This window comes from Canis lupus, chromosome 10 (assembly GCF_011100685.1).
Source record: "Canis lupus familiaris isolate Mischka breed German Shepherd chromosome 10, alternate assembly UU_Cfam_GSD_1.0, whole genome shotgun sequence".
NCBI lineage: Eukaryota > Metazoa > Chordata > Mammalia > Carnivora > Canidae > Canis > Canis lupus.
In genome coordinates, this window is record NC_049231.1 from 67,867,036 (window position 1) to 68,011,214 (window position 144,179).

At 39.4% G+C, this 144,179-nt stretch overlaps 1 protein-coding gene and 1 long non-coding RNA gene across 8 annotated transcripts; one reads left to right on the plus strand and one right to left on the minus strand.

Annotated features, from left to right (window-relative positions):
- Nucleotides 1–8,231: 8,231 nt before the first annotated feature.
- Nucleotides 8,232–85,211, minus strand: LOC102155303. Of its 4 annotated transcripts, XR_005366195.1 has the most exons (6): nt 85,059–85,211; nt 83,230–83,308; nt 67,378–67,448; nt 54,215–54,415; nt 47,119–47,202; nt 8,232–8,720 (listed from the first exon to the last, which is right to left on the minus strand). It is a non-coding gene; the product is annotated as an uncharacterized LOC102155303 (long non-coding RNA). The 4 variants fall into 4 exon arrangements; XR_005366196.1 differs by lacking the exon at nt 83,230–83,308 and having other exon boundaries at nt 8,237–8,720; nt 85,059–85,181; XR_005366197.1 differs by lacking the exons at nt 67,378–67,448; nt 83,230–83,308; nt 85,059–85,211 and adding an exon at nt 55,198–58,761 and having other exon boundaries at nt 8,244–8,720.
- Nucleotides 59,375–72,727, plus strand: ETAA1 (ETAA1 activator of ATR kinase). 4 transcript variants are annotated; one of them, XR_005366193.1, is made up of 7 exons: nt 59,375–59,712; nt 61,009–61,137; nt 61,406–61,482; nt 64,513–64,625; nt 64,876–66,923; nt 69,922–70,059; nt 71,584–71,713. XR_005366193.1 is itself a non-coding variant. In XM_038551466.1 (6 exons), exons 1-6 carry the CDS (start codon nt 59,511–59,513, stop codon nt 71,700–71,702), a joined length of 2,688 nt encoding a protein of 895 aa, XP_038407394.1. In that variant the 5' UTR covers nt 59,376–59,510; the 3' UTR covers nt 71,703–72,727. The 4 variants fall into 4 exon arrangements, 3 of the variants coding, with proteins under 3 accessions (XP_038407394.1, XP_038407395.1, XP_038407396.1); XM_038551466.1 differs by lacking the exon at nt 69,922–70,059 and having other exon boundaries at nt 59,376–59,712; nt 71,584–72,727; XM_038551467.1 differs by lacking the exon at nt 69,922–70,059 and having other exon boundaries at nt 59,694–59,712; nt 61,013–61,137; nt 71,584–72,727.
- Nucleotides 85,212–144,179: the final 58,968 nt, after the last annotated feature.

Sequence of the window (144,179 nt, forward strand, 5' to 3'; positions counted from 1 at the left end):
ATCCAGGGATCCCCAGATTTTTTTTTTAAGATTTTATTTATTTATTCACGAGAGACACACACTGAGAATTTGATAAGTGCCACACGACTTCATGCCGCCCTTCAAAATTTTAGATTTTGTTGTTGATTTTTTGATTTTTGTTGTAGATTTTATGTTGGACTCGGTATCAGTGTGGTGACCAAAAGTGTACTTGTAGGTGGAGAGTTCTGTCTATAGGATTCAAGTTTTCAAGTTTTTCATCTAAGAACTGAGAGTTACTTACTCCCTAAAACTCTTCGGAAATTGAATATGTTGGTAGTGTTCATTTGCTTCTCAAAGAGCCTATTACTTAGAATAAAAACAATTTAAAATTGAGATGGTAAGTTTCTTAGCAATAAAAGCCATAAAAAGGAGTAATTATTATCATCATTGCTGTTGTTAAAATCACTGTGAACTCACTACCTGCCAACCACTGTTCTATGAGCTTTAACTATGGTAACACATTTAATTCTCATATCACTTATGAAGTAGGCAAATATCATTACCTCTAGTTTGAGCTAGAATTCCTTCATCTTCTTTATCACAAATCTCTCTTTCTGAAATGTTATTATATATCTCAGAGGGTGAATGAGATGGTGACTGTGACTCAAGGAAACTGCATTTCTATGGTTTGTTTAAGTGAAATAAAAAAAGCCTATATATCATCTGGTTGGTTTGATGAGTGAACTGGCTTTTTAATAATAAATCATGGAACTAAAAAAAAATTGTAAAAATCTTCCAGAATATGTAATAACAGTGTAGCATATATTTCCCTTCAAGTTGGCAACACAGATTCACAGTCATTAGGCAATTTTAGTTCTAGGGCTGACCGATTCAGCAGCTCATGGGTGTCATCGAGCACCTAGAGTCTTTTTCAGTCTTTCCACTGCCCTGCCCTTCACCAGCTTAGATAGCTGCACATAGTTTCATACCCAGACTCCACACTAAGGAAGATAAACCTCTCTTGTTCTCAGGAATAAGTTAAATGCTCCTTAAATCCTAGTCAGCATTTTACTTTGGCTAAAAATAAGCTACATGTTGATTCCTAAATCCAGTCACTGGCAAGGGAAATGGGATCACCATGACTGGATTCCGAAAGCCACTGGAAGCAGGGTTGAGGTTGCCTGCCCTGGAGCACATGAGTCTGTGGATAGGAAGGTGGAGTCTCGTGAGAAAATGTATACTGACTAAGAAGTGTCTGCTGTGAAGGGGAAAAATGCTTTGAAGAAAAGATTTGGTGACGTAGAATATAAAGTAGAACTGTTCCCCACCATTTAATACACTTAATGCTTCGTAAGAATTAGCCAATCTAACAACAAGGAAATATATCTATAAAGAATTCACTATGTGTTTCCTGTTTATTCTGAAATTAACAGGACCCAATGTTTTCAGTACCAGAAAGAAGAAAAGTAGGTAGGCTAATAAAACAAACATCTGAAAAGTATCAGCGCTCATGAAAATAAACCTATACCATCACATATAACACACTGAAGGTATCTTGGCATTTTAACAACTACAAGGTAAAATGTTACAGAAATGACGACTTCCCACTCTCTGGTTGGATTTGCTCTAATTCACTGAACATAGCTGTGGTTTTGAAAAATGGCCATATGAAAATATATAGACTAATAGTGTTTACTAAGTTTTAGTATATGTGCTGCCGAAGGGAGCACTGTTTACTAAGTTTTAATAGGACCTACAATCTTCTATAAATGATTGGGGTTTTCCTCCTATCTTATTGCTTGTGAGCAGCTGCTCCCGTGTCAAAAACATGAAAAGTGGTTTTTATGCTTTGCTTTTAATTTTTAATCTTGACATAATTTCACACTCACAGAAAAGATTTGCAAGAACGGCTCAAAGAATTCCTTATAAAAAATTAATTAATTAATTAGGTTTTTAAAAATTCCCATATAGACTTCATCCACATTCTCCAAATGTTAGTATTTTACCACATGTGCTTTATCTACCAATGTGTTGTATGTACACATATGTATATGCCTTACATGTACATGTATGTGATGTGTTTATGCATAAAAACATGTTTTATCAATTATTTTGAGAATAAGTTACAGATGCGATCCTCCTTTAGCCCAAAATACAGTGTATATTCTTAATAAAGAAGGACATCCTCTTACAAAACTACATACAATTATCAGCATCAGAAAATTGAAATGAATACAATATTATCGTCTAATTTATCTGTTTCATTCAGAGTATATTTAGTTGATCACAACTCTGTTCTCATGTCCCAAAATATCATGGACCATGCATTGCATTTGCTTGCCATTTCTCTTATTCTCCTTTGTTCTAAAATAGTTTCTTACTCTTTTCCTTGGCAAAATGATTTTAATATCAGGCTTTAGAAAAAGCAATTAAGAAAGCAAACATCATTCCAAAACCAATGGATTTGTAAATGGTTGTTTAGGATTGTGCTGCATTTGAGGCTTTCCTTTAGCAGAGATGGTTTGTGTGTGTATATGTCCACTGTTCTCTTAGAAATCTTGTATCTGCATCACAGAATATGAAGGACATACTAGGGAAGTAGGTGATCCATTAGCTTGTTACTAATCAATTCATCTATTGCCCATAAATAGCTACAAGAACATCCCAAAACACCTGAAACATTTCTTTTTATAAAAGAAAAAAACTGAAGGCATTACAGAAAAAAAAACCTTACAAAAACATTCATTTCTATAACTACATGCCTAGATGCAATCCTTAGAAGTACTTCAATCTAAGTAATTAGAATAGGGGTGTTTATAATTGGTTAAAGGTTCAATATTTCTGAACTAATGTGTAGAATTTGGTTTATGAGTATAAGAATAAAGACATTCAGATCAATTCCCTTATCTTTTTTATTAACATTTGAATTAGGTTACAAAAAAAAATTCACATATTTAAAAGTCCACTAAAGCCTAAGAAGCTCATTTTCTTTCACAGTGCACACTGATGGTTTTAATTTTTCAATCTTTCAGATGCATCTATGTAGCAGAAAGCAGATCCTTTAGGCATAAATGGCTCCAAAAAGGCCTGGGCAAGTGTCTCTCTTTCTGAAGGCCCCAATCAAACATTTCCTAAATATTTTACAACCAATATATTCTATCACATGAAAGACAAGTCACTTGCCAACATGATTGTTTGTCATCGTGTCTTAACCGAACTTCTAACTTCTAACTTACTCCCCCTCTTCTCTCTACTCTTATGAAAAAGAAGGAAGAAATCACAGTGAGGAAGAGAATATTTCCAAATGGGCTGAGCTAGAGCATCTAAATCTGTAGCCGGAGCTATGAAACACTGCTTCATTCAAAACCCACTTTCTCAAGTTCATGTTTTTTTTTTTACACCTATCTTAAAGATAGGGCTGTGGCCCTGAAGTAGGATTAGTAGGAGCAAACTCTTACCCAGTTTTCAGTAGGGAAAACAAATTAAAAAAAAAATTTTTCCCCCACTACAGAGCTGTAATACAACATCACGGAGGAAATCATTTGTTCACTTAAGTTCAGTTCAAGATTATACTTAAGTCTGATTGCAAAAGCCCATTTATATGGAAGAAGAGACAAAAGGCTAACAATGCTCTGGGTAGAGTGCCAGAGGCTCAGTGTTTACAAGAAGAAATTGAGGGGAAGATTAGAGAATAATTTTCTCCTGGGGCATTATGATGGTTTAGGGGTCTTTGTAGGGAAAGTCCTTTGCTGGATTAAAGGCAGGATTATTGGTAGAGAGTTGAGAAGCTGAAATGGAGAGCCTCTTAAAATGGCAATTCAGTCAGAACATCTAGGGAGTTCTTGAAATGTGAACTCTAAGGAAATGGGTAGTACTCAGGAAGGAAAAATAAATTCAAACTCACTATTTCAAGTGATGACACCATGACTCACAAAGCAATGGAAATGCCAGTACCTTCCTAGGGAAACTAAGGGAGCAATAGCATGGTGACTTGACTCAGCTTTTCAGTTAGGGTGCAAGTTCAAGAAAATTCTAATGAGGAAGCAATCAATCTGATCCACAGGTTAAGTCACGGCTACATCACCGCTAAAGAACAATAGTAATTAGAAACTGAATTAATGTGGGGTGCCTGGGTAGCTCAGTCAGTTAAGCATCAGACTCTTAATTTCAGCTCAGATCATGATCTCTCAGGATTGTAAGATTGTGCCCTGCATCAGGGCTCCAAGCTCAGCAGGGAATCTTGCTTCTCCCTCACTCTCACCCTTTGCCCCCCCCCTTCTCTCTCGCTCTCTGTCTCACAAATAAAGTTTTTTAAAAAACAGAAACTGACTTAATGTTATATTACTCTTTTTCTCTAATTTCAAAAAGTCAATGTTAGCTTAAGTTGTGCTTTTAGCAGAACTATTATATATAAAAAATGTTTGAGCTTGGCACCTTATAGTAAAATTCAATACTCCTAAATTTAAAGTATGCGAAATGAAAAATTCCATCTGAAAGCAATAACTGATGCACAATTCTGAACTTGACACTGTTTCTAAGATTACATTGGTTTCCCAATTACCTACAAAATAAAAGGCAAATTTCTTATCTTAAAATATCAACTAGAGTTTTGGTAGCAAAGAGCTGGGAGTTTAATGATAGAAGAGTCCTCTGCAGGAAACAACAAATGTTGGAGAGGATGCGGAGAAAAGGGAACCCTCTTACACTGTTGGTGGGAATGTGAACTGGTGAAGCCACTCTGGAAAACTGTGTGGAGGTTCCTCAAACAGTTAAAAATATACCTGCCCTACGACCCAGCAATTGCACTGTTGGGGATTTACCCCAAAGATACAAATGCAATGAAACGCCGGGACACCTGCACCCCGATGTTTATAGCAGCAATGGCCACGATAGCCAAACTGTGGAAGGAGCCTCGGTGTCCAACGAAAGATGAATGGATAAAGAAGATGTGGTTTATGTATACAATGGAATATTACTCAGCTATTAGAAATGACAAATACCCACCATTTGCTTCAATGTGGATGGAACTGGAGGGTATTATGCTGAGTGAAGTAAGTCAGTCAGAGAAGGACAAACATTATATGTTCTCATTCATTTGGGGAATATAAATAATAGTGAAAGGGAATATAAGGGAAGGGAGAAGAAATGTGTGGGAAATATCAGAAAGGGAGACAGAACGTAAAGACTGCTAACTCTGGGAAACGAACTAGGGGTGGTAGAAGGGGAGGAGGGCGGGGGGTGGGAGTGAATGGGTGACGGGCACTGGGTGTTATTCTGTATGTTAGTAAATTGAACACCAATAAAAAATAAATTAAAAAAAAAAAAAAAAGAAGAGTCCTCTGTCTCTTTATAATTAGGGGATATGTTCCAAGATCTTCAGTGGATGCCTGAAGCCAAGGATAGTACTAAACCCATGAAATACTATGTTTTTCCCTATACATACCTATGATAAAATTTATATGTATATACATATATACACACACAATAAGAGTTTAACAATAACCAGTAAAAAATAGAATAATTATAACAATATTCTATAAGAAAAGTAAATAAATGGTTTTTCTCTCTCAAAATCTTATTTTACTAGACTCACACTTTTTCTTCTTGTGATGCTGTGAGACAATAAAATGCCTACCTGAGATGAAGTAAGGTGAATGACATAGGCAATGTGACCTAGTATTAGGCTACTATCCACTTTCTGACAATATGTCCAAAGGAGGATCATCATTTGCTTCCAGACTGTGGTCGACATGGGTAATTGAAAAATTGAAACTGCACAAAGCAAAACCATGGATAAGAGGTGACTACTGTAATTAATTAAAGGAACTATTTAAAGAGATATGGGCAGGGTTAGGGAACCTAAATAATAGGTCAAGATACTCTGTAACTAGCAACAACCAGAAATCACTACTACTCATAGATCTGAAGGGGCAAGGAGTAGGGAAAACAGGGTTATCATTGCCTTTGGAGAGTTGTAGCCATGGAAAGGGGGCCAACCAACAGAACCTACAGTCAAAGATTTATCTATCCATTGTTCTCAATCCTGGCTGTACATTAGAGCTTTAAGGATCATTGACACTTGGTACCTACCCCCAGAGATTCTGATATAATGTATCTGGGATGTAGCCAGGGCATCAGGTTTTCAAAAAGCTCATAGATAATTCTAATGTACATAGCTAACATAGAGACCATTGTCAAAGAGGGATGGACACATCCGGTCCTGAAATGTAGACACCCAAAGAAGGGAGAGAATAAAGAAAAATACTCCAACTCCTGACATTTGTAGAGTGGTCCTCAGAACATCAACAGCAATCACTAAGGAGTTTGGTAGAAATGCAGAACCTTGGACTACACCATGGATTCAGAACTTTCATTTCAGCAAGATTCCCAGGTAATTTGTAGGCATATTGAAGTTTGAGAAGCCCTCCTTTAACCTATTTTTTCTTGTTTTTCCTTGCCTTGTTGGTGTTTCTCTTCAACCCATCCCCAATGGAAGCCAGAGAGCCAGGAAGCCTAGATGATTCATTCATACTGGTTTGCCTCCCCCAGGACACAGAAAAATGCAGAGAGAATGAATCTGGGGAGACCAACAGAATTTGATATGGCTAAGTTATGTATTTTTCTTCAATTTTACCTCATTTCTAGAAATAGCATAACTCTCCATTCTACCAGATAATCCTGAAACACACACTTCACTTTTATTCATTCCTTCCACAAGAAATTTTTGGCAACTACTACACATAAATACTATACTAGGTATTCTGGAAAAAATAAAATCCATAAGAAATAGTACTTAGGTTGAAAGAGTGGTAGATATCCATTACTTGGATAATCTACAGGATTTCTTACAGCAAGGTGGCAGACCCTACTAACAGTGAATTGACAAGAATTAACAAGATCTAAGCATTTAACAACAAAATGTTTGAAATAAATACTTGAGCGTCTAAGAAAATAAAGGAAAATTCTCAGCTCCATAAACAAAGAGCATTCACCATGGAGAGCTGATTCAATGCTATGGGGCTACTGGGAGGAGGAATGATAGGTGGAAGGAAGTAAGAACAAATGGAAAAGAAAAAAAATATCTATACTCTAGCATAGGATATTTGGGGGGGGGGGTACTCCTCTGTGAAATCAAAGCTTTCACATTGTATAGATTTTGTGTCCAAAGACCAGAAAATTATATAAAAATTGATCCCAGAGAGATGATATCCCAACAACTATAAAGCTCTCCCAATTATTACTTTCCAAAGAACAGTTGCAGAACTCACCTACAGAAAAGCCACATGACTGACAGCAGACAGCATATGCAACAGGAAAAGAACCTAGAGAAAATATATAATACAGCTGCTTTAAAATATCTCAAAAAATTAATGCAAAATGATAAACACAAAAAAGAAGGAATAAAAAGCCCTAAGAACAAAACACCAAGAAAAATGGATGAGATTTTTTAAATAACCAATACTTCTAGAAATAGAAAACTATGGTAAAATATAAACCAATAGATATGATAAAAACAGACAAAATAACAAAATAATTAGTAAACTGAAGCACTGGTCTAAAGAAATTGCCCAGACAATCCTCTATAGAAATGGAAAATATGGAAAGACTGCAAGTGCACGTGTGTATAGGGTAATTTGGAGAAAGAAAGCAAAGCATTCCTGAAGAGATAATGACCAAGAGTTTCCCAGAACTGATTAAAGACATAATTCCACAAATTCCTAAATCATGAGTCTGAAGCAAGAAAAAAATTTTTTAATTATGTCTAAACAGCATGATGACAATGTAGAACACCAAAACAAAGCAAAAACAAACAAACAAAAAAAGGAAAAACTGTCAGACTAATAACATTTTTAAAAACTGTATTAGAGAATGGTCTTTGAAGAGATATATCAATGCATAGAGGAAAAATTACTCTACAATTTTATAACTAGCTAATTTATTATGTAAGAGTAAAAATGATATAAAGATATCTTACAAAATACTAAAAGAGTTTGCCACTTCCCAGAATTACTCATTTTACTTGCAAACGATTACAATAAAGAAGGCTTTAGAAGCAAGGAAACTGAATAGAGAAGCACAGCATAGATTGTAGGAGGTAATGATGGACAAAGAAATAAGAAAAACATGGAAATATCTAAACAACCAGTGACCACAAAAATAAATTTAAATGCTGACTTATTTATCGAAGTTAAAAAAAACAAGTTGGGGAAGACTAAATATTGTTAAAATGTCAACTCTTCCCAAATTGACCTATAGATACAATGAAATCCAAGTTAAAACTACCAGCCTTCTGTGTAGACACCAACAAGCTAATACTAAAATATATGTGGAAAGGCACAGGAGTTAGAACTGTCAAAAAAATTTGGAAAAGAACAAAGGTGGAAAAATAATGAAATAAAATTTGATTTTATTACTTACTATAAACCTACAGAAGTCAAGACAACATCATATTGGCAAAAAGATGGACACGGGGATTCACAGAATAAAACAGAGAATCCAGAGGTAGACACACAAATAAGGCCAACTTTATTTTGACAAAACTATTCAATGGGGAAAGGATAGTTTTTTCAACAATTGGAACAAATGGGCATCAACGTGAAAAAAAAAAGCGCACACTTTATACAAAAAAATAAATAAACTCAAAATGAATAATAAATTTAAATGTGAAACATTAACTATGAAAATTTTAGAAGAAAATGTAGGAGAAAATCTTTGTGACTCTTAATGAGGCAATGAGCTCTTGACACCAACACCATGATCTGAAAAAAAAAGGAAATTATAAGTTAGACTCCACCCAAATTACAGCTTGTTCCTACAAAAGACACCATTAAGTGAATGGGAAAACAACCAACTAGGGGAAAATATTTATAGATCACATACTTGACAAAAGTCTTCTGTTAGAATATACAAAGGGCTCTCAAAACTCAAAATTTTAAAAATAACTCAATTAGAACAGTGTATAGAATATTAGACATCTCATCAAATAAAGCATTCGGATGGAAAACAAGCACAGATGAAAAATATGCTTAGCATACTTAGTCATTAGAGAAATGCAAATAAAAACCACAGTGAGCTACCACTACATGGAAGTATTAGGATGGCTAAAAATAAAATATAAAAAGATTTTTATTTTTATTTTATTTGTTATTTGAGAAATAGAGAGAGAGAGCCCGTGAGTAGGGGGCAAAAGGAGAGGGAGAGAATCTTAAGCAGGCCCCTCCCCCAGTGCTGAGCCTGATGGGGGCTGCATCTCACAACTCTGAGATCATGACCTGAGCTGAAACCAAGAGTCAGTCGTTTAACCGACTGAACCACCCAGGCGCCCCTAAAAAAATTTCTAAATGACAATGCCAAGTACTAGAAAGGATGAAAAGCAAGTAGAACTCTAACACATTGTCATTGTGAATAGAAAGTAGTACAGACATTTGGAAATCAGTTTGGTGGTTTCTTATAAAGTTAAGCATACGTTTACCATACAACCCACAGATTCCGCTCATAGATATTTACCCAAGTGAAATAAAAACAAAGAGTTTTTTATGAATATTTATATCAACTTTACCCATAATTACTAATAACTGCAAACAACTCAAATGTTCCTCATTCAAGGAATGAATAAACTAGTTGTGGAATGGAATACTATTGTGTGATAAAGAGGAGCAAACTATTGATACACGCAATGACATGAGATATATTTCAAATGCTTATGTGAAGTGAAAGAATTAGACTCAAAAAACTATATATTGGGGATGCCTGGGTGGCCTCAGCAGTTAAGTGTCTGCCTTCGGCTCAGGGTGTGATCCCGAGTCTTGGGACCGAGTCCCATAGGGAGCCTGCTTCTCCCTCTGTCTATGTCTCTGCCTCTCTCTCTGTGTCTCTCATGAATAAATAAATAAAGTCTTTTTTTCTTTTTTTAAAAGATTTTTCTTTCCTTATTTACTTGAGAGACAGAGAGAGAGAGAGGAAGAGTACAGAGGGAGAGTGAGAAGTAGAGGGGAGAAGCAGACTCCCTGCTGAGCAGAGAGCCTGACGTGGGGTTTGATCCCAGGACACTGAGATCATGACCTGAGCCAAAGGCAGATGCTTAACTGACTGAGCCACCCAGGTGCCCCAAATAAAATCTTTTTTTTTTAAAAAAAAAAAAAACTGCATATTGAATAAATCCATTTATATGACATTCTGGGAAATGCAAAATTATAATGATCCATGTTCCATGGAACATGAACCATGTTCCATGGTTGCCAGGGTTTAAGTGTGTGGGAAGAATTTGACTACACAGGAGTAGCACAAGGACAATTAGTGGGGCATGGCAGTAGGTGTTAGAACTGTTCTCTCTCTATATTTTTTAATTTTTTTTTAAATTTCTACTTTATTGAGGTATAATCGACCAAAAAATATTATAATTCAAGTCCACGACATGGTCATTTCATATACATACATATTATGAAAAACTTTCTTCTACCATGTTGTACATTAGATCTTCAGAATTTATTCATCTTATAGCTGAAGGCTCTTTTAGTAACTATTCACCGTTTTCCCAATATTCCAGCCCCTGGCAACCACTTTCCACTCTGTTTCTATGAATCTGACTTTGTATTTAGATTTCATATAGAAGTGATGTCATGGGGTATTTACTGTTCTCCATCTGCCTTCTTCACTTAGCACAACACCATCAAGGTCCATCCGTGTTGTTGCAAATGACAAGATCTCCTTTCCCACGGCTGAATAATATTCCAACATATATATGTACCGTATCTTCTTTATCCATTCATGCATTGATAGACTCAATTAGTATGGGAGTGCAGATTTCTCTCTGAGACCCTGTTTTCTTTTCCTTTTAATATGTACTCAGAAGGGGGATTGCAGATCATACGGTAGTTCCACTTTTAATTTTTTGAGGAACTGCCATACTGTTTTCCATAACAGCTGCACCAATTTCCATTCCCATCAAAGTACAGAAGGGTTCCCTCTTCTCCACATCATGGCTAACACTTACCTCTTGACTTTTTGATGACTGCCATTCTAACAGATGTGAGGTAATAGCGTACCGTGGTTTTGATGTGCATTTCCCTGATGATTAGTGATGTCGATGATCTTTTCACCGACCTTGCAGCCATTTGTTCCTCCTTTGGAAAAATGTTTATTCAGTTCCCATGTACATTTTGTAATCAGATTTGTTTTGGGGGTTTTGTTTGTTTTTATTTTGTTTTTTTTTGAAGTTGAACTGTGGGAGTTTTCTATTTATTTTTTACATTAACCCCTTATCAGGTATATAACTTCCAAGTATTTTCTCCCTTTTATAGGTTGTCTTTTTCATTTTGTTGGTGGTTTCCTTCGTTGTACAGAAGCTTTTTAGTTTGATGTAATCCCTCTTGTTTATTTTTGCTTTTATTGCCTTTGCTTTTGGTATCAGATCCCCCCATCAAAAAAAAAAAAAAATCATTGCCAAGGCTGATGTCAAAAAGCCTACCACCCACATTTTCTTCTATGACTTTTATATCAGATTTTGCACTCACATCTTTAATCCATTTTGAGTTTATTTTTTGTGTATGGTGTAAGATAGGGGTCTAGTTTCACTCTTTTGCATTCCATTACATATTCCTGGCCTCTTTACCATAAATTAATTTGACCGTATATGCATGGATTTATTTCTGGGCTCTCTATTCTCTTCCTTTAATCTATGTGTCTGTCTTCATGATAGTATCATATTGTTTTGATTACTATAGCTTTGCAACATAGTTTGAAATCAGATAGTACGATGCCTCCAGCTTTGTTGTTCTTCCGTAACTATTCTATATATTGATTGTGGTAGTAATTACACGAATCTATTAATTTGTCAAAACTCAAGGACTTGTACACCAAAAACAGTGAATTTTACTCTATATGACTTTAAAAAATAAATGAAGGAAAATGTTGGAAATAAAATAGTAGACCGCAATACTACCGTCGTAGTTTCGTGAGGCTGCTGTAACAAATCACCACAAACTTGTAGCTAACAACAACATAAATTCACGCTCTTATACTTCTGGAGGCCAGAGTCTAAAATAAGTCCTACAGAGCTAAAATCAAGGTGTAGACAGGGCCATGCTCCCTTTGAAGACTCTAAGGGAGAATCTGTTCACTGCCTCTTCCAACTTCTGGTGGCTGCTGGTGGTCCTTGATTTGTGACTACATCACTCCAAACTCTGCCTCTACAGTCACAGGTGCCTTAGCTTCTGTGTGAAATCTCCCTTCCTCTCTCTTTATAATGACACCTGTGACTGCACTTGGGGCCATGTGAATAATCCAAATAATCTTCCCATCTGACAATCCTAATCTCATCCGCAAAGTCTTTGCAATGTAAGGTAACTTTCACTAGCTCCAGGAATTAGGATGCAGACATTTGGGAGAGGGGAGCTATTATTTGGCTTCCCACAACCCTATTAAATGAGAACAGTCAACACAGGAAACTTTTAATGTACTTGTAGTATTCAATCTCTTTAGATAAATAATAAAAAACATAAGTGTTCAGCTTCTGAGTGTCAGAAAACAAGAAGAAATGAAGCCATTTCTGGCTGAGTGAGTAGTTTGGAGAAGTAGGAAAATATATGGCAAATTCAGGTGGTAGTGAGTGACCAGAACATGGAGTATGTGAAGCATGCTGTGAAAAAACTTTCGAAAGACAGTTTATAGCCAAACAATTGAACACCCACCTTGAACCCCTTGTATGATTGTGTAGATCTTAGGGAACCAGTACATATTTTTTGAGTCAGTGGGAATCAAATCAGAGTATTTATTAGTATATAAAAATATATGAAGTATAATAGCATTTACTATGTGTCAAGAATGACTTCAATATTTTCAACATGTATCCTTATAATAATCCTATGCTCTAGATACTACCTTTATAACCATTTTACAAATGAGGAAACTGAGGCACAGAAAGATCAAGTGGTTTTCCCAAGGTCACATAGCTAATATGTCAAAGTACCAGGATTTGGAAACAAGAAGACAGCCTCCAGAGTCCTTGTTTTAACTATTTACTAGAGAGGAGAGAGAGAGGGAAAAAAAGGAGAAGGGAAATAAAGAATTCAAGCAGAGAAAGAAAAAGAGAGAAAGAAAGAAGATAAAGAATGAAGAAGAGAACGTTAGAAAAAATACTCTGTTTTGATTACGATAGATCTAGTCCATGGTGGAACAGAAACGGTGGGATATACGTCAGTTTGTCAAGAGGAGCCCCTAATGCTCCATGCATCCCTTTCCAGTCGATTAGACCATGTACTCAAGGCAGAGAGTAAACCCCAACGCCATCACGTGAAGTAAATCCACTACTGCCTTGGGTTCTCAGAGATCACCATCTTTCTTGGCAAAATATCTTTCAAATCCATAGGCCAATAGATAAGTTCAGGTTATACTCATGAGTAGTCCAGCCCTGTTTTCTCCCATAAAGGCGTGAACAAATACATCCACTTCACACAGATCCTAAAACATCTCTAAGAATTGTAGACTTTCTTTAGAACCACAATAAAGTAATGTAATAAATGCACTGTTTGAAATTTTTTACTGTTTTGTATATGATTCCCGAGAATAGAACTGTGACCCTTTTCTGTAAAAGTGGACTGTTTTCTTTTGTGCCATTTCAAATATATTGTTTTATGTCACTGTAGTTTCAGATGTTTATTTTTAATTATTCAGAGTCAAAAAAATGAGCTCAACTGGGAAACAAAATGTATGATTCCGCATGCCTTCAAAAATGCAAACCTGCAGCATTAACTGGAACTTTCCCCAGGATACTGTGTTTCAGTTCCAACTGGCTGCTAATTACTTACAGTGAAAGTGTCACACTGCTCTCCTTTCAGCACTTTGTTGGCCAAGTGTCTCTGGCAATAATCTCTCAACACATAAGCACCATTCCCTTTCATCACATTATTTAATCAATAAAGCAATGCCCTCGCACCAGCCAGGCCCAGAGCCATCTTGTCACAAGTGCTAAATAAATGAAACAAACACCAGTCCTGCTCTACAACCTCTCCATTAATAAACATGAATGGAGATTCCTTTAATACAAAATCCATCCTCTTGAATTTAAAACTGCACACATATGCACATTTATGAGGCTACAAAAGGAATTTTTTATTATGATGGTGGGATTAGACCAAGACCCACCCACACTGGGGTGAAGTTCTTTTGAATCAGACTGGGAAAGGTGCCCTTTCCATGCTCTCTCAGTCTTGATTCTTCACGAGAACAGATGTTTTCTCATCTACTTCCTGCCTTCATGAAGCTAGCCCATGGAAGACCTTGGCAAGGTCTTCCTCACAGCCCGGAAGGAAGGGTTCCCTCCGCTGCTCAGTCTATAAAGGAATGATAGGTGAATCTGGGATACCCCATTTTCCTATTTCTCTCTACCACACCCCATGTTTTGGAAATGTTGAGCTTCTAAGGATAAAGTTTGGATCCCAATTCATTCTCTCCTATTTCTTATTGGTTATACAGTCACAGAAGAATGAGTCTTAGCCCGAGGCTCCCCCCAAAACTCTAAAGCCTATGAAGCCTTAAAAGAATGGGGTTAGTGTTTCCTCTTCTGTGTCTCCATAGTCTAACAGATCCTAGCACAGGCTAGGTAACAATGGGTGTTACATGGATAGGTGACTTGGTTGATAGCATCGAGAATCACCTTCTATGGAAGCTAGCATTTATTAAGCACTTACCACGTGCCAGTTAATTTAATCCTCTCATTGTATAGATTTTTTTTTTAAAATGAGGAGCAAGGAGAATGAGTAAGTTATCCAGAGTCACAATAGGTGAGAGACAGAGCCAGTATTTCAACTTGCCCAGTTTAACTCCAAAGCCTGGTCCTTCTTAACTGTTCTGTGATTCTCCTCCCAAGTTTTATCTGACACATTGTGGCTTCCTAACTTTCTCTTATATGGTTGCATGGTTTTTTATATCAGGAGAAACACTAGCTTAAAAAAAACTATCAAAATAATAATAATTCCCATTGGAAGTCATTATTACTGTGTTCAGCAAATGGTAACCTCAATGACTGGGTGTACATTCTGCATGAGAATCTTTTGCTAAAAGCTATTGAGAATGCAAAGCAGGTGTTAAGATATAGTCTGACCTCCTTTGGACCACAAGCTACTAAAGTTCTCAAAAGAATTAAACTATTTTTACTGTATAGAACATGATTTGACCTATTAAAGTTTCTCTACAGCTGAAAATGGCTTGAAAAAGAAGTGCTAACTACACAGGAAAATGTTAATATTGGAATGGCATTTACGTTGAAATAGAATGTGTTCACTTACCTTTTTGAAAAAAATCTGTTATTTCCAATTCAAATCCTAACAGTTTCAAGGTCTGTTTTTGTTTGTTTGTTTGGTTGGTTGGTTGGTTGGTTGGTTGGTTGGTTGGTTGTTTTTTTCCCGTGGGCTGCTTGGAGTGAGCAAATTCTCATGATCAACTGACATTGCTATCAGCATTTCTAGTGTAAGCCAGCTATCATCAAGTTCTCTGGCATCCAGGAACCAGGAACCATGTTTTTGTAAATAAGATCACTCTGCTTCCATTCTGTTTTCCATGAGAAGACTAGACCCTCCACAATACTCCCATGTGTTCCCAAAGGGTTTCCTCTATGCAATTCCTATTCCTTCTGAAATTGAAATTGCCCTCCTTGCCCTCTGAGCTCAAGGTGAAGTCTCCATTTCTACTTTGTCACAAGCATGGGAGAGCTCCTCATCATTCATTACTAAAAGCACCATTAAATAAGGGCTGCTGTGTAAAATTGACTTTTATTAAAGATTATGGAAAAAAATTAGATTATACACAGATCAGAAACCAACTTCGAGTAGAATGTTTTATATCATAAATACATCCAATCATTCTACCATAAGTAACCTCTTAACAACTCTCTTTATCCCTTCAGCCCTGACCTTCAGCCATGTTCTCTTTTTTTTTTTTTTTTTTTTTAAGATTTTATTTACTTATTCATGAAACACACAGAAAAAGGCAGAGACATAGGCAGAGGGAGAAGCAGGCTCCCTGTGGGGGGACTCAATCCCAGGACCCTGAGATCACGGCCTGAGCCAAGGCAGATGCTCAACCACTGGGCCACCCAGGCGCCCCAGCCATGTTCTCTTTCTATAAGACTCTAACTCCATCTTTCCTCTTCTCTGAATAGTGCTCAAGCTCTAATACAACTCCTTCTTGAGTTGCCAGGAGACAACTGCCAAATTCTTATTATTTTATTATGTAAAGTAAATAAAGCACTTTCCCCAATATCTAGGTGGACTAGGGGGAAATCATTCACTTTTCATAAGCAAAGATTCTATAAAAGGATTTTTCTTACAGAAAGCAAAATCCTCTTTTCTGAAGGGAGCCATCTCAAAAGGTATCCAGCCACCTTTTAACATTGTTTTTCTCAATATCCTATTCTCAGAGTTCTAGGAGAAAATGAACAGAGCTTTTTCTGAACAGTCAAAACTTTCAGCAATGTGGGTAATTACTCTTTATCCTGAAATAGTGCTTTATTTAAGATACCTAGATGAAGTACAGCCTAGTTAAGTATTCTTTTCCTAAATAAAATGTAAATAGCTCCTCCTAAATCTGTGTGATAAGCTAGTGTCATTTAGGATGAGTGCCACGCTGTCAGCACTGTTTAATAAATATTTGCTAAATAAATTGGTAATTGCAGTCACTTCCCAAAGGAAAGGTGACAAAAGGTACAGGTAAAGTAAAATTACTTTATTTTCACTCTAAGAGCAAAAACTTTAATAATTGCCCTGAGTCTGTTTTAGCAAAAATTAGGCACTTGGTTTTCATTAGGAAAGACATTCAGAGATATTTCTCCTAATGAAAATCTAAACCCAGGCCTTTAAAATGGCTTAGTGATAGTGATGATTCTTCAGAGAGCTCACCGGTTTCACGGCCCTATGGGACATGTTGATAATTCATTTTATAGGTCAAGCGCAAGTGCGTTTATTAATGTATGCTCTGATCTAACCCACATTGCAGGATTAACTTCACAGTGCTTGATCAATGATATCCAAATTAATGGATTCATCAGCACTGCCTATTGAGACACCCTCGTCATTTATATTGCATTTCTTACAACTCGTAATTAGGCATGTAATCTGTGCAGTCTCTATGTAGACTCTTGAAAAGAAATCCACATCAGAAGAAAGTGCAGAGATTTTTATTACCTTGAAGACTTTGATTCATCAGGGACCTCTGTTCTGTTGCATCAAGGCTCCCACATCTTGATAGGTATCTTTTCCCATCCTGAAGTTGTCCCTATCCTTATAAATCTTTCACTCTAAGATTATATGCTGTATCAGGCCTTTTCTGTGCCCACAAAACTTTTGTCCCTACTATTCCATGGAAACATTCACTTCCACAATCTTCTAACAAATTAATCACCTTTCATAGAATCTGGTATTACCGACAATCCACTCCTACCTAGACTTTTTCAACTACTCAACCCTAAGACATTGCCTTTCCAGATCCTCTCTCTGTCTTTCTGGTCAGAATTTATCTCTCCTTGTGATCTCTTTCTCTGGCTTATTCAGCCTTCCTCTAAGCTCTGCCTTTGCTTGTCAAACTCTTGGACCCTCATTTGTATCAATCCATCCCATTGGCTTCTACAGTCCTTTCTATGTACATGATTTCCACCACTTACAGTTTAATCTGTCAAAGAGGAAAGCAAACGTATAAAAAGAAGAAATAAATCCCCAAACACCATTAACAAAAGCATATACAAAAGAACCCAATTCTCCAGTTAAGAAGATTTTCATATACAATGGAATATCATTCAGCCATAAAAAAAGAAGGAAATCTTGCCATTTGTGACAACACGGATGGATTGTGAGGGCATTATGCTAAGTGCAATAAGTTAGAGAAAGACAAATATAAAGTAATCTCACTTATATCTGGAATCTAACAAAACAAAACAAAACAAAACAAAGCTCACAGATACAGAGAACAAATTGCTGATTGCCAGAGGTGGTGGACAGATGGATGGGCAAAACGGGTGAAGGTGGCCAAAGGTACAAACTTCCAATTATCAAATAAATAAGTCCTAGGGATGTAATATACAGCATGGCGACTCTGTTAACAATCTGTTTTGTATATTTGAAAGTTACTAAGAGAATGGATCTTAAAAGTTCTCATTTCATGAAAAAACAGTGTAACTATGTGATGATGGATGTTAACTAGTCTTATGATGATCAGTTTGCAATATATATAAATATTAAATCACCTTGTAAACCTGAAAACATATGTTATATGTCAAATATATCTCAATTACAAAACACAATTTTCGATGAAGATAAAAACAGATCAGTTACAAACTCAAAGGTTGAATAAACAAAAAAATTCACTTACACATATTTAAAAGAGGGTCACCTAAAATACAAAGACACAGTGAAAGTAATGGGAGCAAAAAGATATCTGGCCCAAAAACAAACAAGTAAACAAAAACTGTAGTTCCTGATTAATAGCAGACAAAATGCAATTTAGGGCCAAAAGGTATTTTGAAATATAGAAGGTCATTATATATTGAAAGCATTAATAATTTAACAAAATTTCAAGACAAAAAAATTACAAATTTGTTTATACCTATCAAAATAGCTTCAAGATATAGCAAGCAAAACTCAATTGAGATGCAAGAATAAATTAATAATGTCATAATCATAGTGAGAGATTTTTTTTGTGGATATAAACAGCAATGTATTTAAAATATGCTAAATTTACAAAGTAGATTATTAAAGCATAGGTACCAGATACTCCAGATTTCTTCATGCCCGAATATAAGCTGAACCCAAATCTTTTTTTTTTTTTTATTGGTGTTCAATTTGCCAACATATAGCATAACACCCAGTGTTCATCCCACCAAGTGCCCCACTTAGTGCCCATCACCCAGTCACCCCAACCCCCACCCACCTCCCCTCCACTATCCCTTGTTCATTTCCCAGAGTTAGGTGTCTCTCATGTTTTGTCACCCTCATAGTGAGAGATTTTAATAATCTTTTCCTACTAATTGATAAGTCAAGGACAAAATATCAGTATGTGGTGTATCAAGTTATGCATATACACCAACTAAGAATGCACATTTTTTTCAAGCCCACATAGGGGATTTACCAAATTTGACCCTCTACTAGAAATCAAGACAAATTTCAACAAATATCAAAGAATATCTATCATTCAGACCATAATCACTGAGTAAATACTGTAAGATTGGTAGCTAAAGCAAAAAGCCCCATATATTTAGAAATTTTTTAAAAACACATCTAAATGATACATGGATTATAATTCTTACAATGGTAGTTTCAAAATATAATTAATAATGAAAATTCTACATATCAAAACTTGTGAGATACAGGCTAATGCAATACTCAGAAGAAAATGTACACTCTTTACTGCATGTTTTTTTTTAGAAAAAGAGTGAAAATCAGTAACTAGCTACCCATCTCAAGAAATTAGAAGAACAGTAAGAAAAAATACAAAGTATAAGAAATAAAGTAATAAAAGCAGAATTTGGTGATATGTTTAAAAACAAGAAAAATAGTCCAAAAAAACTAAAAGCTGGTTTAAAAATAAGTAAGGCTAATTAGACAAACTATTAGCCAAAATGATAAAGAAAACAAAGATGAAAGGCAAATAAATAATATTTAATGTGAAGAAAAGGGAAACTGGTACAGAAATAGTGTAGTTTGATTGTTTTTTTAAGTAGGCCCCATGCCCAGCATGGAGCCCAACGCAGGGCTTGAACTCATGACCCTGACATCAAGACCTGAGCTGACATCAAGAATTGGATGTTCAGCTGGCTGAGCCACCCAGGCATCCCAGTAGAGATGTTTTTAATCAAAAAGAGTTCTATAACCAAATATGCCATTAAGTTTGCAACCTAAAGTAAAAAGGATAGTATCCTAAAAGCATATACCTTATCTGATCCATCGCAAACAAAAATAAAAATAAAAAACCTAAATGGATGTCTAGCATTTATAGCAGAGATATTTAGTACCTATTAAAATCTATACACCTTATCAGAACTGGGTGAAGAAACTAAACCAAACTTTTCTTGCAGGTAAGGGAACTAAACTTCACAGAGATGAAACTAGCAAGTCGCCCACACTAATGGGGTCCTCTATGAGTCAGGTACTATGGTAAATACTTCGCAGGCGTTACTTCATTTCATAACAAGAAACCTATAAAAGAGCACTCACGTTTCCATTTTGTATATGAACTAACTGTAGTTTATAAGAGGTAAATACTTGCCCTGAGGTCATGTAGCTGACATTGAGACTCAATCCTAGACTCATCTGCCTCCCACCTTGTTCTCCTAGCCACAACGAGGGTCAGGATGCATGCAAAGTAAAGTATGGGAACGTAAAGACTGCTAACTCTGAGAAACGAACTAGGGGTAGTAGAAGGGGAGGAGGGCGGGGGGTGGGAGTGAATGGGTGACGGGCACTGGGGGTTATTCTGTATGTTAGTAAATTGAACACCAATAAAAAATAAATTAAAAAAAAAAAAAGTAAAGTATGGGTGATACCCAGTCCCCACCCTTCCCCCCAAAACTGTTTTTTCCCCTATCACACTGTCTCATTGAGGGTAAATTGTTGAGATATAGTAGGGATTATAATACTAACACATCTTAAGTATGTTGCTGCACACAAATGCTATATAAGACAATTTTGCTGGCAAAAGGAAATCTCCCATTTGCAAAGCAGCACTGATGACGAAACGAGCAGCTGAAGGACATGTCCATGCTATCAGATTCTTCCATGGAGAGCATAAAGTAAGATTATCGAGCTCCTAACTAGCAACTTCTACTGCTTCTGAGGCACTCTCCTGTGGTTAGCAGAATCATGCCCCCCACCCACCCAAAGATGTCTGTGTCTTAATCCCAAGAACCTGTGACTACATTATGTTACATGGTAAAGGGAAATTAAGGTTGCACGTGTAATGAAGGTCGGTAATCAGCTGATCTTTTTTTTAAGACTTATTTATTTTATTCATGAGAGAAACACACGATGAGAGAGAGAGGCAGAGACACAGGCAGAGGAGAAGTGGCTCCCCGCGGGGAGCCCAATGTGGGACTCAATCCCAAGACTCCATGTGGTACTCAATCCCAGGACTCCAGGACCACGACCTGAACCTAAGGGAGATGCTCAACCACCGAGTCACTCGGGTGTCCCATGATCTTAAAATAAGATGTTCCCAAATTATCTAAATGGGCCTTATGTAATCTCGGGGGGTCTTTAAAATGCGAGAGGGAGACAGAAGAGAGTGAACCAGAAAGATAACAGCCTGGGACAAGTATGGCCTAATGTTATACAGGCTTTGAAGATGGAAGAATGGGGCCAACAAGCCAGGGCAATCTCTAGAAGCTGAAAGAGTCACAGAAATATGTTCTCCCCTAGAGACTCCAGAGGGAACGCAGCCGAGCCAACCCTCTGATTCTAGCTGAGCGAGACAGACACGTGTAGGCCTTCTAATCTGTAGGACTGCAAGATAACACATTTGTCTTATGTTAAACTTCTAAGTTTGTGATTTGTTACAAGACTAATAGGAATCGAATACACCTCCACGTAAAGCAATACAGTGTCATGATCAGGGGCAGGGTCTATGGTGATCCAGAGATGTCTACAAAATGATCATACACAAGGAAGGCTCTATCTAGCAGGGACGCTGTCGCTTCAGGTTCAGAAAACTGGCTCTTCTGATTACATGAATGTAAACACTCCAGAAGATGAATTAGAACACGCTTTTGAGCAATGCTAAATATATTTTTAAGTGGTAATCTTCATCAAAACAGTCTAAGTGATCAAAAGAGATATTTCATGTAAAGTACTAAACAATAATATGTATCAATGAATATTAGCTGCGGTTTTTTTTTTTTTTATCCCTAGCCACTATATCTTGAGTACCTATAGTGTTTATATACATCGTCTCTAAAACTTTAAGCAACCATGCAAGGTTGATATTATCTTCCTCTTTCACATGAGAAAATGAAAGTTTAGAAAGATTAAGAAAGTCACCCAAGCTACCCAGATCATAAATCAGTTTTGGAATTAATGTAAAATTGCTTAACATATACTAGGGAAGAATAAAACTCACTATAATACATAAATTATAGCATGTTTAAGAAACATCAGTCATTCAGATTTCAAATAATTCAAACTACCAGACAGACCTGTTTTCTGTATCATCAAAGAGAGATTGCAAAAGTGAAAATGAAAAAAAAAAAAAAAAAGAAAAAAAAAATCTGCCTTCTGGAATATTACTCAGCCATGGAAAAGAATGAGATCTTGGCATCTGCAATAACGTGGATGGGTCTAGAGTGTCTAATGCTAAGTGAAATAAGTCAGAGAAAAAAACAAAACCATAGAAAAACATAATTCTAAATGTGGAATGTAGGAAACAAAACAAAGAAAACAAAAGACAAACCAAAAAACAGACTCTTGACTTTAGAGAACAAACTGATGGATACCAGAGGGCAGGTGGGTGGGAGGATGGGTGAAGGTGAGGGGGATTAGTTACTGTGATGAGCGCTGAGTAACATAGAGTATTGCTGAATCACTGTACTGTACACCTGACCCTAATCTAATACTTAATTTATACTGGATTTTTTTTTTTTAATCTGCCTTCTGGTCTCTGCCTCAAACTTGTCTCATTGTGAGATCATGGACAAGTCTCTGCATCTCAATTTCCTTGTCTGGAAAAACGAAATGAGGAAATTAAAAACTCACTGTCGTCTCTCTCAGCTCTTCTCTTCAGGGCTTTAAGATAACACAGGTACTAGATAAAGAAGTACTAAAGCCAGAACCATCCCTACAGCCCTGCTCCCTTTTTCCCAGGGGATATATTCCAAGTGGGGGTGGATGGAGGAGAGCCTGAAACCAGGGATGGTACAGACCCACGTGACCTACATAACTGAAAAGTTTAATTTATAAATTAGACATGGCAACAGATTAGCCACAGTCCCAAAGGATAACATAAAACAATGATAACAACACCCTGTAATAGGTTATGTGACTACGGTCTCTCCCAAAACACCTTATCATAGTGTCCTCACCCTTCTTACGATGATGTGAAATGATCAAACGCCTGAGTGACAGGAATGACGTAGGCTTTGTGACACAGCCTAGGGTAGGGTGAGTCTTCTATTGGCCTTCTGATGATTCATCAGAAGGGGGGTCATCTGCCTCCGGACCGCGGTTGCCAGAGTAACCGACACTGCAAAAACAAAACCACAGATAAGGGGGCAACTACCCTTAATAAAGAGGATTCAAAGTCCTCTTTATTAAATTTCCAGAAAAGAGTGTTTTATGTGTTATGAATCACTGATTTTGTCCAGGGCCCCTTTGTTGTGTTTTGCTAATGTCTATTATTTACATGTGATATAACAAAACGGATTTTGTTCCTCATCAATAAAAATCCTCCAAGTTTTAGCCCTAGAACAAAAACAATAAGAACTCAAAATGCTCAGAGTAAGAAAGTGCTGGTCAGTAGGTCAAAATTACCCCTTTTGCCCAAGGAGGTTTCCAGTCCCACCAACCAGCTATCAATCCAACACCACACACCAGTCTTACAAAAACACATTTTAACATGAGTATTGAATTTAAAATAAAATATATATCTGTAGGTAAGATAATCATATTTTACATCACAGGCCATAATTTTAATTAAAGCTGGCATATTTATGCTGCTATGATTTAAAACATTAACTAAGTTGGACAAGGTCTCAGATCTTAACTACACCCGACCTGTTTGTGAGTTTTGGCACTCCACATTTTAGGTGTGTTATGAAGATGACAATGTGCCAGTCATCCAAGCTGTCAAACGCCTGCTAAAATCTGTTCAGAGCCAAACTCATTTGCACTCGGATGAGCACATCCCAAGAAGTAATCACTTAAATACCTACAGTCTCAGGTGCCACGCATGGCTAGCAAAGCAAATTTTATAACAACCCCAGGATAATTTTTCCCAAAGTGCTGAAGTAATTCCATAGACTAAACCGAGGTAAAGAATTATGGGAGCTATTAGTAACTATAATTATAGCATACCAAACACTCACAGAATAAAGCACTGGGGTCAAACATGTCAGCAGTTATATGGTTTAAACATTCTTCTAAAACAACTCGGTTAACACATTTTGAAACACAATAGTAAAAATATGTCCCCCGTTTGATAGAAAGGACACTTTTACACACTGTGAGTGGCAGTTTAAACTGATAAATATTTCTGACAAATAATCCAAAGATATGCATCATGAGGTGTCTTAATGCTTGTATACTTTGACCCAGTTATCCCAGAAATAGGGCCTACCCAGGTGAAGAGGGGGTGAGGGTAACTGAAGTGTCTTCTAGGCAGGGGGAACCTCATGTGACAAAGTAGGAAGTGACAGAAAGTCTAAAGATCTTTTCCAGAATTGTAAATACAGAAAGTCTCCAGCGCTCAGGAGTTTTATCTTCACAAATTTGGCTCCTCCAAGCAACCATGAAGGGGACATGTAATAGTCTGTAATGTTGCTGAGGTATGACCATATCCATATCCAAATTGGGAACACCTCCTTGCCAGTGAGTATGCCAATGACTGTCTGTCATGTAGCATTCCTCATTAGGGCTTTGTGGGGCAATTTATATTTATGGGTACACTTCATAGTTTATGGGGGAACATTGTATGCTATAGTGGTATTTTGAGACTTTGGAGTCCATGGTGGTCTTTCAAAATGAAAAAGGTCTCGATTTGTTTGAAATGGCAGTAGGAACAGAAGGATGTGAGAAGGTGATGAGAAAAACAGGTAGGCAAAGGCCTACTCACGAACAGTAAGGCATGGTCTGCTATGAAGCTGAGGCACAGGGCAAGCTGCATAAGAACCTTGTGATGGTCAAAATTAAGAGAGGCTGCTGTGGAGAACGGGAGCAGATGGAGGCTTTCAACAAGAATTGCCATGCACTGCCGTGCGTCAGTCTGAGGTAAGAGCAGGTGTTGGCTCTTAATTCCAGGCATTGGCCTGTTTTTATAAACTTCCAAGCTAAGAGTTCTACATTTGTAAAGTATCACACAAAAGAGGAAATGACACAAAAGGAGATGGTATGCAGCCCATGAAGCCTAAAATATTCACTACACATCCCTTTACAGAAAACATTTGCCAACCCAACCCCTGAGTCACAAAACACAAATATGTAGAGCTGCTTCTCCGTGGCTTCTTGAACTTCTACGTTCAACAGCCTGCAGCACACAGGTTACAGGGATTGATTGATCCACATGGGAACTAAAGGGATTAAGGGAGAAAAAAAAATGATAATCGATGTGTTGGATTGTGGGGACTAGGCTGGTCAGAAATAGAAGCATAGACAGAAAAGAGCTGATATATTCGTGGAAGGGGAAGAATAAATGGGTTGGAGTTCTGAAAAATTGGTGCAATGAGAGGAAGAGCTTGAGGATAATAGGGTATGAACTCAGGGTAGGGTATTTGGTCTACTATTTCAGGGATGACTCAGTTCCAAATTACGTCAAGGAGGATATGGGCTTGGGAATGAGCAGCAGGAAATGGAATTCAGGGAGATGGCTAGAGCTGAAGGGGGGAAGGAGGTTTAGGTTCAAGTCCTGGATGAAAAGTGTCCATATGGTTACACATATGGGGATGAAAATTTAAATATAGGAAGCCAATGTGTTTTATTTTCTCTGTAAATCAGCCACCATGGCTGAAGTCACTGCACTCAATGTGAAGCCACTGAACCTGAAGTTGGGAAGAAAAATACAATCTGTTCTCGGGAGGCCGAGGGAGTCGGCTCCAGCACACCACTGAGGCAGACAGTGAATACCTCAAGAAAAAAGAGGATGCCGTGTTCAAGAGCTTCAACCAAAGAGGGGGAAAAAGGATAAGACAATTGATCTAGTTCTGGAATGAGGAAAACAAGAAATGGAGACTAAACGAGACGTCAGAATGAATGTTATATTCCAAATATTAGTCCTTATTCAGACTCTTAAGGGGTGCCTGGGTGGCTCAGATGGTTAGGTGTCTGCCTTTGGCTGGAGTCGTGATCTCTCCCGGTCCTGGGACTGAGCCCCATGTCAGGCTCCCGGCTTGGTGGGGCATCTGCTTCTCCTCTCTCTTCCTCTCCCCCTCCTCATGATCTCTCTCTCTCTCTCTCTCTCTCTCTCTCTCCCCCTCTCTCTCACACTCTTTCCATCCTTCTGTCTCAAATGAATAAATAAAATCTTTTTTTAAAAAAAGAAAGAAAAAGCAAAACTCTTAAATGGTCTTATTAATCAGCCAAGGAGCTTTGTGTGGATATTGGACACACAACAGCTCTTCATTTTCTTAGGAAGATAGAGAATTAATTGATCAATATTATTAGGATTGTTTCTGAACCTTGGAGCTGATGTTCTAATTGTCAAATCAAGTATTCTAGCATAGCTCTGGTCATTCCATCCCAAGAAGGGATGTACACACATTGGAGTAAGGGGGAAAAAAAGGAGAAACGTCTAATATATATATATTTTTTTAGAGGAAACCCCCTTCTCAGTCCTGAAATAACAGGACTTATTCCAGTAAGGTTCCCATTTGAGGCAAGTAGTGGAAAAAACTTACCCACCAAAGGGAAGCTCTCTGTGTATATGCTCCTTTATCTTGGAGAAATTCAATATGCTTTATGCTCAAAAACTAGGAAACACATACACACATAGTCACCACCACAGAATATCTTGGGTAGAAAATAAAGGCCCTTGTAGATGAAACATTTTTTGGTTGGGAAGAGAACAATCTCTATTTCTCAATATATCCATCAGTACACCCTAAATTGTGTTGAAAATATCAGCAGTTTAAAACAAGTCTATTGCACATTTACATTGTATCTCAGCAACCTCAGAAGCAGGAAAAATGTAATGAGCCATTGGCCAGTGAAGCTTGTGAATGACACTAACACGATTGGTCCATTTGTGTTTCACTGGCCAGAGAAAGTTATTTGGCTACTCCTCAATTCAAAGAAGTGGAGTGTTTTATTCTCCTTTAGGGCCTGAATATTTCTAAACAATTATACAGACTACCATTTTTAGCAGTCAAAATTTAGTAGTTCAAAAATTTTATCTTACTGCTTTAGAAAAAAAAAAAAAAGTCGATGAATTTTGGTTTCACATGAGTATATCTACTAGTGGTTAGAAGGGCCTCCAAAGTAGATATGAAAGACCAAGAGTGGATGTGAGATTGAGGGCGAAGGAAATGACGGAGCCAGGGGCCAGTGTTGTTGATGAAGATGGATAGATGGACCAGTCAATGAGAGTCACTGGTCAGCATCCGAAGAGAGTAAGCCTCAAAGTAGAACAAAATTTTTTTTTTTTACAATAAAGTACAAGTGAATAGGCCTAAAAATTAGAGATTGCTTCTACTTTCCTCCCTGTTGTTCCTCTGATCATGCTCATGAAAGGAGCAGCACACTTGGGGGAGACTTGCTTTTATTTTAGTCATAGGCAAGATCTATGGAGAGTTACAGATTAAGGAGAAGACTCATTCACTACGTAGCAGGGGTTTCCCTAGGCAGAGAGCACAGTGTAGGGGAGAAGGGCAGTCACAGGCACAGGGAGAAAGGACCAGAAAGAACAGATGGACCAGAGAGGCTGGCATTCAGAACACAGCGAAGAGCAATGGGAAAGAGAGATTTGGAGCAAGTAGCCAGTCCCAAGAGTCCAAGTGAACCCCAAGACTAAGTCCTAGTCCTGCACAGGCTGAGATTGCAGGTGGTCTCATAAGCCTGGGGGAATGAGAGCTGCTAAGCCCAACACAGGCCTCAATTCCAAGACTGACATAGATCTCGACCCATCCTACAGAAGCTTCGGCCTGGCACTCAAACAATGGGGTAAAGCAAAGAAAACCCCTCAGCTAGGAAAACTATCCCTTGATGCTTCATTCTTCTTTGCCCTTTCATTCAAATTCAAGAGTATATATAGTTCAGGTCTGCAGAAGGATCTTCTATAAGCTTCTAAAAGCTTCATAGAAATTAAATAAATAAAAAATAAATACTTCATAGATAAAGAGAGTGTAAGGAGAGCCTTGGACAAAAAAGAAAAATCTACTTTGAAGAAGAAAGGAATGTTAGGGTTAGGGAACAAGGAAGAAGACAAGATACGAACAAAAGTGAGAAACAAAAATGCAAAAAAATGATGGATTCGTAAGTTTGGTCAAAGCATTAAATAGGAGAGAAATTTGAAGGTTTAGGGAGACCTAAATGTTTCCAAAGAGGAAAATGTGTAACTTAATTATGTTATAATCAGCCACCATGCAAAAGATTGCAATTATTAAAAAGGAGAGCTCCAAAGACTAATATCATATAAAAAGGTTACGTGATGCATAAAATGTTATGAAAATTGAATATACAGAATAATTATAAATATATGTTCACAAATGTGGTTTGTGTCTAAGTGGATTATGCACATACTTGCACACATACACTCTATACCCTTAGGATCATATTAGCTGAAAGGATTTGAAAACTTGCTTCTAAACAGGGCACTGGATAAGCCAAGATCCTCTCAAGAAACAAATGGCACACTGAAAATGAGATAATTTTAATCTGATGAGAATTTATTTAGAAAGGGATTGCTTACATAGGTGTGACTGGGATATACAGGAACCACAAGGGATAAAGCAGGAATGTGGGACTAGAGGCAAGAAATGTGTTACCACCCATAGGTCCTAATGGAAAAAGGAAAGGAGGACAAAGGAAAAATAATAGATGACTAACCAGCAAATGTGATTTGGGAGTCTCTGGCAAGCAAATGTGCCAAGTGAGACCTGTCTGCAAAGAACTCGTAGGAAGTTTTTCAGCAGCCATTGGGATGGGAGGAACAAATCAAAAGAGCAGAATAGGAAAAGAAACCGTCATATGTTCATTACACTATAAAAGCTGATATGATACAGTGCGTGGGGCAGGGCGGGGGGCAGTACCATGACCTCACAGTAACAAAAGCACATCATAATTTGTGGGGAGAAACAGCTCTGTGAACATTCAAAATCGCTCATCACAAACCTTTGAATCCCAAGGGTCTTATCTAATTTTACCAGACCAAAAATAGTAACTCTAAAAACTGAGACAGATGTGTTATTTCTGGGAGGTCTCAGAGTGACTTTTGATCTGCTCCTTTAAATTCGCAAGGAAGAAACGGTGTGATACAATCATTGTCAGGATGCAATAAGCTTCACTTTGACATCATTTGAAGAAAAATTTATAAAATAAGAACAAAAGGCAACGATGACATAATGCTCCCTTTGAAAGTGGATTAAATTGTAGACGTAATAATAATCAGGATGGTATCCATTACCAACACATACAGTTTTAGAAATGCTTTGCCCAAAAGTACATTATAGATTCCCTGGTTTTGGGAACCCTGGATGGCGCAGCGCTTTAGCGCCTGCCTTTGGCCCAGCGCGCGATCCTGGAGACCCGGGATCGAATCCCACTTTGGGCTCCCGGTGCATGGAGCCTGCTTCTCCCTCTGCCTATGTCTCTGCCTCTCTCTCTCTCTCTCTCTCTGTGACTATCATAAATAAATAAAAATTAAAAAAAATTTATAAATTCCCTGGTTTTGATCATTAAACTGAGATTATGTAACAATACATCCTCGTTTTTAGCAATACACACTGAAATATTTAGGGCTAAAGTGGCATATGCCTGCAACTTCCTCTCAAATGGTTGGGGAACAATAACGATATTTGTATGCACATATACACACATACAGTAGGAAGAATGATAAGACAGACGTGGTAAAATGTTAACATCTAGAGAACATGGGTCGTAGATATATATATGAATTCTTTTTACTATTTTTACTTTTCTGTAATCTGAAGTTATTTCAAAGTAAAATGTTAACGGAAAATGTATAAAATCTCAAGGAATAAATGCTTAGAAGTTGACTACCTCTTCTTAGTCAAAAAAACAAATGAGAGCGACAAAGTAATTATTGAAGATGGCAGTTTGAGGCAAGAGCAGATAATGGGGATTTATTTGTTTATCACCAAGTGGTTATGGAATATTTTGCGCCCTACCAAAATATAGCCATTTTTTCAGTCCACTGAAAACCAATCACCATTTCACATTGTTAAGAACATGCTCAGTACATAATATGACACACCATGATCTAGAGCCTACACTGTCTGCTGAACCAAGGCATCGAAGACAGCGAAGGAATAATAGAATTAATTAAAATTATGATGCCAGATTTATAAATGGACTCAGGTATAACTGTCATCAACACACACAAACAGAAGATTAATAGTGAGCTAAATGATAATATATTTGTCATTGAAGGTAAAGCTATAGTTGTTTTCATCTTCTGGTGGAATTTAATATTCAGGCAAAAAATACACACATTTACTTGTCAAATCACATTATTATGATCCAAAAAATAATTTTATTTCTGTAAAACGCTAAAAACTGTAAGCTCTCAATCATGCACTCAACATTAATTTGCCAGATGTTTCGAGGCCACCCCCCACATGTTGGGCACTATAGTAGATACGGGGGATATAAGGTAGAGCCTAATACATCTGTCTTTTTTGTGCTTATACTGTAGTGAGTGTTAGAAAAAAATTAACAATATAAAAAAGTAAAATATATAATGGTACTGATGTTTGCTAAGGTAAAAAATAAATAATAGTAAAGAAGGAAAGATGGGATGAGAAATATTCAGTGAGGGGGTGAATTTTAGAGCGTATTCCCAGGGCAAGTCACCATGGAGATGATCCTCTGAGTAAAGCCTATCAGAGGAAGAACATTCCAGAGACAGAATGGAGAGTGCAAAGACCCTAAGGCAGACACATGCCTTATGAGTTGAAAAAAACCAGTTGCCCTCTTTGGCTGGAGCCGAGAGAAACTAAGAAGAAAACAAAAAATGAGGCCAGAAAAGTGCCAAAAACTTAAATCACAAGAGGTCTTATAAAAAGTAAGGACTGTGAGTTCCCCTCTGAGTAATATGGGAAGCCATTAGCAGAAGCATAAAATGATCGGTCACACGTTGTTCAGGATCTCTGGTTTTGTATTGAGAACAAGCTGCAGAAGCCCAAGGTCAGGAGCAGAGAAAAACAACAACAACAACAACAGAACAGTTCAGGGATTATAGAAATAATCCGGGCAAAAGGTGATGGTGGTTCAGATCAAAGTGTTAGCAGTTGCGGTCAGTGAATTTTTTTATAACCAGGTATTTCCTGCTTGGAAAGGACTGCAGAACTATAAATATGTCCATGCAAACTAGAACCATGCATCTTAATAATTGATCTTGGTAATCAGTGGGAAAAACTGGTTCCCCAACCTTTAAAAATTTTTCTCAAGGCATTAAAAACTCTCTACTGTCAGTTATGAATCTACAGGTTAAGTGGAAAAAATAGCACAACTATTATTTATTTAGAACACTGTCATTTAAAACATTAGAAACATTGAGATTTCATCTTTTACTCCTTCATTAAAAAAATATTATCAAGGGTAATTTGGACAAAATTTGCCTAATTCCTCTTGCATTACTTATAATAATGAGCAAATATCTCTCCATGCCTTGGTGAACTATTAGTCTCTAAACTGGATCCACTTCCAACAGTTTATCCCCTTGCACTTTCAACGTATCGAAATACCACTGAGGTCTTTTAGTGAGAACTTATTTGTCAGCATCATGTCCCCTGGAACATCTCCATCCTCTTTGTCACAACCACTTCCACAGTGATGTTGATAAGGGTACCTTAACTAAGTCTCGCTGGCTAAAAATCTAGAGCCACTTGAAATATGGCAATGCCAATGTTCCCACGGACAGGTATTTCTTCTATTACTGCATTTATATTGGATTTGAATCTCATTTCCAGCATTATCAATTTTCATTTCTTTATAGCACGCTCATCTTTGTGGCTCAATTCTTTCTTTTAATTACTCGCTTTTGCAAAAGGTCGAACGGGTTTATCACTAAGAGACAAAGAGGCAACATAATTACACGCTTTGCTGTCTGTGCATGAACTGAATAACAGGTATGCAGTGACTAGCTGCCCACAGGCATTAAATGAGGTGACGTGATTGGTCATAGATGAGGATGCGCATCTGTTATTTATGTGGGGATTTGTGGACTGAAGACCTAGCTGCAAAGTTTTTACTTTATTTAATTACTCATAGTTCATAGTTTATATACTGCAGTAACTGAAATTTGAACCATGCTGTTGGAGAACCGGTATTATCGAACTAAACCCCTATAACTGAAATCCATGTCTTTTGGAACCATGAAGTGAGGACGGCCTACGTTTTGACAGCTGAGACAATAGATTCTTTTTGGAAGATGGGATATGTAGTATGAGAAAAAAGAGCTTCTCCTCATAGCACCTGTCACAGGTACAATTTTACATTCCTTGTCGTATTGATTATTCGACACTGACTATGTCACTTGATAGCCAGCTCTATGAGGGCAAGGACCACACTGTCGTTGTTTGCCATTATCAGGTGGTTCTATACTGTCCTCAATAGTGTTTCATTGAGTCTCACAATAACCCCAGGAGGTAGGTATTGCTAATCTCATTTTGCTGATAAGGAAACTGAAGCTCTGAATTTAAGTAATTTGTCTTTGTTGCACACAACTCCTAACCGACAGACTAGTACTCAAATTCCTATCTTCTATATTCAAGTCCAGTGCTTTCTCCTTTGAGCCACCCCATCCTCCCAAATAGAAATAGAGCACAGTCCTATAAAACCTGGTTTTGAAAACCATAGTCCCATATTGTTCATGCCATAATGAATTAGTATGTGGAAGCTGTAGGGGATAAATGAGGGCAGAAATAACACAAGTGCAGTATGTTTCAATCTCCTGTCTGGATAAATATCCTACAAGTTTCCATTTAAATTCTGGTCTTAGCCTCCATGACAAAGATTTATAAAATATTCAAGGCCTTCTTTGTTATCATAGCAACAAGACTAGCAGTGCCTAATTCACCTTCTTCAGACTGCTAATTAAAATACTCATGAAAATCCACAGAAAGACCAAACTGGCGACTACACTGACTGGAGGCAAACCCAATCCCCCACCCCCACTCCCAAAACAAAACAAAACAAAACAAACTTCACAGGAATTTCCACCATCTTCATACACAATAAAGATAACTTAAGGAATGCATTCCTGAATTGCTCAAACCCCAGTCTGTGGTTCAGGACGTAAAGGAGGGGAGGGCTATGTGGAAGGTAAAAAAAAAAAAAAAGGCTTTGACTCACCTCACTAACCACACCCAAAAGTATCTGGTTGCATTTACCAGAAACTCACCTCTCATCCCCAAAGTAATTATCTTCTAATCCAGCAGCATCTCTCTCCTCCTTCACCATGTCCAAAGCTGTTCTTTTTCCATTCGTATTCAGATACCATTCCTCTCATGATACAACAGTACAGGAATCAACAGGACAGGGCAATTTGAGGCAGACTTGTTGTTCCCAATTATAATGACCAATGTGACTATTGTCCTGGTCATAATATCTAAATTATTTCTAATATCTAAATTAGTTTGCCAGAATGTGAAACCATTGCTTTGTTACGAGCACATAATTATTTTAGCAAGTAGGATGCTTGGTGGACATAATTCAACCATTCCGATAAAGGGAAACTTTCACCTTCTACTTTTTCATTTTTGATATGACATGAATTTCTTCCAAGGACATATTCATTTTAGAACTAATAATTTTTAAGTGTTACAACTGAGTTAGCCTCTGAGACTATGTCAATAGCCCCTAAATCATTATTATACAATAGCCTAAAGTATACGATTAAATGTATGTAGAATACTGAATACTAAAAGAACTGATGGAAAGAAATATTAGAGTGTCCCATGTGATCTAAAGCTGAGGATAAGGCCACATAATATAACATAAATATCCCTTTCCTTATATCCATTTAATAATAAATACCAAATCAGAATTAAAACTCTATGTAACAAATTGATAACACTCCTGACCGAAGACAGAAAGAAGATACTTTCCATTGGGGGCCCATTTCCTTATTTATATCATCAATAGGGAAAAATTAAAGAACGCATCCTGAATGACTTAAACTCTGCTTTGGGAATTATCATCAAGAAATCTATGAAAAGCAGAGGGTTTGTTTAAATTTTCCAGTGGTAAAAAAAATAAATAAATAAATTTTCCAGTGGTGAAATATGTATCCTCACTAGGCAGACAAATGTATGTATTATCTAAAATTAAATGAGTGCAACTGTGTTCAGAGAGAAGTGAGAGGATTTGATATGCATACCACGTAGGATACAAGTGAGTTCTCAGAGAATGAGCTCACATTTTGCTCTGAATGGTTCTGAAAAAAAAAGCCTGTGATAGAGAAGACATGTCATTCTAGGTTCTATACAGTTTTCTTCTGGATATTACCTAATGCCCACCGCATCTTCACCATCTGCATCCCACCCCATCCCAAACCTCCCTCATCCTCAGACTTCACCTCTCTCGACCTTATGATGCCCCTGGAGTTCGGGCACTACTCCTTATTTGATGTTTTCAGAGCCAATCACCTGACTCTTTTAGCTGTTTTTGTTGGCACTTGCCTAGCCTTAGATGTTTAAATAATATGTGTATTTTGCTATGTTTAGACACATAAATTTTGTACATAATCTACTTACTTCCTGTTACGGTAGTTGAATATTTTACTCTCTTATACATACTCCCACGGCCTCTGCTTCCCCAGCTCCATGACTCCAATGTAGCTGTATTCATTTTTGTAGATTAAATCAATATCCAGTTATGTCTACGTAAATATTACTCACAGCTGAGCACTGTATTATGATTACATTTCCTTTCTTCTACTTTTGCCAAAGTTAATTATTACCATTTTTTAAATTGAGGTATAATTTAATGATAGGTGCACCATAATGTGCACCTATCATTACAAGTCAGTGTACAATTCAGTGAATTTTAGTAAGTTTATAGAGCTGTGCAACTATCACTTCAATCTAGCTTTGGAACATTTCCATCACCCCCCAAAACTCTTTTGCGCCTGTTTGCAGTCAGCACCTGCTTCTGCTCCCAGCCCCAGGCGACCATTCATCTGTTTTCTGTCTCTGTAAGTCTGCCTTTTCTGGAAACTTCATTTAAATGGAATCGTGGAATATATAATACTTTCTGTCTGGCTCCTTTCACTTGGCACAATACTTTGAGATTCATTATGTTGTAGCACGTATTTGTAGTTTGTTCTTCTTATTGATCAACAGTATTCTATTTTATGGAAATAGAATACTCTGTTAATCCACTCATCGCTTGATGGATATTTGGATTGTTTCCATTTTTTTTTTTTTTTGGTTTCTACTATAAGTAATGCTGCTGTGAATATATGTGTGCAAGTCTCTGTGTGGACTTGTATTTTCATTTCCCTTGGATAAATACCTAAGCATAAGATTGTTGAGATGGACAGTAAGTTTACCTTTAGCTTTTTAAGAAGCTGCTACCCTGCTTTCCAATGTAGCTGCCTCATTTTACATGCACACAAGCAGTGTCTGAGAGCTTCCGTTACTCCATACCAACACCTACACTTGAAATTGTCAGTCTTTTCTTTAAAGCCATTTCAGTAGGTATACAGCAGTATCTCATTTTAGTTTGCATTTCCCTGATGGAAACTAATTATTAAAAATTAATTTCCCTGATGGAAAATTAATTATTTTGAGCTTCTTTATCATGGGTGTATTCGTCCGTGACCTTTCTTGAAATGTCTGTGTACATTTGTCACCCTCTGCATTAGGTTTTTATTGCTGCTACACCAAATTGCCACAAATGTGGCTGCTTAAAGTAATATACATTTATTAACTGTTTTTGTATGGGAGAAGTCCAGTTGGGCTCAGCTGGGTCTTCTTCTTAAGGTCTCACAAGACTGAAATTACAAAATCAGCAGGACTGTTCTTTACTGGATGCTCTGGGAAAGAATCCACTTCCAAGCCCACTCGGGCTGTTGGCCAAATTCAGCTCCTTATGGTTATAATCTCTGTTTCCCGGCTATCATCCAGGGGCTAATCTCTGCATCTAAATGCTACCTGAATTCCTTCTTTTCTTTTTAAGTGGATTGTCTCCTTATTGATGAGTTATACAAGTGCTTTATATATTCTAGATACAAGTGCTTCAACAGATCTATCAGAGAGTTGCAAGCTTTTTTGTAAAAGAACAGATGATAAATATTTTATGTTTGTGGGCCACACAGAGTCCCTTTTGCATATTCTTTTTTTTTTTTTTAAACAACCCTTTAAAAATATAAAAAAAAACATTCTTAGCTCATGAGTCTTACCGAAACAGGCCACAGGCCATAGTTTGCCAACCCCTGAGATGTGTGATTTGCAAATATTTTCTCCAAATTGGTGACTTGTCTTTTAAAATTTTTCTTAATGGGATGCCTGGGTGGCTGCCTTTGGCTCAGGATGTGACCCCCGGGATCCTGGGATCGAATCCCATATTGGGCTCCCTGCATGGAGCCTGCTTCTCCCACTGCATTTGTCTCTGCCTTTCTCGCTGTGTCTCTCATGAATAAATAAATTAAACCTTAATAAAATAAAATAAAATATTTCTTACTGATATCTTTGAAACAGTGGGGTGGGCAGACTTTAGGATAAACCTCATAGACCCTTCTTCCTGGTATTGGTGCTTTGGCATAATCTCTCCCCTTAAGGATGGTGGGTCTTGTGACTTGCTTCAACCAAGGAGGCAGTGGCAAAAGTGGTTCCATGTATACAATTAAAGAGCATAGCACCCATCTTGCTAGAGGCTCTCTTTCTTGTGGTGGAGTGTCTCTCTTTCTCTTTCTCAGTCCTGGCTTTGAAGAAGCAAGTTGCCATGAATCCTATAGCTCTTGGGTACCAGATACTGCCAACAACCTTATAAGGATTTGGGGAACCAGATCTCTGCCCCAGTTGGCACCTTGACCATAGTCTCATAAGACTGAGTAGAGAACCCAACTGAGCTAGGCTGTAATTTCTGACTTACAGAAATTGGGAAGTAATAAGTATGTATTGATTGAAGCCACTAATTTTACAGGAATTTAGGGGTTTTTTGCTTGTTTTGTTTTTTTTTTATTTTTATTTTTTAAAGATTTTATTTTGATAAAATCTTTGATACAACCCTGTAATCAATAGTCACATGCTCTACCAATTGAGCCAGCCAGGCACCTCTTAATCTTAATTCCTTTCAGCAGTGTTTTATAGTTTTCTGCAAGCGAGATTTGTACTACTTTCATTATGTATATTGTCAGTATTTTATTCTTTTTCATGCTATTAGGAATGAAATTTCATTTTCCAATTGATTACTGCTAGACTCTAGAAAAATTATTTTTGCATGCTTATCTTGTATTTTGTAACCTTGAACTCATTTATTAGTTCCAGTATGTTTTTTATATTCATTGGGAGTTTCTACTTTCAGGATCATGTTGTCTTCAAAAAGGGCAGTTTAATTCTTTTTTAATCCATATGCTTTTAATTTCTTTGTCTTTTCTTATTGTACTGGCTAGAGTCTCCAGCACAATGTTGAATACCACTGGTTAAAGTGAACATATTTGCCATTTTCTTGTTCTTAGGGACAAAGCACTAAGTCTTTCACAGTTAAGTATAATGTTATGTTAGCTATAGATTTTTGCATATACCGTATCTTACACTGAAAAAGTTCCCTACTATTCCCAATTTGTTGAAAGTTTTGATCATTCATGATTGCTAGATTTTTTTTTCAAATGTTTTTTTCGGTGCTTGAGATAATCATGTGGTTTTATCTGTTTTTATGAAGATGGTATATTATATTGATTTATTTTCAGATATTAAAATAGTCTTCCATTTCTGTGATAAATCCCACTTGGTTATTGTGTATCTTTTTTATACGTTACTAGATTTTATTTGCAATTTTTTTTGAGTTTTTTTGCATCTATATTCAAAGTAATACTAACTAGTATTAGTATACTAATATGTAGTTTTTTCTTCTTGAGATTCTTTAAGATACCTTTAAGTGACTTTCATATAAGATAAAGCTAGCCTCGGGATCCCTGAGTGGCTCAGCAGTTTGGTGCCTGCCTTTGGCTCAGGGCATGATCCTGGAGACCCGGGATCGAGTCCCACGTTGGGCTCCCTGCATGGAGCCTGCTTCTCCCTCTGCCTGTGTCTCTGCCTCTCTCTCTCTCTGTCTCTCATGAATAAATAAATAAAAATAAAAAATAAAAAAATACAGATAAAGCTAGCCTCATAGCACTAAGGAGTATTTTTTTTCTTCTATTTTCTCGCAGAATTTAAGAAGGGTTGGTATTATTTTTCACTTAAAGATTTGCTTATTTTAGAGAGAGAAAGAGGAGAGAGTGAGAGAGTGTGAGTGCACATGGAGGAGGAGGGACAGAGGGAGAGGAGAGAATCTCAAGCAGATGCTCTCGGAATGCAGAGCCCAACATAGGGCTTGATCTCACAACCCTGAAATCATGACCTGAGCTGAAATCAAGAGTTGGATGCTTAACCAATGAAGCCACCCAGTCACCCCTGGGGGTGAAGTTCTAATTCAATTCCTTTACTCTTTGGTCTATTTTGATTTTCTGTTTCTTCCAGAGTCAGTTTCAGTAGTTTGTGTTCTGTAGTATGTGTAAGAAATTGTCTGTTTCATCTGAATTTTATAATTTTTTGACATAATATTGTTAATATTTCCTTATAACTCTTAATTTCTCAGAGCTGGCACTGATGTTTCTCTTTCATTCTTGAATTCTCTAATTTGTGTCTTCTCTCTTTTTTCTTGGTCAGACTAGATCAGAGGTCAACATAGTATGGATAGCATGGTGGCCAGCCCATGATTGGCCAGATGTTATACAGACACACCTGGAGTCAGTGATGTTTACATCTTGCTCATAGATCTGTTTGTTGATTGGGAGCCCATCCAAATTTCATGCAGTTTGACCCTGTTTATGCAGTCATGCTCCTTCAGGTCTTCTCTGCATATATACAGGTCCCAGTCAGCCAGTGATGTGCAAGGGACCTTTACTAGCTAGCTCTTCTATGACTTTCTAATTATTTTGGAATCTATAGGTCTGCAACTCACTCCAAACAAGACTACAACCTCCTGTCTGACTCACAGGGCTGATGCTTTCATTATTCTTTTCCTATTAAGATTGCTATGATTACTGGCAATACTGCTGGATGTGGGATTATTTTGACCTCTGCTCCACATCACATGAGTCCCTTCAACAGCAAAGCTGCTGGTTTTCAAAATAGCCTTGAAAGACTGCTTAGTTGAACCATAGCTGCATACTATGTCCCAGCTATGGAAAAAGTCTTAGTTTGATTTTTGCCACTTTTGTTTTCATAATATTAAATGTCACACTTTAGCTGGGCAGGAGTTAAGAAGTTTTTACTGTGCAAGATTTTTTTCATGCTGTCATTTGCAATATGTTTGTGAGAATCTTTGAGATTAAAGTTTTGGTTACAATTATTGTTTAACCCAAAAGCCTTTTTTTTCCTTGCAAAACTAAAATCTATGAACGTGGTATCAAGTCCCAATATAACATTCTTATTGGAAGCCAAACTTACATTTTCTTGTACAGTGCTTTTGAATTAATAAAATACTAGCATAACTGTGTAATAGTCATTAAAAAAAAAAAAAAAGAGCTGCTAGTTTTATGGCTAGCCCCACCCTGGTACAAACACCATGTCATGTGAGCTAAAGGACTGAATGGGAACAGCCAAGAATAGCAGTAACTTCCACTGCTCTTATCTGAAGTTCAGCAAATCTTTTAATAATATATTCTTCTTAATTTGTTGTCTGCCTTCGATTTTTAGATTCTAGAGCCCTGAATTTTTTTTTCAGAAATTTATCAAGTTTTATATTTATTCTGGGGCAAGAGGACTTGCCATTAGAAATCCCTTTCCAGGCTACCTGGCATCGCAGATACCATCTATTTTCACTTATTTAGTTTTTTCCTTATATTTTCCACACACATGCCAATAGTCAAAATAATTTTTTACAAGAAATAGCCCCTTCAATGTTTTACTTTTAGAGTCTTCCCTCCTATTTTGGATAGAACACAGTCTCCAGTAGAGCTTTTTATTAATTTTGTGCTAAAGGTACTGCTCCTCATATGGAATGGTGATGGCAACCTTCAACATGCTTTCTTCTTTAGTCACACTGCTCTGAATGATACCTCACCTCAGGTTAGGTGGAATTTTTTCCAGTTTTACTAACTGGAAAATGCAATTTTAAGTAAATAGCCTAATTGCTAGGGAAGATAAGAGTGAGGAAAGAGAAGAAAAAGACTCAGAAATAGTCTTTCTTTAATGATATTAAATTGGATAGGATAGGATTCCTTTGGATAGTATAAATTCTTTTGGAAACAGTAAATAGCTGATTTTGGCCTCAAGGCAATTTGGAGACCAAAACAAAAGTTTTAAGGGAAACACATCACATTCTCATTACAGAAACATTTTAAGGATTATAGGCTGATGCAAAAATTGACAACCATCCATCCTAACAACACATCAGTACAGATCATTGCCTAAAAAAGAGATTCAATGTACAAAACAAGAACTTTACCAAAACTTGGATTAGTTCTGACATATAATCCTTGTCAGAGGCATCCTCTAAAACTGCATGTCTCAAATCCAATCCAAGGGAAAAAAGGCTTTCATTACTACAGAGACCATGGTATAACCATGAGTCCTGGAAATGATGGGATTGGTTTGTTTTGGAGGCAGTGCATTTAGCAAATGATTTCAACCACTCCAGAACTGCTGGCTTTCTAATGTTTTGAAGTAAGATATAGATGAATTGGCCATCATTCTTTTTATATTCAGGATGCAATTCGATCCTGACATCTTTCTGCTGGCGGCTCTTGGTTTTTATCCAGCATATGCACACTGATGTCACCCAAGAAAAATTACTAGTTTATGAACATCTTTTGGAAACTCTAAAGGCTACCAGCATCTTTGAAATGCTAAAAGTACAAGAAGAAGAAGAAGAAGAAAGAAGAAGAAGAAGAAGAAGAAGAAGAAGAAGAAGAAGAAGAAGAAGCAGCAGCAGCAAAAGCTTATTTGCTGAGCAAAACTTCAACTGGACTAAACATCTGGGTACCCAAGGTGAGGATGGAATGCCTGCAATGATTAGCCACACATTTATTTTTGCTTCTCTGATGAAGATGGTACTGAGGCATATTATGCTCTCCACTAGACTACGCTGGCACCAAGGGGTCATCTATATCATATATGAAGATTATCTTCTATTTTTTTTAAGATTTTATTTATTTATTCATGAGAGACACAGAGAGAGAGGCAGAGACACAGGCAGAGGGAAAAGCAGGCTCCATGCAGGGAACCTGACATAGGACTTGATCCCGGGTCTCCAGGATCACATCCTGGGCTGAAGGCAGCGCTAAACTGCTGAGCCACCCAGGCTGCCCTGAAGATTAACTTCTACAATGAAAGTCATTTTACCAATCCAAGGGATAGTTAAATTTATTACCTTTTGAAGAGGTTTTGTCAAGAACTGAAGATAAAATATTAAGTTCTTAATTATACAAACGTTCTTTAGATTTCAGAAAATCTTAAAACGCTTGTCTAAAAGCTGGATATATTTTTTGTTGTTTTTGATGGTGAAGAATTTGTTTGCTTATGTTTACATTTTAAGGCAATGAATAGTCTCAGAACCATTTAAGAGGAGATTCTTTTGGTCTGGCTCATCTGAAAAATAATTTGGGTCCATCTAAGTGAGGTAAAAATAATTCCCTTTAAGCTAATAGCATGTTGTGGCTCTGAAGTCTTAGACAACCTGCAAAATCAATTGGGCCCATGACTAAATATTTATAAAGTATTGGGCCAAGCAACAAGATGGACCATGAAGGGCCCAAGGCCTACCTAGCCTCTATGTCTAAGTCAACTGGTTTCCTTCATGTTCAGTTTTGTAATACCATGTATCTTTTCTTCACTATACCTCCCACAATTGTATTTTTATATTTTTAATTGTTTTTTTGATATATCAACTTGGTTATAATCCCTAGTTATTCAACCAAATACCAATCAGGGTGTTGCTGTGATGGTATTTTGTACGTGTGATTTAAGTCCATAATCAGTTGATTTTATGCAAGGGAGATTTTTCTAGATAATCTAGGCAGACCTGATTCATTCAGTTTTCAATAAAATGCCTTAAAATCAAAGCTGAGATGTCCCTAAAAAATAAATTTCTGAGTGTGGGCAGTAGCTTCAGCCCTTGAACTAAAAGATCCTAGCTCAGTCTCTCTGATAACCTGCCCTACAAATTTCAGACTTGCCTAGTCAGCACACACAACTGAGTAAGTTAAATCTTGGCAATAAATTTCTTAGTATATATTTTCTACTGGTTCTATGTCTCTGGTTGAACCCTGACTTTTATATCAGTGTTATGTGATTCTTTGGCAAATAAATGTTTTACTCTCTGGAATATAAAATATATAAAGCAGAGTCTATACCATTTTTATTTATGGATGTATTTATTTGCCAACTATGGCAACCTATGGTGTAGAATAGTGCCTACCTTATGAAACCTACAAAAAAATGCTTGTTGAATTAATAATTAAAGATTTAATAAATTTCTGTATTCTTAATCAGAAATAATGCCTAAATACAATTGAAAGTAGGATTATGTCCTCCAAATCTCTGAAAAAAATACACAGTGGATGTAGTAAAAGTCAGATAATAAGAAAAGGAACCAGATGTATAAACTTAGAAAAATAAAATAAAATTCCAAAAGTAAATCTAAAACATTGATTACACCAATTAATGAATATTGGTTTAAAATTCCTTATTAAGAAAGGAAAATACCTAGATTCAGTTTTATGAAAATCCACCTGTTGTTTTAATTTGCAAAATAAAATTAAACAAAAAGCCTAAAGGGAATGAGAGGTCAACAGTATTTCTAACCTATATTAAAAAATAAATAAATAAAGCAGGAGCACCTGGGTGACTCAGTGGTTGAGCATCTGCCTTCGGCTCAAGGTGTGATCCCGGGGTCCTGGGATCGAGTCCCACATCAGGCTCCCCACAGGGAGCTTGCTTTTCCTTCTGCCTATGTTTCTGCCTCTCTCTCTCTCTGTCTCATGAATAAATGAATAAAATCTTTAAAAAATAAAATGCCTTTGAAAATATAATTTGATCATTTTCAAACAACATCCCAGTAAACTTCAAAAAATGAAAATTATACTAGCCACTCTCTCTGATCATAATGAAACAAAATAAAATGTAACAAAAAACATAAAACCACTAAAAATTAATAGTAAAAAAACAGACATATTTATAATCCTTTGGGAGTTAAAATAATTTCTCTTAAATAACTGTTGGCTAAACAAACTCAAATGCAAAATGAAATGACATGTGTTAAAAGGTAAGGGATTTAACCTAAAGCTATATTTTAAAAAAATTAATAAAGTCAAAAGCTTGTGTTAATTTTTTAAAATAACAAAATAAGTAGACAAAATACTTTAAGCTATTGGAAAAGAAACAACTGTAATAATGGATAATTCCTTTAATAATAAAAGAGGGGTAGAAAGTAATGGTGATGTTTATAGGACAGTGAATAACAAAATAGAAAGAGAAAATTGATAGATAAAGCCAAGGTCTAGTTCTTTGAGAAAAACATAATGCAATTATTATTCTTTAACAAATCTATTAAGAAGAGATTGTGACAAATACAGAGATAATTTTCATCTGTGTATAACTGTGTTCAGTTGTATGCTAATAAATTTGACAATCTACATGACAGGGAAGAAATTGAAAATCTAAATTAACTGTAAGGAAAATTTTAAGTTATCATGAAATAACTTTCCCAAAAGACTACAGAATCAGATAATGTATATCTGAGTTTATTTTATGGAGAAATTATTTTAATCTTTCGAGAAATTAATAATTCTCACAGAACATAAGCTATTCCACAACATAACAAAGGATGGAAGGTTTCCCAGTGTACCAAATAAATTAAGAACTAGTCCAGGGAATAAGGGTCTTAGAATTTCCTCGATGGTGACCTGAAATGACTGTTCTCAAACCCACTTTCCTCATCTGCAAAATGGAAATAGTTAAGGTATGAACTTCATAAAATGTCTATACATTTAAATGGCGTAATTCATATAAATCTCAGCTTAGCAGATTTCCAGGGACACAGTGCACAAGTTTGTTTTTAAAGCTAGGATAACCTTGATATAAACAACTCGACATCAACAACATACTGATTTAGTTAGTGAGAAATAATGTAGAAATCTAAATACAAGATATGCAATCAAATTCAATAGACTCTTAGAGAATAATCAGGCATAAGTGCAATGACGATTTGGTATTAGGAGTTGAGGCGTTGCAATGAGTCCAGCTACATCAATACACCAATTAAGAAAAATATATTATCACATTTAAAGATCCTATGCCTGATACCACCTTATAAGTGAGGAAGGAAAGTAAGATAGCTCCTTAATATGATAAGCCAACAACATCTTAATAATGAAACACTAGAAAGAAACATTGCCCCTGAAATCACAAACAATACACAAATCCCTTCCATATCCAGTTTTGTTTAGAGTAGCAATGTAGCTAGCTTGGAAAAAAAAAAAATCTGTGTCTAAATTCCTATTACAGGTAAAAGTTGCTATGTGACACAGTTCTAGCTATAAAGCTACAAGCAGAAATCTCCAGGTCCAGCTTGGGCGAGGGGGCAAAGTGTGGGGAGAGGCAGGGAGGTAAGTATAGGTGAAGCCTATTCTTCCTATTATTGGAGGGAACATGGAGTTGCAGGAGCAATCAGGACCGTAAAGCCTAAAGCCCCCATCTAAAGATCAAGGAACAGAAAAATTCACAGAGCCTCGATTTCCAAGGCATCATGAAACCAAGGTGCCAGGCCTGGATGGCCTAGCATCAACTTCTGATCCGCTGAGAGTCATTAATCCCTTGGTTATTTAAACCAGTTATTCTGAGTGTGCAGCATCAGTATCACCAGGGAACTTGCTAGAAAGCCAAATTCTTGGACACTACCCCATACCTACTGTCTCAAAAGTGTGGAGAAAATGCCCAGTGATCTGTGTTTTAACAAGCCTTCCAGGGGATTCTTGTTTTAAACAAAGTCTGAGAACTTCTGGTTTAGGTCACTGTCTTTTAGGTTTCTCTAAAAGTCAAATGTTTTCAAATGTTTTCACTAAACATTGAAAGAACGAGACATTCAGACTTGGTAGGCGGGGATCAGCCAGCACCAGGCATCTCGGGTGCCAGGAAGCCCAGGAAGCTAGGTACTTGGGGGAACCCATCCCTGGGATGACTCCAGTGGATTTCCACTCCCACATGGTATTCCAGCAAGAAATAATCCCAATGGCCCAGCTTGGGTCCCACACCCGACCTGCAGCTTTCACCCGACCCGACTTTCACTAAACATTAAACTAAAACTAAACATGACTAAACTAAAGTCAAATGTTTTCACTAAAGCATTTTAACAAAAAAAAAAAAATATGTTTTAACTAAAAATATGTTCTGCTAATGAACATTCTGAATAAATTCACTAGGCTTTCAGAAAAAAGAGTTAAGTCAGATATTTCCTTTATACACAAAATTGAATTTCAGACGGATTTGAGATTTAATACACATATTTTTGTACATGTACGTGTATGTATACATAAATATACACATATGAGTGTGTGTGTACCTATATATATGTACCTGCAAGGATATTTTGTGGCTGTTTTTGTCATTGAGTTGTGGAAAGATAAAAGAATAAAAAGGAGGAAAACCTGTCAACAATAAACACATCAATACATTTGACTAAAGTTTTAGAATAAATTTTAAAGCAAGAACACACAAGACAAATTTAAAAGGCAAATGACACATTTATAAATTTTCTCAGAAAATATAACAAGGATTGGCATTCTTTCTATACGGACAGTAGTATAAGATAAGTAAAAAACTTTAAGAGCAAGGTGCCTGGGTGGCTCAGCAGGTTAAGTGTCTGCATCCTGCTCAGGTCATGATCCCAGGGTCCTGAGATTGAGCCTCCCGTCAAGCTCCCTGATTCTCCCTCTCCTGCTTGTGCTCTCTCTCTGCCTAATAGATAATAATATCTTTAAAAAATATATATTTTAAGGACAAATAAAAATGCTATGACATAATGTAGTATCAAATAAAAGAATCTAAACATACTAATATATACACTATGCATATATATGAGTATATATATTACACATATATAAAAAATGTAGGTATATATACACACATATATCCTTAAGGAAATATTCTAATATGAACAGTTGTTATCTCTGAATTATGGCATTTGACTGAATATTTCTTTTTAATTTTCTGGTGACTTCCAAATTTTCTACCATGAACACAGATTGCCTTTAAAACCAGAGAAAAATTAAAAAAATAAAAATAAAACCAGAGAAAAATGCACAAAAATAGGATATGTCATGGTTGCACGTAACAGGCATAAGAATAGGTACCATGTGAGGACTAAGGGTCTAATCACTAAGAAGGAGCCTCCAAGAAATCTTACATAAAATTGCAGAACAGAACAAATAAGATTTGAAATGTCTCTAATAATCATCCTACTGTACTAAAAAAAAAAAATTTGTTCCCTGAAGTGGCTATCATTTCGCCCCAATTTCCTCGAGTTCGAAGCTCCCCCAAACCAAGTCTCGCTTTTGACCTCACCAACACTCCTAACCCCAAGGCCCCTAAACTGTCGGAGACAGCACAGTGCTTGTAGGGGTTTGCTCAGAACACTGGATGCTCTGGGGGCCTCACATAAAAGGCATCCTTTAAATGAGTGAATTCAGGGACACCCGGGTGGCTCCGCAGTTGAGCGTCTGCCTTAGGCTCAGGTCACGACCCCGAGTCCCACATCGGGCTCCCACAGGGACCCTGCTTCTCCCTTGGCCTATGTGTCTGCCTCTCTCTCTCTGTGTCTCTCATGAATAAGTAATTTTTCTTTTAAGTGATTTCAGGAACTAACCCCATCCTTCATCTCGTTCTCTCCCTGGCTGTCTCATTTCCCATGCTGACTTACTCTGTGTCCTTTTTCCAGCGTGTGCTTCTAGTTTAAGTCACCATTCACGGTACCGTCTAGTCTCAATCTTCAAGCTTCACTTCTCTGACTTTAACCGCTACCGACTTGGCTTTTCCAGGGACTAGCAGTGCAACAGTGGCCAAGCCCTAAAGTTCCCTACTTAAATACTGACCTCAGGGGCAGTTCTGATAGCAGAAGAGTAGCTCCATAGGTCCCAGCAATGGTATCCTGGTAAATATTTAACAACCAGCTCCCTCTGGAAAAAAAAAAATTAATATTGATACAGTTCAGTACACACACACATTTGTTATGAACTTTTACTGATTGGGAGGATATTTCACATCACACAATTTGCAGATAATAAGAATAGACCATACAGTAGTCTTTTCTGTGAATTCATCTTAGTTAATTAAATCTCCCAGAACCCTTTGGTAGTTTTTTCTGTTAAATTCTTGTATTCACAGCCAAACTATAGCTACAATCGATGAGCAAAAATGTGGTTCTGATGCAAATGTTGGTTGATACATTCCTTTATGTTAGTTAGAAAGTAGAATAATGGAGACGTATGTAGGAACCTCATTAGTCAGTGACCTGACTGACTTCTTTGCTCAATCAGAGAATTGTTTTTGAATATTGGGAGAATATTCCCTCAATTTTGTGTGCTATTCACACTGTACTGGTGGCAGCCAAGGCATACCGAAAGGTTTAATCTGCATTTTCCCCATCACTTTCTAAAGTGTAGACAATCAACGCATGTTAATGAAGCCTTGGTTTGTAGTGTTCATCTGTTTCCATGATGTGACTATACCCATCATGGATGATTTCAAGCTGCCAGGGTAGCCTCACTCAATGTGGAGGTGAGAATGGCTGGACGATGCAAACCACTATATAGCATTCTATCTAATAGACACGATGGACACACATAAGCTCAAGAGCATGGGTAATAGTTAAATGTAGCAAAATAATTTGCAACTGGTGAATTTTGAGTCTTTATTAATAGGCTTGTTTTAAAAAAATAAAAAATAAATAAAATAAAATAAAGAATAGGCTTGTTTTTAATATGATTTAGTTAATGCTTACATAAATTAATTTTTAATAATGGCTTTCAAAATTCCTGAGGTGTGTTTTTCATGAGCGGATTGCTAGCCCCAGCTCTCCTGTGTTACCCAAAAAAGAGAACCGTGGAATATATGCATCCATAAGGATGGATGCGTCTTCCACCTTGCTAATGTATTCTTCCAAGAAGTCAAATATTACAGAGCATTAGGGAAATGTCCTAAACATTTGGGTCATTGTGGCTGCATAAGCAGTGGGCCCTGGGCCTCATAGTTCAGCTAAAATACTTGCAAGAGGTCAGTGTTCCTGAGGGGAGTCCATGGTAGGAGCTTGCTGACTGTGCATGGGACATCGGACTGGAGTTGTCTTAGAAGCTCAAAGAATGTAGGAGCAGTCAAAAAGGCTCTTTTCCACCTTGCTGTGGTTGTACAACTACCTTGCTATGGTAGTATCATTATTCATATACATAGAACTACATCCTAGTCAAGTAGGGATAATAAAATATAACACTTATTTACTGATTGTTCTGTGCCAAACATCATGCTAAATACTATACATATATCATCTCTTTAATCTTTAAAGCAATCTTGAGTGGTAAGGATTATTATTCCCACTTACAACCAGAAAACTAAAAGAGCAATTAGGAAATTTGCCCAAGGTCACACGGACAGCAAGTGACAAACTAGGATGGGAATCACCCGTGTACCTCCAAAACCAATGCTTTGCTACAGGACCTCCTCAAGTCTGGAGATCCAAGGACTTAGAGAATCCATTAATAAAGTCCTGGATGGTATCCATCCACTCTTCAACATTCCTCATTAATCCCATTAACCAAATGTCGCTGCTGTATATCTATTTTCAGCTGAAATTGTTAATAGCATCCTTTTCCACTATCAGAAGTGTTCTAGTATGGAGTGTTCACTTATATGGTCCCTCTTCGTGTAGAAGAATGTGTTCTGCATATAAGCAAGCTGTGTTTCTGCCATGAAGGAAGTTAGCCAAAAATAGGGCAGTACCAAACCAGGATCTACTCTGTTCTTCTCCACCTTGCGGGATCAAGTCTGCACAGACGCATCTCCAGGGAATCTATACATCCACGTGTATGTGCAAAAGGGACATGTGAAATTTTTCAAACATAACTCCACTACTTAAGGTGGAGGGTCATGCCTTTTGACATCTGAAGCTACCTTCATTGACTTCCACTACTTACACATCATCATTCTTGAATGAATGATTCCCTAGACCTGACTTCCCTAGATGTGAAGACCTCATCCTGACCATCTTGGACACATTTCAAAGTAAGTTTCTCTATACCAATCTGGAAAAGTCCAAGCTTTCGATCCCAGAAAACCCAGTGAATGCCTGCAAAAGGGGCAGTGCCTCAAAATGATTAAGATTATCTAACATTTTGGGACACCAGGGTGACTCAGTGGTTGAGCGTCTGCCTTTGGCTCAGATTGTGATCCTGGAGTCCTGGGGTCAAGTCCTGTATTGGGCTCCCTGCAGGGAGCCTGCTTCCCCCTCTGCTTGTGTCTCTGCCTCTCCCTCTGTGTCTCTCATAAATAAATAATTAAAAATTTTAAAAAAAGATTATCTAATGTTTTTGGGATGTCAGGTCAACTACAACCAGTTTAGTGTTCTTTGATTATTAAACATAACTACAAACAGGGAAAAAGATATGGAAATAAAACAGAATTTGGAAAGCCTCAGTGGAAACATAAAAATAATATTGTGTGGAGCAAAACAAAAATACTGGTATTTTAATTATTTATAGATTCTCTTAAAGCATATGAAAATTAAAAGCTCTATTCTCGTGACCATATCAAGCTTAAAAAGATATAAACAAATAATCTGCTCTTACATCTTGAATATTATATGATCTCTTTCTCTGTAGATGAACACTGTCTTAAGAAAAAGTATTAATCAAGTTAATAGCAAATGGTTTCACAATTTTAAATATGTTCTGTGTAGCCTTTCATTAAATTCAAAATTTCCAAAGCTGTCCAGTTCTTGTGATACTGATGAAAGAAATAATCTATAGGATATATCACAGTAATGTTTTTTGGTCTTTCCTATCAGGAAAACTACATTTTTTTTTTCTGGTCTCAAAATAAGCTTATTACTGGTTTTCTTATAAGGGTCAAAAAAAAAAAAAAAAGAAAAAGAAAAAAAAAAACCCCCACAAAATAGCAGTCTAAACAAAAAACCCATTTCTCTCCCTAACATTGCCTGGAGCAATAAGGTCAGCAGGCTTGCTTGTGTGCATGTGTGCGTCTGTGCGCATGCATGTGTGTATGTGCATGTGTAATAAATATGTTATATTGCTGCTTTTCCTAGAATGTTTTTTCATTCCTCTTTTGCTAACACTGTTTTGGGTTTTATTAGTATTTATTAGTATTAATGCAATCAAAAATCGAGGAATTAATCCTGATGTATAAATACCTTAAACACCACAGATGGCTCATAACAATATTAAACTACAGTTTCACAAGCACTCAGAGACTAAAGAATAATACTATGGTCAAGTCACAAAAAATATATTGCCACAAAAATTCTAAGCCAATGACTGTGGCATATTACTTGCATTCTTTTTGCTACTGATGTACTCGTATTGGGCTGGATTGAATATCAACATTTCTTTACCAATATGATCTTAATGAAAAATTAAGGATTTTTATATTCTTTGGCCAGGTGGAAATTCATGGTTTACTGTTGTCTTGGCACCCATAAGAAACGAAAAACTATGTGTAAGTTTCTTTGAAATCTTCCATTCTTACGAATAGCGTCTTTTTAAAGTATGTAAATATATCTTTTCATCGATATAGTATAATTTTTCGTAATCTTTTCTAAACCTTACCTCAAAATGTTTTAGAACATAAGGCAGAAGGAATTATGAAATGACTTTTAACAATCCACTGAATAATAAGCATCGATTACAAACCTCCTAATATCATTGCACCAAAAGACCAATATACAACTCTGGTCTTGCCATCTAGGGTAAGGGTGGGCAAATTACCGCTCACAAACCAAATGTAGACTAGGGCCCATTTTTTGTTTTGGGTTTTTTTTTTTTTTCTTAAGATTTTATTTATTCATGAGAGACACAGAAAGAGAGCAGAGACATAGGCAGAGGGAGAAGCAGGCTCCATGCAGGGAGCCCGATGTGGAGCTCGATCCCAGTACCTCAAAGTCACAACCTGAGCCACCCAGCCACCTTAGGGTCCATTTTTGTATGACTTTCTACCTAATGTGTTTGTTTGCTTAAGAATACAAATTAATTTTATTATTATTCTTTAATATTTTATTTAAATTCACTTGCCAAAATATAGTATAACACCCGCTCATCCCATCAAATGCCCTCCTTGGTGCCCGTCACCCAGTGACTCCATCCTCCCATCCTCTTCCTCTTCTGCAACCCTTTGTTTTGTAGAGTTAGGAGTCTCTCATGGTTTGTTACCCTCTCTAATTTTTTCCCACTCAGTTTCCCTCACTACCTAATGTGTTTTAATTTTTAAAGAGTAAACGAGTATATGCAACTGAGAGTATGTGGTCTGCAAAGCCTAAAATGTTTACCATGTGGCCTTTTAGAGAATTGTGGCCCTGATCTAAGAGCTCACGATACTGTCAAGGAAATAATACTGTCCATACAATTAGTGAGCATATGTCCGACAATTAGTGAGAAACATAGGATTATATAACAAAGTGCTAATTTAAAGAATGGACAAAAGGTAAGGTTGGAATTCAGAGAAAAGAAGTATTAGGGGATCCCTAGGTGGCGCAGCGGTTTGGCGCCTGCCTTTGGCCCAGGGCCCGATCCTGGAGACCCGGGATCGAGTCCCACGTCGGGCTCCCGGTGCATGGAGCCTGCTTCTCCCTCTGCCTGTGTCTCTGCCTCTCTCTCTCTCTCTCTCTCTCTCTCTCTCTCTCTCTCTCTCTGTGTGTGTGTGTGTGACTATCATAAATAAATAAAAAAAATTTTTAAAAAAGGCATTAATCACTGTGGTCAAAATCATCAGGGAAAGTCCATGCTGATGAGCACCTCTCAAACTTCTGTGTGGTCATGAATGACTTGGGCATCTTGTAACCATGCAGATTCTAAGTCAGCAGTGTGGGATAAGCTCAAGTCTCTTGCATTTCTAATAAAGTCCCAAGGGAAACCCACGTTGCTCTTCCACATACTACAGTTCGAATAGCAAGGACTAAAAGGACAGGGAGCATTTGGAAATGCGAAGAGCAGCATGTAAAAGGGGCTGCCTGTTGATGCACTTAGAAGCCATAGTAACAGGCTTAAGAAAACAGTTCAACAGCAGAATAAATGTACCTGTGTTTTCCATATGTTTCATGCCAATGAGATGATAACCCCCAGGGCCCAATTTCCCCCAACCCTGCTACCCAGATTATTGATACTAGACCAAAGCCAAAAGAGTCTTTTACATTCGTATGAAATACACCAATCATTTTTTCCAGTAGTCTGAAAGACAGGAAAAGCCGTGGTGAAAGGAAAATTTTCTTATGCCTCGAACTGGATTGATATGAGCAGACTTACTCTGAAATATAAATTTTATAATTTAACTAATGACTTTATATCCTTTTACATCCAAATTGATCCAAAACGTCATCTAAAACTTTAATGTTTTAAATGCTGTAACCTCACTCCCTAAACAATCAAAAGCCATTTTCAGCTCTGGCCAGGGTATCCTGTACAAACGAACCATTCACCAAAAGAATCATTTGCCTCTAGAACACTTCAAGCATCCCCAAGCATGCATTTGGCTGAACTAACCTAAACACTATTAACAGTTATAAAAATTTTAAGAAGATTTTATTATTTTATTTACTGCAACATAAACAGATTTGTAATAGTCTCAAGTACAGTTTAGGGGTGTTTTCAGTTAAAATTATGGTGACAGAGTGAATGATCCTGGATCCTGCTGCTCGGAAAAAAAAAAAAAAATGTCAAGGGCAATCTTTAAAATCAGACCATCTTTCTGCTATTCGTAAAAGCAAAAACGCACAGACGACAACTAGATTCCATTATGGTCAGGGAAAAGAGAGTTGTAACCCTGAATAAGACATTTTGGGGCTGCTCAGGATTTCCCCCCACAAGGTTTCACTTAAAGCAGTACAGGAAAATGTCTGTTCAAATTACCTCTTTGACACCCACAACCATTATTCCTGGGTAGATATAGGCCCAATGGGGGCTGCTATTGAAATAATGGGTGGCATTGAATTCAATTAGCGGTCCTGTTAAGTGGTGCCTGCAGAAAGCTCAGTATGCAAAAAACAGGTCCCACTCCGGAATCATCGAGTGACGGTGCTTGGCTTCCTTCCTCCTACCCACATAGACAGAGAGATCTCCCAAGGGTCACTCAGTTAGAAACGGTCCCTTCCGACTTGGCGCTACCTTTCCCAGCAACCTCTAATTTCTCAGCCCTAGGAAATTGCCCCAGGCTCTCTTTTCCCTTTAACATTTACAGCTTGGTTTCATTTTTAAGCCTGTAACATAGGGAGCAGCACTCTCTGGTCCAGTTCTCAGCTCAGTCACTGAATTGAGAGGCGAAAACTGATGAAAACTTTAACAAATAGGTATGGGGAGGAAAGGTTTGGAGGAACTGAAGTTACTTAAACCGGAGAAAGGAGAATGAGAGGTAAGAAAATTACTAAAAATTAATTTATGTAAACATTAACCAAATTATATTAAAAACAAGCATATTAATAAATACTCAAAATTCACCTACTGCAAATTATTTTACTACATTTAACTATTACCCATGCTGCCGCCAGCTGATCCTAGCTCGTAAGAGCTGACTGTTAAAATTTTAGGAATTAGGCTGGCGAATTGTTAAATATGGCCATTAATCAAAAGAAAATTATATACTCTTACATATTACAAACAAAGGGAATGCAAAGGGGTCCAAGAAAACTTTAGGGGTGATGGATATATTCATGGCCTTGATTGTGGTGAAGACTTCAGGAAGTATATATGGTCCTGCAGATAATTGCTAAAACATTTCAGATTTTGCTTATGGCCTTATAACATTTTTGGTCAAATTTAAATAAGCCTAGTCTTAGTAATTAAACCCTTCATTTTTCTTATGTCATCTGTTCTCCTATAGACGGGTGGTAGAGAAATTTAGAATCTCTGTTTTAGAGAATGGAGAGATGAGTTCTGCTGATCAGTGGTACTTTGTCGTGCGCCACTGGAATCTCACCTGGTGACTATAGCTTCAGGATGGCCCAGTTGGAAACCTCTCCAAGCTACTCAATAGCTCATTTGTACGGGCTGAGCAAGCAAGTTGCTGATTGATCCAAGGCTGGAGGCCAGCAAGGAAAGCTTATTGGCGAGTTGAGAAGGTAAGAGGATTGTGGAAAGCCATAAAACAGAGGCGGAAACATCATCCTGGAGTATGGGCCTGGAAAAGCAAACAAACACAGTCTATGTATTCTAAACTCTTAGGTCTTTATAAAAACCATGAGCCAAGAAATGAAAAATAAATAAATAAAAATAAAGTGATTTCAGATGACAGCCAGTGTCCGTCCACTATAATTTGTCTCAGATTCAGATGAATCGCTACGATATTTTAGCTCTCAACTCTATCTTTAAATGGGATTCTGGTATAGTCTATTTTGAACTTTTCAAAGTAATATCTCTTTAAGTCATAAAAAAAAAAAACTGCCTAAATCATTTATAAGTAAGCCTGAATTTGCTAACGTTTGCAGCAACCATCTTGTCCTTGAGAACGGCTTTGGTATCATGCTTTGCAAACAGCATTTAAAGTAAAGGCATTTAGCAGCTGGCATTTCTCTGTTCCCAATTCATGCCTTCTAATAAAATCTGAGAAACAATTAGACTATGACTGTTGATCCTGAGCTTTGTTTTTGCTCAGCTTTTGTGGATGTAAGGAGTGCAGACTAACTGACATTCGCCAGCTCAAGGAAAGGACATTTACTGTCAGGGCTCCAGTTGAAAAAGAAAAGGACCGCAATTACAACAGCACCCGGCCTTGGGATGCTGGCGCTGAATGGTTGTTCAGTTTCCAGGTATCTGGAACCTACATACTCATTCCAGCTGTCGTGTCAAATAACATTGCAGGTTTTTTCTGTTCCACAACCTGCAAGCTTTCTCAAAGTTTATGTCCCCCACCACCACCACCACCACCATGGTTTTGAACAAGGCCCTCTAGCAAATCCTTACTTCACATCTCCAAGGACTATGAAATATGATTGTTTCAGTGTCTCTTTTGTGATAGTCAGAGGTGGACAGCCAGCCTCTGGGTTGGTTCCCAAAGTCAAGTGCTCACTCTAGTCCAATCAGTTTTACGTGAGGGCTCAGTGGTTGAGCGGCTGCCTTTGGCTCAGGTCAGGATCCCAGGGTCCCATCGGGCTCCCCGCAGGGAGCCTGCTTCTCCCTCGGCCTGTGTCTCTCCCTCTCTCTGTATCTCTCATGAAAAAATCCGTAAAATCTTAAAAAAAAAAAAAAATCAGTTTTACTTGACTGGGACCACCTGGCATATGGGTGACTAAAGTCAGCTAGGCAGAGGCTCCTGATGCAGTTCCCACAGAAGAGGGATGGGCCCTGTAGGTGATTTTAATGACAGTTGCTAGTAGGTCAGGACTGAGGCAAAATGGGCCCAACACTTACCCAGGCTCATTTTGAGGCATCCTAGGAACATAGCAACAAGACGATAAAGAAAATACTCGTTTTGTGATCTGTTCAGATTCTGCTCATCATATCTTTTTTTTTTTTTTTTTTCTGCTCATCCTATCTATTGACAATGGATATATTTGGATATGTAATGGCCAATTGATAGTTTGGAGCTGGGGTGGGGCTCCTGTATACATAATGTGCTACATAACAGCACAGTTAAGGTTTTCATTGTGTTTTTTGTTTTTTGTTTTTTGTTTTTCTTGAAACAAAGACTTCTCACAATTAGCCATCCACCCAGCAGGCTGTATCATTGTGATGTGATAGGACAATCAACCCACATAAAACCTCCTTATCAACACTCTTGATTAACTTTTGTTCAATAATCACTGTCAAGCTTGTGGATAATTCCTGCAAGTAAACAAGTAAGAGTTTAACTTCGGTTTAATCAGAAAGTGTCTAATCGTATTAAACCTTATAGGTACATCATACTCAAATGCCTAGAAATGCTAAGTTTTGGCATTTTGAATCATATTGCATTCAAACATCTAGGAGACCTATGTTTTGTTTTTTTAAAAACATTTTATCAAGGAGTTAATTATATTGTACTGATTCCAAGAGCTACTTTTAGGAAGTACAGTTAATTTGAACTACATTTAGAACTGTAACAGATTGTGTGAATTAAGTAACTTCCAAGCTAAAACTTATGATATAGCTTCCTACCACATAACCATTACAATTACAGCCATCCTGGGCATGCTAACCTAACAACACTTGGCTGTTATTTGGGCTCCAGTTGCTCCTTTTTACAAGGGTTACTTGGGCACTATAGAATTTGGACAGTTATGGGAAATTATTCATTGTTATTTTACTTGCAGTATTAATACGTTTTAAAGGATTACCACATAGTTATTACTCCTACAGGCATTATTAAATTCTTCAAACTCCTTTAACTATTTTCTAAGTGGGAGTTGAATTTTTTTTTTTTTAGGGTAATAAGTCTTTTAGATAGCTATCATGCCATCTATTTAATAAAGTGTTGTAGTGAATATAATTTTTTTTTCTTTCTGGGATTCTTAGTCAGTTGATAGGTATGTAAGAGAAATCTCCAAGAGAAATAAGTATTCCTCTTAATTTAAACAATGGGAGTTTCAAGTAGTTAGCGTGAATTTTAAGAGATGTAACCTTCCAAGCAGTCATATCCACTTATAAACATATAAAACTAAATAATGGTTTAAAATATGGAGATTAAAAACAACCGTGGCAAGGTAAATATTAGTAGAAAGTCAATGACTGAGGAAAAAGAATGGAAACATTTAGTCACATTCTTTTATATAATTGTTAGAACTGAACTTCACATTTAGCTGTAGGATTTCTGTCAGCCAATCAAAGGAAATTACAAAGAAGAAATACATTTCAATTCCTCAATGGAAACAAAGATTTTTGCCTTACAAAAGTTTTAAAAATATTTTTATTGAAAAGCACACAAAACAACATATTCGGCTCAATGAATCATCACAAAATCACTAGAACAAGAGAACAAAGCCTACACATGAAGATTACTGCCCCCTATTCCCTTGTAATCATTGTCCCTTCTCCCCTTCCCAGGGTAACCATTATCCTTTCATGGTAATCGACTCCTTGATGATTTTTTATGATTTTAATGCTTAAACTTAACGACTCTATACAACACCTTGCCTGTTTACATTCGTGTAAATGGAATTATATAGTATTCTTGGGATGGAAGAGACTGGGAGTCTGGCCTCTTTTCCTCAACTTTATGAGATTTTCCGCGTTGTTGCAAGGGATTTTATAACTTTCTTTTCTTCTATATTGCTATGTAGCATTTCGTTGAGCAAATATAGCTCAATATATTTACCCCCTTGTACTCTTGAAAGGGTGTTCGGTTTGCTTCCAGTTTGGGGTAATTTTGAATTTTACTGCTAAAAACGTTTTTTATAAAATGTATCTCGATGCACAAGTCCATGCATTTCCATTGGTTGTAGTCCTTGGAGTGAGATTGCTAGACCAAAAACTGTTTTCCAAAATTGTACCAAGTTATTCTCACCAGCAGTATGTGACCATTCCCACTGGTTGTGCCCTCAGGCGCTGGATCCCCACAGGCGACAATCAAGGTATTGGCTGGGGCTGTGATATCATCTCTGGTTCCCTTCCTTGATACCTCTATTGTCACTCATGATTTTAGCCATTCTGATGGGTGAATATTGCATTATGGTTTTAACTTTCATTTTCCTCATTACAAATAAAGTTGAGCACCCTTAAACAAGCTTGTTGATCATTGAGATTTTCTTTTGGAGAGCCTCCTAAAAAAGTATCTGACCCACTTTTCTTATTGGTGGTCAATCATTTTCTTAGCATTTGTATCCGTCTTTCATATATTTTGCATATTAGCCCTCATTTGGCATCTGGTAAATATCTTTTTCCAGTCTGTGTCTTGCCTTCCATTCTCTAACGCTGTCTTTGCAATAGACCTAAGTTCTTCAGTTATCAGTCTAATGTAGTCAAATAGGTAATTATTTTCTTCCACGTTAATGACATTGCTGTTCAATTTAAAAATCAGTCCTGTCGTTGACAATTTATATCATCTCTTAGAATGTTATTTTATCTTTTACAATTAAATATACAATCAACTTGCACATGATTTGATTTGGGGTACGGTTTAGCGTAGAGGTTAAGTTTCTTTCTTTTCCTCCATGCGAATATCAAATCGACCAAGCACTATTTGTTATCAAGAACTCCTTTTCCCACTGCTTAAGAGTATCATCCTTGCCTTAAATCAACTGTCCACGTATGCAGAGGTCTGTTTCTGAGCCATCTAGTTTCTTTCGTGATTGCCTATCCTTTTAACCGGTCGCCCCAGTGTCTTAATCAGCATGACTTTATAGATCTTGATGTGTGGTACATATCCAACTTTACTATTCCTCAAGAGATCTTCAAACGTTTCTTGGATATTTTTGGTGCTTTGCATGTCCATATACATTTTAAAATAAACCTGCAGGTGGGCAGCCGGGTGGCTCAGTCAGTTAAGTGTCTGCTTTTATCTCAGGTCATGACCCCGGGGTCACAGTTTCGAGTCCTCCATCAGGCTCCCCGCATGGAGCTTGCTTCTCCCTCTGCCTGGGTCTCTGCCTCTCAGTGAGTGTCTTGCACTAATAAATAAATAAAATCTTTTTTCCCCCCCGCCCGGCCATTAATAAAATCTTAAAAAAAAAAAAAAAAAAGTGCTGTGTTTGTTCCGGGTATGTTCAAACACAACCAGCCTTTGAATATTTAGCTCCCATCTGCAAGTCCGTTACATTGATTTATAGATTTAATAGCTTCTATACTTTTTGGAGTTTTTTTTTTTCCTATGCATACATCATCTATGAAAAAAAAAATAGCTTAGTGTTTCCTTCCTAATCTAGATCTTTCTTTCTTTAAAATACTAAAAGCCACAATTCTGTACATCTGAGCAACGCGTGACTGCAGCCCTAGGTTCAGCACAAAGCTGCCTGCCAGGGGACCGACTCCTGTTCCACCTGCCGCACTCGCTGAGCCAAGAGCGGCCCCGCGCACGCGCCCTGACAACCACGTCCAGCCACCTGCAGCCCGGCCGAGGCCCCGCCCCTCGCCCCGCCCCCCGGCCTCGGAGGCGGGAGGCGGAAGCGCGCGCCGCCGGCACCCCCCGTCGCCCCGCCCCCTCGCCCGCACGCAGCCAATCAGCGGCCGCCCCTGTCGAGCGTCCCGTCGGCCAAAATGGCGGCGGCCGTTGGCGCCGAGTCCCGTGTGTAGCTCCGCCGCCTCGCTCCTCCCGTTGCAAAATGTGAACCGGAGAGGCGGCGGCTGGAGGGGGGCGGCAGGCAATGAGTCGGCGAAGGAAACATGGGGACAGCCTTGGCCTGAAGAACACGCCGCTCAAGGCGGCGGCGGCCGCGGCCGAGGAAGGCAGCTCGGTGGCCGAGCCGGGGAAGAGGCGGCTGAGGTCGGCAGAGCCGCGTCCCCGGCCCGCGCGGCAACGGGAGCAGCCTCCGGCGGCCGCTTCGTGCAGTAAAAGTAACCCCGAGGGTGAGACGTCGGCCCCGCGGCCTCCCCGCGCTCCCGGCGCCGCTCGCAGTGCGCAGACCCGGGGCGGGGGGCGGGGGGAGCCTCCGGAGGGAGCCGCCGCCGCGACCCCCAGGCTTGAGCCGCGCGGTGCGGCGCCGTGCACGGGGCCGGGCGGGGGCGGGGGGCGGCGCACCCCAGCGGGACCCGCGCGCGCGGAGCTCGGCGGTGAGGAACTCACCGGAAGTCCCCGCGTCTGACGTCACCGCGCGGACGCCTGGGGTGGTGTCACCCCGAGGACGCCGTGGTGACGTCACCCCGAGGACGCCCCGTGTCACGTCACCCCAGGACGCCCGTGGTGACGTCACCCCGAGGAACGCCGGGGCCCCTGCCGAGCCCTTTCGTCCCAGGCAATCTTTGGCGTTCCGTCTTTTTTCTTTTTCCTTTTTTTTTTTCTTTTTTTGTAAGATTCTACTTATTTATTCATTAGAGACACAGAGACAGGCAGAGACCCAGGCAGAGGGAGAAGCAGGCTCCACGCAGGGAGCCCGACGGGGGACTCGATCCCGGGACCCGGGGTCACGCCCTGGGTCGGAGGCAGGCGCCAACCCGATGAGCACCCCCCTGCCCGCCCGCCCTTGTTGTGTCTTTTGTAGGATCTTATGACACTGTGACCCCCGCCCCCCCAAAAGCGCTTCCTTTAAAGCGTGTTCTCAAAAACGCGACCTACGTTCCCATCTGTTCAATGGGCTCGCGCGCAAGGCAGTTCTGGAATGAACAAGACACCAGCGTTTGTGGGAATTTGAAAGTGGTGCTAAGAATTTCCCAGGAAATGGGAAATTAAATAATTTAAGCTGCTTTGCTTTTTTTTTTTTTTTTTTTTTTTGGAAGTAATTAGTGTAAGTCGGATAGAGGTGGTGATGAAAGGGGGCTAAACAGACTTCTAATGTAGTTTTCCGCCGGGAGCCTTTTGATGTTTGTAAGATGCCAGCCATAAATGACAGGCGGTTCCCAAAGCCGCCAGGTTCCGGTTGTAATGAACGGAACGCCTTGGCTTCTGGACGTTGGTAGGGCTACTTACTGGGTTATCCCAAGACACTTGCTGTTTACGATGTCAGATTTGTGAAGCATCACGAGGATTCTCAGGTGAAACCTTTCAGTCGTTAATATACTCCTGTCTGGGAGGAAATTATATAATTGGGCTATTAAAAAAAAATGGTCTAAAGGATATCTGACGTTGGGGTATTAGGAAGTAAAGTAACGCTTAACAACGCAACGATTGTTTTGTTTGTTTTGTTTTTTTAATCTTATTTTATGTAGAAAGATATGAAACCCCAAAGAGAGTGCCGAGAATGGATTTACTGTCCTCTACCTTCAGTTCCCCTAATGATCCAGACGGACAGAATGATATCTTTTGGGATCAGAATTCTCCAATGACGAAACAGTTAGGTAATTTATTACTAATTAACATTTTCCATCTGGGTAAATATTTGGCAAGGGGGTGAGGATTTGACTCTAGGATTTCAGCAGGGTAATAACAGGACTTTCATACAACAGATGTCTTGAGAATCTTGGGTGATGGTTATGATAGGCCTGTGGTATCAGTGCACAGCGGGTCCAAGCCCGTGCCAATTAAAATTGTTTTCTAAGAAGTGTCTGCTACTTTTAAAGACTAATCTTTTTGTTTCCCGCTTAGAGAAATGTCTTTGTTCTTTAGGTAAAGGAAGAAAAAAACAGATTTACACCGCAGATAGTGATGAGATCTCACATATCGTTAATCGTATTGCTCCTCAGGTAAATATCGCTAGTTTCCTACCTTGTTCTAAAACTGAAAACTATGCCACTAGGCCCACGTGTAGTTCGCTTGGATGAGAAATGCTTCGTCTTTTACGATTCTCTTTTCTGAAAACAGAGCAGCAAAGGTTCTACCCTTTGTACTACTGGAATGTACGTCTTGAAAAAAGGGACATGATGTATAATTGGCAATATATATTTTCCTAAGTATGTGTCTTTTGTTAATTTTTTTTTTAGAGTAGTGATTTTCGACTAGAAGTTTGTGCTAATTTTGTTCTTAATGTTGTTTGACAATATATGGCATCATTTTTACAGTTACTAGAATAATACAGTCAGACATTAAAATTTAAGCTTTTTAAAGTTATTTGTGATTGGTATTTGCTGTCTATAGCACACTCTTTCCCAATTGAAATTGTTCTTAATACTTGAGAAATGCTCATAAAAGTGGAAAGAACACTGGATCGAAGTTAGTTCTGTCTACTTCCTGTACTGGGTGACCATAAGCAAGTCACTTAAACTCTCAGAACTTTAGTTCATTCAGCCATAAACTAGAATTATTACTTGGCTTGCTCTCTCCATTGGACTATTATGAGGATTAAATTAGATAAAAATTCTTGATAAACATAGAGCACTATAAATGTGAGGTTATTTTAAAGTTCATTATGATAGCTAAATTATTTGCTGTCATAGAACATTCTCAAAAGTTCCTTTTTCTTTATTTCAGTTCCTCTACTGCTTGAATGAAATAGGAATATAAATGTAATGCAGCTTCTGTTCTGAACCTCTTTACTGTCCTCTCTTTTTTCTTATTTAACAATATTTAAATTCAGAAAACATCTTATTTTTGCTCATTGTCCTCTCTGTAGGAAATATGGGATTTTTTCCTTGACATACCCTTGGAGAGTGACTACATAATGTTCACCATAAACAATAGATGGCATTGTCCCAAACTGTGGTTATAAGGAATTACCATCATCCAGGTGGAGGAGACAGGAAATAAAGTCTTTCTTAGTGGCTATAAAATATCCAAAATTACAATTAGCACAGTCAAAACAACTCTGTTGATACTAGCTCTACATTCCATGTTTGGCATGTCATAGAAACTCATTTTACATACAGTTCATTAGTTAAATAGCTTTTATGCCATAATACTATTTACTTCATAAGTTAACAATAGATCTTCATTAATTGTGGGTTTCACATGAAAGAAGCATAATAAAATGTGTTTGGACTGGCCAGCTTAAATAGTGATAAAAAGATAGTTGAGTAAATTACTGGACCCTTTACCAAGTGGGCTGGAAATAATAGCTCACATAAAGAAATGGCAACAATATGCAAGTGGTAACTTGTGTATAAGAAAAAAATACAGTGAAATTAGTTGCTTTTAAATGTTACTCTTTTCAACTAAGCACTTTTAAAGCATATAAATCTTTGGTAGTATCAAGGTCTTTTTAAAAGATTGTCATGTTCTCAGAATGACATATTCATGTTTTTTATTTTTAGGTGAGTTAACCCCTTCAAATAGTTATTTAAGTCACCTTGGTATTTACAGAGACGGCTTTTTTTTTTTTTTTTTTTTTTTAATGCACTTCTATTTTCACTGGACAGTTTCACTTTCTTGAGGGATGCTTTTTATAATAGTTTGAGGATGTGTAGTTTTTCATCATTTTTATACAACTCTACACCAAATACTCTTTAGGATTAAATAATGTATTCAAATGCCTTATATAGCACCTGGATTATAGTTAGAAATCAATAAATTATGCAGTTATTATTAGAGATATTTTAAAAATACAACAAATAGTATAAAAACATACAAAGGGCTCTTGTGTATATAAGTCGGACATAAAAAGTTGTCATACTGTTCTCTAAAAATTGAATACATTTAAAAATAATAAATGGACAAAAGGTGCATTATTAAGTCATTGAGTATTTTCTCTAAATTCAAGGTTGTTGAAACAAAAGTGAAAATATATATTGAGTCTGAAAGTAAAATGATTGATTTACTGCAGTATTTCGTGGAGCTAAAAATCTAGGTTTAACTGAGGTCAAAGAAAACTGCCTATTGATTGAGGAAGTTAAAGTATCAAATTATAGGGACATTTTCACCTAAATCTAGTAAATAAATATAAACTGATATCTTTTTCATGCCTAGCATTTTGCTAGATGCTGATCATAAGATCAGTCTATGCTTTCAAGTATTCTATAATCTAGTAATACAATTATTTTTAGCTTATGTGACATGTTCATTCTATGTACTATGTTCATTCTAAGTACAAAAATAGAGTAGAAAATGGTTAACCCATTTGATTTGTTGATTTGGTTTATAACTAATGAGTAAACTCATTTTCTAATTTTTTTGCATGACTGAAAGGAGTAGCAAAAACATTGAGGATTAAAATGGCCCTTTCCTATCCTTTATAGTGGTTAAAGTTCTTTTTCTGCTTTCTCTCCTTATTTTTGTCCTTTATGCCTGCCTTATTCTTAGCATCAGTTTTAACATCGCACTTAACTAAATCAGTCCTGAGCTTAATTCTGTGTTCTCAACTCAGGTCAACATGGATTGTCCAACTTTAGATAAAGATTATAAGGGGGTAGGGAAGATTTGAAGAACCAGATGATGAGGAAAGAATTCCATATGTATTTCTATCCTTAATAAGTCAGTCAGTTTTCTCTTGAAAAAAAAAAAAAAAAACAACTGCTTTTATTGTTGAATATGCATTTGTTAATTAAATTCTTAAAACTTAATTTTGAAAATAAGGAATCATTGGTTCTGATGTTTTCATTTCCTGAAACATAAATGGATCACTTCTTAACAGCATGTCACTGCCATCCTTCAACTTCTCATTGTTCTGAAATTTGTTTAGTAACTATCACCTTACCAGATTTTAGTGCTTTAGGAAAATAATTCAATGTAGTTAGTTTTCTTTTTTCTTTCTTTTTTCTTATTTTCTTTCTCTCTCTCTCTTTCTTCCTTTGTTTTGGGGGGTATGTACATGTTTTGTTTTGTTTTTTTCCCTTCTGCCAAAGGATGAAAAACCATCAACAAACTCCATGCTAGGCGTCTGGATTGGTGAGACTGCTATTCCTTGTACCCCAAGTGTAGCAAAAGGAAAATCAAGAGCAAAAATCAGCTGCACAAAGTAAGTTCAAACTTCAGCTTTTCTGACATTCAGTGGAGGAAATATTTTTAATAATATTTTGTTTTGGTTTTGTATATATATCAAAATGGTTATAAATTTTTTTTTAGTTTTGACATGAAAATTTTAGACTTAGAATAATTGTAAATGTTAAAATTTTGTTTTAGTATATTTAAAAAAAGGTTAATAAATGAATATTTATAGTGACTCAGAAGTTTTCATAGTTAAAATTTCTAAAATGTTTTATCAATAGGTTAAAAACACAAAATCGAGAGGAAGAACTTATGAAATTGGCTAAACAATTTGATAAAAATATGGAAGAACTAGATGTGATTCAAGAGCAAAACAAGAGAAATCATGATTTTATCCAGACAATTTCAGAAGCAGAGACTTTAAACAATTATATAGATAATGTACAGATGCAGTTATTACATGATACAGTTCCTGAAATAGATAATGCCATAATAAAGAAACCAGGAAAAGAAAACACCCAAATATCTGTGGTAAATGATCAAAATAGCAGTCAAAAGCCATTTGATCAAAATGCTGAAGCAGCTTTTAATGCCATTTTTGATGGCTCTACTCAGAAATATAGTGGACAGTTCAGCCAAGATCTGTCCGATGCTTTTTTGAACACGAATAATACTACCTTTGGAAAGAAAAGTGCTTTGAAAGAGGAGAAAATCATTATTAATGAAACTCCGGTCACTGAAAACCTGACAGATAAAACCCCAGGATCACTTTTTTGTCAAGAAGATGCTCCTGGAATGACAAAATCATGTGTGACTTCTTATACTGAGAAGCCAGAAGCTTTTAATAAACACCTTGATGCATTTACTACCAGTGATTTTGAGGATGATTGGGAAAACTTACTAAGTAATGAACCTTTTGTTACACAAAATGGCAAAATGTGTGAACTTTTCCCTGCTCCTAAAACATCTGAAAATCCTGATCAAAAGGGAATTTATAATTTTAACACCAAAAATGATAAAAATAAGTCAAGAATGAATACAAGTCTAGATGCCAGGTTAGGGGATTCAAAAATTTTACAAGATCTCCCTTCAAAGACACATAATGAAGAATCCATAGATTCTGGAAAAGACAGGTTTTCACTAAATCTAAATGATAAACCAAACAAATTATCATCCACTGGAAATAAAATTAAATTTGAGAAATCTTTCAATAAAACTGTTGTTCAAGACAAAATTCAAGACTGTGCAGTTGCATCTAATCTGACAAAACTTAAAGAAGATACACACACTAAATTTACTTGTAATGCAAATATTTCTGAAAAGTCCACTTTGAACACAGGATATTCTAATGAACGAAAAAATAAGTCCGTTTACAATCAGTCTAGTAAAGCACCTGCTAATATAGATCCTTTTGGTTCTGCAGCTTTGGGCAATGAAACCAGTGTTTATAATCCAAATCAGACTAATGCATCAAAGTTAGGTTCTTTCTTTGATGACTGGAATGATCCGTCATTTGCCAATGAAATTGTTAAAGCATGTCATCAACTAGAGAATACCTGGGAAGCAGATGATGTAGATGATGATTTATTATACCAAGCATGTGATGACATTGAAAGACTAACTCAGCAACAAGATATTAGAAAAGACAGCAAGATATCAGAAAGTAAACTTGAGATCAATTATAGTTCCAGACACGGAGCCAAAAACATGTTTACTACATCTAAACAAGAAAGTCAGTTGGTGCAATCAAAGCATTTGAATCCGAGCAGCATTTCAGGGCACACCTCTTTCACAAATAGCTCACAATTAAATAAACCAGTGAAGCTGGAAAAAGAAATTTGTGGAAATTCTCCAAGCTTTTTAGGTGCCACAACTAATTTGACAATATACTCTCAGAACTCAAATTGTCAGATCAAAAATCTACATTATCCTCGGAACAACAGTGATGTTCCAATACAAGTGAACAGCACCGAATCGCTTCTTACCAAAAGTTCAAGTTTGAATGTGAATTCAAATCCTTGGAATACAGAAACCACTACTTACAAAAAAAAATTAAGTACTCAGCATCTATCCCATAGGAGCACAACAGATGGAGCTCAGAGTGACCTTAACAGACCAGTTATATTTCCTAAGTATACATTTATAAAGATGAAAAATTCTCACATTCTTTCCCAGTTTAATCAAAATTGTATGCCAGGAAATATTTCTGATACCAAAATTACACAGAGTTTAGAGAAAAATAAGACTCCTATCAACCTGTTTTGTGGGAAGACTAATCAACAGCAGTCTGTGGTGAAGCATTCTGAATCTTTGAAACAGCCTTCAAAAGGTATGTATAAAATAGTTTTCCTTGGAAGTTATCCCCTGGGAAAGTAGCTAAACCAGTTATTTCTATTGAATTTGTGTAATATCTAAAATGCAAAAAACTGTGATATTTACCAGAATTCTTAAAATGACTCTTAAAATACAAAGGGTGGGTGAATTATGTTTTCAAAAGACTGCATCAGATTCTTTCCCAGCTTTTAATACAGCAACTAGCATATAGTAGGTAATAAATACTTGTTGAATATTTTCTGAATTATTTCCTAGAAAATTGTACTTTTAGATATATTGCTCTAAGACTGTGTTTACTGAATACTCTTTTAAAACTTGAATAATCTTATTCCTGTGTTTAACAGGACATTGAGGTGAATATTTGAAAATTCAGAGCATTCTAATTAAACACATTTGCTACATAATATATGATATAAAACTCAGTTGTGATAGAATTGTAATTTACTTACTCAGTACAACCTGTCATCTTTGGTTCTTCTGATTCCTTTCCCACAATTTTATCAAGTTCCATTGTTTCAGCCTCAAAAAAAAAAAAAAAAAATCTCAAAATTGTCCTTTTTTCTCACTCTTAACTGCTAACCAGCCTTAGGCCAGCCAACATTTTTTGACAAGATTGTAGTTCTTTTATCTGTCCTTTTTCAATTCTAGTCTCCAAACAGTAGAATAATCTTCTAAAAACAAATAGGCAAAGATGGCATCCCTGTGCTTAACCACAGCCTTCATTGTTGGCCCATCATTTTTCAAATAAAATTCCAATTTACCCTCATCTACAAGGCCCTGGATTATCACTTCCTATCCTGCCTTTCTTCTTTTTTCTGTCACCTGGTAAGCTTCAACTACACCAGCTGTCTTTCAGTTCCTTAAACAGAATAGTTTCCTAGTTCAGTAGTTCTGACCATGTTATTCTCCGCCCTGCCCCCCATTCCATCTTTTGCTTTTTTATCCTCAGGTCTCAGTTTAAGTATGACCTCCTCACAGAGACCCTTCCCTGCAGTCTATAAGTATAAATAGGTCTTTTCTTTGTTATTTTCCATCATCTCTTTTATTTCCTTCATTTCTTTCATCACAGTTTGCAAGTAAGTACTGATTATTGTCTGTTCTGTGTGTAAATACCTAGGCCTACCACAGCATCTGCCACTTAGAGGATGCTTAGTAAGTATTTTAATAAATATCATATGATATGAAGAATCTGTTATTCACTGATACTGTGATGTTTTTAAAAGGGACTGTGTCTGGCATAACTACTTGTACATCTTAATGTCCAGCTCTTTCTCACAGCCTCATGTTTTTACAGATGCCTTTTCCTTCCTTTGCTACAAGGATAGTGCCCCAACATGCATACCCCAGATCTGATCGCCCATTTTCCATTTGTCCTTAAAACACAGTACATTTCTATCCACGTAGATAATTTAGGTTCACATTTTCTGGGTTTTTCCAATACCCAGTGTTAACTTCTGTTAAGCATTTACTGTGCTAGCTTGTAATTATTGATTTTCTTCATCAGTCTTCCTCACTTGGGGGCTAACATTAGGATTCTTATCTATTATGTAGATCAATGCTAATAAGGTGAGGGAGTTTTTAGCTTCTTTTAACATTAGATCATTGTTTTCTGTTTAGATTCTAGGTGATGCTTTTTTTGGCATTACTGCTACAACTTTCCTATTAAATGATCCCACCCTTTATGTAGTTTTTTTTAACTTGTAATAGTAATATGCTGGTTGTTTAAAAAGAAAGAAAACAAAATTAATTTTAAGTAAAAAAAAAAATACATTTTCTACTTTCTATTTTCTCGCAGTCATATCTCAGGGAAATCACAGTTAACAGTTTGGAATACATCATGTAGAATTTTCTGTGCAAATAAAAACGTGTGCTTGTGCGTATTTACACCTGGGTGCATACACGTTTATGTAATAAGATGGAATCATGTACTATGTACCTACTATTTGGCACCTTGGTCTTGCCTTCATTTAATACAGCTGTCTTTTCCTGTTACAGTTTTGTTTCAGTCCTTTTAATGACTACATAGTATGTCGTTATACTGATATACCGCGATTTATTTAACTGTTTCTCTCTTGATGGAAAGTCCAGTTTGGTTGCATTTTTTGCATTATAAACAATCCTCCCGTGAATATACTTCTACGTTAATTTCTCCATGCTCGTGTGATTTTATCTGTTAATCATTGAAAAATTAATGTAAGAGAATGGTTTGAATTTGATGGTGAATATTTCTCTACATTATAGCCTAGATATTGTCAAACTCTAAAAATTGTAGTCAACCCATAATAATTTTAAATACTTAAGTTTATATTTAAATAAGTATAAATAATTGGACCTACTCTCAACATGAATTTATTTTCATATAACTATGTTAAAGACTATAATACTGTTAAAGACTATAATACTCTGGAATATTTGAGTTTTCCCAAAACTACTATCTACCATCCTGTCTGCATTTTTTATGGGTGGATAATCTTTCAGTTTATCTTACCAATTTTTTTAAGTTTACTGATAGTACATAGGTAATCTCCTATTTAACATTAACTTTCTTGGTATTTTCTATGGTTTCTACTTTTTTACTTTGTTATGTAGATGTAACAAGCTGCTCTCCTGAGAATATCTCTGACCTAAAAGCCCAATTAACTAATTAACTCATTGCTTTAAGGCAGGGTTTGGCAAACCATGGCCTATCCAGATCCAGCCCATAGCCTGTTTTTATACAGCTAGCATGCTTAGGTGGTTTTCACATTTTAAATATTTGAAAAAATTAGGAAAAGAGTATTATTTCATGACTTTTGAAAATTACATGGCATTCAGATTTCATTGTCATAAAGGTTTATTTGAAAACCATCACATCATTTGTATTGTCTGTGGCTGGCTGTTTTCATGCTACTGTAACAGCTTAACAGTTGCAACAAGAAACCATATGACTTTCAAAGGTTAATATATTTACTTTCTGGCTCTTTACAAAATTTTTTTTCTGACTTCTGCTTTAGGATAAAGATTAAGAAGAGCCACTGTTTCTTTGTACATTTGCAATAGTTTGAGACTTCGCCTTGTATTTTTTATTGAAGATTGAGTTAAAGAAAAGGCTGCTGGGAAAAATGGATGATTCTCTAAATCAGATTTTCATGGTGTGACTTTATTTACATCATTTTAAATTATTTTCCAAGAATATCACCAAGCCAATTAATTTTAGGGAGCTATGTTCTTATCTTCTATCATGGATTATTAACTTGTTTTCCTTCCAAACTTATGGTCATTTGAATGCAACTGTGTATGTGTATATTCTGAGTTTATATGTCTCAGCCTCAAGACTAAAATATTAGACAATTAGTCAAGCTAATTATAAAGTATCTTGTAGCATCTTTCTGTAAGGAAAAATAGCTACAAATCTGTGAGATAATTAGTTTAGGAAATAAATAAGGCATCAGAGTAATCTGGGGAGTTTATCTGAAATATTTATCTTTTACCCTGAACACCCTCTCCCATTTCCAATTATACCAAGAAAGGAAGGGGAGGCAGATAATTTATTTTGGACAAATAATCTCCCTTAGTTTCACAAGAGATATATAACAAAGTCTGAACCTTTGTCTAGATTTTAGTGTAAATATTTCTCTGCCAACAATACTACAGATTCTTATTCTTTGAGAGGCTGATTTTACAGCAACATTTTTACCAATACAAGGTCATGTGAATATGAGTTAGAGTGATGGTCTTAATTTTAAAACATCCTTTAAGTGAGAAAACACGTTTGCTAATTTTAAAGTTTGATTCTTATTAGCATTGTATAGATAATCTAATATTTTAGCTCAAAGTGACTAAACTGTGGAATTAAATTCATTTTATTAGAACTCAGTATTTTGGCAGGGATAGAATTGGATGTGTTATTAAAATCAAACTTAATTAGTTTCATTCATTTAAGACATATTTTGTATAGTATATTTACCTGAAGTATACACTAAAATATGCTGCATAGAATATGTCAGAATGCTTCACATTTCTATAAGCTAAAAAGACATTCAAATTGAAGATTTTATTCAGATATTCTGCTTTTTGACATAAGTTTCTAATATTTATATAAAATGTATCTTCCAAATAAAAATATCTGAAGTGAATTAAATGGTTATTGACATGATGGATTTCACTCTAAAGCATTTTTCCTGAATGGCTAAAATGAAAATCTTGGAGCTCTTTAAAGGAAAAAATGTTAGTTGAATATTAGTATAGTTTATCTTATAGAAAAAATAAACTCGTTGAGGTATTGGTATCTAATTCATAATCTTTTGACTGCTTTTCTATTAAATTTTATATAACATTTTAAATCCCAGTTTTTAAAAGATACTCATTTGTTGATTATATAAGTTAGATGTCCTTATTCAAAAGAATTATGTGTTAGGAAGTTAAAATGTACAGTTTTAATCAAATGAATTTTATCACATTATGAAAAGGTATATAAAATAGGGACAGATTGATCAGTGCTTGATTTTTCTTTTGGCCTAGGGCACTGTATCTGTACAAGACCTCATATTTAGTAGTTTATGTGATTTAATAGTTAATACCAATGTAGCAAATCTGGGTAACAAAGTAAAAACTCATATTCAAGATGACTTTTGTAGTCTAAAAAGAATAATATCTATATTTTGTTTAATTTTTAGAGGAAGAAGAGAAAAATAAAAAGTATTCTCCTGAAGAAATTCAAAGAAAAAGACAAGAAGCCCTGTTTCGAAGGATGGCCAAAGCACAGGCATCATCAGTAAAAGCAGCTCCCACTTAACTTGATTTCTTCTATGAAATATTAGTTGGAAGACTTCACAAAGACACTTAATAGCTATCTATGATAGGAAATATTTTTTTTTTTTGGTTTCTCTATGAGAAATTTAATGCTGACTTATAAAGCATGGACTTCTTTTTATTTGTAATGGACTTCTATTTTATTTAATAAATCAATGTTTGCAATGGTCAATGAAACCTTGCCTTGGAGAGGTATGTGAAAGTAATTGCATATAAGTTTTGGAAATTCAGGAAAGTTAACAATTACGTTGCAGAATTATAAAGAACAAAGTAGCTATATTTTTAAGTATTGTGGGTCATCCAAAAATAGGTAATCTTCTAATTTTTTTATCGTAGTAACTTCTTAACACAAAGCTTCAACTCACTAAGTAAATAAGTCTATTTTTTTATAGTTTTACTTTCAATAACTGTTTCTAAGTTTATACATATCTGAATTCTAAAAATACTTCCCTATTCTTAGGAATGTTTGGTGGGAAATAAAGGACTTCAATTTATTTATAAGGAAATTACTATTTTCAATTCCTAATCTGAAGTAGATTTTAATTATAGTTTTCTAAAACATGCATTTTGAAAATTCTCCACTGTTTTTAGGGAAAATGCTGATTTAAGAAGTTTAGAAAAAGGGAAGTAGACCGGCTATATAAGTAATATAATATTATTAACATTGAGAACTGTCAGAATCTTTTTAAGGTGTCATCTGTTCCAACTTCTTTATTGTATGGGTAAGAAATGAATACTGTTATTCTAAAGTCACAAGGCAAGTTAAAGCTGCTGGGATTAGAATGATTGCTTTCATTCTAATGAACACCTAGACAATTATACCATTTTCTTCAGAGTATTAATTAGTATATAAAATAGCTTGTTTATAGAAGCATTAATTATTTCATAGTATAAAACTAAAAATAGTAACTCAAAGTACGTTAAGGACTGTCTAATAAATAATGCTCAGTTTCTTTTTTTTTTCATTGTTTCTTGTATTAAAGAATTCATCATTCCAGGATATAAAAATGAGAGTCATTCTCTTTTTTAGTTTTCCTGTAACTATTTAATTTTTCCTTAATCAATTTTCTGACTTTACTAATTTATCTCTATTGCTCTATTTTTTTTTTATTTTTTAATTTTTTATTTTATGATAGTCACACATTGAGAGAGAGAGAGGCAGAGACATAGGCAGAGGGAGAAGCAGGCTTCATGCACCAGGAGCCCGATGTGGGATTCGATCCTGGGTCTCCAGGATCGCGCCCTGGGCCAAAGGCAGGCGCCAAACTGCTGTGCCTCCCAGGGATCCCTATTTTTTTCTTTTTTATTCAGAAATAACTAAGCCAGAAAATCTCAGTAGAGGTCATAAGGACAGTAAGGTTGCTCTGTTTATCCTAAATCACTTTAGGACCTGATGAAAGTTATAGATGTGAAACACCTATTAGTGCATTCACCCCTATTCAGGTGTCTTAGAGCAATGATAATACCAAAATAATTAAATGTATTTTAAGATATGACTATATAGAGCTATATCACTCTGAAAATTGTGTTTTCATGTATTTAGTGGAGTAACACTGTAACACCTTTTTCCTTTAGCTTTTATTAGAAACAGTCAGGATTTGTGGCCCTTCAGTGAACACAGATGGCTGTATAGATAGTTTCTCTAGGTTGGCTCTTTCCAATCTCTAGGAAATGTGTCCACACAGAAGAAGGCACAGTTGGTAGTCCTGGCAGCTCTTTTCCAGCTCAAGCTTGGCTGCTGTTTATGCATCTTAGGCTGGTCATGGAAGAACTTGACATTAATAATGCCATGATTACAGGAAAGTCTACTGCAGAGACTTTGCTTATTACACACACAGTCAGTCAGTCATATGTAGGCATGGACCATATCTTGGGTACAGTGTTTATATCATACTCTATTATCACTAACTTTTACATTCCTGAGAACAGAGGCACCTTACTCATCTCTATCTACTCAATACTGATATCCAGTGGTTACTTAAGTATTTATGAATTTGGATAAATTCTGATGGCAGAGTTCTGGCTCCAACTCAAAGCAATTTGATTCTTGATTCCCTGAGCTATTCAGGATTAGAAGATGTTTTGAGGATCAATTTAAATGTGGCCTAACTGATTAGTGTAAGTGATAATTTATCTAAAGTCTAACCATGATCTTCAATTCTTCCCAGTGATGATCAGAATCACTTATGAGACTCAAAAACAAAACAATAAATTGTGTTGTTGTACCTTCTTTAGATTTTATAGATGAATACATCTAGGGGTCGATTTCAGATATGTGTGCTTTTAAGTTCATTGGCTAATAGCCAACAGGATTGAAAAGAAACTGTAATTGCTAAACTTATATAAGTTGCTAAATGTTTTCTTTACCATGCATGATTTTAAGAAATTCCCGTAACTAATTTTCTTCTCAAAACAACTATGTAAATAACACTTCTTACCACCTTTTTACAAAAAAAGAAGCTGAAGTAAGCATATTAAGTGATGTTCTCAAGGTCACACAGTTAGAAAGTAGTTGGAGCTAGAGTTCGAACCCAAGCAGTGTAATTTCAAATATCATGATCTTTTTTTTTTTTTTTTTTTTTTTTTTTTTCAAATATCATGATCTTAATTGTTGGCCATACTGTCATTCTTGGAAACTATTCATAAGAACCATTTGTCTATGGAAATTGTATGTACAGGAAGGAACTGTAACATTTTGGGCAAGTGTGCCAGAAGACTCACTAGAATTCTATAGCTTGACTGTACAGCTCAGGAGAATTATTTTCCAGTCGCAGTTGCTACTTACAGATGACTCCTACTTTATGTGTACATGAGCAGGTGGGTATGTACTGATTAGGTGAATCCACAGAAAGATCACCTTTTTCATTCAACCACTAGAGTAGAGAAATACATAAAATGTATAGCTATTTAAAATGTCTTCATTTTACTTCGCTATTTTAGTAACTTCTGGGTGTTCCGGTTTTAAATCTATTAGGGAAAGCTTAATTGCCTAGGCTAAGATGAAATGGCATACCTCAAGCTGCTAGTAAAACTCTGATCCAAGTAATAAAATTAATGTTTCTGGTTAGATTCACACTATATGGAAGACTGGTATTCTGCATTTAATTTGTTACAATATGTTATTGTTAAGTCCAAGCTCACACAGATTGTAATTGGGAAAAGGAAAAGTATTTTAATAGTGTTTTCAGATAATTATATTCTCTGATACTACACAAAAACTCAAGAAGTGGTAGTTTCTTAAAAGACAGCTCTAACTTCTGTTTTGAGCTAAGGCAGAATCATAAGGACTGCATATACTCTTCTTGCTTAAAGAATCAAAGAACAAACTACCTGGAAAAGTAGATTTCAAGACAACCCGAGAATGAGAAAAGCAGATGGAGCACTATGATTTTCCCGGCTTCCTGCCTTGAGGGAGTTTCCAGACCATGATGCAAGGCAGCAGAATTGAGGAAGAACCTAGTAGAGACTGTGAGTGAGAAAATGAAGCTGAAGAGTCTAGGGAGACAGTTAGCCAGAGTTCACAGCACAGATTACCTATGAGAAGACTGAATCAGAGATCTGCAGATGATCCCCCTTGAGAATTAAAGTCAGTACTGATCAGCACTTATGGAGGCTGGAGAAAGAGACATCGGAAAGGATGAGGGAACAAACATTGAGTGGTGCTCACAAGGGTCTAGTAACAATGCCAGTTCTCACCAACCAAGGTCACTGGGTAGTAACTTGTCTGAGTGGTAGGGAACAATTTGCCCTAGGTCGTACTGCCCTGGGCCCACCCCCAACAAATAAACGCAAGGTCATAAAGGACCAAACCATTCCCACATAACTGTGTCCTAGGGCAAAGTATAAAAATATTTAAAGAAAAAAATGCCCAGCAGTTATGAGCTAAAATTAACAATGACTGTCTAATTAAAGATCACTAGGCATGCAAAGAAGCAAAAGCACAACCCATAATGAGAATCAATTGAAGCGAACCTGGATCTGATGTAGATGTTAAAATTAACAGATGAGGATGTTAAAACAGTCACAGGTATTACATGTGTTCAAAAAGTTAAGTAGAAACATGGAGGATATTAAGACTAAATTCAGACTTTTAGAGATGAAAGCTACAATATCTGAGATGAAAACACTACGTAGGATTAATGGCAACTTATTGCAGAAGATTAATTAGCTTGACATATCAATAGGAATTACTCAAAATGAAAAAAAAGTTAATGAACTGTGAGTTGTAGAACAACTTCAAGTAGCGTAGTGTATGGCTAATTAGAATCTGAAGGAGGAAGTAGGAGGAGAATATACAAGATGTTTGAATAAAATAATGACCTAACAATTTTCAGATTTTATGGAAAGTATTAATCTGCAAATCCAAGAAATTCAATGAACTTGAAGCACAAGGAATATTAAACTACAAAGCCACATCATAACCTGTATAAAATAAAAGCAATAAAGATAAAGGAACAAAAATGAATATAACATAAGAATTTTCATCAGGAAATCTGAGAAGACAGTGGAGAAATATCTTTAAAGCACTGAAAGGAAAAACCTGCCTACCTAGAATTCTATACCCAGCAAAATGTCCTTCAAAGGCAAAAATGAGATAAAGATTTCTATAGATATATAGATCTATACGATTTGAAAGAATTACTGTCATGAGAAGAAATATTAAAGGATGTCTTTTTAAGATTTTGTTTATTCATTAGAGATACAGGGAGAGAAGCGGAGGCACAGACAGAGGGAGAAGCAGGCTCCTCACAGGGAGCCTGACGCGGGACTTGATCCCTGGACCCAGGATCATGCCCTGAGCCGAAGGCAGATGTTCAACCACTGAGCCACCCAGGTGTCTCTAAAGGATGTCTTTTATTCAAGCTGACAGAAAATGATATTAGATGAAAATGTGGGTTTACATGAGGGAATGATGAACACTAGAAATGATGAACATATAGGGTGATATGTAAGATTTTTTAAATTATTTAAATGTTTTACAAGATAATTGCTCATACAAAAATAATGTGCAGTTTAGAACACAAAAGTTAAATATATGACAATAGCATAAAGTCTAGTAGGCAAAAAAAAAAAGTCTTAGCACATTTTGACATGCATGGGTTTCAGTTACATAACACCAGTCCCCCAACAATATAGTTCAAATTCTGTTAACACAGTATATTAACTGTGAGTACTTGCATAAAGTACAAACTTTATAGCTAACTCAGTCCACCAATAACTACCCAAATAACAGATGTAGATTCTGACACATGACCAATCATTGTCACAACTGCCCAGTTGACATCATTCCCAGATCAGAGCTAAGGATTTGGGAGTCCAGTTTTTTATCCTGAGCTATAGCCAGTTTTAAGATCAGTTCTGGCTGACTCCATATCTCACGATCTTTCTGCAATGATAATTATGTTCTACTCTTTGGATGGTAACTATTATTCTCGTGGAACCCAACACAGGGCTTGAACTCACCACCCTGATACTGAGACCTAAGCCAAGACCAAGAGTCAGGTGCTTTAACCGACAGCCATCCCAGGCACCCCACCATTATTTTAAAATTTATCCATTCTTTTGCTGGTTTATGGTGTTTTATAGGGCTTCTTGGTTTTGTTTCCTTCTGTTTTTAATACAATTGGACTTAACACTAAATGAAAGAAAATTTTAAATGTTTAATAGAAAACATTCCCTTCTTTCGTATGAAGGATTTAGTAGTATATTCTAAATGCAAATACAGACAATGTCGTTTAAGTGCTGAAGATCTCCTGTTCCATTTAAAACTCCTAGTCTGTGAGTACTCTGTAAGGCAGAATGAAACAGATGGAGAAAACTCCTTGACACTATTTAGTAACCTCAGATTTCTTTATGGTTTAGTGCAGTTTCAGCTGTGCATCTCCCAAAAGACATGCGAGAAATAGAAAAGGCTAAGGGAGGAACAATGAAAATGAGCTTTAAAATAAGGGGTATTTTCACATGACCACATTTAAGAATATTTTAAAATAAAATTTAGTCTTAAAAACACCAACTAATTACTTGCCTGACTGCCTAGCATTGTAACTGTTCGATTTTTTTAAGCAGTATTTAAAATAATTGCCAAGAAAAAGATATGAGGCAGCTAGTAAAATAGGTGAAATATTTGAGTAAAGTATATTACATATAGAGAAAAAATATACATTTGAAATGTGCATTTTATAGCTTTAAGATATGAAACAAGCACATCATTATCTTTACATCCTGGTACACCAGAAGGAAAATTTAAGCCGTAGGGACAACTGTGCTTTAAACTCTTGGAAATTAATACCCCACATTTCTAAGCTATAATTATTGCCAAAGCTATTGAAATAGCATTTCCAGGACTTGGCAATGGTGTACTTAGAACCACAGTTCCGGGCTCTCTCTACGTTTTCAGCACATATGGGTATGTCCTTCACTAATAAACTTGTTCAAGTAACTCATTGATACCCTTTACTTAATAAATTACACCTTCTACCAATGCACTTTTTGTGATGTTGAAAGTGTTAGTAGTGGTTCAAAAGAAAAGACATCTTTGAGGGGCAGAGTTGAAGAAATATAGCTTACTTTCGTTTATAACAAAATGTTTGAAAAAAAAATGTAGAGAAAAAAATTACCAGGTAGACGTACTCAACTAGCGATTTGAATACTTCTACGTATCCTTGAATCAAAAATAAACATAAGATATTGATTTTTTTTAATGTGTCAAGATTTGTTTTTGTCAATTGTCACCTATACATGAAACAATATCTGATTCATTATTGTTTCTGTTTCCATTACAGAGCTTCTCTGTTTTCTTAGTCATACCCTCAGTATGTTCCTGCCCTAGAATTTCTAATATGCAAAAAGGAATTGTATTTATTATTCACTTAATTAGTGCTTTCATTTGTACCTCACATTTCAGGGTCATTTTAAAAAACAACTAATTGCTAATACTTATTGGGCGCTGACATCAGAGCTTAATATGCATTATTTCATTTAATTCAACACTCCTATGAAGGGGATATTGCTTCATTTTGTAGATAAGGGAATACATAAACATAAGGAAACATAAAGTGGCTATGTTGTTCAAGACCACATAGCTAATAAGTGGGAGAGCCAGAATTCAAACCAGTCTGGCACAAAGTTCACTCTCTTAGTCAGTACTCTATTGTTTATCATAAAAAATATGAAATCAACATGGTATTTATGAGGATATTGAAACACAAGTGAGGTTAAGAGACTCCGTTAATGCTATATTCATGGCTAGAACCAGTACTAGAACACAGATCTTCCCAACCTCGTCCTACTTAATTTTGCACTAGATGATGCTGTAGGGCTGACCCTATTTTCTGTTTAGAGTAAGGAAATATAGAAAAGTGTTTATACACCTTATAAGGTTCTCGAACTTTCACTGCTTAAACGGTCTATTTTTAAATATATTTGATTCAAATATACAATAAATGTAAGCAATTTGGCTATATTCAAAAGACTGGAATATAAATTCTATGTTCCAAAACACTAAAATAAAAATAACTTTGATGAGTTTCTTTTTTACTTTTGTATATTTTAGTAAATTGTTACTTTTAAGTAAGCGCATTACTTAAACTTTTCCTCAGTTTTCTGTAACAATTCTATTGACACAACTTATTTTACAAAATTTCCTAAACTTTTTTTTAAGGTTTTATTTATTCATGACAGACACACAGAGAGGCAGAGACACAGGCAGAGGGAGAAGCAGGCTTCCTGCAGGAAGCCTGATGTAGGACTCGATCCCAGGACCCTGGGATCATGCCCTGAGCCAAAGGCAGATGCTCAACCATTGAGCCACCCAGATGTCCTGAAATTTCCTAAACTTTTCTAAGGTTGTACATAACTATGTAATAGAAACTTGGGGCGGGGGGGGGAACTCAAGACAAAGTTTTCAAATATTTTTTTCAGAATTAGTTACGTCTTTTAAATCAGTAACATTAAGAATAAACTTTGCATGGTCAAAAACTGTGGGGTATTTTGGCTTTGGTCATAAGCAGTTTGACTAAGTTGTCTCTAGGCTTGGTTTTCTTTACACTTGTTTCAGATCACTGAAATGCCTGGATTATAAATTTATGACTTCCACTAAATTTGGAAAGTTTTTGGTCATTATTCAAATTTTCTTCTGCCTCATTCTCTTTTTCTCCTTCTGGAATTCTGATTACCCCTTTGATACTATACTACAAGTACCCAAGGCTCTTTATACTTTATTTCTACCTTTTTTTCTCCTCTCTCTTTAACTGAGTTCTTCCACTGTCATCTTTATGTAACCCATCATATGAATTTCTAAAATTTCAGATATTGCATTTTTTAGTTCTACCATTTCCATTTGGTTCTTTTTTTTTGTAGTTCCTCTGCTAATTTTCATATTTTATTCATTACAGGCATAGTTTCATTAGTATTATTGAGCATAGTTTTAGTAAATGCTTTAAAATCTTTGATTATTCTAACATAGTGATCATCTTACAATTGGTCTCTGCTGATTATCTCTTCCCTAGAGAATGGATCACATTTCTTGGATCTTCATGTATCAAATGGTTTTGGGTTGTATACCGCTCATTATATTGTGCAGTATACACGATTATGTTGTAGAGACTCTGAATTTGGTTATATTCCTCTGATGAACCTCCATGTTTTTGCTTTAGCAAGTGGTTAGTTTGGTTAAGTTTAAACAGAACCTTCTGCCTTGCCTATGGTGAATAGCAACTCAGATCTCAATTCACACTCCCCAATTCACACTCCCTTCAATCAGCTCAGCACATGTGTGGTTCTAGGGTTAACCAGCAATTTGGGCAGACTGCTTCTCCCCCAATTTTTGGATTTGCCTTATTTGACTCTCTTCTTTCTGTTTTCTCTCTTATACACACAACTCTGCTTGTCATGGCTCCTTCTTTTAGTTCCTCTGGACAAAAAGCAGACTTTCTCTCAGTATTTTAGCCACATTGCACTATTTCTCCCAACTTTTAGTTTTGCTCCTAAATATGTCTGCTTTTGTCAATTCTTTAGAGCACTTATGTTGCTGAACTTTTCATTCTGTCCAGAGTTTTTAGTTTTTACCTATAGGGTGAAGGGAGAGGGACTGTTAGGAGTTTTTTGTATATTGGAGGAAGAACTGTCAATTTTAGATACTTGAAATAGAATAGAAGTAGTATACAGATTTTTTCATAAGTTCCCACTCTATGTAAAAATAATACATGGATTGTCATATTTCACAAGGCCCAAAATAACACAAAACATTTAGATATAGAAATCTATATTTTAACTTCTGAACTAGCTAGAAATGCAACGTTCTACTACTGGTTTTGTCATTAATTGTCAACTAAATTTCTCTAGACATCTGGGTACTCAATATGAAAATGAAGGGATTAAATGAGATGCCTAAGATCCTCTCAAGGTTCTATATTTCTAAAGAGAATAGGTTTATTTGAATAGATTTTATGTTTGTGTACTATTATTGTTAATATATTTTAAGAATCATAATCCTTCAATTTAATAGTAAAATTTTAATCAGGAGGTTTCAATTATATAACTTCATATAATAGATGGTTCCTGGAAAGATTATATATAAATTAGTATCACATAATATGTATAGTACATAATAGATGACTATCACTTATAGGAATTGTGGGATTCTTTAATGAAGATCCTTTTTGTCAAACTAATCCCTTCCTAATTTAACTTTTGCGTAGATGTGTATTCACAAACACACACATAAAGACACACACAAAGCTGATTATAGATCTATTCTTTGCTTTAGAAATATTAGAAATAATCACACAATTTATTGCCATTATTTGAGATAGCATAACCTATAAGCTTCATTGTATAGGTATATATGTATATATATATATGAAATTGAAGTCCTGGAAATTTAAGCCAATTTAAAAAGAGGTTTGTTTCCCAACTAAAATTATCTAAACCCATTAATATTAGCACATTCATTATTCAGTTTTCCACTAAATTTTGTAAAATATGGGCAAAATATAATTCAAATCACTACACAGACACCATTTCATAAGAATGGTTATGCTAGGAGCACCTGGGTGGCTCAGTCAGTTAAGCACTGGACTCCTGATTTCAGCTCAGGTCATGATCTCAGGGTTGTGACACTGAGCCCCGAGATGGGCTCCACGCTGGGCATGGAGCTTGCTTAAGATTCTCTCTCCCTCGCCTTCTTCCCCTCCCCACTCCATTAAAAAAAAAAAAAAAAGGAAAAGAATGGTAATGCTAACAGGAGGTGCATAAGTATAATTTTAGTAAGTGTGGTAGACAAAACAAGGTATAAAGACTGTTGATGTGTGGTATTTAATATTTTAGGTTTAAAGCTGGATCCTGCAAACAGGTTTATTTCCAAAACAGTTGAAAATAGTTTGATGAAATTAAATAGTGCACCCCATTATTTAAGTTATTTTTGTTATAATCCATGAAAGTTGTCTTGGGGTTACTCTATCACTCTACATTTACCTCTGTATCCCTCTCTGTGTCCCTGTGGGTCCCTCTCTGTTGACTTTATCCTTTGCCAAGCTCTCCCATAGTGAGAAAAATGAATCTTAACATTCCTTTTACATGCTTTTCCTCAACTTACACAAGGAGATAGGCCACCCCCCATCTCCCAGTTTCCATCTCAATCACCAAACAAGAGCTCTAATTATCCTTGCTTGGATACATGCAAACTTTGGGGCACAGAAGTGGCCCCTTAATTGACAATCATACCAGAATCACCTGACATGCAAGACAGGAAGTTTCCAAAAGGAAGAAATGTGGGGCAGACAAAAAAGTAACATTTTTATTTTCTTGAGTTGGCCCTTCCCCCCTCAAAAAACTGTCTTATCATTCATTACTCTAGACTTACTGTCCTTTGTTTTCTGAGATAGGAAGAGATAATACCAGGCACCTATATGATGTCACAAACACAGTTGCCTCTTTTTAAAATGTTGGATGTAGTCTCTAATATTTAAGAGAAGACAGAAGACTGCTGATGAAAGGTGTGGATTACCTTAGGAAAGTATTATTGAAATCTCACATAACTCATAGTTTAGCTTCCAAGTTGGATATAGTCAACATCAAAGAGAACCAAATACTTTAAGTACGTTATGGGATAAAACATAGAAATAGTTCTATGTGCCTGGAAAACGTTCTAAAATTGATGAAGTAAGCTTTAAAATAACAACAAACAGTCGAACCAAATGGTGTCATGTGACAGCCAGAAAATACTTTAACGTGCCCAGAAACTTCACGATGAAAGTTCACATGTACAAGCTCTCCATTTTTCCCGCCACATCCACCTTGGTTATACATCTATATCATTTTCATTTCTCTGATGCTGGGCTTTCAATCAGCCTCCTGCTTCTGCACTGTGTCTGGAACTCTATATGTATGAGTCATAATACTACTTTGTGAAACCGGTTGAAAAAGTCGTCTAAAAACTTAACCACAGAAATCTTGGATTTGAAACATATCCATCATTTAGTTAAATGAGGACAAACTAAATATTGTCCTACCTTTTTTTCTTTTTGGTCCTACTTTTCTTCCTTAGAGAACCACGTCAGAGGGAACATGTGAGCAAAACCTTTCAAGGACCTACAGATTAAGATTTACTCAGTATTGAAAATGTTTCTCCAAATTGTTGAACATTATCTAATATTAGAATCTTATATTAGATTGCATACTAATTAGATTGATTTAAAATATTAAGTTTGAATTACTGTAGAGAGTAAAGAACTGCCTAATTAACCCACATAATCATGAGCAGTAGTAAATGCTATTATTTTAAGTCCATAATTCTTAGGTGTAGGGTCTATGCATCAATAGATAACCAAAACAACTGATAAGTTCTTTTCATCCTTTTTTTTTTTTGGTATTTTTTTTATTGGAGTTCGATTTGCCAACATATAGTATAACACCCAGTGCTCATCCCGTCAAAGTTCTTTTTGTCCTTAATGAATTTTATTTCTCTCATTCATGTACTTTTATTTGTAATGGCTAATATCTGTAAGAAAATTGTTGAATAGTCCTGATTTTAATAAGGATGCTTGTAGTATTTTTTTTTCTAGCTATATTTCAGGCTTTTAGAATGAGACGCATATTTTGCTAATAGTTTTTATTATTTTTATCCTATCATTTACCTATTTTTTAAAAATCAAATGTTGCTGCTTTTTAATTAAAAAAGTCTTATTATTATCATTAATGGGGATAATTAATAGTATCTATGGCAGATACTATTTGATATAGCCTAATGTCTATTACCTCTCTAAGTTTAATTGAGACCATAAGCACCTCAACACTAGGGTGCCACTATATCATTTCTAAACTGCTTATGTTCAGTCTATTCCAGAGAAGTAAGCTTTCTATTTCCTACTTCCAATAGAGAAGTAAACTTTCATTTTGTTTAAGCCACTATTATTTGAAATATTTCTTATAGCCAGTGAATGTGTCACCTAATTAATATAGTGACCCTGTGAGCTTTCTCTCTTGTTTTTGTTTTTAATTTTATATTAAATTATTAGGTGTCCTAATCTTAAATCATCTTTGTAGTACTAAAATAATCCGATCCTACTCAGCTATATTCTTATATAATTCTTGGAATGTGCTAATGGATTCTGCTTGCTAATATTTTGTTTAGGATTTTTTCAGTTTAGTTAGTTGACTGCTAGTTTTCTTTTGTGTATGTGAAATCTATTTTACACATTGATATCGATGACCTTGCCACCTTATAAAAAGCATTTGGAAAAAAAAAAAGAAAAAAAAAAAGCATTTGGAAAATCGCTTTTTTTTTTTTTACTACACTCTAGAATAATTTAAGTAATATATGTTCATATTTTTCTTTTAGAATTAATTTCTGAAAACCCTCAGTCTGGTACTATGGAGGAATAGCTACTTGACAACCATATTTATTTTATGGTAATTGGCCATTTAGATTTTCTTTCTTCTTATGTAATTTCAGAAAAATTCACAAAAAGATAATTGAATGTCTCAAGCAAAATAGTAACAAGGTGTTGTAAGGATTATGAAATAGGTAGAATTAAAATATAATTCAACAATTTATATAGAGTATGAAGGGGAAGAAATGTTAAGTATACCATTATAAATTTCTTACAACGTAAGTGGTACAAGCCACATAGGTAAAATGTGATAGTAAGGATCTATATTGCAAAACCCAGAGGAACAACTAAAAGTAAAAAAGGTAAAAGTAAGAAGCCAATAGTGAAGGTAGGTGAACATTACTAACATATCCAATTAATCCAAAAGAAGGCAGGTAGAGAAGGAAAAAAATAACCCAACAAAGAACCAATGACACAAACAGAGCACAGTTAGCAAGATGTTTTCTTACCTGCTCTTATGGAAGCCAGGTGGTCTTCTTGTTCACTGCCGTTTGTGTGAAGCCGTTTGTGTGTTCCAGCAGTCCTTAGAGGAACTGGGGACTTTTTAAACATTCAGTTCAATCCGTTGCCACGTAACTCAGCTCTCGGATAGGTTCACGAAAAGTGTTGTTGTTGTTTTTACGTTTCCAGCTGTATCTCATTTTTAGGATGAGAGGAGCTTTCTCTTGTGACTTCCTGTATCCTAAAGAAAAGCAGAACTCTTTCTCAATAGTTTCTGTCCTTTAACTAGTATATCCAAGTTATTTGGTATATGCTATAGATTCATAACTAGTATATTCTAGTTTTTAATTTTACCCTCTTTGTTTTATAAACTTTTTTGTCTCACATAGTGATTTGGAGTTCAAATTCAATCTTGTCTGGTATTAAAAGGTTTTGTGACCAACCCCCCTCAAAATCAATGACACTCCCCCCGACCCACCCCCCCCCAAAAAAAGAAATTGTGACCGTCACTTTTTGTTTACTTGTATTGGCTTGGTAAAATTTTGCCCATGGTTCTATTTTTCTCTCTGAATCACTTTGTTTCAGGTATGTCTTTTGCATAGGTTTGTATAGATTTCACTTTCTCTTAATGGTTGCGGTAATTTATTTATATTTATTATGATGTAAATATATTTGATTCAGCTGTCATTTTGTTTTGCTTTTTCTTTTTATACTTGTTAGAAAAAAAAAAAGCCTTTCAATTGTAACCTTTTCCCCCTCCCATACATATATTTTTCATTTTTTTCTGATAATTAGGTTTATTAAATTTTTGTTCTAATGAATACTTTTTATAAGAACCTGGCATCACATAGGATTAATTTCTTAATCCCCTATTTCTCCATTCTTTAAACATGCCTACATTTTTAGGATAAGCAATGATAGTTACTATATTTCCTTTTTTCTTTTCCCTTCCTTCCCCTCCATCATTTGCTTTTTCTTGATTATATTATCTTCACGTTATTAATATCTATGTATGTAATTATATCTGTGTTAGTGATTTGTGAGCATTTACTGATGTGCTTTGATCTACAGCCATTAAAGATGAGGAAATTGGAAATTCTCACCTTCCTTGCCCTTGCTCTTTCCATCTTTTGTTAGTTGCATTATTTGTACACTGCTAGGGTTTGTGACATTTATACTCTTGTTACTCTGATCCTTTTTTTTTTTTTTTCAGTCTTCACTGTTAATAGAATAAATGCTCAATATCAATAGTTTTTTCCATAGTTTTTCTTATTCTAGTAGATTACTTAAGCTGGGCCCATGGGAATATTTTCTTAGCTCTTATAGCTTTAGTATTTTCTGAGTTCTTCTTGTGTAATGCTTTATTTTTTAATCATAGTTTGGCTAGGTGTCAAATTCTCAGCGTTACCCACTCCTCCCTCTTTTCTTGAGGATGTTATATAATTCCTTTGGAATCTCTAGCTTTGGATTTTTCTACAGAAAGGTCTGAGCCCAGCTTGATCCCCCACCCATACCCCATACCTTAAAAGTAATTGAGATTATTGCCTGGTCACCCAGTACTCATTTCTTTTTCACTGAAATCCTATCGGCTTGCTAGGAAATGTTTTATTGTTTTATTTTGAATATATATTTCTTTGACAAGGCTTTGTTTCACTACATTAATCCAAATATTTTATTTCCATGAAATACACTATATTGTAAATTATTTGTTCTTTTCCATTTTTGGATGTTATGCAAACCTTGAGTCAGTTTGCCTCTTCCATTTTACCTCTTTTTTTGTACTTTATATGTTTTACTTACTTTTCTTTTGTCTGTCTTAATTTTATTATTTTCTGCAATCTTTTCTCTATTGCGCTTCTTTGTATTTTGCCTTTATTTGGGGGATGGTTTTGTTATTTTTTTTCTTTCACTTTATAGTTGCACTACAATTTATTTCCTCCTATATCTTATGATCTCTGAGCTTTAAAATATCTTTTTCATGCTTTCTTCATAGGAAGTATTGCTTGATTGAGATTTTTAAATTTCTGTTGCCACAATAGATCATTTCTTTCTGCCTAATATTCTTTGGAAGATGCTCTTGTTTCCTCTTGTTTGTTTTCTTCTTTTTCTTGCAGTATATTTGTGTGACGCTGGTGATGCTTCCTTTTTTTTTTTTTTTTTTTTTCCATTACTCATTTTTAAAGCAAATACATTTCTCCAGGATCAGTTATTTTCAGGAGTCTGGAATATGGGAGAGTTGATGGCTATCTTCCCAGTTAGCTAGAATCATCTTGAGGACCCAGAATTTTGTGTATCTTAAATTTTGTCTAACTTTGCCAAGTCAATGAGGATAGGCACTAAGGAGGTTTTTCACAATGCCAAATCTCTGCACTCAACTTTGTGCAAATACTTCCCACAAATACAGCCAGTTTACATGATTCCTCATTTGTTGCCATCCTTTTGATTCCCAGAAGTAAGCCGGATCCAGAGTACTTCCTGCCTCCAGCACACGGATGCTATTTCCATTGCTGCAAACAAGGCATTGGATTTTGCGTTTCAGAGAGTGCCCCTTATTGTTAAGAAGTGGGTTTTGCTGATTCCTTCTTAAATTTGAAGCTACAATATTCTTCCCCTTTGTTCTTTTTACATGCATCCCTGCATTCTTATGGGGCATTCTACACTTAGCTTTTAGTTTATTGTTTAGTATTTGTTTTGCAGAAAAAAAAGGTTGGGGGTAGCTTATGTTACTTTATCTCTTTCTCTATGCTGCTTTGGGTGATGGCCAGGAAGAAAATGGGGAAATGTTTACTTTATAACATCATCTTCATCTTTGATGCCAGCTCATTTGAGATATTATATTCAACACTATAGAGGTTATTTATCTCCCTTGGCTTATTTCAATTTATTGGATTATTAAAGCATATTTTGGGAAATACAGTTTTCAAACAACTCCATTTGCATTGTTTGGTTTTGCCCGCTTCAGAAACTCTCAGTTATATCTCTGACTTCTAATTATTTAAGTCATACTGGTTTCCTCTCATTTTTCTTACCCAGTCAAATGTTTAGACCTAAAATACATTATCAATGAAATTAGGTAACGTGATAGCTATGTTTAATGGTAGCAAAGTTGTATTTCAGCTATTTGGGGAAAAACCTCTCTGCAGGGTGCAGATTTAAAGTATGTACTTTTCTATATTTTGCATCACTATTCCTAGAACTCTTTTGCCAAACTCAGATTTTCATTCAACAGTTGAATGAACAATTAAAACCCTTGCTTTCTGCTTTCTGGATCTGTTTGCAAGCTATAGTGCTATTTTGACTCCATTGCATCTTGAATAATAACGTTTGGGCAATTATGTAAACAATTTATTGCAGAGTGTTCTATTTTATAAATTCAGTGGGAAGAAGAATAAAATTGCTAAAATATTATTTTAGGGGAAGCATATAAAGTATTTTTGTTTAAATTATGCTCTCTATAACTTGTAATCAAAAGAATCTGGCCTAATATGAGAGGAAATTGCAACACAGTTTGACACGAAGCCAGGAGTAAGATTAGGATACACAGTGTATGTTAAGTCCTGTTCATTTTCACTGATAGGGTAAAATTTGGCTTTTAAGTTTTTAGGATGGGGATCCAATTTCTTTTTTTTTTTTTACATGATGATAGGGCAAAAGGTTCTGGGTCCGTTCTGTGTTGGTCTATTATTAAGCACTATTATCAGCTGTCTATAATTCTGCATTATTTCATCTGTTAATCAGGAACAGTAATGATAACCATACTTATATTTTGTCTTCAAATGCTGCAATTTTACCTTTCCTTGTTTTACTTTCAACAGCCATGTACTTTTTTATTTGTTAGTCTAATCTATTTATGCTGGGAGAAGGATTTCAGATGTACCCCCTGAGTGCCAAGATGTTGACTGAGCAAAGTCTAATTCCGTCTTTGCCTTCTTCAGTGTTCATCAGCGCAAATTTTATACTGTAAGATGCTGACTCGGTCTGGTGTAGGTCCCAGATAAGTACTTTACAAAAAAAATGTAAAGGATGTGCACCACATTTGAGAATCATCGTCCTAAACTTTAGCCTCTGATTTGAATTACTTAACCTTTTCAAAAGAGCGTCTGCTACCACAGAAGAAGCATCTTATTCTTAGGACGTAAATGAGCTCACAACTTATTTCTTCAAGTTAGAGGATGAGAATTAGAGTGGCAAAAGAACAAGGCTAATACCATTAAATTAAGCAATTGAAAACAGTTGGTTTTTCTAACCAGGCAGTAAAGAATTTCTTCCTTGTAATGTCTCAAGTCACAGAAGCCATGTCTTTGAAAAACTCTTTTGTATCAGAAAGGCCTTTTTCGCTCCATCCTTTTCAGGATTGTGGATTGCGGTTGGGGGTTAGGATGGGAGGGTGGCGGTTTGGAGGGATTATGGGGAACCTTTGGAAGTAGAACTGCTAGAGAATTTAAAACCTCATGGACAGGGTAAAAGAAGGGAAAAGATTTAAGGACTTCAAGTGAAATAAGACACTTCCTTCCCTGACAGATCTCATTGAAAACTATCTTCAGACTGTGAATTTTATCTGTTGGAAATAATCTTATAACCTGCAATTCTAACCATTTCACTTGGTTGTCATGACTCTTGGGCAATTTTTAAAATTATATTTAGTGATTTAATTGGAAAAGCAGTTATGTATATTTCTATTTTGGACAGAGTGTGAAGTAAAAACTATATATGTGAAAAAAACTGGATTCAGTAATGGAGTTATAGTCATGTGATCTTCTCCCAATATTTTTAATTAAGAGAACTGTACCGAAAATAGCAAATGTTAAAAAAATAAGAATGTTTTGTTTGGTGGAATTGCAGGATAATGAACAACAACAACAACAAAATACCCCACAATTCAAAATAGGTTCCTCTTAATTTTACAACTGCGGCAGGAAATATCCTAAGCTACTGGCTGCTCATTGGAATCACCTGAAAAGCGTCTAAATGAATACCAGTGTCCATCTGGGGATATCACCTAGGCATCTGTATTTTTTTAATAGCTCCTCAGGCCATTTTAATCAGCATGCCGTGTTTAGTAACCACTCTCCTCAAATAGACTCATCCCCAATCTTGTAAAGGTGACTCCCAGTAGTCCCCACTCCTGGTATTCACATCCTATGGCTTTTATCTTGCTCTCCTTCTCTCTCATTCATAATTCTAGAGGAGGCCAGCAGCGACATAATCATAAGTGACAATCATAAGTGACAGCTTATGGAGAAGCTTACACAGGGAGAAATGGAGGCCTTGGCTAACAGACAACGACCACGTGAGGAGCTCATAAGAAGAGTCTTCAATACTAGTCAAGTCTTGAGATGACAGCAGCATCAGCTGACAGTTTGCCACCTCACGAGATGCCTGAATCAGAACAATCCAGGCCAAGAACAGAAGACAAGGCGTTGGGAAGAACATAACGAGCCAAGAAATGAAGTGGGACTGAAGTGGTATGCCGTGGTATTGTAGCCAGAGGCACAGGTATGTCGCCCAAGAAATATGGGTGTGTCGGGGGAAACATAGATTCCTGAGGTTATTGAAAGATTTACTAAACAATTAATGTGAGAAGGAATAAGAAGCCATTGAGCTTTAAATTTTCGCACTCCTCTCAAAATGTTGGAAACATATTTTAAAAACACAATAATTCAAATGCAGGGGAGGAAATATTTTGTGTTTTGAAAATTAGCAAAAGAAAAATTAGTTCACTCTCTTGAATATAAAAAAAAAAAAAAGATGACCACCACTCTTGTAAAAAATGGGCAAAGGGTTTGAGTAGAATAGGAGGTTTGGTATTTGAGGTAACAATGATCAATTACTAGTAAGCACTCAAACGAACAACACATTTATACATCATAGACGGATAGCTTGGTCTCTAAAATATCTAAATAGGTGTTAGATGATAAAATCCCTGACTTCACTAAGTCTTGATTTCCAGTGATGATTCCAACTGACTTCAAATAAATTCACTAAAACTTATCACCATTAACAAACATCAACTGAACGCTGTAGACATTTTTCACATGGTCACTTATTTCCTACAAAGTATATACATACTAAATTTAAAGTCCAAGGGCAACAGCTTCTACCTTTTTTTTTTTTTTTTACAATGCTCTAATAGGAGCAGGAAATAATTTTATGAATGAAAATTTACCTGATTTAAGTACAGGCTTACAACCTTCTTTGAGCTGTTGGAATGTTTTCCTAAAGAATTTTGCCTCAGGCAAGTCTCTGCTTTTAGAATAAATCAGATCAAATTCAATTGTATCAGTGTTTCACTCTTAGCTCACTATTTATTTTGCAAAGTAAAACTCAAAATCAACAGTAGAGTTTAAGGTGTGCCCACACGGCAGGGTCTGCTTAAACCACCTTAGGGGAGTAATTTGCTGGCTATTCACATTTTCTCTGAAAAGAATATAGAGCATCTTGCTTCCTAAATTAAAACAAATTAAAATTAAAATTTAAAATCAAAGCAATCTTTTTCATTTTAAAACAAGGCACATTTATTATATAAATTTCTGAAAATCAGAAAAATAGAAGGAACTGGGTTTTTTTTTTTCATTGTACACTATAATACCACCAAGCAGAAGATATCGTTATTATATTTTTCTTTCTTCTCACATTTCTCTCTCCCTCTCTTCCTGTATATACATAACGATTATTCAGTATCCACAATTTTTATGCTATTTCTCCTCACATTTGGGATTCATCATTTCACTCCACAAATATTCACTGAGCAATATAGTATATCTTCTCATTCAATTTTAATTTTATAAGTATAATTTTTAATGGCTGCCTTAAATCCCATAAAGCACATTTGCCATAGTTTGAGTAGCTTCCTATTATTGGATGTTTAGTTTCCTGTTATTTTTTGATCTATGAAGTTTTTATTTCTTGTAATTCTTAGTTTCTTTTAATGAGGAAAGAAATACTTGCAAATCAAAAATCCAAAAAGTAAAAATGTATTTATGTGAAAAATTTCCTTCCCATCCCAGACCTCTAGATTCCTACCCCTCTCCTTATTATCTGTTTCAAATCTTCTTTTCTAAACAGTCTGTGTATATACAAACTTGCTTTTTCCCCCTATACAGATGGAAGCCTGCCTCTGTACAGTGTTTTACATGCTCTATACCCTTACGTTTTTATTTTAACAATATATTAGTGTCCTATTTGCAGATGGCTCCTGGTTTTCTACTGTGTGCCTGTTCTATCATTGACTTAATCAGTTCTTTATGGACATATACCTAGGTTATATATATTTGCTAGTTTTCTAGCCTATTGCATTGGCTAGTTAGTACAGCTTGAACAATATTAAATTGTTCCTAGACTTTAATAGGGATGTATCTAGTTATCCAACATTAAACAAGATCCTGGCTTTGGTCTTAGGTGGAAAATCATGTTAAGGAAGTATCCGTCTATTATTATGTTAATGAATTACAAAAATGAAGCATGGATGCTGTATTTTTAGTGTCTATGGAAATGAATGCATTTTCCTTCTTTGATGTATTAAGTGGTGGAAGTACATTAATAAATTTCTTAGAATCAAGTCTTCTCTGTGCTCCTAGAATGAATTCAGGTAATGCAGAGTTCCAGTCATACCCATATACAATTGATATTATTCATTTTCATCTTAACATACCAAAACTTTTATCATTTTATTTTAAATCCTTTGTAAATATTATTTTATTGACTACCTAATTTTCTATCTAGCAGATGCATTATTGTTTTTTTTTTTTCTTAATCATCTATTGTTGGGTATTTAATTCATTTCCCTTTCAGGCTGTTCTAAGTAATGGGAAGAGATTAAACAATTTTTTGATGCATGCCATATAACTCAGAGGTAAGCCTTGTCTTCTAGCCTTGCAACAAGTTGTTGTTTTTTGTTTTTTTGAAATTTTTTTTTTATTTATCCATTCATGAAAGACACAGAGAGAGAGGCAGAGACACAGGCAGAGAGAGAAGCAGGCTCCACGCAGGGAACCCGATGTGGGACTCAATCTCGGGTCCCCAGGATCACATCCTGGGCTGAAGGTGACGCTAAACCTCTGAGCCACCCGGGCTGACCCATTGTTGTTGTTGTTGTTGTTGTTGTTGTTGTTTAAGAGAGGAAGGGGTGGGGGGGAGAGCAAGGGAGAGAATCCCAAGCACTCCATGCCCAGTGCTGAGCCCAACCCAGAGCTCAGGCTCACAATCCTGAGACCAGGACCTGAGCTGAAATCAGAAGTCAGATGCTTAACTGAGTCACCCAGGCACTCCTCGCCTTATGAATTTTAATGTTAAATTCAAGTAATTTGAGTCTCCATCTGCCTGTGGTGGGACATTCAGTGTGTCTCTTTGAGGATCCTCTGCAACTTATTTCTTATAGTCACATCTAGTTTTTGCCTTCTGCTGAATTTTTACATCACTGATCCCTGACCTCTTGTGGAAGCTCTCTTTCTTTAGTTTGACTCAACAGAGATCAGAACCCCCTTTTAAATTCTCTAAGACATGGTTTAAACAAAGCAGTTACCAAGATAGTTATGTGCAATAGACTTTTATCATTGACCTGGTGGGTAGTTATACTGAATTACAGCACAACAGATGAGGTTAATATTAGACACTGAGGTTCTTGAACGTCCTTTGGCTATCTGTGCTATTGAGAATTCGTCATTTTGTGACTTTTCCTTGAACGTTATCTTCCTCCTTCTCCTTTCATCTCTGGACTGCCCAGAGATGAGCTGTCCCTCTCTCATGTCCCTGAAAATTAAAAATTCTTCCCATTTCATTATGAGGAACAATGCAATGCTTTCTTCGTCTACCCTTATCTCACAACTGGACATGTCCTAAGACCTGTCTTTCCACAACTGACATGACCCTTCATATTTTTTTGTTTTTCTCATCAAAAGTTTAGAAGAACTGCCCTGCAGGATTTTAACCTAGTTTGCTACCCTCTCTAGGAGTGCTGCTGATCAGTTCAGAATATGGTGCTAAGTCTTAACAGGATGAGTCAGATAATGCAGCTCTAGTACTTGTGTGGCATTCCCTCCTGTGTTTTTTAAAGCCTTTTGATAATGTGGTAATTACCTGCCTTTTCTGTTGATGTAAGAATTAGATTGTTGAGATCCTAACATGATGTATCTGTCAGCAGCATTGATTCATCATCACTGAATGCTAAGGTTTACTCTGATTTGAAAAATGGGAGGATTAATTGATCAGTGTCTTTCACCTCTTCTTTCTCCCCCTGTTTTTACCTCCATCTGTATCTCACCTCATGCTTCTGCTGCTTGTTTTACTTGCTGAGACATCATGGTATAGGGGTGGGAGTTGGGCGGGTCAGACATCGAAAATACATTCTTTCCTCTAGGCTAGATTAGCACCTAAACCTATTTTGTTTAGGAATCTTCTGAACAGTGCTATTGGGTTAGGATTTCTTCTCCTGTTTTGTCCTCTATACCATCTAGCTAAACAACCTCTGTGGCTTCTCTGGCCTCCCAGGACTGTCTCTGGTTAGATTATGCTTTTCGTCCTCATATATAAGGGATGGGACTTTATTTAGGGTGTCGGATACAGGGATGAGGGGCTTTATGTAGTTTGTGTTCAATGACATATATTCACTTGAGCACAGAAGAGTGGATGCTATCGATCTATAAAAAGTAACAGGTCAGTGTTCAAACTCTGAGTGTAGATTTGTCTCCAAGCTCACAGGTCTTGTATGGATTGTGCAGATAAGGTCTAAACGTCTTCAGTAGGACCTTGAACCTGGCTTGTGTCCCTTTATACCTAGTAATCGTCATCGTCGTCATCTTTTTCACCATCTCTCGCCACTTTGCTCTCTAGAGTGTACTCTTCCTTCTCTCTCCCTTCTGCCCAGAGCCAATGGACAAGAAACGCTACACAGAACTCTGAGAGAGGTCAAGGGCATAGAAGGTCAGGACTGGCCAGGTAGGTAAGAACTGAAGTCACAGAAACAGATGACATTGGGAGTAAGTGTGAAGAGAGGAGGATCATGAGTCAAGGATATGTACACTGCTGAATGGATGAGGAGAGAGCCCTAGAAGTATCAGAAAAGGAATAATCCAATTAAACAGGAGAAATATATTTAATAATAAGTTCTGATTCATGCCCACAGTGTGCTCCCAACCCTAATTAGTAATGGGGGAAAAATTATACCCAAAGCCCTTATCTCTGAAATTATTCATTTGATAGAGATACAATTTTATATGACTAAATCTCTTATTTATAGTAATTGGAGACAAAATCCAAATATCATCCTCAAACTTCATTTCCATTTATCTTTTTTTTTAAAGATTTTATTTATTCACAAGAGACACAGAGAGAGAGAGGCAGAGACACAGGCAGAGGGAGAAGCAGGCCCCCTGCGGGGAGCCTGATGGGGGAGAGGAGGACAGTGACTTGATCCCAAGACCCCAGGATAACGACCTGAGCTAAGGCAGAAGCTCAAACACTAAGCCACCCAGGCGTTTCTCCATTTATAATTCTAATTCACCTGCACTACCTTTTTTCCCAGCATGAATAGAAAAATGAATGGTCAGCAGTTCAATAGTTTTCCATCTTTAGGGCAAGGATATACATTGCAGTGAACTGATCACCATTTGAGTCAACTTGAGGACAAAAGAGAAACTAGCTATAAAGATCTTGGCAATTCAGATGTAGAGTAATAGGTTCCTGAAGTAATGGTTACTCAATGTCTCTCCCAGGTGACTCTGGATTCAGAGTTTTTGCATTTAAATTCTGGTTCCAACAATTACAAGTCCTTGGAATGGAGGAAGTGAAATTCAGTGAGCCTTAGTTTCCTCATTTCTAGGACAGAGATAATAACAGGACCTACTTTATACAGATGTTGTAAAGAATAAATAAGATAATACCTAATAAGCACATACCTGGCACACAGGAAGCCCTGGATAACAGAAACCATTACTATGACACAGACAATGATTAAATAAAGGCCGGTAACCACAATGTTCTCAGATGCTCAAGCAGAAGGCCCGAAAAGCTTCCTTAACCCCACCCTATCTCATCACCTCACCAAAGCTTTGACAAAGTCCTGGCTTTCCTACTCCCAATATACATCCTAAATCCATGACCTTCCCCTCAGGTCCACTGTGACCACTCATGCCCATACCACCATCATCATTCTTCTCTGGCCGACTATATCCACCTCTCCATGGGTCCTTAGCTTCTACCTTTGTCCTGTCTAGTCTATTACTCAAATTGTGGCCAGAAAGAAAGAACCTATAAAACTACAAATCTTTTCAAGTAGGGGTACTTACACACTATCCATTGTTTGTTTGTTCTTAGAATAAATCTCCATACAGCCCAGTAGTTTATAAGAGCTGCTTGATTTAACTCCCATGTCCCTTCCTAGCTCTTATTCCACTACCTCTTGGCTCTTTAAAGTTCAGCCATAGGACCACATTCTGGTTCCTTGTCTACACTAAATCTTTCTCAGGGCACCTGTTCTTCTCTCAGCCTGCACTATTTCTTTCTCCCTTCTTCCGAATGATTGGCTCATTAGTCATTCAGGCCTCAGTTCAAATGTCGTCTCCCAGAGAAGGCTTCTCCATCTACCCTAAATATGGTTGCTACTTCCGGTAACTATTGTCTCATCACCTGGCTTATTTTCTCCATAGTGTTCATTGTGTTCATTGCATAGTGTTCATTGCAACCTGGGCTCCTAATCTGCATTTTTTGTTGTCTTGTTGAGTCTCTGTACTTTCCTCTAGAAGGTCAGCCCCATGAAAGCAGAGATGAATCCTGTTTTTTTATTGTATCTCTAGGGCTTGGCACTTGACAAATAATCAATAAGTATTTGTTAAGATATTGAATAGATGAGTTGCATACCCTCCCTTTGAATGTGTGGGTTTATGTGAGATGAGACAAGTTTGCATCTATATGATTGAGTATGAGGGTGTTCTACTGCACATGAATATGCATGAGAATATGTGAATGTGCATGAAGGAATGCTTGGGAGCATGTGTGTAAGGGTGTGTTACTGCCTGTGTATGGGTGTGAGATGTATCAGTGTGAGTGTGTGAATGTGTGTTTGTGTGTGTGTTTGAAGAATATTAGGGAAATCTGATTTCTCTAATTTGATATGAATCAAATACTTTAATTAAATACTTAACAATTAAGGCTTATTCAAGTACTTTAATTAAAATAATCCCATGATGACAAACTATAGTGTTATAACAAAGGAATATTTTATAGTCCTCTATTCTAAGAGATTGACCTCACGAAACTAATCACTAAAATGGGGTATGTTGAGTAAGAACTTGTGGGATTTTGTTAAATCCTATGAGAACTCAACACTTTCTCTATTTCCTCTTCAAAGAGACAACCCTGTGATCTACAGGGATTTGCTACAGGAATAAATGCATACCTTTCCTGCCTAATGCCCATGCTATTCCTACTGCCTGGGATATTCTTACCCCATCTCTTTGCTTGGCTGAGGTCATTTAGGGATTCACTGTCTGTCTCTTCCTCTAAATTCCAGGAACACAGAGACCTCCCTTCCTTGTTCATTGCTACATTCCAGCATCTAGCATAACATCTGGCATAAGTGTTTTTAAAAAAATGTTATGGTGTAATTAAAAAGGAAATCTATTTACTTTTTTTTTTAAAGTATGTATTTTGAAAATATTTAAAACAATATTCAAAATCACATACACACACACACACACACACACACACACAGATACATCTAAGAAATGACAACTTTTCCCAAGGGTAGGGCTTGCTTAGTGTGCAACACACACATAGATGCTCAATAAAGAGAAGTCAATCAGTTGAATCTTGAACTCATACTATCCTATGCCCATGAACAAGAACATTCTGGAGTCAGACCACCCGGTTGGAATCCAAGTTCTTTCACTTTTTAGTCACTGTATGACCTTGGGAAATTTACATAGCCTCTCTGAGGTACAGTTTGCTTATCTGTAAAATAGATTTCCTAATGGTAACTTTCTCAAAGCAATGGTACAAGAATTAAATAAAAGAAACACTTTGCACCATACTTGGAACATAGTGAGCACTTAACAAACATTGAAAACAAAAACAAGACTCTCAGAAATTATATCATTCAAACATTTAACATGTCAACATTTTAGCATTCCAGCCTTCAGAATAGTGTATATAAAAAAAATATGCTTGTAACTTAACAGTGGGAAAGGATTTCCTAAGCAAAATTTCCAAAGTGCAAAAAAATTAATGCATTTGATTACATCCAAATTAAGAAATTTTATGCAGTTAAGGTCATGATGGAAAGAGTAAGTAGATAAATAGCAGGATGGGAGAAGATATTTTTAATTTCTAACTGACCTTGATCATTCTCATATTCCTTGGTTATTATTTAAACAATAAAAGGAAGTCCTGTAAAATCAACAAGGGAAATACAACTGTGCAACTGTGATAGAAAAATGGACAAGCGATGTGAACAACAACAACAAAAATGTAGAGATAACAAAATCCCAAAGGCTAAAGAGCATAGCAGTTGCTTAAATCTTTTATGAGAGAAATGCAAATAAAGAAACAAACAATGAGATATCCATTTATACCAATTAGTCTCACAAAAATTAAAAGCTAGAAAATGTGAAATGTTCACAGGGATGGGGCATGTAGGGAGGAGTGTAGACCAAGGTGACCATCTTGGAGAGCTGTCAGTACTTAGCTAAGTTAGCCAGTTCTGCTCCTGGCTGTGTACCCCAGATAGATTCTCACATAGTACCTTAGAAGATCTGTCAGGATAAGCTCAGTTGTGTTGTGAGACAATGAATCCCTAAATCTCTGCGGTCTGAATAAACATAAGCTCGTTTCTGTTCATACTATGTGTCCATCACACATTGGCAGAGGCCTCTTCCCTCATCCAGGCCCTCTGGTACACATGCTGACAAAGCAGCCTTTTTTGAACATTGCTTATCCCTGAGCCAGAGGGAGAAAGGCATGTCTTCAGGAGTCCTGAACGGGTGATTAAATAAATCCTCTAGCCCAGAAATGACACACGTTGCTCTTTATACAATTCATTGGCTAGAACTAGGCACGTGGCCCACCTGACCTCCAGGGGGTCAGGAATTACAATCCCACCTTGTGCTGCCATAGAGAACTAATCCGACTGTCTCAAGAGACGTATACAAGAATACCCACTGGAAGGACTGGGAGATGAGAGCAACCCACTAGATGTGTACATTGGGGTTCAATTTTAAAATCATAGTGCTGAATACAAAAGAGAAATAAAATGAGATCAGATGCTATTTATGTAAAAATACATGCATGTAAAACCGTACCTGTTTCTAGGGCTTCACCCTCTGAGCTCAATGTTTTGCCCTCAGTCACTCTTCCCTTTATTGGAAGGGTAGTAATATGTACCTGAAGATGAGTGGGTTTATCATCCTGTTTCCTGCCTGTAGAATTTGCAGGAGTCCAACAGCCTTACTTCATTTCATCTTTTCTCTGTGCCTTTTGGTCCACTTTGGGCTAAGTCTGCATAACAACTGGCAGTGTTGGCATAACATTTCCAAGAACTCTGTCAGTCTCCTATACGTATCATGAGAGTCACGCCGTTAGACACGGTGGTCTTTCAAAGATCTTTCCTGGATCTTTCCCCGTCTCTAGCTCTCACTTCTGCTGAGACGGCTGAAGGTATTCATAAGTCACACATGCCTAACCTCTTCTGCAAATCTTGTCCAGCTAGCTACAGCCGTGGCCTCCTTGTCAGAACACATATTCCCAGCAGTGAATCTCCTAACGGTGTCTTTTGCAGTCTGGATAGACTGAGAATTTCCAAAATTGTCAAGTCCTGGTTCCCTCTTAACAGTTTTCCCTTAATTTATCTCTTCATTTTCCCGTTTTATCATAAACAGCAAAACGAAGCCAGCCTGAACGTTGAACATTTTGCTTAGAAGTCTCCCCAAGTAAATACCCATAGGTCATCACTTACAAGTCCATATAACTTCATGGACTACAACTCAGCTAGATTTTTCTCCCGCTACATAACAAGGATCCCCTTTCCTCCTGTTTTCAAAATCATGGTCTTCATCCCCTCCTGATCCCTCACCAGCAGCAGCTTCAACATCCACATTTCTACCAACATCTTGCATATGGCACCATATGCATAAGACAACACAGGCTTTCTCTATCATGCTCCTCACTTCCTTCTTAGCCCTCACCGGGAGCATCTTGAATATTCCTTTCTCCACCAATGGCCTGTTTAATCTAGGTTTTTTCTATCATGCACTTCAAAATTCTTCCAGTCACTACCTACCACTCGATTCCGAAGCCACTTCCACATTTTTGTGCACGTGTTCCGGTCGCATCTCCTTCTCAGTACCAAATCTATATTAGTTTCCAGTGCCTGCTGCAACAAATTACCAGAGATTTGCTGAAAACAACAGAGATTTATTCTGTCACAGTGCTGAAGGCCAGAGGTCTGAAAGCAGGTTCACTGGACTGTCATGAAGATGTCTGCAGGCCTCTGATCCTCTGGAGTCTCTAGGGAAGAACCGTTCCTTGCCTGGTCTAGCTTCTAGTGGCCACTGGCATTCCTTGGCTTTTGGCAGCATCATTATAATCCCTGCCTCCATGGCCACATTGCTTGGATCTCCTTTGTGGGGGGGCAGGATTCAATCTGTAACAAACTTTTATAGATACGTGATCTTTTCGTACATTAATGTAGAAAGTTATGTTACTCAATTCCCTAATGTCCCACCATGCTTGCATTCAGGAAAGATAGACATAATCATCTTTTTTATCCTTTTGATGGCTTTGCCGTATTCCATTTCATAACTCTACCATTCTTTATTTAACCCAGCTTGACTGAAAAACATTAAGGTCATCTTCGATCTCTCTGTATTATTTTCTTATTACAGAATTTCCGCATAGGTACACACAAATTTTGTGTACTTGTCTAATTGTTTCATTGGAGGGGAATTGCTGAGGCAAAATGTATACACTTACATTTTTTATTTATCTTCTTAAGTCGCCCTCTAAAAAAATGTCTCAATTTAAAATCTCATTTCTCATCCAAGAGAGTTTGTCATTCCCCCCACACCCTGCTCAGCTCAGATTACTAACAACTCATGTTACTAAAGGCAAAACATATTATTTTGTAATTTCATTTTACATTGCTTTGATTAGTAGTTGAACATCTGCTTTATATCTATTACTTGTCCATTTCTCTTGCAATTTTCAATCTTCTTTTTGGTTTCCAAGAGTTTCTGTATATTAAGATAGTAGCCTTTTATGTCAACTTTTTACATAGGCTTAAACCTATATTTTGGTTTTTTTTTTTTCTCTTGACTGTTAATACTACCTTTGATTATATAGAAGTTTACGATTTTTAGGAAATAGAATATGTGTTCCTCTCATTAAGGTTTCTGAATGTAATATTGTTCTAAGAAAAGCCTTTCTAACTGCAAGGATATCGGCCATTACTGTTAATATGACCTTACTGGCAATTACAGTATGGTGAGGCTTAAGGGCATGCATGTTTTGCTAGTTTTTTTTTTTTTTTTCCTACGTAAATTCTGGGCTTTCTTGAGGGTTCTTTTTAATAGAATCCAAATATGCCTCTTGAATGCCAAGGCTAGTGCAGGAATATTCTGAAGAGACATCCTGATCAACATTTTATGTCAAAGGAACATATTTACTTTAGCTAGAAATCTGCATTCTGTCTTTATAAAGTTTGAGCACTTTTTTCCTCCTGTTCTCCTCTGCTAAAAGCTCAGATCCTTGTGATCAGACACAAGCAAGTTAAGTGAGAGAGACGGAGCAGACACCTGAGGATCTCACACAGGTCTCATCGCAAAGGTTTCTGAGCATCGTAAAGTGTGGCGTGTGGTCACTGGAATGTGGCATCTGGACAGCAGTTATAACACACTACTTAGCTTTAGTTTCACCTCATATTTTAATCACAAGAATAAAGAAAGAAAAAGCTTTGCCTGATATTAAAACTTAGAGCTTAAATTCACACACCAGTTCCAGACAAGATAGGGGTACATTTTTTTTTTCCCTCTTGAAGTGTTCATTCAGGGTCAGCAAAATCCTAGATGAAGTAAATTCATAAAAGATATAGCTTCCTAAGGATTTATTTTTCTCCCTCAGAAGTCTTATTCAGGTCCCTATTTGGACAGTTTGTATTCATCTTGATAACTCCTCAGAACTCCTTTTTTCCAATATTAACTAATATCAACGAGTGGATGAGACGTATCAACTAAATTTTGCTCATGCTTGTCTCTCTTGGGGATTTTGTACTTCCCTATCTAGTTGTTATAAATGTCGATCCCTTCGGGGTATCCACTCTTACAACACCTGTCATCCTTGCTTCCCTCAATGAGGTCATCTCAGATGCACCTAGTTTTGAGCTTTTCCTCTATAATTAATTTCCTTGAGTCACTGAATAACTTTATCTGCCTTCTGCCATAAACTCCTCATTTTCTCTGATATCCTTATTTGCAATAAATCAACCAGAATTGAGCACAACATGGCTTCTTCCTTCAACGGTGCTGAAATAATGTCTTCTGACTCATGCTCTGTGCACTGAGCAGTGATCAAGACAGTCTGTGATTGTTTGCTTGTTTAAGCACTTGTATGTGAGATTATTTAACTGTTTGTTTAATTGTTCCTCACCGAGAGTCTGCGCTCTGCTAAACCTTGTTATTGTCTGAGTACTATTCACTAACTACATCTTTCTCTTAACCTAAGTGGTTCACGTCAAACGTTTATTTCCTTGGTTTTAAAATGTACCATCCCCTCAACACACGCCCATTTTCACATTTCTGCAACCGGACTGTGTCCTAGATTCATCATGTGTGTTTAATATAGTGTTTTTCTCCTAAAAGATTGTTACTAAATTGTTCTTTTGTCTTACAATGAGTAGCTTCTTAGAATCCTAGGGGTGTGGTAGGACAAAGGTACATTAACTTGGTCATGGGTTCAAGACATTAATGAATTGCTCTAAGTCCTTTTTGGACTTTACTCCTCAGATATCAAGATTCTTTTGGAGGCAGCCCCAGTGGCACAGTGGTTTAGCGCCGCCTGCAGCCTGGGGCATGATCCTGGAGACCCGGGATCGAGTCTCACGTCAGGCTCCCTGCATGGAGCGCGCCTCTCTCTCTGCCTCTCTCTGTGTGTGTGTGTCTCTATGAATAAATAAATAAAATCTTAAAAAAAAAAAGATTCTTTTGGAGAAAAAAAAAGTATTTTTGCCTTTTGTGAGTTTAGGTCTCAGCTCTTATGGTTTGGTATTGTTGACTTTCTTTCCTTCTTGCCCTGTCCTTCTATTGGGTCCATATTAGAAAGCAGCTAATCGGGGAGACCCACTCTGCTTCACCCACATCTATCAGCTCCTTTCCACCTATGCCCACATGCCATCTGGTAAATGCCTGCCCAGTTGGGTTTTTTCTTAAGTTCTTTGTCCTTGAGTCTACAGATGAGTCTTCTATGTTAGACTTTTAGCAAATCAACTTTGTTCAGGTCAAAGGTGGTTAATATATAAACACTATTTTCTCTGTTGTGGCTCCTCCTCATCAATTTTCATGAAATTTTAACTGTTGAATCTGTTTAGCTCTGACAGCAAAATGGGTAAAATGCCAGGTTTGAACACTGAGGTTCTATGATTGCTTGACTTTCAAAAATCTAAAGGCATCTTTATCAGCTATAATTTTTTAAATATCTCTTCATCAAAATGTGTATCAGATGCAAACACATTTTTAGATATTAAATGAAAACTTGATGGGTAGATGGAAAAATGTAGGAATAAGTATACATTTTTATCTATAAAAATGTGAATGATTTTGCTTAAAATCTAAATAACTCCTGGCATTTTCATTTCTATAGACACACACAATTAGATGTGTGATTATGAATTACATGAAATTGATCTATGTCACTGATACATGGACATAAACATGTATAAATTTAGGCATATCTTTGTATACACACATAATCCGTTTAGTGAGATGCAATAGAAACAGGGTTCAAATGATAGCTCTGCCATTTTCTGACTTTGTGAAAGCCATTTAAATATCATGGTCCTGTTTCCACATCTGTAGAATGAATATAAAGCAATAATGCCTGCCTTACACACAATGGAAGACTATACAGAGAATCATCCAAAAACTTTTTCTGAACTACAAAATGCTTCATAAATATTAATAATATTTGATGATATTTACTCAAACACTCCTCTCGCTATTCATGAAAAAAATACCACCTTTATTCAAATAGTGTATTTTGTCAATAATTTAGCATCTGTTTTTTCATTTAAGTCCAATATGTAACACGAAAGAATTGAAACTCTTTTCTTTTTTAAAAATAAGCAAATTGGGATCCCTGGGTGGCGCAGCGGTTTGGCACCTGCTTTTGGCCCAGGGTACGATCCTAGAGACCCGGGATCGAATCCCACGTCGGGCTCCCGGTGCATGGAGCCTGCTTCTCCCTCTGCCTGTGTCTCTGCCTCTCTCTCTCTCTCTCTCACTGCGTGCCTATCATTAAAAAAAAAAAAAAATTCAGCAAATTGTTTTTAGATGTATGTTATCTCACATCATCACAAAAAGAAAGGTGAGCATAGTACAATATTTTGAGAGAGAGACACACCACAGTCACATAACTTTTATTGGCATGTGTTATTATAAATGTTCTGTTTTATTAGTTATTGTTAATCTCTTACTGTGCCTAATTCAAGTTAAATGTTATCATAAGTATGTATGTATAGGGAAAATCATAGTATATATGGGGTTTGGTATAATCTATGGTTTCAAGCATCCACTGGGGGTCTTGGAATATATCCCCCTACAGATGAAGGCGGGGAAGGGATGACTGGATATATAAGTCATTGTACTGCATTTACTGTATGGTATAAAGTTGTATTCGGTTTTAGAGACCATAAATATATAGCATATATTAACAACAGATGCAAGCTTATTTTCAATGCTTTAGCCCGGAAAATCCACAAGGGAAAGCAAAATCTACTTTTAAAAGTTTCATGTATTTGCTAGGTGCTTAGGTTTAGCATATTCAAGAGGAGATTTGTTGACATAATGACATGTTATAACTAAATATAACAAATGAAATAATAAGAGAAATCCTGTATAAATAAATGTCTGTGGCTGAAATTAATTTGAATAATCAAATAACTCAAAGACTTGAAATATCTTATAGGCTTTTGCAAACTAATTGGCAATCAGCATGATCTGTAAGGTATTGCTATATTGAAGTTTCTGGACACCAAAGCCACCCTAGAAATATCTCAGGAGAAGGCCCTGGGCATCACCGAGCCAAACGTTGAGAACCAACCCCTATAATACATGCTTGGTGACACTTGGATTTATACTCTCTTTGTTGTGGCTTTTACATGTAAAGAAGTTTTCTCAGCAGCTATGCCTAAGAATGTTCAGGGACTTAAACCTCAAAATCAAATGCGTGGACTCAATTTGGACAAATTTTTTATCCTGAAGTTTCCAGTTTTACGTTAAAAATACATTTTCTTTTCTTGTAGGGTGAAGAATCTTCTAATCTGTGTTGGCTGCTCTTAGAATGAGTAAACAGGGCCAAGCCAAACCAAAGTACAACTAATATTTGGAAGTAAACTACTGCATCTTTCTTCTTCCTCCTCCTCCCACACTCATAAATGTGCCTGTACCCATCTCCTAAATTTACCACTTCCCCATAAAGTGGTAGAGTTATAATTCCCCTCTACTTGAACCTGGAGAAGGGCTGAGAATTCATTTGTAGCCAATGAAGTGAGAGTCAGAAGTGAGCGACACTGCATGACTTCTGAGACTAGGTAATAAAAGAAGACATGCTTTATGCCTTGTACACTGGGACATCAGCCTTCAGAGTCCTAAGCTGCCATGTGAGAATCAATTAGTCTACTAAGCTGTGAGAAAGCCCAGCCCACATGGAGAAGCCACACGCTAGTGTTCCAGCCAACAGCTCCAGCTGCAGTCCTAGTTGACAAGCAACATCACTATCAAACACAAGTAAAGGTGCCTCCAGACGATTCCAGCCCCTAGTCTTTGTATCTTACCAACTGGGGCTCCAGGTATCATGGAGCAGAAGCCAACCCCACTGTACCCTGTCTGAATTCCTGACCCAGTGAAATTATTAAGGATAATAAAATAGTTATTTTATGTTGCTAAGTTTTGGGGCGGTTTGTTTCATAGCAATAGTAATTGGAATACCTCCCCTTTGAATCTAGCTGGCCTCTTGACTTGCTGTAGTCAACAGAATGAATGAAGACAAAGTGACAGTGTGCCAGTTCTGAGCCCAGGGCTCAAGTGGACTTGCCTATGTCCATGTATGTGTTGTGCCTCAGCTGTCACTTTGAGGACATACCTAGACTAGGCTGGTAATCAATAGGAGGGTCATCTGCTTTCTAAGAATGAGAGACACGGGGAACATACTTGAGTAGTCCCAGCTGAAGCCAGCCTACGTCAGCCAACAACCAGCCAAAATCTAGACATAAAGCAAGGCCACTTCGCTAAGTAAGTAGTCCAGCAAAGTAAAAAAAATGTGTGTTGTGGAATGCCACTAAGGCTTTATGGTTGTTTGTTAAGCAGCAATATTGTGGCAGGAAATGATCCATACACCACTAAAATTCCAGAGCAAAAATTAATAATGCATCCTTCCTTCATCTCATATGCTTCTTCGTTAAACTGCCTTATCCCAATACTTTTCTTCACAGCAAAACTTCTCAAATCGGTTACCTAATGATTCCATTTCTGCTTCCGTATCTCCTATTATCTCCTCAACCCTAATCGTTCTGACTCCTGCCCTCACCACTGTACTGAAACTGCTCAACATCCGTTACTCTCATGATGCCAAGTGTCACGCATGTGTTGCTGTACCATCTTCCTTTACCCTTCCGCAGCATTTAACATAACTGACATATTCCATTTCCAAACATTTTTTTTTTCTTTTAGTTTCTAAGATACCTCCAGGTTTTCCTCCTACTTCTTTGGCCATTCCCTTTATTCTCTCTTGCTGGTTTGTTCTTTCATGCATTCATTAATAAAATAAATAAATAAATAAATAAATAAATAAATAAATAAATAAATAGTGAGAACCTACTATGTGTCAAGTATTGGGACAAGCGGGTGTTGTGTTCACAGCAGTGAAACAAAATTCTTGACTTCCTAGGGCTTATAGTCTATTGAGAAGAGACAGAAAATAAGCAAATAAACAAGTAAATCTCTACCATATGGTGATAAATTCTATGCAGAAAAACAAAACAGAAGGAAGATAGATAGTGATAGGAATGGGATTGGTGTCTTTTAAATAAGTCAATGGAGTTCCTCACTGAATGGATGACATTTGCATAAACATCCAGAGGTGAGGGAGTGAGGCATATAAATTTCTAAAGGGGACATGTCCTAGGAGCACAAAGAACAGTAGCTGCAAAGGTTCTGATTCAGGAATATGGCTAGCATGTCCCTCGGCCTCTTTTTTTTCTTTCTATCCTCTTATTATACTCATTTTCAAATCAGTTACTTAGCTTTCTATATTGAAATTTTGATTAAAAAAAAAAACAAGAACAATGAAGTGATCCTTCACAAGCAAATATCTTAATTCGGCACAGTTTTTTATTAGGGTATGAGGAAAGTAGTGCCTTTCACATCTCATGCTGGATTATTCAATCAAATCTTCTGGAATGTGGTCTCTGACCCCTACACAGAGGCTACTCACGGCCTATCTTTTTAATGTTGATTTTTCAGGGTTCAGTCCCTCTTTTCTCTATGTATTCATGCATTGAGTAAGCCCATCCACTTTCTTTTCCTTTTTTTTTTTTTCCTTAAGATTTATTTATTTATTTTAGAGAGAGACTGGCAGTGCGAGTGCACACAAGTGACGGGAGGGGCAGGGAGAGGGAAACAATCTCCAGCAGACTCTCTGCTTGAGCATGGAGCTTGACGCTGGGCACTCAATCCCACGACCCTCAGATCATGACCTGACCTGAAATCAAGAGTCGGATACCTAACCAACTGAGCCAACCAGTGCCCCTAGCCTATCCATTCTCATAGCTTTAAATGCCATCTATGTGCTGACAATGCTTAAGTTGACTTGTTTAGTTAAGACCTTACTTCTGAGCTTCAGATTTAAATATCCAACTGCACCCTTGGCATCTCCATCTGTGTATCTGGAACTTACCATGTCCAAAGAGAAATACAGCCTCCAAATTCAAGCCCATCTCCCCAGCATTTTCCATCTTTGGAAATAGCTAGCTACTCAATTTCTCAAGCCGTAAGTCTAATATCCTCCTTGATTCCCCCATTTTACTTATCTCCCTAGTTCGACTATTAATCTTTTAGGCTTTACCCCAAAATATCTCTCAAATCCATCCAGCTTTTTCTCTCTCCACTCCTCTCAGGCTGTGCCAAGGCACCAGCAGTGAGTGCCAGGTGATATTTATGGCCAGCAGCAGCCGCATGATATAAGAAAGCAGAGGTGGACCTACACTATATCATCACACAAGCTTATTTAATCACAATCAATTTTAAGGTAAAGCAAACATCCTAAAATGTTGACAAAATGATGGCAAGTTTGACTTTTTCAACTAGTAGTTTGGTAATTAGCTTATGAAACTATATTTGATCTATGGTACTGACTATATTCCTAGATGAGTTTCAGAAAAACAAATTTTAGGTTGGGACAATATTTAGAAGATGGGAAACATCTCAGTGCTTTTTACAAAATAACTTTCATGTCTATGATTTTATGATTTTTATGTGTTGTAAGATGAGACTGACAATTTTGGCCCATTCTTACTCTAGACTAGCTTATTAAATTATTGGATTCCTGGTTTTTACAGTATGAATAGAGATTTTTTTATGAACACGAATAACTATTATTTTAATAGTAACTCACTATGCTAAAATTTGGCATTTAAATTTATAAATAAGATCACAGCTGCTGGCCTCTTTCAGTGGAGAAAAGAACAAAAGGAGTTAGCAACTCATTCTGAGAGTCCACCTAAATCAATTAGGATGTTAAATCCATGCATAAAATAATGTTTAATAAAAGTGCTTTAAAGGGAAAATTGTCTCATTTTAAATTGAATGAATACAAAAGACATGAAGTTCCCGGATTACTGGTATGAGGCTCTAAGACACCAGACTCAGGCACTGCTAATAGTTCAACAGTAATTGGAATATTAATAGGATGTGTCATTCTGATTATATAGAATATGCATCAGAGTATTTTACCTACCTCTTCTGGATTGATTGGAGAGTGGCAGAGAATAATCTGATTGTCGCTTCCCTCCTTTTAAGAGCCCCATTTCAGAATGCTTACTCACAGACTCTATTTGAGGACGTATTAAAAATAAAATCAATGCATTTATAACCTAATTAGCTGGTCTCTATTGATTCACGTTCCAGATACTCGGTTTGCATAGCATTACGGTTTTCACTAACTACCTGTAAATATATGCTGGGTGGCACGTCGGGTTAATGCCCTCGTCTGCCCTCGAGGGACCTGACCTAGCAGCTACTCTAAGTCATCACTGAAGTGCTACGGTTTCCAGTTCTCTCCTGGTCGGTACATGTTCATAAGACTTCAAAGTTTTATTTATCACTTAGTCTCAGCCAGGTCCTAGGCTCCGTACGTAACATTAGGTTAGAAATGGCTCTTGTGTGAGGAGTTTACCGTCTAAAAGTTAGGGAGCCTTGACCTTTAGCAACCGGCTGTCTCTGCTCCCGGCTATAAGCACGAGGCCAGGGGTTCACTGGAACCGTGTCCTTGGAGCATAACCCCTTCGGGGCATGGACCCAGGCGCTCGTTCTCCTTGTGCCCGGCTTGCAAAGGCGCGAGGGCCCCTTCCACTTGGCTGCAAGTTTATCCACGAGCTTTCATATGAAAAGAAGCAAGAAGTCAGACAATAGGCTGATATTTCAGCATTCTCCTTGACTGGAAAATACGTCGGAGTCCGTGTTATAGGGTTCAGGAACGGCCACACCCCTCTCATGACGTCAAGCAAATCGGTGAACTTTGCCCTCAGGACATGCCAAGGTTCCTTAAACTGTGGAGAAATGGCCAAGCTCAACCCGGGAGCGCGGGTGCAAACGGAGGCTTAGGGATGTTCGCGGCTCTCAGACTGGAAGCTCCGGCCCCTGGGCTTGCAGAGGATGTCATTGATTTACTCCTTCCACGGAGGTGAAGAGAGAGGACCATGGGAGATAGGTTTAATTAATCTTAAATATCTCTGCAATTTAAGAATTGTAGGCCTGGAACAGTTCCTGTACTAACATGATTAGCAAATATTGACTTTTGAATACAATAATAATGTGTCATCTGAAACCCTTGATAAGTAACTTAAGTACTTCCTTAGCTTGCATCTTATTAAATTAGATGAGGTATGGTTGAGGCACATTACACAAAGACATTGAAATGAAAAATCAGACCTAAGGGTTTTAACATTGATTTTAAGAGAGCTAAAAGTCACAAAGAAAACATATATGCCTCCGTTCTGCAACCTATGAATGTAAGCTGTCTATTTTTCTCTAGATGGATTTTTTAAAAGTATGTAATAATTTTCCTGGTGCAACTGCAGTAAACATTTACAATTTGTGACCTTTCTGACAGCTGTAATCAATCATCAGATTATGTATGATGACCATATAATTTTAGTTTTATGGAAGGTTAACTTACACAGATTATGGGCTTTTGATGTTAAAATATGGAAGAAAGAGCCATGTCACACCAGTGCGCCTGTGAGTATGGTTGAGGATAATCCACCCAACCCCCTTCATAAGGTTCGACTTAAAAATGTGTACGACAAGTCAGCTAAGAAAAGAGTTTAAAGACGTAATACTAGTCAGCTGCGACCTGACAAATCTTACTGTATTGATTAGTTCTCAAAGGCTGTATGGCATGTGTACTCTACTTACAACAGAATGGGAACGAGGGGAGAAAAGCCTCCAAATGTCATCAAAGCAAATGGTCTGTGAATGTTGCTTCAAAGCTCATCATTAGTTGCCGGGGTATTTGGCCACAAAGCCTGTAAAGAGGTTTCTCCGGAGGGTAGGTATGACAAAGTACACTTCCTGGCAAGCCGACTTATGCTCAAGTAGCAGGACACATTAATTCTTGCTTGATTAATTAGAGGATTAACATTATGAAATTTTGCCTGCTTTTTATCCTTTTATTTTATTTTATTTTATTTTATTTTTTTAAACCAGGAATAGACCCCAGGCCTTTTCTGTTCTCTAATGAAATTGCAAATTGACTTGTGTTCAAATGGTGCTTGAGTAAAATGAACAATTAAAAATGTATTGCTAACAATGAGATGTAGCAGCCAATCTCTTTAAGGATTAATTAGTTGCAGGGACACTCTTTCCCCCACAATAGAGCAGTGGTGGGTGAACAAGAAGGTGTCAAAGAACAAGGGTTCTAACATGTGCAATTTGAACACGTGTATGCACATATTCATGTATGCATATGTAGCTCAAGGATACAGACGCGTCTACGGAAGCATCTTTATAGGTTTAGACTGAAAAAATCAGCTGCAGCTTCCTTGAAGATATTTATTCCACCTTAGTTAGGATGATTCGACTGTTGCTGATTAGTGATCCATTAGTTAGCTTGAAGGCAGCCAACAGATTTTACTGATCGTAATTTATCATTAAAGCGGAGAAATGCTTTAGGTATTTAAATAATGTATGCAGATAAATTCACTCCTATTTTTTTTAATTACCCACCTGTACCAACCTTGTAAGAATCTTTGCCCCCTATCAAGAGTTTGCTGTCTGAGGAGATTTTCAAAGTTAACCAAAAAGGAAAAGCCTTTCTCCCTGGTTGCATTTATCAGCCCTGCAGTTCAACCCGGCCCTTCGCAAAATATCTGGGACGTTCCCGGTTATGTCTGCAGGTCTTTACCGACCTGAGCCATCCCCGCGTTTGCCGTGGCGGACCGAGGGCTTAGCTTGGCAAGATGCGGTGCCCCTGTCATTTCTTTAGCAAAGACTTCGGGGACAGTTAGGGTGAATCGCAGTCCCCAGAGCCCACCGTAAAACCTAAGCGGAGGGGGGGGGGGGAATGGGTATAGTTTTCTTCTTCGAGAGCCGTTGAAATAGACGACGTTCTAGAAAATGTCATTTTTGTTAGGCTGCCCTGGGTCAGGCCCTCTCCAGCCCTCCGTGGGCTACCCACGCCTCGACGCGCTTCGCCCTCCCTACAGGGCAATCCGAAGACATGAGTAAGCAGTGCGGACGCAGGACCAAGCTCCCAGGCCTGTCAAATCAATTAGACTAGAGCAGAATGAAGCGAGGCTTTGCCGGTAGGTAAGTCGAAAACACGTAAAGAAAATCATCCAAGCAATCTGAAGGGTTGTAAGAGAGCAAAACGTCCTCACGCAGTCTTGCGTATTTTCAGGAGCGATAACGTGGATAATGGGGTAAATGCACGTAAAAGGGAATTGCATCTGAGCAGACCAGAGTCTGTAGGTTGACGCCTTCTCTGTGGCACATCCAGACACGTGCGTGGCAGGTCACAATCCGAAAGGAAAGCCGCAGTCCAAATGACATCTATTTACCTGGGGTGGGGGAGAGACTCCCCAAAACCAAGCAACAAAGCTTGAGTAGATCTGACCCTTCTACCTACAGGAGCCAACCTGGTTCTGCACTAAGAGCCGTCGCAGGTGAGCTTAGTGAGCCACGCGAGCAGCGGGAGCAATGCCATTTGGTGGTGGTGCTGGTGTTTTGTTTCTTTTTTTTTTTTAAGATTTTATTTATTTATTCATGAGAGACACAGAGAGAGAGAGAGGCAGAGACCCAGGCAGAGGGAGAAGCAGGCTCCCTGCAGGGAGCCCGACGCAGGACTCGATCCCGGGCCTCCAGGATCAGGTCCTGGGCCGAAGGCAGTTGCCCAACCGCCGGGCCACCGGGCAGCCCTTGGTGGTGGTTGTACCAGGTCCCAGCTGGGTGCCTTGAGCCTCAGACCTTCTGGAGGCGAGGGTGCAGGGGACGCAGACTTCCCCGGGCCGCGAGGTGCTCTCCGGAATGCAGGGCCTTCGGCTGGTCCCTTGGGCTAATTTCAAACGACCTTTTGAGATACATTTCCATACGTTTCACTCTATTCTGGAAAACTGATCTTGGTAATTGAAGTAATCCATTTGTGTATCTGTAGAGCATCGACGGCTTTGTACCTGCCCCGCGAAGCAGGCTGGCCACGGCTCCACGACGCAAATCGGGATTTTTATATCGAGTTCCGAGGGGGCCGGCTGCAGCCCCCATCCGTCCTACTCAGGAGAGGCAGTGTCCCCCCCTCCCAAGGCCACTGCATTAGCTTAAAGCTTCCTGAACCACAGTGTTTCCTGAATCACATAAAGGTGGGTAAGTGACTTTCTTTTTTGCAAAGGACACGAGGCCCTGGAACTTCGTCCACCCGCCCTTCCCCCCACCCTCTGACCTTGCGGGTCTCCTTGCCCCTCACCCTCTTCAACTCCACTTTTCCTGACCTTGTACCGGTTCCCTTCGTCTTCTCCGTCCCGTCGGTCAGCGCTGGATGGACCACATCGCAGAGCCCCTTCCGTCAAAACAGAGAGAGTCTGTATCTGTCAGTGATTTCCGTGCTGCTTCATCTCCTTCCTGCTGCATCTGGGGTAGAGCTTGAGTTTCCCAACTGATGCTCCCATTTCATTTGAGGTCGTTGGGTTTTTTTGTTTGTTTTTAGTTTTTTTTTTTGTTTTTTTCATAAGCATTGGAGAGGCAGACAGAAGTGTGCTGCACCTGAGTCTGAATGCTGGATCCGATTTCACGTGGAAGCGATGGAAACGTCTCCCCTGCAAAGTGACAACTGGAAAAGACCTCAGGACACGTGTTTTGGGCACGTGACGCCAGGATGATCTGAAGGCGTGTCTACCTTCCTGGACGCCGAAAGGTGTGCCTTGGCGCCCCACTTGTCCTTTTTCAGGGAGACTCAACTGTCCTTCAACCAGAGAAGCAGGACATGTCATCTCCCAAATGAAAGAAATTCATGCCCATGATGAGTAACATTCCAATTAAAATTCATCACTAACAGCAGGCTTTTTATCTTTCTTGGACAAACGTGAATCATTTTTGGTGCTGGGAAATGTGCTTCATAAACCTCCGTCGTCGTAGAATGTCTACTTCCACGAGAACTTGTTTTATATTAGTAAATAAAACATCATCTGACATTTTTGTCACTTCTCATGTCTGGGTGCTGACGAAAATAATGGGAATGCTCAGAGGTTATGGGACATTGTTTATCAAGGAATGTAGGTGACGCCACAAAGTATAAGTAACGCTATACGGCTGGATGATTGATCCCTGCTGCATATTTTAAAGCTCCTTTCATTGCTTATCGAAACCTTTTAGGTAATGCACTCCTCTCAGATATCATTTTATGTTTGAAAAGCTTTATAATTCATAATGAAAAGTTGCTTAGTTACCCCGAGTGAATCCATAGCTTCAATTATTCTCTGCGCGAATGGTCGGACTCCATTCTGACCCATGTTTATGGTGTTTGGCAATTTTTCAGTAGCTACTTTGCTCTGATGTGATTAATTTCTTGCATGAGGCTCTGCTTTGCATGTGTGGAGCCGAAATAATCTGAGTAGGCGGGAAGGAAATGAAAGGCCTTGTGTGTTTCAGTTGGGGAGACATTTGACACACGGCGTCGTCCCGTCGAGGGCGCCAAGAACCACAGCAGCCGGGCTGGAGGAAGAGGACGGGGGACGCGAGCGCGCTGCTGAGCCCAGCCCGGGACGCCAGCCCGGCCTCGTCCTAGACTGTTCGCTGGGCCTCAGCCCAGGACCGGGGTGGGGGGAGCCCCAGCTTTTCCCAAATTACTGCCACTTGCCAGGAAAACGCCGGCCCCTTCTCAGGGGTAGCCTTCCCCAAGGGTGTCAGGGGCCTCCTCCTCTGACAAAATTACGCAAAACACATGGTCTTACGTGTTGAGCGGCCACCCAGGAGGCTCTGTCCCTCGTGCAGGGGCCACATCTGCCGAAGAAATGAACGAGTTCATTCATTCGGGGGCACGTGGGGTGGCGACGACCTGACCCTCTGACTCGGGGGGATGCTTACCTCCCTCGTCCTCAGGTGATGCTGCTGCCCTGACGCTCCGAGAGTCTCGCAGTCCACAGGCCCCAGACACGGTCTCCCTTTGCCTGAGCCCTGCCTCCTTGCCGCTGCCAGGGCCATAGGGCCGAGAAATGCCACCTACCCCGGGAGGCCACTGGTCTGCACGTCGCACCAACCCACGCTAGGATCTGCGACATCGCAGGCCTCCCAGAGCCTCAGTTTGCCCGCCGGGCAAATGGGAATAACGACAGAGTCTACACCGTAAGAGTCCCCATTCACATTGTGTGTTGTTCCAGGGGCACTTCCCACGGTGCCCACCGCTGGGGACGGCCGCCAGCGCTCCACATGCCAAGGGCAGGTCTCATCACCAGCCTCCTCAGTGCACAGCTCGTCGGGGCAGGGCCAGGATTCGAACCGTGGCCGGCGAGCTGCAGAACCTGCGCTCTCAGCTATCCTTCGGAGCTGCCTTCCGCGGCCATCAGCGCCGTCGCTGCCATCGCCGTGACTAGTGTCACCGTCACTACCACCAGAGGCACCTGGGCTCCCGGGGCCAGTGAGGGCAGTGGCCCACCTGGTGCTGGGGAGCGGCAGCGGAACGAAGGCGAGGCCTGCCCTTCCGTCTCGCTCGCATCCCAAAGCTCACGGTCCTCTCCCCACCCAAGCAGCCCAAAGCTGATGGCACCCACAGCACCTTCAGTCCGGTTCGGGGACGAGCGTTCACGTGGCCCAAGGCCTCAAGATGCTATGAGCCATCGGATTTTTCTTTTCATCTCTGTATTCTTGATATATTGTTAACACGCTCTCTCCTTAAGATTTGCACCTTTCAGTACGTCCGTAGGGCAGCTCTTATTATCACACTCTTGGACAGGGCAAAAGCATTTTTTATTAGGAGATAGCGGGGCGCCCGGGGGGCTCAGCGGTGGACCGTCTGCCTTGGGCCCAGGCCGTGACCCCCAGGGTCCTGGGATCGAGTCCCACATCGGGCTCCCCACAGGGAGGATGCTTCTCCCTCTGCCCGTGTCACTGCCTCTCTCTGGGTCGCTCATGAATAAATAAATAACATCTTTTTAAAAAAATGTATTAGGAGATAGCTCTTTGAGTAGCCCTTCATCACATAGATGGCAGTAACAGATTTCCTGTCCCGTTTGTTTTTTTTTAATTTTTTTTCCTGTCCCGTTTAAAATGGAAATTGGTTGAGCCTCCATCAAACAAGTGAGAGAATAATGTAAATAATAATAATAATAATAGTAATAATAATGTAAAATTCCCACCGTGAAAAAACAAGGCAGAGAGATCTTGGCTTTGTCAGATTTGCCTTCCTGCACAGATGTCTCTGAAATCAGTGGGAATCGAGGATTTCAAAGACAGTGGAAGCGAGTGGTTTAGTTCTGACAGATGAACAGGAGATGGAAGGAAGGGGGAGGCAGTCTCTTATCAAAAAGTCTGTCGCTGGGCCTAGAAAAAAAAAAAAACACGGATCATTTTGATCCAGTTTTTCACGAAACAGCATAAAGCCATACAGAACACATCTTCATTTTCTTTTCTTTTTTTTCAGAATCTTTTTTTTTTAATTTTTATTTATTTATGATAGTCAGAGAGAGAGAGAGAGAGAGAGGCAGAGACACAGGCAGAGGGAGAAGCAGGCTCCATGCACCGGGAGCCTGATGGGGGATTCGATCCCGGATCTCTGGGATCCCCATGGACTTATATTCTAGACTAACTAAAAAGTCTCCAGTGGGGCCCCCACCGGGTGGCTCAGTCGGGTAGGCATCGGACTCGGTTCCAGCTGAGGTCAGGGTCTCAGGGTCGTGCCTTTGGTTATCGAAAACCAAGGGATCCCTGGGTGACACAGCGGTTTGGCGCCCACCTTTGGCCCAGGGCGCGATCCTGGAGACCCGGAATCGAATCCCACGTCGGGCTCCAGGTGCATGGAGCCTGCTTCTCCCTCTGCCTGTGTCTCTGCCTCTCTCTCTCTCTCTCTCTGTGACTATCATAAATAAAAATAAAAAATAAAAAGAAAACCAAGAAAACATTTCAGAAAGAGAGGTAGGGGAGAAAAAAAAATTTGCCAAAAGTCGAATCTTTCAGGGAGGCCGCACCACATAGGATTTCGGCGTCGGGCAAGACGTCCCCCGTGGACGGCGCCGGCCACTTTCCCAGGTGCCAGAAAATGCTACGTGCGGGTCTCAGTACTTCGGGTCACTGGCGTTGTCCTGCGCCTCCTTCCCTTCCCTTTCTGAAGCGAGCTACTTTCCCAAAGCCTCTTGTTGCACGCCTGAGAAGAGTCAGACGCAGGCCTTGATAACCTGAGACGGACGACTTCGCTGTGAAGAGCCGGTATGTGGAAAGCATATGCTACGCCTCGTGGCCAATGTGGAAATGTCAGGGGTTTAATTGGCAGCTGGGAAGAGCAGCACCTGCAAACAGCTCAGGGCTTGTTCCTGTGGTCTGGCAACATTCTTCCTTCGTGCTTTAAATGAAGGCTTACGCACTGGGACAGAAATAACTGACAATGGGTGATTGATGATTGCCCATCACGCCAGGGCTGACACCGCGCGCCCGTCCAGATTTCCTGAGCGGGGGCATGACCCCCAGCAGCGGGCCTGCGCAGATGGCTGCTCAGCAACCTAGCTCCGAGCACCCAGGACAGGCTTTCCTTTAACCTGGACAGACACTGCGCTCGGGATTCAGAATACTTTTTTTCCCCAATTTTCAAAAATCCTCTCTCTCTTTTTTTTTTTCCCCCCTGTTAGACGGTTGCTTTTTGCGAGAGTTTGTCGGGTTTCGGGTCCAACGTCGGGTTGCCTTTTACATGCCTCTGAGCCTTACAGCGCACGGGCTTTCCGTTTGAAACACGTGCTGTGAGGAAGAGGCATATTAAGGGAGTTCTATTTCTAATTATTAATTCATAACACCCTCCCATCCAGGGGACTGTTGAAGCTTTGAGTACAATAATGTTTACTATTTTAATCAGGAGGGGCAAAGAAAGTGCAAAGAAATAAATCCACAGTGCAAACAAATGGCTAACATCCTTTTCCACACCTGGACATCCGTCAACCCACAGCAGGCCTCGAGGTGCAGCCAAAAACACGCAGGCCGTGCTGGAAAGAGCACTGGTGTAGCGAGCCTTTCCACTTTCCAAATAAAGAGTGCTAAGTTGAAGCAGCCTTGCCTGCTCCATAAAACCCAGAGCATCTCCGGGCTGGTCCCTTCTAGCATGAGGCTAACACTTAGCTTTAATTTTCTTCCCATTTCTTCCCTGTCCACCCCGCCGCCCCCAAGCCTGCGTTTGCTCAGCTACAGTCTTGCTCGAACATCTGCCTTGATTAATGTTTTTTTTTTTTTTTCTGAAATTGAGTTTTGATATCCTCGGGGGGCACTTCTAAATCCGATTCTCAGGGACTGGGCCATGGGTCACCTCGTGGCCTACCTTTCGGACAGCACCAGGTCCCACCTCCAGCTGTGGGGAAGCAATGAGTCATTGCACGGAGCCACCGGGTCCTCCCCTGGACTTGCACTCGGGGACCAGTATTTCTTTAGCCGCTGCCTTCCGCGCGTGGTCGACGTGACAGGCTTTGCACAGGCCCAACCGGGACAACCCGCAATGGTTTGCGGCCCTTTCCGAGTCCCACTGCGCTGTCCCAAGGGAAGTAGGGCGGGTGTGAGCGCGGTCACTTCACAGCTAGAGGATCCGGCAAAAGTGAGGCTCCCAGCCTCACGCTGCACAGGCTCGGGCTCCACGAGCATCTACAACACGCACTGGGCACCGCACCAGGCAGCCCGGTGGGCATCGGGGACCACATGGCATGTGCTCATGGGAGTCCCCGGCTACCCTGAAACCGCAGCCAGAGAACGCTGCTCTGGAAACGCCCTATGCCAGCCAAAACCATTTTGTGAACGCCAGTGGATGAGGCCAGGGTCCCAGGCACGTGCAAAGGGCTGTGCTGGCTGCCGGTCACGACCCGGGACCTCACTGCAGAATAAGCAAGGTGTGCCTTCTTCTGAAATTGCTGCTGTTGAATATGCATCCATCGAGTTGGCTTTCCAAATCACTTTTTTTTTTTTTTTTGCTATAAAATCTGCTGTCTCTCTTCTTGTTTAATTGCATTCAGTTTTACAGTCTCTCCCAGGAAGAGCAGCTAATTATATTTCAACAGAGAGAGAGAGAGAGACAGAGAGAGGCAGGTGTTAGGCGAAGATGGAAGTCCTGGTTGTAGACTTGACAGTTCATGCAGTTTGGCCGGATCTCAGTGGTAAAGTCACCAGGCCGGGGAAGTTCAGCTTCATGGCTTTCGGTTTTCCTGGGTGTTAGGGGATCCCAGGGCTACAGATTCAGACTCTGAGGTCATAAAATGATAAAAAATGATCAAAAATAATGATCAGAATGGTCACATTAGGTCTTGTGTACAAGAGGGTCTGGTTCATCTGTCACCTCAAGTGATGGAAAGCGACTACGGCCACTTGGATAAGGTGCCAGACTTCTTGGGATTGAAGTATGTCCACACACTGGCTGGCTATGCAGTCTCGGGCAAGGCATTTATTTAACCTCTCGGCTTCTGTTTCTTTATCTGAAAATTGGGGTAATAGCAGGTTCAAGCCCTACGTTGCTGTGAGGAGTAAATGATGTAACCGTGTAAAATACAACACAGTGCAGAGCTAGGGGTACATATTATTTTCGGATAATGATTGTGTGGCCAAAGGCTAAGATCCCTGGGACGACAGCAGAGATCGAACGGGCAGAAATTTGAGAAATATCCAGTAGCAAATTCTCCTCTAACAAACACTAGCATTTCAGACTATATCCGCGAAACAAATGCTTGCTCTGGAGATAAGTGGGTTCCTCCCATATGGAGATCATCCTGGTTTCCATGAACATGGCGTGTATAGTCAAAATATAGAGTCATTTCTGTGAAAATACCCTTAAATTGTTCTGATTCGTTTGCATGCACCTCTGCGTGTGTATGTCTGTCTTTCCGGTAGATGTGGAGTTAGCAGGAGGCCGTCTCCCATAGGCCACGGAACTGGATGATTTACTGGACTTTCCCCATTCCAACTGGTTGTTTTGGCCACGGCCAGTTCTGGCCCAGCTCTGCCGACTGCATTTCTGGGCTGCTCTCATAGGCCTCCTAGCGAGTTACCAATTTTTTTCCAGGCATCTGCTAAGTGTAGTTGTGCTTTAGAGACATTGCCACTTCCCTATCCCCGGAATAAAATAGAACAGAATCTGGATGTTTGTTGAAAAAAATTGTCATTTCTAGTGATGAGTAATTGAAAACAATTTTAAGACTGCCTTTAGTACCTGCATCGGGGGCACCTGGGGGGCTCAGCGGTGGAGCGTCTGCCTTCAGCTCAGGGCGTGACCCCTGGGTCCCGGGATCGAGTCCCTCATCGGGCTCCCTGCATGGAGCCTGCTTCTCCCTCTGCCTGTGTCTCTGCCTCTGTCTCTGTGTCTCTCATGAATAAATAAATAACATCTTTCCAAAAAACAAACAAACAAACAAACAAACAAACAAACAAACACACCAGAGCTGCATCAGCGCATACCGCCCTTCCTTGACTGCTGCACTGGGCTTCGTTGCCCAGGATCAGAAGTCATCAGGGCTCATCCCCGTCCCCGACTCTCCCAATCCAACCTATGAAGCCCCCTTTTCTAACAGTTGTCACATCTGTCTTCTCCTCTCTGTCTCTACTTCTCCAGCTAAGCCCTACATCGTCTTTTGTTTGGACTATACAATGGCCTCCCCAAGTAGCCATATTGATCCTTCTCTCTTTCTCTTCAAATCCATCACCCAGCCTCCAAAGTGCCACTGGAGTCATCGTTCTAAAGCCCTAACGTCCCCCGTGGTTCCCCGGTACCCTCACAACAGAAGCCGAGTTTCTTAGTACTTCGTCGAAGGCTTTCCATGATTTAGCCCTGACAGCGTGGTCGGCCTCATGCCCCACTCCTTCCTCCTTGCGTTCAGGTAACAGTGAACTGCTCGCACTTCTCTCTCTCTCTCTCTCTCTCTCTCTCTCTCCTCCTGTTTCTCTCTCTCTGGTTTCACTCTCCCATGTTCTTGTAGATATTATTCCTAGTATACAAGTCATCTTCCTCTTGGGTCCTTAGCGTGCTACTATTTACATTTTTAAGATCTTGCTTAGGTTTACCTTTTCGTTGACTTCTCCAGAAAATGAAATCAGCTACTCCCTCCTCTGGGCTATTTATTTTAATACAGACACAAAGGAGTGTTTCTATGTATTTACACCATATGACGCTTCTTTGTTCTCTATTTCCTCTACTAGAGCAAGTCTGTGAAAGTGAGGTCTTTTCACTCACCTCTGAATCTCTCCTCGTCGCCATGGCCTTTAGGTACAGGCTGGGCTGTGAGCAGAGCTCTCCATGCCTTTATAGTGACTCAAGGACTCGTCTAAACAACCGTATGTGATAAATAAAATCGCACGGAAATGAAATCCAGCTTGGGCAAGTGAAGTAGGCATTAAGATGCGTGCCTTAGCCTGACTGCTTCCTCGGGTGCCTCTGACAGCACAGCCCAAGCAGTACACGCTTACCAGCCCCACAGATCCTATAACTCATCAAGCTTTAATTAAATAGCTAGACTCTTGGCCAATTAATTGGTGTTCGTACTTGCAAATTTCAAAAATAATATTGATAATGACAAAGAATTATGAGCTTGGAACTTTTCAGTCTTAGGGGGCTCAGGCACCAAGGCTGGTCCTGTCCTTCAAGCAACCTCCTGCATTTTGTGTGGAAGTGACTATTCCTCTTATTTTAGGGAGAGGGAGGGCAACCAAAACAATTAATAAGGAGGGACTGTCTACGATAATTGAGGAGCAAACTCTGAGGGTTGGAGACCGAGTACATGTGAGCGCCTCTCAGGATGGGTTTTATGCTGATTGCTGCCCTGTGCCCTCCCCACCCAACCACCCTGCAGCTTTTAGAGCAGAAAAGCCCTCCCAATTTTCATTAAGAACCATTATATCAAGGGGACGATCATTCAGCTCCAACAGATTGTCCTGAGGTACAATGTTTTTCAACTGGAGAGCAAATGCTTCTTCAATCATTTTGTTCGTTTGTTTGCTAAAAGGGAGAAAGGAGTCGTTTTCAATGCATGTAAAATGCAAATAGAATGACTCTGGATTATTAGGGAAGCTCACACCTACTAAGTCCAAAGTAGCTTTGATCTAAAAATCGAAAATTGGCAAGTGATCAATCAACACTGGCTTCCAGTTGCTTTTAGTGTCTTGACAAAATAAAAATGCTATTTTAATGGCAGAGATGTTTCACTCTGCGAGTGGCTGGCGGGACACGTACAATCACCGTAGAGATGTTTTCCTCTGAATACAAAGCCCGCGTGATGAGCTACACACACACCTTGGTACTACCCGCCTGTGATTGCCATAAAGCATTTTACTTCTAACAATGTTTTCCAAAGCGCCGAAACACATGTTTGTGCATCACAGATATTGAGTGGCCTTCGATGGAAAACACACCAACTTAAAAAACAAAACAAAAAACAAAACAAAACAAAAAAAAACAAATGTTGACTCCGTGCACGGCCACACAATGGGATATAATGGAAACCAGGAAAAGACGACGACTTGTGTCTTCACAGGCAAGGCCAAAAAAAAAAAAAGACCAAAACAAAACACGAAACCCTTGACAATTCAGTCATGCTAAAACTAGGAGACAATACTGACATAAGAAAACACACTCAGCATTAAGGCAGCGGAGTCCTTCCTAATCGCGGCAGGTCTAGACAGCTCCCCAGCTGCATCTGCTCTCTCTCAGGGTGATGTGTGGCCCTGGCGGGGGTGGGGGGGTGGCATGAGCTCAGAGGGGACCGTCAGCACAGGGCCTTAATGAATCCCCTTCTGCCGGGGCGTGTGTGTCACTGTGCGGCCTCGCGTTGCTGGGGGGCAGCGTAGTGGGAGAGCCTCAGGGACACCCCGACTCCTGAGCTGCAGGGCAGGGCTGTCCCCCCACCGGGAGCACACTCAGTCCCTTCCACCCGAAGGCGCTGCCTTCCCTCTGGGCTGCATTTCAGCCTCGTGACCTGTGCTTTCCCACCCGGGAGGGGTCCCCCCAGCTCCCCTCCAGTGTTGGGCCCAGCCAGCTGGGCCTTGAGCAACCCAAGCCAGGGGGCTGAGGCTGGAGGACAACGGATGGACCGTGTTCTCTGCTCCTGTTGGTGCAAGGTGCTTCCATTTAACTTCCAGGAACCAATAAAGCACCAGCCGTCCTCCCCAGGTCTTGTGGGAATACGGGTGACAGACTGGTGGCTGTAAAGGCGGTCATCAGAGACGCCGAAGAACGACATTGCTCATACGACGTGTCCAACGTGATCCATCTAGTGGGGTGAGCCCTTCACCCATGGAGACAGTGCCCCATGTACTCATGGTGAACAGTGGGGCTGGGTCTGATCTAGTCTCTCTTCCAGAGACAATACAGTCTCTTTCTTCGGAGCTCCTCTGACTTCGACGGTCTGTCTATACCAGCAGTTCCTGATTCAGCAGACAGCAGCCTGGCATCGGGATGGCTTGGGGACGGTGGTGGTGGCGGTTGGCGGGGCAGGCACGGGTTGGGCAGGATCCAGTTATCAGCCTGTTATCAGCCAGGGTGAGCTCTGTTATTAGCCAAATGGGGGGCTTACCTTGCTGAAAGCTTGGGTTATCAATGGCGGCGCCAACCTCTGAGAATCAGCTTGGGGTTTGGAGGTGGTAAAGTTAGAGAATGACCCATGAGCGGTAAACTTGGTTAGGGCGGGAAGGTGCTCTACTGGAACTTCAACTGAAGGCAGGACCATCCGGTCAGAAGCAATGGTTCACTCATCTCCACTGAGCATCCAAGCAGAGCTGCCTTCCAGTTGGGTGACAAGACGGGATTATTCAAAATAAAGCCCACTGTGCCTTCAAGGACAGTCCTCTGGCCTATGGGTCGAGAAAAGCTTGGGCTCTTGTTCCAACCTTGAGTGGAGAAAGAGTTCCCCAACCCTGGCGTTTCCTTCCTGGAGCTGCCACAGTATCATGGGGCCGTTGTACTAAAAGACGGACGGAAGCAAGGTCTTTGCAATGGCCGAGACCACCTTTATGGGCTCCGGTTACTCATCTGTAAAATGATGTCCCCAATGTGACAAGATGATTTCTAAGGCGCCTTCTGTTCTCTTCTGTCTGTACCAAGCTACGATTCTGATTACCATTCTCTGGAAGGCTTTGTGACATACTGGAAAGAATACAGGATGTTCGGGAGCTGAACACTTAAAATTTTCTTCAGGCGAAATGTTCCTTTCACCCGGTGCACCATTTGCAAATGTAATTTGGGGCCCCTTTTTGTTGTTGTTGTTCCTCTTTTCCTGTTATACCTGCAATGGATCGTGGGGTTTGCCCGCAGATCTCCATCATACGCCGACCAAGGTCTAGAAGCCTTCTAACTGACCTAACACATCATCATCATCGTCATCATCATCACCAGGATCATCTTTATTTCTTCTTCATTTCTTTCCCGCGAGATATAATCTAGTAGGCTACGCTGACCTGGGTTAAGAATTCCTCAAATATAAATGGTCTAAATGTTACTTTACTTGGCAAAACAAAGGCAGAGTAAGTAATTTTTCCAAATCTCTCTTCAGACACGCCATATAAGGAAGGTTTTCCTTCTAGGGGGATTTGGACTCTCATTAATCTATTTCTCCTTTCAACAATAAAATGAAAAATGGAATGAGATTATCAAAATGGATAGTCTGGTGTGGACCCGATAACATGCTTTTGAAAAGTGGTTTACATTTGACATCAGTTAAGCTCCCCGGGCCAGCACATCTCAGGTCGGCTACGTGGGGCCTGGATCCACTCCCTGCTTGGACACAAATATGCTTTATGGGTTTCAAGCGCCTCTGCAGCCAGTTGGAAGGATGGATGGACTCCTAGTGCGGGGAGTATTAAGTCATCGGCAGGACTATAAATATCCCTGCTCCTATCTTATTCAGCATTTATACAAAGACAGTTTTGTGCAGTACGACTTCTTTTTTCCTGGAGTCTGTATGTATTTCAAGTTGCTCGTCTCTTTATCACGGATACATTTTTGTATGTGCGGCACGACACACACGAAGCATAAGGTGAGTGAGTTCGGTTCCTGACGTGTGATGTGGCTTCCTTTGTGCCCTGGGGAGCCTGTAAGTATGGGGTCCCAGCGCCCCGCTTGGCAGGGTTCTAAGGCACCTCGAGGACAGTCCTGTGCTCCTAGGGTCACAAGGACACACAAGGACACACAAGGACACACAAGGACACCGGGCCCAGCGCGAACTTCCCGCATCCTCGGGTTCTTTCCCGGCCCGGGCGGCGTGTGTGGGCCCAGGACCGACGCCGCGAGCTGCCCCCCGCCCGCTGTCCCATGGCTTCACCAGTGGCCGCCCCGTGGTGACCCGAGTCGCGAGCCAGGTGAGCCAGTGCTCCCGCGGCAGGTGTGGTCACGGTGAGGACCCCGTCGCCGAGGCTCGCCCGGGCTATCAGGAATTTCTCTGTGGCCCCGGGCTCTCAGGCTCGGCTGGGCCTAGCAGCCGGGGACACATGCCACCCTCCCCTGGTGTCCCTTAGTGGGAGGGAACCATCCAGAAGCCACCGGCAGGCTCCCTGCCCAGCCCAGGGCTCAGGCCTCATTAAGGCCAAAGCTGATGATGGCTGGTGACAGGTGTCACACAATCACGTGCAAAGGGAGGGAAAAAACCAAAACCCACGCCCCAGGAAGGGGGTCACAATGCGGACTGGCAGGCCTGGAGCTGCTGCGGCCCAGGCTTCGCGACAGGCTCCGGGCGGTCCCCGGGCCTTAGTGGCCCGGCAGGTCCTTAGGTGGCCGGTGCCCCGAGGGCCCGCATTGCGCCCGGATCCGGGGACCCAGGGCCTGCTCGAGCCTCCCGCCCGGAGGGGACACAACCTGCTGGGCCCCCGGAACAGCAAGGGCAGGGCCCACCGGGGTGCAGGCCCAGGACGGACAGGGACGGGTGGACAAGAGCACACGGTCGCCCAGCCCCGGGCCCTCTCTGGGCCACCTGCCCCTGCCCTTACCCCTGCTGTGCACACTGGGGAAGCCTCCAGAAGGTGTCCCCCCTGGCCCCGCGGGGCTGCCCCAGCTGTGATCTCCGTGACTCGCGGTGGCCCAGCCCAGGGGAAAGCATGCTGGGCCTCCCAAGGGCCCCGCACCTGCTGCGGCCTGGATGCAGGTGAGGCTCTCACCTGCCCGCCCCCCGCAGGCACCTGCTGACCACCTGACCCCCACCTCCCCCGCAGGCACCTGCTGACCCCTGACCCCCACAGGCACCTGCTGACCCCTTGCCCCCCATCCCCCCCACAGGCACCTGTTGCCCCCACCCCCCCCCCGGCACCTGCTGCCACCCGCCCCCCCCAGGCACCTGCTACCCCGCACCCCGCCCTGCGCCCCCAGCTGCTGCCGGCCGCCCAGCCTAGGCGGGCACCGTCCTTCGGCCCACGCCGTGTGTGGCTGAGCCAGGGCCAGGGCGTTCATGAAATACAGTCGCCGCAGGGGGGACGCTCCAGGGTGTGGCCGCGAGGCGCGTGAGCCTGGTCTGCAGGGCAATCCGGGGACGGGCCCTGGGGCTCCCCGCTCCTGGCGCTGGCCTGCGGACCGCCGGGTGCCCTCGGGGGGACACAGGCCCCTCATCCCCCACCCGGGCTACCTCCTACAACCCAGGCTGCTGCACCTTCTCGGTTAGTGAGAAAATCTGGTGACAATTAGTCATTCGAGTTGATCAAATATCCATTATGCAGAATAACCATAGAATTGCCAAATCTCCATTCCACTTTTTGCAAAAGAATTTCAAGACTAAGGGCGTGTGTGTGTGTGTGTGTGTGTGTGCACGCGCGTGCGCCTGTGAGCCCGAGGACAAGGCCTCACCACTGGAGCGACTTGCCCAAGGTCGCATAATAGTTCCCTGCCATTTCCTTTATTGTCTGCCCTCAAATCCTCTTTTTGTAGTAAGCAACGGGAAATGACGTGGGCTTCCAAATTTCATTACAAAAGCCTCCATTTAAAACAAAATGTATTGCATATTATAATTGCAACCAGAACCAGGGAGGGCAGCGGCTTTCAACCTCGTGAGCCGTCGCATGCGGCTGACTTCAATGAACCCCGGTCCACCCTCCAGCCCGTGGATTACAGAGCATTTTCGAAAAATAGTTATGCTGCGCAAAACACAGGCACATTTAATGTCCTTTCTTCTTTTGGTTAACAAAATGTACGTAATTTTCTTAACCAGAGAAATTACGGTAATAGGTTCTGTAATGATAGTAAAGTGCTCTGTTTTCCTTAAAGTCCACGTTTGGATTTGTACACACGAAACCGTTTGGAAAAACGAAAACACAACTGTTAGTTAAAACTTGTTTTTTGTTTTTTTTTTCCTCCCAAACAACAAGCTGTTGACTTCAAGGGTTATTTATTTATTATTTTATGCTGTAGTTGTCGTCTCGAGCCTGCGTGTGGATGTAAGCAGAGCTCCTGTGTCCCCTTGCTGAGCGCCAGGGAGGCCGCTGCAGTTGCCCTGTGACAGCGCGCACGACTGACATTTACGGAGAGCTTCCCGGTGCCAAGCCCTATGCCGAGCACTTTGCAACCATTAATTTATGTAATCCTGCCTGCCCAGGCAGAAATTATGATCTCCTTCTCACAAGTGAGAAATTAGGCTCAGAAAGGTCAAGAACCTGCCCGAGCTCACCCTGGCTGGGCAGCGGGGGAGCCCTGCAGTGGGTATAGGCCTCCTCCTCCTCGGCACTGCACCGTCACGGTCACGGGCGGACACTGACGTCTGCTCCCCCGCTGAGGTTGTGAGCCCCCCGGGGAGGCCCCCCGCCCCCCGCCACTGGTTTCACAGAGGATACCAGGAAAATACTATTAAAAATATGGAATCCTGCCTTAAAATTCTCCAATTAAATTCAAATTCTATTTTACCCATGCCCACGAAACTCTGTAGCAAGCACTCATTTACCGAGGAGTTATTACCCAAGCCTTTGAACCTTAATTACTCCCAGGACTCTGAGCCGCATGGACACAGCAAATAACGCAATGCAGGGCAACGTGGAGGTTCGGAAGAGGAAACGCACTTGGCAGTTCTCTCTCTTTTTTTTTTTCTTTTCCCCTTTGGGGAGGCCTTGCGTTATCAAATGGGCAGAGGTGTGTTTCATGTGCAAAGAGCAGAAAGCCGGGGAGTCGGGGGAACATCTCTCTGCAGACGTGTCAAGGCCTAGCGTTGAATAGGCCGCGTGCTTTGGTTGATGCTCCTATTCCCAGCACCACGTCGAAGGCCAATATTCTAAGAAAAAATTCGGAATCCTTTCCTCGGCTGTGATGCGATAGTCTTGCTGGAATAGACCATGCAGCCTTCACCTCTTCTGTTAACGTAGTGAGGAGCGAGGCTTTGGGCCTCTGGGATGGAGGAGCTTCCCTCGCGCAACAACATGCATTTATTGAGCGCCGGCAGACTTGGTGGGAGACACACAGAACCTGACTCTTGGGAAGACTGCAAAAAAGGGAGTTCTTTCTGTTAGACTCATTATGCTTGCAGTGCCCACCTGAGACAGGGGTTGTTTTTTTCTAAAATAATTTCCTTTTATGTATGTACAATTGGGACATTTTGCTCACAATTACCGTGACCCGTTCCAAGACTTTTCACAGACGCGCCATACCTGAGAGACTCCCTCTCTCTACAGCCTCGAGGATGGGACTCAGTACGTTGTCCCTGTTTGACAATCTCACATTTTTGCACAATGCTAAGCGAAGGAATCCTTTCCCCCTGTCACCGACAGGAATACCAAGCAGAATTCTTTTTTTTTTTTTTTTTAAGATTTTATTCATTTATTAGAGTCACACACAGAGAGAGAGAGAGAGAGAGAGAGAGAGAGAGATGGCAGAGGGAGAAGCAGTTTCCATGCAGGGAGCCTGACATGAGACTCGATCCCGGGTCTCCAGGATCACGCCCTGGGTTCAAGGCAGCACTAAACTGAGCCACTGGGGCTGTCCCCAAGCAGAATTCTTCAGTTACTTTTACTTCTGGATCTAAGTGAAGGGATTGTTGGGAAGTGCTTTTTAAAATGCACGACACGGGCGTAAGATTTTTCATCAGAGATGAAGCATTGGGTATGATCATGAAGGAAATCCTTGAAATCAAGATTTCTTGTTAACTTCTCTCTTAGATAGTCAACATATGACAGAGGGGGAAAAATATCATGATAGATTTTTAGGAATTTAATGAGGGTAAGTGATCTTTTTTGAGATTTTCCAATATGCACCCAGGCTACCAAAAGCGGGTAGATAGGTAGGTAGGTAGGTAGGTAGATAAATAGGTGGATAGACAGGATATAACTTCAGCTCAAGTAGCAACAGTGACCTCTAGTGTGCCTTTTACATTTTCTCACTCTGCAACTTCAACTCCTTGTTTCTTTAACCTCTAGGGCATCATTTAAGCAAAATTTTCCAGTTCGTATTTGGTCTAATTTCTGTATTGACTCTATATGCTGACAACGGACTCTTAAGAGACCTCCTTTGATCCTGATAATGTATGATAAAGTAATTGTGCCTTCATTAATGACTGTAATTATAGTACATAAAGCTGTCATTTACATGAATAATCACACCCCTCCCCCCGCCCCCCCCCCCAAAAAAGGGCGGCTTTATTTGCAAGATGAATTTAACTTTGGCTGAGAAAACTGATCGAGCTCCAACCTGGGAGCCTCCACACCAAGTGACACATCGTCTGCAAGAGTGCCCGTTCCTCTCTGATAAGACTCCCTAGTTTTTTTTATTTTATTAGAATTCATTTAAGAGGAAAAAGGAATCTATCTGATGGGCAAAACATTATTTCGGCATTTAGTATTTTGGGTCTCTCCCTAGATGCGTGCTTATGTCAGGACAGAGCCCACAAGAATGTAGTGCCGCGAGCCTGGCAGCTTGTGTCAGCACTTCTCTTCCAAGTTCCTCTTTTCAGGAGTTTATAACATTGCAATAAAATTTATTATGGGCTGGGACTTGGCATACGGGAGCCCGGGCTAACACTGTAAAGTAGTTTGGAGAGGTTTTTGGTGTGGTTTTCTTGGGTGTGTGTTTTCCCTCCGTGCCCCCTCCCGCCCCCCGCAAGTGTCCAAATCTGTGGTGTCCTGTCTCCCTGTAGAGGGAGTTGAAAATAGAAGTCTCATCAGATGGCCTTGGCTCCCCCTGGGTCTGTAAGTCAGAGGCAACTGAAAAGGGCCCCCCATCTGCTTTATGATAAACTCCTCTAGGAGGAGTTGGAAAGGGGGGGGGGGAAGAAAAAAGAAATGCAATAAGGGAGTAAATGTTTCCGGTAAAATGAAGGAGGCCCTTAGAATTGCAGTTGTCGGAAAAGCTCGTCTAGTGTAGGAGAGGGAGACATGAAAAGGTATTCAAGATTGTTTTCTGTAATTGGGTGATCTTCGGTGCCCCCCAACAGCTGGGCTTGTTGGCAAACAAGGAGCTACACGTGGAAAACATGTTCCAATCTGTGTAAACTAAGCAAGGCATAAAAACAAGCATCATCCTCAGGTTAAAAACAAAACGAAACATGCAGAACACAGACCCCTGGAGATTCCGGAAGGAGGGTGTGCGGACGTGAAGGTAGACCTGGTGTGTGGCTTTCTTTTAATGTTGCATGTGTATGTGTTTATAGTCAATGTTAATCTTAGCATGAGAGCCTCCCTCGCTGGTGTCTTTTCGTTGGCCTGTGAGAGTCTGCGTCTCAATGGCAATTCGGAAAGCACCCACCCAAAGAGAGAAGAAACAACTGGATCGGAGAATTGATGAATCCCAAAGGAGGACATTAATTAGAGCCAACTATAGCTCAGTAAGGAGTTTCCGAGTCGGAAGGAACTGTAGAGCCTTGCTTGGCCGACCTCCCTCATTTACAAGTGACTGAGGCCTGCCGTGCCAACTGGCCCATGGTCGGAACTAGTCCCCAGCGAGAAGGCCCAGGAGGCCCGGTGTGTCCTTACAGGGTGTTGATGGCCCGCGTGTATTCTAACTGCACCAATGCCCAGGCTACGCTGGCCAACGATTCTTGAACATTTTTTAACATCACCCCTACCTACCCTTGGTCCCACCATGAGTTTTTATTAATATTTAGTATTTTGGGTTTTGCCCGAAGCAGCTAAGCCCTGGGTATCTCTGCCAGTTATCACAAATCGTTCAGGCTCTGGAGGGTATAGCTCGAGAGATGTAGGGCAGCCTTCTCCCCCCAGCCTCCCTCTGGCCGCTTTGTCAGGCTAGACCCATCCGATCAGCCACCGCGCTCTCCTCACCACACAAACTCACTGCAGAGCAACGTCAGTGGCTCCTGGACCTGGAGCTGAAGGTTCACCAAGAGCCAATCGCATCCGAAGTTCGCTTCCAAACCCACCCGTGTTGTTAACTTGGTAACGTAATTATGTCACGTAACATCATATTCCAACGCCAGCCCAAATTTGAAGGTGGGAAAGATTGTATCTCCGAAAAATTAAGCTGAGTGCTTTAGAACGGCTTGAAATAGGTGAACTTTTTAAAGAGCAGGCTGTTGGAATAGGGGTGCGTGAGACAACTATGAAAGATCAGAAAAAGCTGTAAAAAATGTGGACAGCTCTTTGGCAGTCAGATGGCTTTGCGAGTATCGATCAGTTTTCCCAGAGAAACCCCAAGCTGGAGATCCTGGATGTGGTTTATGTAAGAAAGGTGCCTCAGAACTCCACAGAGAATTCAGACAGAAGGAAGTGGCCTCCATCCTGCATCAAGAGACATAGAGTGAATGTGCATGGAGGTGAATGTTTCCGTGGAGCATCACTTCAAATCATTCACCACTTGAACCCACCTTGGGTGAACTAATTAGCAAGTGGTTTTACCGTGTCTGATAAGAGGGCTCTTCCACTGCTCTTAGATCTGCCACCTTGGCAGGATCCTAGGTAGGACCCTGCGGTCCTCAGTCCTGGGTGCAGGTGGTGGTGGGGGGGGGGTTGGGGAGGTGGAGGTGGGGCCAGTAGGGATTGAGGACCGAAGCAATGGAAGCTGGTGGAGCTCTTGAAGAGGAAACTCTGATAAATCTGGCTGGGTCCCTTACAAATAATAGAGGTTTAGAAGGCAACTGGCCAAGATGGGTCTGTGGACCATGGCACTGGGTAACAGCAAGTTCAAACATGAATGACACTTTCCGAATGACTCGCTTGGAGAACAAATGGTGCGTGCTGCTCACAAGGGTAGTCAGGATGTAGGCATACACGCGGATTCCTTACAGGCACTCCATTTCCTCCTACTTCTGCCCACTTCTAGGGTATCGGCGAACAGGGAAATGCAGACGCATCTGGGCAGGCTATTGGCAAGGTGGGTTTTCCATCTCCCTTTTACCTGCTTTTGCAGCTGCGGGATCGTTCTCTGGGTCAAGTTTGCCAGAATCTCCTTATTCTCCCCAGCCATGACCTTGGAGAGGTCTTTCCCATCATCCTCCGTTAGTGCGTTCATAAAAATGTTTTGAGTCTCTGCAGTGGAAGAATGTGACGCTAGATACGGTTTCGACCCGCCCACAAAGTCACCACCGTATCATTTAAAGATATAATTTAATTGACTGGAGCCCGGTCCTTCTGTTAAAACCATCTTGGCCTGAATTTGGGTGGAGGGATAGTGTTCAGTGTGCATCATCTGGCTTTTGTCAATTTATGTCAAACCTTAATGTAATCTTTCCTTCTCAGTATAAATAACATGAAAATTCTCCTTTTTAAAACAACGAAAGAAATGGACTTTTATTTTTAAATCCAAGAATTGAGTATCAAGAAGGAGATTTAGTATCTCCTCAGTATCTTGATTTCTCTCTCGAATTCACGGTTTTAGCTTTTCCCTGACCTAAAGGGAATATTGAAGGTATTTTTTGGAAACGTTTTTGATGTTTTAAAATACTTCACCATAGCCTTCTTCAAATGTTTTTATTATTGTAAGAGAGAAGGAAGAGAGGAGAAATCCTGATTTTATTTATGATCACTTTAAGTATCCCATATCATTGGTAGATTTTCTTTCCGAAGTCTCAATAATAATGTCACTTTATCCAAGGGAGACAGATACTAGTACTATAGTGTCCAACTAGGTAGACAGAGATGTGTGCTGCAGTTTGCTAAAAATAGGGAAAAGTCTGAAACAACATGAATGTCTGTTAACAGGGAATTGGTTAACTAAAAATGATAAAATGGCAATGTGACAATGAAAAGGATGCTCTTGTCCGTATCCATTGGCATTAGATGTCATGATATATTTTTTTAATGAATAAAGTAGGTTAAGAAATATGAAGTATGGAATAATGATGCTTCTGTAAAATTACATATACACCTCTGCATATAGACACATATTCACACATATATGTGTATACAGTGAGACAAAGAAGGAGAGAAATCAGAAAAGATAGACACCAAAACAGTAATATTGCCTACCTTTGTGTGGTGGGATTTAGTTTATTATTACTTTTGTTATTTTAGCTACAAAAAAAAATGACAAAATGCAAAGCATACCAGTTGGGGTACAGTGGGGTCAATACTGCGGGTTGGCCAACCCAGCAATTTACTCCTATCCTCCATCTCTCTTAGTGCCTGTCTCTGGAAGAGAAAAAATACTTTTCCAGCTTCGCTTGAAACCGGAACTGGCCATGTGACATAATTTTGGTGATAAGACAAAAGGAAAAATGTGTCAGGGACCAGGAGAAAACCTAAGAACTTTTAACTCTGATGCCATCACGTAACAGGCTGCCAGGGAAGCCACCGGCCTCCCAGAGATGCCAGTCCCTGCAGCGTCAAGCCTTGGAGTCCAGGCAGGCAGGCAGCAGTCTGCCTCCAGCCCAGGATGGGAAAACTCACCTCCCTTTGCTCTGGGCTTGTCAGGTATTCACAAACTCGCAGTTGAAATATTCCTAACTGGTTAGGAATAAAAACTGAAATCCTCTGTCAAGTTCTCCACCAACCCAACTAACCAGAGTTTACCGTCCAGGGCAGCAGTTTCACCCCATCCTCCCTCTTAATCAATCCGCTGCATGCACGTCTGTAGGCAGGAGTGTATTGGCGTATGTGTGCACAGTAAATACCTTGTTTTCCAAACCTGAAAATATACCCCATATCTAAATTGCCCTGAAACTCCTTTTTATTTGAAATGAAAAGTAATTGCATGGTTACCTTTCTGTTGGTCGACGGAGCTCTGTCGTACACCCTACCAGTGCGGCTGAGATGTGATTCACATAGCACACGGTTCGGCCATTTAGAGTGAACAATCGACCGCGTTTTTTTGTCTATGCAGAGTTATGCAATGATCACGACAGTTAACCGATTTCAGAACATTTTCATCACCCTCCCCACCCTCAAGAAAACCCCGTAACCATCAGCAGTCACTTCTCATTTCCCCCCAGTCCTCCAGCCCTAGGCTATAAGCGTCTTGCTCTTTAACATTCGCTTAGCTTTCCGAAGTTAGACTTAACACAATTCAGTAATTTCTTAGTAATAACTATTTAGGTAATTAGTTCATTTGCAGTTTTTTTTGCCATTGCAAACAACGCTGCCATGAACATCCTTATAAGCTTCCCCTTCACACGTTAGTATGATTGCTTTTCTACTTGCATATACTCCATCTTTAGAATCAGGGCAAGGAATTTATCCACACCAGGAGGTGCAGGTCATGGCCTGCAGAGAGGTGTTTAGCGGACAGGGCCCAACCGGGGACAGGATCCAGCTTGAGCTATACCTGCCAAGGAAGGTGTATATTCTGGCACAGGCTGCGTGAGCCCGGGGCCAGGGTGCCTTCGGGTAATGGGTCTACCAGACCACCACTGGGCTGCAGCTGGTCTACTAGGACAGGGCACCTTGTAATTCAACAAAGGCAGGGCACTGGGGGACAGCAGTTGAAGGTGGCATCGGCTGCTTGAGGGTTTGGGGCAAGTTTACAGTTGTTGCAGGGCTTGCAGGCCACAGTAAGGAATTCGGATTTTTTTCTGAGTGTGACAGGAAGCCATCGAGAGCCTTTATCAGGGAAATAGTATGAGCTGATGTTTATTTTATGAAGATCACTCTGGTTGCTTTCATGGAGAACCAGCTGCGGGTGAGGAGGGATGAAGGTGGCACTCAGAAGGCTATCCCGGTGGTCCTGGGGAGGGATGAGTTCGAGCTCAGAGAGACAAATTACATGTCAGTCACTGTGACGCGAGCTAAAAAGTGATCTGCGTCATAAAGCAGCCACATAAAAGAATCACATCAAATGCTCTAAAATCAAAAGTGGAAGACATTATTTTCAGCCATGAAGATCAGGAATGACCTCATGATCAAGAGTGACAGTTGGGCCTGGAAGGATGGGGAGAAGAAAAGTTCTGGAAGTAGAGAAATGGGGACGGTTGGTAGGTAGAGAGAGGCATCCAGGAGAGAACTTCTTATATCTATAATATTTACTGTTCACTTTTAGGGGCTGGGCTCTCAGCAGGGCCATCGGAAGTGAGAAGGACCCAGCCTTAGAGTGTGGATTTAGGTCCTGAGAAAGTGGACCATGACTCTGGCTAATGGCCCAGGCTTTGGGTTCCACTGTCACTCTCTTCCCCGAAGGAGGCATTTCACTGAGTCATGAGAGTGGGCTGAATGTCCTACTTCCCGGAATGATCTTACGAGGCAGGTGACTGCATGTGGCATGTTAAAAAAAAGGAAAAGCAAGCCTAAATTGGAGTCATTTGCCCCCCGTGACAGCAAACCAAGACTTACCTACAGTTCCAACTGATCCCAGGAATGTGACCTGTAACATAAATCAATCTGAAATTTCTTGATCGGCACTAATGAAGTCATCTGCATGATAACAAAAAAAACTCTACTGCACCCCCACCCCCACCCCCACCCAAAGAAGATGTTCTGGCCTAAAACAATCCTTTCTCTTATTTTCTTTTTTTTGTTCAGTCTTGTCTTTTCTTCTGCTAAGAACCTCCTTGCCCACCCTTCTACCTAGAAAAGGTTGTGCACAACGGACCGTTGTGCACAACTCCTTAGAGCACCTCTACTTGCTAGATGGGACACGGTCCAATTCGTGAATCGCTTAATAAAGCCAGTGAGACCTTCACATTTAGTCAGCTGAGTTTTGTTTCTTAACAGGCAAAAGATGTGATTAAGATCTTGAGAGGAAGCGCTTTCCCTGGACTATCTCCTGCTGGGCCCTGAACGGAGACACGTGTTAGGGGGATGGAGAGAGATTGAAGATCGACGCGCAGGGACACAGAGGCGCAGGAGGCCATGTGCACATGGAGGCAGAGGCTGGGCCACCCGCCCGGGAATGCTGGCAGCCACCAGAGGATGGAAGAGGGCAGGGACGGTTTCTCCCCACAACTGCAGAAGAAATAGGGCCCTGCTGACATTTTGATTTCAGTTTGGTCACACTGGTTTCTAATTTCTGGCCTCCAGAACCGTGAGATAATAAATTCCTGTTGTAAGCCACCGGGTTTATGGTTATTTGTTACAACAGCCACAGGAACCTAATACAGCCACATCTGTGTGACATGTTAACCTGCGGTATGCAAGAAGGTGAGAGGTACTGGTTGATTCTGCTGCGCATCTCAGGGAAATATTAGCTTATTTCACAAGGACAGCTTGGAAACCCAATGCCTTACCTCAGATGTGTAACCTTAGTGGGAAGGATTGCAGGGCCATGTCAGGTGAAGGGAAAGATATTTTGAGTCAGGAGCAGGAGGCTAACTTAGGGCCATTACAATGATAACCTTTACGACACTGCCTTTTCGGTCCAAAGCCACCAAGGAGTCTTGATAGGGTTGAGAGCCATCTTAATTGTGAGACCTTGAACCAGTCATATGAGGACTCTCCAGCTCAAAGATTCCTCTCTAAAATGGCGAGACCAATTCTTACTTCAAAGGTGAGATTTGAATATTAAAGCAAAAAATATATGTGAACAGATTATGCAAATTATAACGGGTTATGAATTCAGGAGCATTATTATTATTTTCCGCACACGAGACCTTGAAGGTGGGAAGACAAATGATACCCTGAGTTGTTGGGCGCCTGTTACCTCACTAGCCTTTTGTGAGGAGGAAACGAGGGCACAGCAATTGCTGCCATAGATAAGGTGACAAATAACTGTGTGAAATAAGTCACTTCGCCCTTAGTGCAACTCTCAGGGGGAATTATAGCTCCCGTTTTACTGGAGAATGATTCTATCTCAGCGGGCTTCCCCAGTCCTGGTACACAGTAGGTACTCAATAAGTGGTAGCTGATCTTGAATTTGGTCCCCATTGGGCCTGGCAGTTTCTGCCTTTTCTACGCTCGCCTACATGATGCTGTTGCTTAAAGCAAATGAAAAAGGACCATAGTTTGCTGGTCTTTCTGTTGCTTTTCTGTAGAGTTCATTTAAAACTATAAGCACCTGCTTTGACTAGAATGAGTGACAAGGCACAGCTCTCATCATTGGCTGCCCAATTCCTGGAGTGGGTAAATGAACAAAACCAAGGACTTCTGTATTGCAGCTGCTCGACTTCTGAAGATTCTAGAGAATGAGAACTACACCCGGCCCGGCCTCCAGAACCATTTCTCAAGATCCCCTCTCGTTGAGCACACGGAGGAAGGGCCTCAGGCAGCTTTTCCCAAAGGCAGCACTTTGTAAGTTTATTATCATTTTAGGAAGCTGGCCATCCTTGGCTTTCCATCCTCTTGCTCTGGGGTCTGGGAGCTGCATAGATATCTCAGCAACCCCTTGTATCGTTCATTTTCAAAACACCCACTTCGTGGGAGTTACACTCCAGCCTCATCTCACGTCCCTTGACGTGTACAGGAAAGAGGCTTGGATTTCCTAGTTTGGGGTTAAGGATGGGTCATAGATTGGTGCTCAGTGGTCCGGAGGGGGTCAGGCAGGTAGGTTTTGCCATAATGGGTGGCTTTATAGAGGCATAGCCCTGCAGGGGCCTTCAGTGCAAGGCATTATCAATTTATAGGGAAAAACATACCACACTGATGCATTTAAGAAAATACATGAACTATGTCCTTTATAATAATCCTAAGAAGGAATTCAGATTCTAAAACTAGAGGAACTAGATACCTGTTTATCTGTGAGAAGTTAGGGGGAAGAGAGAGAAAGAGAGAGAGATAAAAATGTAAGAGTGAGGGCAAATCTAGACCAATAAGCAAAGGCATGTGATATTAGGGGAAGAGCAGCAATATCTCAAAAGAATGATACCCCAAGGGATGAAAGATTGCGCTCAAGAGGTCCAATGCCTGGGAGATGTTGGGTGTCATCAGATAAATCCGGGTAGGCTTGATGGAGGTCATGACATTTAGTGTTACCTTTGGAAGAGGAGGAGGGTATTTGGCTGAAGCTGAACAGAGCCCATACTAGACACAGAGCCTCTTGTATGTAGGAAAATATAAGGCCTTTTTTTTCAATCCTATGATTCAAGGATTAATATACAGATCATTATATTTGGGTAATTATTAATTTAATTCAGAGCTAGGCAGGCAAACCAGGACTTGCCCATGGGAAAGGCTCTAAAAATTCCTATGTAGAGACGCATGTGCACCAGGGATTCATTGTATAAAAAAGGAAGTTGTTTGTGAGATTAAACCCAAATTTAAAGATGGAGTCAGTTGGCACAAGCCTCACATAGGCGTAGACAACACGAGACATAATTCAGGCTCCCATCCTGTGCTAATTAACAACGTACAACATACAACGACCCTGTGCTACTCAGAGCACAGACCCTAGAACCAGAGAGGAGCTCAAGGTGACAATGTCAAAGAGAGTTCCCTGCTGTTGAGACTGAGGTCCAGAAGGGCCTTGCCCTCATTCACACCACTTATAAATAGCAGAACAGGGATTATACCCTGAGTTCTTGGCTTTGGACAGTGACCCATCTCTCCTCCACGTGCTGTGCAAGGATTTGAACTCATCTCACTGTGTCTGAGAACAGACGGCCTGCCTCAACCTGGCCCAGGTCACCAATAAATGAGTAGGTACCCCAGAAGGTTCAGAAAGTGAGATTTTGGTATTGTCTCCAAAAACTTTCTCCTCCTGATGTGACTCTATCCTTCTAATGATTCCTACAGGTATTCCTAAACACCCTCAAGAAATGTTGCATAAAATTCATATAAAGAATTTTTCGTAGAGGGATAATACATTTAGCTTGAATAAAAAGCCACTCAGTCGGGGATCCCTGGGTGGTGCAGCGGTTTGGTGCCTGCCTTTGGCCCAGGGCATGATCCTGGAGACCCGGGATCGAATCCCACATCGGGCTCCCGGTGCATGGAGCCTGCTTCTCCCTCTGCCTGTGTCTCTGCCTTTCTCTCTCTCTCTCTCTGTCATAAATAAATAAAATATTTAAAAAAAAAAGCCACTCAGTCGGTGGCTGACCCTGCAAGCAGAAAGAATTAGGGGTCTCCAGAAAAAGATAGACGAGGCATAGCTTTCCTGACTTAAGAAAAGTCACCGGAGGCCCCCAGCCATTCTGTGATCTGCGCCGGACCAGCGCTAAATTTTCAAAGCACATTCTTGAGTCCCTTTCGCAGGATCTAAACCCCTTCGAGCGCTCAGGTACCAAACCAGCTAAAGCCAGAGAACTGATGATGTTGACTCTTGCAGGCCCCGGTGACTTGGACCTGGACCTTAAAATGACTCCTGCCCCAATCCCAGTTCCAGAATTCCATATTGTGCAAGCCCCTCCATGAATAGGTAGGCATTCTTTGCCTAAATCTTCCCCAGTTTTGTTGTTCACGGAGACACCATTTTGGGGAACATCCCCAGCGTTCTCCTTTACCTGTTGGAAGTAAAACCCTTCCTTTTCCTATTCTTTGGCCTAATTGTGTCTCTTGGCTCAATACCCGCTAAGAGGTGAACCCAGTTGCAGATAATAAGCCCATCAGATATTCTTGTAGGGATAGCTGGCTGGGCGGAACGTAATATACACAGTAAACAGAGAAGGGTATTTGAAATATTTTACAACAGAGCCTGTTTTCAAAAATATATTGTAAAACCCTAATCTAATCTAATCTAATCTAATCTAATCATGTTTATTTATTATGAAGTCTATCAATTAGATCAATGGAGTTGGCTTCAAAAAATTATTAATTGAGGGTTGGAAAAGACAGCTGCTGGCTCAGAAAGGCATAATATTTCAATGAGGGATTAACTGTACAATCCCTAAAGTGTCACTGTATAATCCATTTTAGAAAACTCGGATCAAAAATCAATAGTTAGACTGGTGTCTCCTAACTGGCTGCACACGCCAAAGAATGTTCATATGATCTTCTACTGGGGAGGGAGAAGACAGTATTAAAACTTCAACTATTTTTAGTCTCATCTTTTAAAGTGCTCATTTTTTTTGTATCTACCTTATATATGACTTATTTGTATATGTGATTTATAAATGAATTTACAGGTGTTGAGATATTGCTTACACTTTTTATCGAAAGGGTGTGTGGAGCATGGATAGAGATAATGTGAGGCCCTGTCCGCGGAACTGGTTTGATGCTCCTTCTTATTTTGCATAAATTGAACTTAACATTGACTTCAAGTTAGAAAGGAAATCGTTGGGGCCAGTACCATAAAAAAGTTGGAGGTCAGGCAGGACTAGCTTCTATTCTAGGGTGACTGACAGTCCTACTGTGCCTGGGATTATCCTAGTTTTATTTTATTTATTTATTTTTTATCCTAGTTGTAACACTGAAAGCCTCATGTCCCAGGGCAGCCCCTCTCCAGGCTTACTGCTTGGACACCATGAGAGCATGGGTGCGTTACCTATCTTGCTTACCCCAAATTTCCTCATCGATGAGGAAGTGGTAGCAAGAGCACCAATCACATGGTTCTTTTGAACACCGAGAGAGATGATCGTCATGGACAGATTCAGAGGAGCAGGGAGAGGCAGTCAGGGGACATCCGAGAGGGCTCGCGGACAGAGGGGATGCTGGAGTAGAACCCTTGCCAGCTCTGTTCAACCCTTCTCAGGGTGTCAGAACCCCCATCCCTCCCTTGATTCTTGGTGTTTGTCGATTAGTTGAGATTGAGCTCACTCGTATTCCTGAGTTTTCACATCACCTTGTATTTACAGGGAGGGAACGCTTCTCCCCGAAGCTTCTCACGTTCAGGAAGCCCTGCTCATTGCCTCGCCCTGCTGTGTCCTTGAGCAAAGACACAGAGGAAACCATATGAAGTCCTCCACCTTCCTGACACTCACCTATGCTCCCCATGGGGTAGACATTTTCATTTCTTCTTTCCTTCTTTCTTCCTCCCTTTTCTTTCCTTCCTTCCTTCCTTCCTTCCTTTTTCCTTTTGTTTTTGTTTTGTTTTGTTTTGTTTCACACGTTTTGTTATTATTATGTTTTTTATTGGAGTTCAATTTGCCAACATATAGCATAACACCCAGTGCTCATCCCGCCAAGTGCCCCCCTCAGTGCCCATCACCCAGTCACCCAACACACCCTTCCTTCCTTTGGAAAGGGAAAGGGAAAAGCATCCAATCCAGAGATTAATTTTTCCAGTAGGGAGACTGCATGATTTATTTGGACATGATTTATTTTTCATTTATTATTATTTCATTTTCATATATTATTATTTCATTTATCTTTTATTATTTCATTCATTTATTATTTTATTTTTATTTATTTTTCATTCACTTGTTTTTGTATCAGAACTGCAGGACTGGAATTCTGCTGTACCCAGTGTGAGAGTCCTGTGACTTTGAACAACTTTACTTAAACTTCTGAGTTTTTGTTTCCTCATTTGTAAAATGGAAAAAAAAGAACACCGTATCCATAGAGTTATTAGGATGATTAACCAGATGAGGTGAACTCAAATAAAGCACATAGTATAGCACAGGGCTTGCAAATGCTTTGTTTGTTTGTTTGTTTTAGGAAAAATAAGATACATTTGTGGAAAATTCCAAGACCTTTTTGAGAAAACACTGAGACAAAACAATAGGATTAAAACTTGTCTTTTCTATGTAAACAAACATATAACAAAGCATACAGGCCACCTTTTGAAATATGTCAAAACCACTCACACACATTTAATTTCATTTATTAAAGGGATCCCTGGAAAGGAGACTCTGCAAAATATGAGTAGGAAAGAGCCAGAACTGTCCCCAAAGGACACGTGCCTGTGTCCTGGGGGTCCTGGAGGCCGGGCAGCAGCTGAGGTCTCGTGTCCTGCGGAACACTGAAACATGGCCTGTCACCCGCCCTGCGGTGAAGTGTGAGCGCTGTCTGCAATCGGGCCACAGGAAAAGACGTGGCGACAGCAGGCGAAGGGTTCTGAGTGTGAAGACTTCCTGCGTGGAGAGCCATCTGTGGACCACAGTCGGCCCGGATCAACACTCCAAACGGGGGGTTCAGGGGAAGCACGGCTGGTAGGGACCTTCCAAGTAGCCGCTGAATGCTTGCTCGCTCGCCTTGAGTTTTGTGCCAACTTGGAAGCCAGGGTACACTGGACTGTGCATGCCGACCTGCAGGCTGTAAAACATCCTCCCGAAGACTGGCAGAAGGTGCAAAGACACCGGGAAAGGGCGCAGTGAAACTTGAGGAGGTCATGGTCACCTCAGCTGTGGCCAAATGTAGCGCAGGCACTTAGGAGGCTGAGGATTTTATGGAAGAGAGTAAAGGTCAAACACTCCCTCTTCAGGCCCAAGTACTGTGGGGACCGGGGTCTCCACGGATTTAGGGGGAATCGAGAAGCGGGAGAACACTAGAGGTAAACCTGGGAATGTGACAATGGCCTGATAGGAAGGAAGGTCCCTATGGGTAGAGAGCGAGTCGCAGTCAGTCCTCCCTCCCCACAGGCGGCCAGTGGCCCTCGGTGTTGGGAACACTGGGGCCATTCTGTGTCTCCTCTGGGGGGGAGTCCGTAATGGGAAGGGGCGGGCACACATGGAGAAAAGAACGGAATGAAAAGAGGTGAAGAGGAGGGAGGTGAAGGCGACGGGAGGAGAGAGAAGGGCGTTTGGCGAGAAAAGTGGGGCAGGGAAACACTGATTTCAGGCTGACAGGTTTGGGCTGTCAGGGGTACAAAGTAGCCACTGTTTGTAGCTTCCATCGGCATCCGGGGAAATACCTCAGTAGTCTCAATCCTCAGACAACCGTCGCGCGGGGAGCGAGCGTCAGATACTCAAGATCGGTGGCTGACGTGGGTGGCGAACAGGGCATGGAGCGAGCGCAGGCTGGGCCTGTGGGACCTCGGCCAGCTTTATGGGACGGGAGTCTGCTCCCCAACTGTGGGTGCCCTTGATTCCTATGCAGGAGTCAAGGACACAAGCTTCCATTTATTTTTTTAATTTTTTAATTGGAGTTCAATTTGCCAACATATAGCATAACACCCTGTGCTCATCCCGCCAAGTGCCCCCCTCAGTGCCTGTCACCCAGTCACCCCAACCCCCCACCCATCTCCCCTTCCACCACCCCTTGTTCATTTCCCAGAGTTAGGAGTCTCTCATGTCATGTCACCCTCACTGATATTTTCACTCATTTTCTCTCTTTTCCCTTTATTCCCTTTCACTAATTTTTATATTCCCCAAATGAATGCTTCCATTTATTTTTAAGGGCGAAATAACCCAAGTACTTCGATTACCTAATATATGTGCACATAGCTCCTTTGATACCCATCAGCTGTTTTCTCACATACCAAGCTCCAAACATTTGGCTCAATTTAGATATTAACCGTAAACCAAAATAGCCCTTCCTTTAAAGTAAACATCCTAAGTGGGGATGACTGAGGTGGAGAACAAAATAAGGATTTGGCTGATTGTGCTTCCGAGTCTCACACAGAGTGGACACTAGAGTTTGGAGTCTTTTCGGCTCTGCTGGAACATGCACAATTGCTCTTCCGCCGAATGCTTTACAATCAGGGTTTTCCTTTATGTGGCCCACGTATTAATGGATATTCAGTTGCGGTATAAAGTAAAGAAAGAAAATGAAGTCCATACCTTCCTACTCCTCTCCTCTTGGGGTTTCTACCCAAGACTTCCAAAAAAAAAAAAAAAGTCCCTTTGCAGGAAGCATTCAAATGCATTTCCATCTCTGCCAACAGATTCGACCAGATTTAATATACGGTAGGACTACTTGGAAATC

Excerpts from the sequence above, each read along its gene's own strand:
- ETAA1 (XM_038551466.1), top strand. The coding sequence starts at position 59,511 with ATGAGTCGGCGAAGGAAACATGGGGACAGCCTTGGCCTGAAGAACACG. Across the intron at positions 64,626-64,875 it reads GCAAAAATCAGCTGCACAAA|GTTAAAAACACAAAATCGAG; the intron begins GTAAGTTCAAAC and ends TTTTATCAATAG. Across the intron at positions 66,924-71,583 it reads TTTGAAACAGCCTTCAAAAG|AGGAAGAAGAGAAAAATAAA; the intron begins GTATGTATAAAA and ends TTTAATTTTTAG.